Here is a 109806-nt window from a genome sequence, read left to right on the forward strand (position 1 = left end):
TTTCAAAGAAAGTTTCAGCCATGCTAACTGACAAAACCTGCAGTTGCTGGTCCAACCTTTCAAATTGTTAAAAGAGTACCCCACGCCACGTGTTTGAAGTGCCAGACTGAACACATGAATGTTAACTTGACATTTCTGAAAGGCTCAACCTATAAATCTACCTTAAAAAGAAAAACAAATAAACCATATACTATGTAAATGAAAAGAAGTAAGTACAGTGTGTATCCTCCTAAAGAACAAGACCTTCATAAATTGGCCCCTCGGATTCTGGTGATTCCCTCCTCAGACGCAAGTGCTCCAGCGTGTTGTGAAAGTGTTTGTTAATTTGTTCTGTTTCTTCGGCAGACTCAAGGTTTGGGAGATCTTCTCTTATCTTCTGTATCAGCTGATTCAAAACCTGAATTGTCACCTACAGGAGAACATAAACAGAAGCCCATCAGCAAGGCCTGCATAGAAGTGCATTGACATTGGCTTATCAGACTTGTGTCTAAACTGTTGGTATGTGGACAGTTCTTAGAAATATTGGCAAGGCTGCATGCAGACAATCTGTTGGAGACAGCCTTCTCTTGCTTCTCATAGGGCTACTCTGATTCCAGAACTTTGTGGAAATTGATCCCATGCCATCAAATGTAAAGAGTTTAATCAGTCACTAATCTGATAGATTTATGCCTTTTACTACAGCATTTCTCTTATTCAACATAAACTGAAAAAGCTTCAAACAAAAAAAGCAGATAATCAGATTGTCTGTGTGCTCTAATATCTGTTTCTTGTAGAAGTCAGTCAGGGTGGTCATACCAGATTTAAAGTAGTTCTTAGTGACTAAGTCACTGCCTAGGAAAAGCACATTTGCCTAGTGAGTCCTGCATTACACAGAACGCCACTGAATCCGAAGACTGTTTTTACATCTGCCAGGAGTTTTGAAATTCAAGATTTTATTATCATCTCCATCAGATACTGCATCTCCTATGCCAGAACACTACAACAGGAAGCCAGTTCAGTTGTGAAGTCAGCAAATCCCTAAAATCTGTTTAGACATTCTTTCAGAAGTACAGGGTATTCATCAACATCTGCTCTTGACCAAATAATGACAATGGGGAGGGGATGTTGATCTTGACCAAACAGCTTTTTTAAAAAGTTTACTTTTTACTGTTTACTAACACCAAGTATATGCAACAACTGTCCCAGATTGCAGATGCAGAATTTAGACTGGTACATAAGATGTCATCATCTGTTTCTCAAAACTAAAGCCTACACCAACCATCTGATGCACTCAGCAGTCACCCTGAATCACTACTTGAAACTAACAACTTTCTTTCCCTTATGCACATATTAAGTTATGTACCTGTAAAGTTAGATGAGCAAGTAGTAAGATTTCAAGTCCTAGGTAAGTTTTAATCTAATAAATATTTCTGGTATCTAAGTCCCACAATATTTAAATTCATAACTAAATGGGAAATGTTTGGTGTTTTCACCCATGTAAGAATGAAGCTTTATCCCAAATTTTACTACCATATCCAGAATTGGCTAGTCTTACTGCCAGAACTACAGAGCAAGCTGAAGACACATGATTTGGTGTATAAGCATGAATGAAGAGCTTAAAGAAATCCTCTTAAAAAGATGCAATAGAGAGAGTGCATTTCCACTCACTGCCTCATTTTCCTTTTCATAAAAGTAGATGTATCTGTTCAGAATTTCTATGAAAAGCTGGACTTGCAGAGAGGGGTCCATGCACTGATTCGCTATCTTTAGAGCCTTCTTTAGGCATTCCATCACTCTTTTTCCTCCATGAAGCTAGAAGGAAAAAAACCAAAGATTAGAAGATATAACAAACGTAGGGAGCTCCAGTATCTCTTCCCTTGGCACATTTTCTGGTGGCCCACTACAAACAGAAAACTACACGAACAATCTGTCATTGAAAGACCGACAGTTTAAGTCTTGTTAAATCAGGCAAAACCATGAACAGTTGTTGACAGCCCTTGACAATGAGACGAATGAACTCAATCTTGTAAATACATACACTAATGCACACTTTGAGAAACAGATTTCAAACACTGTTTTTCACAATTACAACAGTTTATGTCACCAGCCCTGAAGAACACACAATTATTTTTTTTACATTTAATTTCAATAATGCGTATCTTTAATTTGGAAGTTTAGTAGTTCACAGGTAACACATCTACAATAATAGACACACGCAAAATGCAGACTCTACTTTAACAGCCAGTCTCCAACTCCTCTCCAAAGTTTGCATGGTACTTCCACCCTTAAAATTGTGTTGTCTCCGTTTTGGTATGTCTACAGCTTGCACTGCAGTGCGATTTAGAAGCTTTATACATTAGAACACATTCCAACAAAGTCTACATCACTAAGTGATATATCTACTTCAGAAGCAAGTGCCTTCAGAAGAAAGGCAGAGCAAGGAGAAGAAAGGCAGAGGTAGGATGTGTTACACTGCTGTCCCTTTATTCTTACCTCCTCTCCGTTCTTGTCAGTATTTCGCCCAGACCAAAAGAGATGGGCACAAGTACTCACAGCCCGGCACTGGTCCGGCTTCTTAAGGAGCTTAGAGGCTGCCAATGCACACTGAGTCCTCAAAGGCTCGTGGTTCTCCTCACTGAAGCACTTCATCCTCTCAAATGTCCCGATTATTAAGGTGATTGCAGCCAGCTGCGCTTTTGAATCACTAATTTCATCCTCATACAGAGAGAAGGCCTAGTCAAAGGAAAAAGCAAGACTTAATCTCTGCTTTAGAACACATCAGCAAAAAAACCCAAATCACACGTGCCAGTGACAAGGCAGTAAAGTGTCCAGTTTTACATTAGTTAAAAGCTTCAGGCAGGAAAACAGATCTTTCACTGAGAGTGTCAAAATTACGTTAAGTACACAGACTGAAATAAATCTTCCAGAAATACTTCTGAAGTGGTCATAGTAAACAAATGTGATTCTACATATAACCTGAAGATTGAGTTTTTCCTCATTTCAAGCATCTGTTTGAATATGGAACCTCTGTAGCAGTAGTAGTCCCTGGAGAGCATCTGGTTCTTTGAAACACACAGAACAGTAGAGCAGAAGTTGAGGGGTAGGTCAGTAACCAGAGTAGGTAAAAATCATCGGCACTGCTGCTACATGGATGAAAAGCCTTGAGAGAAAATACGAGACTAAAAATCTTATGAATCTATTAATCATCTCAAATAGAAGACACATAACTGCCATGGTGCTCTCATCTTTAGAATTGTGCTATAAAAGCAACTGATACTAGGACAGTGAGGAAAGGCTGAGGTTATCAGCTACTTGGTTTAAGAATAAGCATTAGTAGCAGTATTAGAGGAAACAGTACAAATCTTGTAACATGGATAACATTAAATACGCTGGTTCTTTATCTGATGGGAAGGATAGCAATGTTTTTGCAACAAGGCTTAAGATCAAGAAAAAGGCTGAAGTGGATTTTCACACTAGTTTATAATTGGTTTCAATACAACGATTTTAATCAGCAAAGCCTAGCATGACAGGTGTGAACAGTGCAAATTTTAGGGCTTGTGGTCAGGACAACACCTGCTTAACAGCAAGAGCTGTGACAGGCTTGGAAGCACCGAAGGAGCATTTTTATGTTGAGAAAGCTGCACTCCTCCAGTGAGCCAACTATGCGAGTGGGAGGCAGTACTGCAATATACCACATATTGTCAAACTGGGTATTCAAATCAGTAGCAATGGAGGTTAATTCCACAGCAGCCTGGGAAGTAAGAATTAAGATGAGGAGTTTCTACTTAGTAGCACTAGCTGTCAATCATTTCAAGATGTTTTAATTACACTGAATGGTTTAGTGTTCAGGAAGCCTACCCAAGCCAAATTCAAGGTAGCACAAGACAGCGAGTGTAATAGTTGGACACTCACCTGGGACATGAATTCATAGGCCACAGTTTCATGATTCTCAAAGCCAATCTCTCCTGCAGCCAGTGCTCCTTGTAGGAAGAGACGAAGAGGCAGCTCTGCCAGTTCTGCTTTGATCAGAGCACTGATGGTCTGATGAGCAAATGAGAAGATCTTCTGGCATTTCTTTTCCCATTTGTCATCCTAGCGAAGAGGAACAAGCCAAAGCTTGAACAAGACTATTGCTACAAAGAGAACCTAAATTGTAACAAGATCTGTCAAATGATGTTTTCTTCTGCCTGCCACACCAGGCACTTACTGAAGCAGTACTGAGTGCCCTAGCAGTACTGAGTTGACCTCAGCAGGTGTTCACAAAAGTATTTCTTCCATTTACAAAAAGTTCACACCCATTTTTCCTACCAGCTCGTAGAAACCTTCCTCACAGAGTAATTGCAGTTACCACAGCTATGCTTAGAACACAGCTAATGAGGCTTTTGCTCAGTTAAATGGAGAAAAATTCTATTCAGTCTGGAGCATCAACAAGGAAGGGAAGATAATTTTAAAACATTAATTTTGAGGACTGTTTTAACAAACAGCATTTTAACTTATTTCCCCACAATATATCCTCCAAATAACGGAAAGTAATATTTTAGCTAAGTATTTCAATCAGAAAGCATTAAAGGGCCAAGATGGACCAGTGACTGATTTAGTGTGCACTTTTGCGACAACTGTGTGAGTTAAACTACAAAGAAACACTTGCTTTTAGAAACATTAAAATAGCATAGCTGCAGATTTAGAAGTTGATGAATTTCAGTATCTAGATTTAAACTGGTTTCATGCCAGCACTTGCAGTGTCCCAGCTCTCTGGTCTCCCCAAATAAAAACACATCAGTCACCTTCACGAATAAACAACTAGCCAATTTCTGCTTCACCATTCCTCAAGTGCTGAGGTAATTTAGTATGAATTGATAAAAATCCTCCGTAAGTTAGAAAGCTCTTTACTTTTACCTCTAGTAAAAATCTGCCTCAAGAAAAAGCAAACAAAACCCTTAGCATTCTACACCAAGTTTTAGCATACAGACATAGCCAGACAAAATGCATTTCTAAGAAAGCCCAAAAGATGCAAGTACACAAGAGTACCTAGAGGTCAGCTTACCACTTTGGAGTTCTCTTTGTAGCGAAAAGCAAGCTGGTATGCAGCAAAAACCAATGGTGGCAGTGTAAAACGAATACGTTGGTTCCCACCTGCACCAAAGTGTTTCCGGGCAGTGTTGAGGATCTGGAATATAAGCACTGTAAGCTTACAGCACTCTTGAAAATGTGTGTTATTCGTATCTATAACTTAGTCTGCACTCCATAGAATCAGAAAGACATGGTGGCAGCCTCAGACAGTATTTTGGGAGGACTACACACAAGTTGCTTTACGTGAATTATATGTGTGCAGTCTGTATCATCTCCACAAACTTTTCTTATTGTACTATATTTATTGCAGATACATTTCAGACTGTGCAGGAAGACAGAAGTAGCCTGAGCTTACACTTAATGACATCAGATACATTCTGTCCTCAACACAATGGAAGCTACAAAAGGACTACTTTTCCCTACAGTAGCCTGTAAGAACATAAAAGTAAGAAGCCAAGTCTCATGAAATTGAACACAGGAGTCCGTAAGACATCTCATACTCTGAGACTATAGCACTACATAATGATAGCCACACCTGCAACTGTTGCCACTTCCCCCTGATTTTAGTTTTCATTATGCTCATTAAAGCTGCTTTTATTGCATTTCTCAGTTTTAAGCACAAGCTGCACATACAACACAAACATGATACTCTGCCTTTTGCCCTTGTTCTCAACAAGTGGTGAGAGACTAACGAGCTCTCCTTGTTTGTATTCTTAGCTTCTTCCCTTTCCCTTGTTTTGGGATTATTTCTATCCATTGATACAATTAGTCATGTATTCTCACAACCAGAATTTTTGGTAATAGCAAGAATCTCAGATATCGGAAATCATTCAACCATTCAAGGCAATCTGAACATTAGAATAACCTGACTCCCTTTCAAAGGGGACAACTCAAGATGCACCATATTTCACACTAAAACTTTAGAAACCAGATTTCAGGTAATTTCTACTACAGATCAGAGTTTAAAAGCAAGATTTTTTATTTTAAGTGTCGGAACAATGATGGCTAGGTTACTACAGCCAGGTATTATTACCTTGCTGTCTAGTCACAGCAGTCCATTACCACTTTGAAACAAGCATTACAAGCGAAGCTCAGTGTCCAACCCTACATACATCTTTAGATTACCTGAATTGTAGTTACTAGAATTCATGTAAACAACATGAGTAAATAGAAATCTGTCATCACCCATTACTCACTTTATTAGACACTTTGGCTTGTAATGCACTAAGGTGAATGAACTTGCATTTCAGACCTCTTCCATACAGAACACATAATTTAAAGTGAAATACTATGAAAGAGTTACGAAATTCCCATAGTCCTGGATTATTTCCTACTGTTCCTGTAATGCAGGAAAACCTGATACAAGCATTTGTGATGCTTATCCAAAAGTACAAACCAATACAGTTGTATAAAAACTGCCACCTTCTGCTTTTAAGTCCCTATCTGCTTTTTCCAAATCCAAACCATTTCATAGTAGCATTAAACATGTCATACAATATTCTCTACCAAATATGTAGCACCAGAGTAGTGATGCCCCAGTATATTGTGATGTCCCAGCTACACACTGATGTCCAAGACACTACAGTGATGTCCCAGCTACACTGAAGTCTTGTACAGCAAATAAAGGAAGAACTGACAATTCAGGGAACACAAGCATTTTGAAGCACTGATGGCCATACCAGATACTGTTGGTCGGGGTCATCTGAACGCAAGAGATGAATAAATCTCCCCACAAGACTCTGCTCATCAGCAAAGTCTTCAGGGTCAGGATCTTCAGCAGGCTGATCTGGTTGATCCTGGATCAGTGTGGATACCAAATTCATGATAGCATCAACCTGTTAAAGGCAATAATAGCTCTGTTTGAACCAAAGCATAAGCTGAAGTGAACTGGGAGCATCTTTACAGCCATTCACAGAGCTGATGAAGCATGAGCAAAGTCTGAGTTGGTGATGCTTTAGAAGGTATTAGCCTTATTCCCTGAAGTACAGCCCCTCCTAGCACAAGTGGGATAGCACAGCAGTACAGAGGAAACTCAGATTCCAGAAGTACTATCCAGTCTTCTTCAGCTAATTTTAAGGGGGTTCAGGGTCTTCATTCAAACTTAACAGAAACAGTCTCTAGGATGACGTTAGGTAAGGTATGCAAAGACAAGACATTTAAGAACATGGGTGGACGAATTACCATGTGGGATAAAGCTCTGCTACTAAGATGGGAAGGCAGAGGTACGCAGGCTAGGGAACAAAGCATGACTTGCATGAAGTCTATGATTCTAAGTCACTCAGTATTTGTTTTCAAATCATCAAACAGCAGTTCAAATTAACTTATGTCATACCTGTTCCTGGGATACAATTTCTGTGTTATAATCCAATACATTGCTAAGCACGTAACAACTCATGCTCTTCCTGGACTCATAATCAAAGTATTCAAAGAGTGGGTGAAAATGTTTTAGTTTCAGAACTGTCAGGATGTTGTTGTAAGTATCAACAGGGATTTTCAAAAGTCTAGTCAGCTCCTTTGAAACAGCACTGCTTGTTGCAATACTAAAAAAAAAATACATGCAAAACACAAAATTAATTAATAGTTCACACATGCAGACAGATTTAGTTTGTCTCAATACCAATTCTGATGTACAGCACAACATCTAAGCAACTTGCTGAGACAGAGAAAGGAAAAGGTATCAAAACAACTTCTATCTTGCTCTTTAGGACTCACAGTGGAGAATTCACGTTTTAAGTTGCTGATGGCAGAAGCAGAGATTGTGGCTGTAAATTCAGCAAGGGGAGAACTCAACTGCTGCAAGGAATGAACAGATAGTGACTACACACTGCTTGGCGTACACATTGTGTACTGTAGAGTGCCACAGTAGGAGTTATGCACAGGTAAGCAAGTCCTGGTTAGTCAGTAGTGTATCATGATCCTCTACAGCTTGGACCAAAGGCACTAATTTTACACATCAAAGCATGTTTGCTATTTTGCTAAATATGAAAAACAGAAGTTAAGATTTTAAAGTATTAATCACCACAACAAAGAGAATGCAGGAGATATTTACTTACTGTTCTAGATTAAGTTTGTTGAATATTTCCACGGTTGTCTCCAACACCTTATCAACATAGTCAACACGGTCTGGGTAGCATTTCATAGCCAAGTTAATGAGAGAAACTTGCAAAGACACCACATCCTCTGAGGGCATGTCCTGACGAGACTAAAATTTAAGACAGCATTGAGTGGATTAAAAAAAAAAAACAACACATAACTTACAAAACCATCCCAAAACTGCATGCAAGAATACCTAACATACCTGTATAACAGTAGCCACCTGCTGGGAAAATATGTCAAACAGTTTGATATCTGCTGGGATACCAGGTCCATCTTCACGATGTGCAAATAAAGCTAACCTGGTAATACATAAGGGAAAGCAGCTTGGTCAGCAAAGTGTTTCAACTTCTCAGATGCAGGCGAGAAAGAGATACTGACAGTCAAAGCAAGTCCTTTGGTATATTTGCAAGCTCTATTACAAGCAAAAAAGAAAATTAATGGAAGTCATAAATCTCAAGAGCAACTGAGCCTGGTAAATAACAGTCCTGGAAAACGTGTTGACAGAGATGGCGAGCTGAAGAAAGAGCAAGAAGATTGTTTCACAATCCCATGTTTTTCAGCTAGGAGCAAATATTCTGTTCTAGTAGAGAAAGAAATATTCTACTCAGCTGATGGAAGAGCAAATACCCTGCATCTATTCAGTAATATTACTGAAGTCAGATAGGCAGTAGAATTCTCTGCATAACAATCTCTAGAGAAAAAACAAGAAATGTGCTGACTTAACTATGCTTTGTCTCCAAAAACAGACCAACATGTTTGGTACTTCTGATGTCTGCAAAGAGCAAACTACAATGCAAATTTGAAGTGGAGAAGAATACCTTTTTTTTTTTTTTTTGGGGGGGGGGAACCAAAGCAAGAGATCACTATCCAGCACACATCCAAAGGATACTGCAGACCTGTCTCTATCTGTAATAAGAGAAAGTCACTTTAACCACTGTTTCTGCAAAAATCAGACACAACATAGAAAATACTACAGGAAGGCAAGCAACTTACCAAGGCTGCAGCATAAAAAAAGTTCAGCATTGCTATCTTTGATTTCTAATTGCTAAGGGATTATTGTATACTGAATTACAGAAAGACCTACATCCTAAATACAAAAGTATTTAGGAAAAAGCACCTGATTAAAATTTTAAGTTATTAAACTTTGAATGAACTTTGGGTCTGAAACAAAAAGGCAGGTAAGAAAAGGCTGAGGTGCTAAGAAACTTCACAGTCAGTTAAAAACAGACACTGAACTACTACTGTATTTCATTACAGTGGTAACAAGAAGACTTTCTAAAGCTAGGAACAATCACTGCTTTTTCTCAAAGGGACAAGGCAGCTTTTCCTGGCCAACAGCTCAGAAGATAAGGCCAGCATCCTACAAAGTATGATAAATTGCAGGCAGACAGCAGCATAATTAAAAGCTGTGAATGGCTGAGTAAGGCAAGAAAGATCCCAAAGCAGCAAGGCTATTTGCAGAAAGATTGCATAACAGGAAAGCCCCATGGGCAGTCAATTATCCCATACCAGCTGAAATAAAGATGAGAAATGCCAACAGGCACTACCTCTATGGGGCAGATTCACACCTTAACTACACAATACTGAAACACACAACAATTGCTCCTAACAACTCCAATCTAAACACAAGAACATCTTCCCTGCATGCGTGGCACAGATCCATCCTCCAATACTTGCAGTAACACTACAGTCAGAAGCACAACTTGCCACAGTACAAAGATGATGAACATCACACCACCACACTTTTACCTTTGTCCTATAGCCAAATGAGAAAGCTCTGGAAGACACTATTAGTGGCCCAACAAAACACAGTAGTGGAAGTCTAGGAGGACAGCAGGCTCAGTTTTAAGTCAGTTGCTTGTTGTTGTTTTTAATAGTGAAAACTTACTGTGGAGGCAATACCAAAGCTGTTTAAGTCCTCTAAGTAGATATGACTGCAAAATGTACTTGAGGAAAACCTTGAAAGAATCACATTGCTATGCACTAATGTAAGTAAGAAGCTAGCAAAAGGTTGTGACCTCTGTTGAAAGCAGTCACAAGACAGTTTCAGAAATTAGACTGTTACAGGCAATGTCTTCTCAATTTGCAGGTTTTGTGGGGTTTTTTTGTTGTGTTTTTTTTGGGGGGGCGTGGGGGTGTTGTTTTTATAAAGCTAACTAAATTGTGAAAACCCTCACAAAACCACAGCTGTGAAGTGTAGAAAAACCAACGAATTCCTGTGACCATCTCTGGATGAAGGCAGAGCTGTTTCTCTGCCAAGTGCACAAATACTGAAAGATACTCCAGTAAGACTGAAGTGCTTAACAAATAGAACTGATGTAACCTTAAGGAAACAAGCTACAGATTTGTTTTTACTATAAGATCCTAAGTTATACCATTCATGCTTAATATATACATGTTCCATCTCCGCACATTCGAGAAGACAAAGAAACAAAACCACAACTATACTCACTGTTGAATGCCAGTAGGACTCAAGATCCCTATAGCAACTGAAGTCCATGTATTGGTACTTGGATCAAATACACAAAGGAACATACATTTGTGTGTAAATGCCAGGACAAAGCTTTTCTGAGGCTTCAAAAAGCCGGGAAAGTGCACTTCCTTTCCACACTACGAAAGTACAGGCATTCACTGATAATTTGTATTGCTTCCTTTCAGGATACAGATCAAAACTTCAGTTTGATCTTAAAGGTCTTTTCCAAACTAAATGATTCTATGATTCCTCCCCCATATCTGAATTCAGTGCAAGCAGTCTTAAGCTGTACCTCCACAGGAAAAACACTTCTGGGAGAACAGGCAGGAAGTTAGTGGTAAACCAAGGAATTAAGACTGTAGTTCCATTTCCTACTAGCTCTCTTATGAAGAGGTGTTATGTTACGCTCTTATCAAAATTGCAAGGTAAAGTATCCTTGATATGTGATTTAGCCATGAGGATTTTCAGGGTTTCAAGAGATACTTATGATCAATATGGCTGTCAAAGCAGAACACTGCTACCACTTTAGCTCAGAAACATGAAATTGGTCAATACTAAATGGGTTGTTTTCTGGCTTAATCTGTTTACAAGTTTTAATCAGTCCTTAAAGCAGGTTTCATTGGAAGCTGTAAAAGCAGAGTCCAGAGGGCAGAAACTGTGTTATTCACAGCCTTAATTACAGCTGATGGAAATACACAGAAACAGTGAAGTTACATGATACCAAAAATGGAAAATTTTCAAATGCTGGAAGAATTATCACTTCCTTGTGTACAACACAAACTTAATTTTGAGCCGATTTCCACCCCCATGGTCACTCACCTGTCAATTAAAGCAATAATTATATTTTTCACATTCACGTTTTGGTGCAGCTCAGCACAGGCTCTGAGAAATGGGTTCAGGGTTTGGAGGTGAAATTCATCTGGAAAAACCTAAAGTTTTAGATCAATAGTCATGATTAGTTACCAAAAAATACATCAAATCAAATTTGCCAATTGTTACACAGCAGTAAAATGCAACAGAGTAATTCTAAAGCAGACAGCCACACAGTAAATATGGACTGGCCTACCAGCGCTTTAGAGCTCCCCAGGCTGACCATGACTGGGTAAATGCATGAAGCAAGAGGTGCAAGACAAATGGGTAACTTGAGGGACCAGCTATCTATTATAATCATACTCCAGGCACTGCAGCTCTGATGTTTACAAGCTTCTGCAGCAGAAGGAGCACAAAATCAATTCATTTCCACTTTGCTCATCTGTTAAAAAATATGGGATAAGGCACTAGGTAAGAGTAAGAATGATGAAGTTTTCCATTTCATGAGGAAGAGGTGAAAGCCTGAATCTGACTAAAAATAGAGGAGTAAGTGTCCCTGTGTCCCATCACTGAAACAGAATTTAAGCAGCTCACCTGTATGATGCACTCCATGAGGTACTCCTGAGCTAAAGCATCTCTACAGTTTACAACTTGCTCCAATATTCCAGAAAGAACAATCTGGAATAGGAGAAAGAGTCTTGCAGTGATTTTACAATTACTTTCTAAGTTTATATTCAAATGTGCACATTTAATTCAAGCAGATCAGTATTTCTAACACTTCTCAAATTTTTCCTTACTTTTTCTGATAAAAAGTCCCAGTGTTCAGCAGTTCCATCTTTCAGAAGAAAAAAAAATAAAAATCTCCTGGTCTCAGACATCTGTCCCTTTCATACATTGTACAATCTGCAAACTGATTTAGAACATCAGTGCTACTAGCTTTGCTGGTACATACTACTGCTCGGTCTCAGCAGCAGTACTTCAAAATATTTTTCAGTAGCTATATGGTAGAACTTTCAAAGGACAAACTTCTAAATAGTGTATTTGCTTGACTATCATTTCATGCAGTAACAGTTCTCTTGAATGCTTTGGGAAGCATTGCTTTAAGTAGTAAAGTCTACCACAGAACTTTGTATGCAATACACATCCCTTCAAATCAACTCATTCTGTAAGTAAAATGGGAATTAAGAAGGAAGGTTTTAAAACTTATCAACATTACACACAAACTTAAAGGAAAAACGCATGAGTCATCCTCAGCCTCACAACACGTTAACACAGCTTTATTAGCCTTCAGAACTTTTACTCAGGTGAAGAGTTTGAGAAGCACCAGGATTACTGAACTTTCAGCATAGCTGTAACACTTCAAGCTGCATATCTGAAGGTCCAAACTGGTTTCATTTGGAAAAAGTAAATAAAATCAAAAAACATGGACAGACTTCCTACCTGCTTGTATCGTTCCACATTAACACCTTCCAACTGACTGAGGCGAACCAGGTTTGTTCCCACTAGGATCCTGAGTTCCTGCCTTTCTCGCTCCCTTTTCTCTCTGTCCCGACTATGGCCCTGGTGTTGCATTCGCACCCAGAGTTTGTTCATCTCAGCAAAGTTCAGCAGCACAAAATCCATTGAATCACTAATGTCTCCAGTGGTTTCTTCACTGCAATTGAGGACAGGTTAGGAACAGGAAGTCTGTCAGAGGTATTCATCCCTCCATCTGGTGAACATCCCATTTTAAGCAGGTAAGAGGGTACAGAAGCGTATAGCGGGCTTGTAAGAAACTTTCATACCCTCTCTTGTGAGAAACCTTAGTTCTGAAAGAGAATTCTGTTGTGGTTTAAGCCCAGCCAGTAACTCAGAACCATGCACCTGCTTGCTCACTCCCCCCTCTATTTCCCTCCCCACTGGCTCCAACAGGAATGGGGAGGAGAACTGACAGAATGTAAATCCCACAGGTTGAGATAAGAACAGTCCAGTAACTAAGGTGTAACACAAACCACTACTGCTACCACCAATAAGAATGATTAGGGGAATAACAAGGGGAGAGAATACAAAACTAAAAGGGGATTACAATAAGTGATGCACAATGCAATTGCTCACCACCTGCTAAACAATACTCAGCCCAACCCGAGCAGTGACCTGGGCCTCCTGGATAGCTCCCCCCAGTTTATATAGTGGGCATGATGTGCTGTGGTATGGAATATCCCTTTGGCTACTTTGGGTCAGGTGCCCTGTCTCTGCTTCCTCCCAGCTTCTCATGCCCCTCCTCACTGGCAGAGTATGAGACTGGAAAGTCTTGATCAGAGTAAGCAACACTTAATAACAACTAAAAACAGTGGTGTGCTATCAGCAGTGTTCTCAGACTAGAGCTGAAAACACAGCACTACACCAGCTACTAGGAAGGAGAAAAGTAACTGCTACAGCTAAACACAGGCTCATACCCTGCGTTGTGAGAAACCTTAGATCTGAAAGAGAATTCTTAATGGACAAAATACCCGTTAGAACTCTACAGACTTGACAGATCTACTTATCTCAAACTCAAAGAAAGTCATACAGAAAATTTAAATAGGTTATGTTTAAAACAATTTTTTTTAAATTCTTCCCTGTGAGGGTGCTGAGGCCCTGGCACAGGTAGCCCAGAGGAGCTGTGGGTGCCCCATCCCTGGCACTGTTCAAGGCCAGGTTGGACACAGGGCTTGGAGCAACCTGCTCTAGTGGAAGGTGTCCCTGCCTGTGGCAGGGGGTTGGAACTGGATGAGCTTTTAGGGTCCCCTCCCATCCAGACTAGTCTGGGATTCTATGATCTTACTCTGCTTGCTCGCCTTCATCTGGTAAGATATTCCTGGTACACTGCAGGAGATAGTTCCTAAGAAAGAGGCCTCTAAGAGGATGCTGTACTCCACGGCACATCTCCACCAGGTCTTTCAAAATATCTTTCCTGGACTGTGGAAATGACTTGACATAGACAACACCCACTGTTATCAGGAGATATCTGCAAAAGGCACAGAATCAAACAATAAATTATAAATAACATCATACTTAAAGGTAACAGTTCCTTTCTTCCCTCCTGGCAGTATTACCAAAGCACAGAAAGCAATACAACATCATCTACATCCCATAATTTTGCACATTAAATTAGCTTTCAACTCCTGTTTTCCTCTGCCAGAGAGCACACAAAGTCTGAATAGCCACCTGGCCTCATCACAACACTTTACGCATTGGATCTTTAAATGCTTAGTTTACATCAAGTTCTGAATGCTCTCAGATTAGCTTGTCTATACTTCCAGCACCCCACTAAACTGGAAAACATCTCCAACACATAGAGATAAGTAATCTGTTATGGTGAAGCAGTTAAGCCTCTTTCACACTTTAGTCTAGCAGGAGAGGTGTTATGCTCTTCAGAAATCCCCAGGCCTGTACTCGTTCTTTCAGCATCTCTTTATTAAGTGAAAGGTAGAAGGGACATCCAAGACACAAAGGACTGATGCTTCACTGTAATGGAGTCCCCTTTAGCTTAAGAGAAAAAACTCACAACACTCAGGACTTTCACATATTCTGTTTAGAGGCCTCAAGCCTCTTACATATCTGTCTCCTGCATGGATGTGCACAGAACCTTCATGAAAGCACCAGAAATGTTCATGAGGGATAGTAAGAGTCAACGTCAAGCAGGCAAGAAGACAACTCAAATGATTATGCAGAGGGATAAAGACACTGTGGTAGTCATCAGCCAAACTCCAGAAACTGCATGAGGATGCAGCCTTGTATCTCCAGAGCCTCTTCCTGGCATGAACATAATGTCAGGGGTTAATAATGGTAATATATTTAAAGATAAGCCTTCCAATATCATCTCAAGCATGCTAACACCAAAAGCACATATTCTGAACCACAAAGCTTTTTAAAATTAAGTCACATAAATTTTCAGCTTCCTTCTCACATTTCTTACCCTCCAAGAGACAGACAGTTATGAAGCATCTGCTCTGTGTGAGAATCTAAGACTTGGATCCTCAGGTCCAAGTTCATGAACAGATAATTGAAAATGTTAATAAATGTGTAATCAATCTTAGTGATCAGAAAGTGGTACTTTTGTGGTACTAATCTTCCATTAGTGCTGTGGTACTCATCTTCCACTGACGAGCTCTTTACTCCAAAGCCAACTTTTTTCCAGTATCGATATGCTTCCATCCTGGTCATGTGCAAAACAACACAGTGGTAGGAAGAACTGACGTTCTAAAGCTGCACTCTTGGCCTAAATCTGAGAAGTCTCACAGCAATCCTCTCTTAAGTTATGCAGAAATACTGCTCACCATTGCAAACTGCATTCTGTGTGAATACATTCTGTGTGAATATATTGCTGTGAAGCAAGAATGCAGAGTCAATCATCATCTGCACCCAGAGTCCGACCACTATTGACTACTTTTAACACACGGTAACATATACACACTTACAGTCTTGGAATAATATTTCCAGCGTACTGTACTAGCTCATAAAGGTCTGCCACTTTCCTTCCTTTGGCAAATTCATCTGTCAGGTAGACTTCCAAGTAGTGCAGCTCATCAGAAATTGCCATGTCTTTCTCATAGTTAAGGATTTTAATTTAAAATATCTACAACAGATTTACATACTAATTTGCTCATTCACACCAAAAAAGGAAAGATGCTGTACCAAGCACAACCATGCCCAAGTAGGCAATACTTCTGAAACAATAATCACTATTAGTGTAAACATGCACAACTAACCCCAAGCCTTCAATTGTCAGTTTTAGCATATTAGAAAAGGGAAAAAAACCCTAAGCCAAAACAACAAGCAAATGAATGTGATTGAATAGAGTATCTAAAGTAACTGCATACTATGTCTTTAGAAGAACTTCATCCACAGCTGGAGAAAGCAGTATTTGAATATATTCACAGTCTGTTCCTAAGTCGCATAAACTTCTTCAGATACCACAGTATGCATAAGTAAACACACTGAGGAACTACATGTGATTAGAAGCTAATAATATAACAAAGGGCAAAAAATAAGCAGGTTTTACAGATTTTGGGGCTAGCATAGTGCAAGCAGAGTTGTTTTACAGAGCTGGTATTTTTTAATGGAACTAAACTACTGAAAGCTCTCAAAAGAAGACAGAAAATACATGGAAGACTTGCTTTATACCAAAGGGAAAAGACAAATTTACACAGTGAGCAAATATGTGTATCTTCTCCTACAATATATTCAGGTAACTAAATACTGAGGAAAAAAAGTGCTACTAAATATGAGATAGATGAGTTCCATTGTACCAAAAAAGCAGATGGAACATTTCACTCAGCACTTCAACTATTTGTTTCCTCTTCAAAGGATACAGAGCTCATAATAGCTCTTTGGAGATAACATAGAAGTCCGCAGCTCACCAAGCATATTGGAAGCATGTTTCAGAGCATCCATGAGCTTGTTTTTGTCCTGTAGAAGAAGAAAGAGAGAATACTCTGTAAGAAATACCAGGCAACCACAGTATTTTGGAAAGCTACACTTTTAGCCTTTTAAAAAAAGCAGATGGAGAATATATTCTGCCAGCAGACCACTGTTAAGAATTCTTCTTCCCCTACTTCTTGCCCAACACCACCACCCTACTGAAAGCCACAGTTTATTAGGCTTCATATAACTTAGACTTATGATGCATTTAATCACCTGGCACCACATGATACAAGGCAAACTTCTAATCTACCATCTATATATACTTGGGTTACTTCTCTTCACAGTACTGGAGATTAGTATTGATTTACTGGTTTACTCCTAGCAGACAAGAAGCTCCATTGCATTTTAAAGTCATGTTCTTACCAAGCATCTCTTCATCTGGAAAGACTGCACCTTCACAGCCTGTATGGCTTCATCCAGGAGTTTTTCCTGTTCATCCTGAGGAGATTGCTGTGTTATTGGCTGGAAGGAAAAAAAAAAAAAAAAACCAACAATAAAACAAACAAACAAAACCAAACAGAACTCAGTAATTTTTATAAAGCTGTTTATGACTTGATTCAAACCAGATTCCTGCAGTTTAGAATACAGAGCAAGTGACACTGCGGTGTAACCACTCAAGAGTTATCAAGCAGCTGTGTGATATGCAAGTGAGAGAGCTCCCAGGACTTCACAAAAATCTCAGGTCAGGGGTGAGACTGTTTATGAGTAGCCTGTGAACACCATTGCTTCTTGGAGTGCACAGCCAAGAGGACAGAACCTTCTAACATTTAGAGGTCAGGAATCCAGTGCAAGATCTGACAGGAAAAATCTTCAAGAGAATGCAGGCATCACTATGCTGAGAAGAAGCACTGTTACTTCTTTCCACAGAGTTTCGAAGCAAAGCCCAGACTGCACACACTGCAAGTGCACAGATGCTTCCCTGTACTCACAATTCTCAATTATCTGCTGTCTGAGCCGCAGGACTCTGTTAAGGACAAGCTTCAGATAAGCAAAGGATAAAGTACAGCTAGTGCCTTCTGGAAGGTAGAAGTGACTTACAAAAGGCAACAGAAAACTGAAGAAAAGCAACAACCCTTCATGTCTGCTACTAATCCCAGTGATCTCCTCCTCTTAAGTCTCCTCAAAGGCCTTTAACATCTTTTGCCTTTCCAAGGATCATACTGCATTTCCTTATGATTCAGACAGTATCCTCTTTTTCACTATATCTCAGAAACAAGCTAGTAGGCTACGAGCTACATGATCCTAACATTCTTAAAGTTGGTATCCTCAGTACCAACTCCTTCCACACAGCCCACGAGGGCAGTCCCCATAAATGTCTTTTGAGCACTGAGATTAAAACTGAGGTCTTCATTAAAATAGAGAGGTTTTAACTTATCAGAACTTCCAGGTTATAAAGCACTGCAGTCCTGGTATACCCGTCTTCTCCCATACTTAATTACATTCTTCTTCTGCAATTGGAATCTCCCTAAACAGACACAGGCAGTTATTTCCCCCTTGCTCTCTCCGTATCCTTTTCCACATACAGATTGCCTCCATTACACCCAAATAGGCAGTGAAACTGCCCTTGAAGGTTTTCTATCACCCAGCTAGACAAAACTAAGGCTGATCCAACATTCATTATAATTGTCCTTCAAGGAGGAAGTTACAGGAGATAAAGGTTCCTTCCAACCAACACTTCTATGACTCAATGTGCCTCAGTAATATTCAAACCATGCACAATAACTAATTAACAGGTCTATTTAGTCAACAGAAAAAGCCACTTACGCTAATTAAGAGTGACTGCATGACTTATAAAGCTCTCTGTAATTAATAACAAAGTGCAGCTCTTTCAAGAAAGAATTTAAGCATAAGGTAACAGTAGCATCCATGGCTAGATGGCCCTACTTCCCAGGCCATTCAGTAGGTACAAACTCTTAGAAAACCTCCATCTGCGAAGCAAGAATGTTCTGCTAGCAAACTTCGCTGCAATTCCTAAGTTTCATTTATTCCACAACAGATTGGAATTTCAAGGAACAGAATATGACAGTGCTGGGACTGGTGTGCAACAATACCAAAACATCTTGTAAGAGACTTGCTGAATTACGCCTATAACAGAACATTTGTCATACTCTACCATTCCCTGAACTTACCACTAGTGTATTAAAGACACATCACTACTAAGCTGAGTATCATATGCTGTAACCACATCAGATATCCCTATGTTAAAGCACAGCCAGAAACAGCACAGTAACATTGATACTAACCATAACTTCCCATGTCCCCTTTTTCTAATGGGCACTAAGCTTACACAGTCACCAGTCCTGCTGTGCCATCCTTAGCTGTCCACAGGGCTGAGTAGTACTGGGAAAGCTGTTTAGGCTGTAAACCATCAAATAAGCCAGAAGATTAGTCCAGCTGATCCATAGTTTACCATTCATGCTACAACCACATAAAACATTGCAAGAAGGACTGTGAGAAGGCAGCCTTTTGAGAGCAACACCAAGTTAAAGCATTTATTGAAACACTTACTTGCTGCTGCCCCAAGAAGTAGTTGGCAGAGTACATGTGCATCACTTTCCTTACTTTTGGTGTGAAAAACACTGGTTAAAGCATAATGGCTACTATGAGTTTGAGACTATGCTTTACATGATACCACTCTTTCACGGACACCCCCTTGTTGTGGGGAAAGAGCTTGCGTGCCATTGTGAGCTTGGAAGCTATGCTGGTGGTGGCTTATGCCTCTGGTAGGGTCTCCCATGCCAGACAGGTCTCAACTGAAGGGCCAGACAAAGCGGGTCCATGGGCAGGAATGGTTCACTAGCCTTCGGGCAACCATCCTAGGAGAAGGACAACTCTAACTTCAAACCCAGGCAGATAGAGCTCGTATAGCCCTGTAAGGCCATCCATCTAAGAGAAGGACACTCTAATCAAACCTACGACCTGAGGACTTTGCTGTCACTGTCCAAGCTCGCTAGGCCCTGGCAGATAAACCTCAGGTGTAAAGAGTGGGGCCAGTTCTGCACACGCTTAGCCTTACCTAAAAAATCCACTGCGCAGGCCTGAAGGGTTTACCCATGTTACCAGTAATCCCACCAAAAATATCTAACTGAAGGTATACATTTTCTTATGCAACTTTAACCACTGCCTTTTACCAATAGCTAGGGAACTAACGGAGTTTCAGAGTCTTGCTTTCAGACCCAGCTTTCACATTTATACTGAACCAGCCAGCTTTGTATCAAATTCTGCCTGCATCAACAGAAGACATTGACAGTATTTCCATTTCTGCTCCAAATCTGAGCAGCAAGGTCCCACGCTGTATTCAACACTGGGACAGTACAAAGTACATGACTGAATTCATTGACAAGCATTTCCTAAATACCACAAGCAATAATTTTTTTTTTTCTGTATCTCTTCAAGATTAAGACTAAAATCACACTTGTACCTGTTTCAGTGTAACGACTGAGAAGGTGACTGGTCTAAACAAGATGTCTGCACTACAGGACTGTACTTCATGTCTAAAGAAGGTGGTATTGACATTGTACAGCCGCACAGGTAGTGAGATAACCTACCACTGCCACCAGCATATGAAAGAAGCAGTCTAAAGTGGTGTTTGTAACAGCTTCACTTATATATGAAGAGAAAACAACAGCAGCAACACCAAACAAGTTCTCTTATGTTTCAAAGTTTGAGTGTTTATCAGCTTACCCCTTTCTTTCTACGTCAGAAAGCAAGCTACTTTCAGATTCAGAATGACAGGGGTTTCCACACAAGATCGTATCAAGATACACATACCCTGATAACATGCACCTGAAGTTTGAGGAAGTTGTGGCAAAAAACAGCTGAAGGACAGAGAACACACATTAAAAGCCTACCAACCACAGTTAACAGGGCACACACCAAACTGGAATCTAGTTCTTCTGTCAGGTACAATGTTGAATAAAGCTCTTTACGTTATCTTCCACTTTAAATTAGGAACCTAATAACTAAACACGGCATTTTCAAGTGCTATTTTATCAAAAAAAAATGCAACTGTGCTGTGGAGTCCTATGCCAACCTCCAAACAAGAATCTGGAACACAAGCTTTTGAAGCAGATTTTGACACTGGAGAAAAGCAGCAGTACTCTGTAATTACAGCACAGAATGTTCTGGCTTGTCAACAACATATACAATAAGGCATAAACTCCTGCATGAACACAAGATAAGCAAATTACAGGCTTTTAGAAATGCCTGAGCCTTACCCCTATTAGATATACTGCTAATGTTGAAGAAAAAAGGAGAGTTGATGTGAACACAATTTTCTGCTTTACTTGCTCCCTAACCTTTTTTCCTCTGAGAAAAGGTTTAAACCATGACAAGTGACAAGGACAGAAAACTACCTCATTAGCTGCACTATCAGCAGCTGTTGAGAGGAGCTGGTTTTTGGTGTGTGCTGTGTGAGGGTTTTTGTTCCTTTCAGGTTTGTTTCTTTGTTGTTTAGGTTTGAAGTTTGGTTTGGTTTTAATTTTGGGGTTTGTTTTTTTTTTTTGTTTGTTTGTTTGCTTGCTTGTTCGTTGGTTTTTTGGTTTCATTTGGGTTTTTTTAATAAAGGCTGGTGATCTGCAAGTTGCCTTGGACTTTGAAAACAAGATTTAGTTTTTTTTAAACCCAAACTAGCATGGGAGGAGTCTACTGCATGGCTGATCAGAGTGGCCAATACAAGCTATTTTGCAGGTAACAATTAGAAAAGTGTATTATCACAGCAGCAAACATAATTCTGGACCACACCTTTCTTCATAATAGCTTTAACATACACAACATTCTTGAACACACAAAGTAAATTTTACACCTATTGTGTAGAATTTTCTTATTTTCTAATAGCTCCTTGGGAACACTTCATAAACTCCACACTTAGTTTCACACTTGATATAGCTGCACTCTGTATATGGTTATTATTTTGAGTCTGTGTGTGACTAGTTACAATGTTCATTTCACTTACAAATCTGGTAACTTTCAGTACTCAAGAGAAAGAATTACATAGTATTGAAATACAGCAGGATTCATGGCAAGCTTATGGAACCTACCAAACAGCCTGAATTCTGGCTATACTGGTATGTTAAGTTGGATACAGAGTACCAATAAGACAAGTGGAAGGTTTTGCTTCTGTTCCATTCTAAAACGCACTTTCATCTAATCTCCAACTGATTAAATACTTTTCTTTAGATAACTCATGCGCTCACATCCTGTTCCACACATGATTTTTCCTTCTGTTTACTCACATGCTTTTGATTAGTACCTGCAAGATACTACACCTGGGTCAGGGTAATCCCATGCGCAGCTACAGGTTAGGCAAAGAGATTCAGAGCAGCCCTGGGGAGAAGGACTTAATGGTGGTGGCTGATGAGAAACTTAATATGAGCCGGCTTCAGTGTGCTCGCAGCCCAGAAACCAACGGTGCATCAAAAGGAGCATGACCAGCTTCAACCAGGTCGGAGAAGGTGATCCTGCCCCTGTACTCTGCTCTGCTCTCATGAGACCTCACTTGGAGTAGTGTACAGTTCTGGTGTCCTCAACATAAAAAGGACATGGAACTGTTGGAACAAGTCCAGAGGAAGGCCGTGAGGATGATCAAGCACTGAAGCACCTCCCATATGAAGAAAGGCTAAGAAAGTTGGGGCTGTTCAAGCCTGCAGAACAGAAGCTGCGTGGAGACCTCAGAGTAGCAGAGTATGCTGGAAAGCGACTTCGTCAGTGACTAATGACAGGACAAGAGGTGATGGGTTCAAACTTAAACAGGGGAAGTTCAGGTTAGATATAAGGAAGAAGTTCTTTACTGTAAGGGTGGTGAGGCACTGGAATGGGTTACCCAAGGAAGCTGTGAACGCTCCATCCCTGGCAGTGTTCAAGGCCAGGTTGGATGGAGTCTTGGATGACATAGTTTAGTGAGAGGTGCTCCTGCTCATGGCAGAAGGATTGAAACTAGATGATCTTAAGGTCCTTTCCAACCCTAACTGTTCTATGATTCTATGATTCCACAATGAATGAGATTTATCCAAGGTTTTTCTGCCTCCTCCTAGCTGGATATATTAGGACTACTACCAACCAGTCACCCTTGAGATATTTAAAATGAACACTACCCAAGACAGAAGATGGGTTAGCTGCAGAAGCAGATCAGGACAGCTGTCAGCCTACAGGTAAAACCTCGGTGCACACAAAGCAATTCTGTAAAAATTGCTGAGCTGCCTGGAAGTCACAAAAAATACATAAGCATTTTCTATCACATAGGAAGCATTACTCTGCAATACTGAAGGCAACTCCGTAACTTTATATATACTGGAGCTCAAAGATGAACCAGAGAGAAGAAAACATTTTTTCACATATTTAAACTGCTACTTACTGCCACACGAAGCCATAAGACATTAACAAGAATTAAGGGGCTGGACTGTAATCAGGGGTTGGTCAAGAACAGCCAGCGCCTTCTTAAAATCAGTCTTGTTAAAGATACTACTTAGATTTAGCATTTCACATCACCTAGTTTACTTTTTTCCATTCATCTCTCAAGTAACGTTCAGGTTTTGCCCCCTCTACCTCTAGAGGGTGTAGTATTAAACTAATAACAACATATACATACCTTGAAGAGGAAAGTCTGTTCCAAAAGCCTAAGAACTGTGCAATTCCTGCTTTATAAAGCTTGCACTAAGTTTCTGCCCCCTGTCTACATACTATTGCTACTGTTTATACTCCGCACTTAGGTCAATTAACATGCTATAATGGCTACAGCAAGTGCTGCGTAAAGTTGAATTGATTATTAAATGCTGCAGAAGACACACTAAACAGGCAGACTTTCAGTTTTACCAGGAAACTTGGTTGTCCCCTTATTTTTACTGGAAGCTGAAAAGCATTTCTCAATAAAAGCTATTTCCACGCTGAAATTTCAGGTTTGCCTCTCTAATAAACACCATCATGTGCTCCAGAAGCTCTATGGAGATGGGCTCAGCAACACAAAGCCACCTTCTCTGCAGGAAAAGATGTTCGCTAGGACAGTCTGAAACAATAGCCTTGGAGAGTCGGCAGAGGAAACGCTCCGGGGGGAGGCTGCGACGTGGGCAAGAGGAACAATTCTGCCAGCGCTAGCGAGGACGCAGCCTGGGGCCGGCAGGAGCAGCACGCTACACCACACAACTCGGGCCATAGGTGCAGCAGGGGTTTCCCAGCCAACACACCGACCTCCCCTGCGGCCCCACAAGAGAACTCGGTGTAGCGCCGCGCGGCGGTGACCGCTCTGACCCGCGGCGCTGGGCCGCGTGCAGCCGTCCCCACGGCGCGAACTGCTACCGTGGGCATCGCAGGCCCAACCATCAACTCAGCCTTGCCCGGCCCGCCCGGCGGCCTCCGGGCCCAACTCCAGCCCCCGTACCCGGCCAGGAGCGCCCTCACGGCCACCGGGCGCGGCCGCTGGCGGCGCTCCCTAGCAGGAGCCCCCGGGTGCAGCCCGGCCCCGGGCGGACGGGCCTGCCCCTCAGCCACCGGCGGGCGCGGACTGGACCCCTCCCACTCGTACACACGGTAGCACACGGTAGCACCCGGACCGCACCCAGCGCCCCCACCGGCCCCGCCGCCCCTCACCATGATCGCGGCGCCGCCACAGACCACCCCCACCAGCAGCACCCGCAGAGCCTCGCAGCGTCATGTGACTGCGCCGCCCCACCCCGCCCTTCCCATTGGTTCGCTCCGAGGAAGCGGAGCGCTCCAGGGCGATTGGCGTAGCGGCCAATGATTGGCGGCAAGGCCGGCCAGTCCCCTGCCGGGCTTTGCTGTACGTCAGGGTTTTGCGCGCTGCAGCGGGCGAGTGGGAGTGGTGGCGGCCGTATGGAGCGGGGAGAGGTGCGGCGGCTGGGCGCGCGGCTGGGCCTCACGCAGCCCGGCGTCATCAGGTACCGCGGGTGGATGACAGGAGCGGGGCTTGCCGGGGCCTGGCAGCGCTGCGCCTCTGGGCTCCTTCCCGGGCGGTCCCGGCCCTGCGCAGCCGCAGCCACCTCGGGCGCCTTCGAGCTCCGATCGCTGTGAGAGAAGCCACAGGCTTGAGGGTGCGGCGGTCAATAGAGTCTCTGCCGCGGGCCCCGGGCTGCCAGTGATGAGGGAAGGGCGGCGTGAGCGTGGATCGCCGAGCCCTGCAGCAGCCCTTTCCCTTGAACACGCTCTGCAGCCGCGGTTCTGGGCTGGGCAAACCCGGGATCAGCCCCTGTCCTGTCGCTCTCACGGGCTTGTAGGTGGCTTGGCTGACGGGTTTGTACGCGGGGTGTTTTGCAGAAAAGCAGAAGAGTACCTGCGGCTATCCCAGGTGAAATGCACGGGATTGATGGCTCAGATGACAGCTACAAGTGGTGCTGTGATGTGCCTGGACCTAGCAGCTAGCTTCATGAAACAGCCAGTTGACAAAGTAAGCTGAAATGTGTGACTTGGCTGGCTGGTGTGTTCTCTATAAGTGCACTGAAATCACTGTTCTGTTTAGTGTGTGTTGGGAGCAGGAAATGGGTAGTAATGATAACTGACGTTACCCTAGACCCAGTAGTGTGCTGTTAGACAGTACTGGAGCTTTCACTACTCAGATTTTGAAACAGGGCAAATTGAGCCCCGTCACTTTGCAAGCTGAGCTTGCTTCCTATAATTTCAGAGGTTTTAGATTAATAGATCCATAGCAAGGGTGTTAAATTTAAGATCTGTCCCATTTACTGTGGAAGGGGAGCAGTGGCTGTAAGGAATCCCTCTCTCCAGTATTCACAGGTACTAGAGGTACCTGTAAACCACTATCTGCAGACCTGCAGGTAGATGGTAATGGTCTGGTACAAGTTGTTTGTGACTGTCCAGTCACAGACAGAGAATTTAATTGAAGCTGACCAATGAGGAGTAGCAGATCTTCGTTACCTTTGTTTTTAACCAAATAAAAGGATTGTTAAAGGGCCATGATATAATATATGGAAAAGATAAGCCTTACTTCCAGGGAAACAGTCTAAAAATACCACTGAATTAAGAGATGTCGCGTTCCTAGGTTGTTAATCTTCCTGTGTCCAGTCAAATTTACATCATTGCACAAATTTGTTTAGTGTAGCAGTTGAACTTTATGGCACTGTGTAGTTTCTCCCAAATCTATTTTGGTTGCCTGAATAAAATGTTGGCAGGAATTTTGCTAATTCTTGTGGTTTGTTTTCTTGAAAGAGCTGTTTCGTTAAACTCTCTGGCTTGAACAAGACTACCTACCAGAGCTCCATGAAGTCTTTGGAGTGTTTGCTAGAGGTGAACCCCAGACTGAGAATGCGAGACTTGGCTGTGCAGTTTTGTTGCACAGAGGCAGTGAACACTGCTTCAGAAATACTCCAGAGGTGAGTAAGCTCTCGTGAGCACATTGGTAACCACTAGTAAAATTCTTTGTTTGTTAGGTGTGTAAAGATCTTGATAGCTGGAAGGGCCAGGTATCTCCCACTGATGAGTGGTGAGGTGAGTTTGTAGTGCTGACAGTCCAGCCATTTATCTAGGCTGCTTTTTAGAATGCATGTTAGACTGTGAATCTGTGAATCTTAGTATTGTCTGAGTGAATCGCAATTCTTCAATTTGGAATAGTTTAAAAAATACAGGACTCTTAGACCCTGTATTTTTCCATACCATCACACTGTCTTCCATTTAACTTCTGGTCACATCACAGTTGAGAAGCAATGCTCAGTAGAAATAAATCTTCCCCTCTGGAGAAGCAAATGTCTCAAAATGCACATTACTGTAACTGTAAAAACAATAGGTTCTTACACATCAATACATACTTTAACAAAAGCAGTCACTGAAGCGCTCTGGTCAACAGCTTCATCTGAGGCAAGTGCATTATACAATTATCACTCATATTGTTGTTCTTTAGGTATGAATCCAGCCTCCCTGAAGCACAGAAAATGGACCTTGATTTCTCAAAACCACTCTTTGTAACGGCTGCACTATTCACTGCATGCAGGTCAGTAGCGCTTGAGGGATCTTTATGGGCTTAAATGCTTACTGAGATACCAAACAGAAATAGCACTTACAATGTAAGCAGCTGATTCCTTCAGTCTGTCTGAAGGGTCTTGCTTAGCCCACTCTCCTGGAAATGGAGACAGCTGTATCAAACCAGGCATTTCTTTACAGTGAAGTTTCCACCCTACACTGTATTTGCCTTCAGGAGAGAGCAGAAGTAATTGATGCTGTGATAATTCCATTAGCTTGTATCCATGACAGTGGCTGAAAAAACTTTTGTTAGTGTTTAGCATTTCACTCTCCTTCCTCTCAGTCTAACCAGCATAACATAATCACTTAGTAACATTTTTCAGATTTAGTGGTCTTGTGGTTTAAGCCCAGCCAGTAACTCAGCACCATGCAGCTGCTCACTCACTGCCGCTCTTCTTCCCTCCAGCTCCTGGCAGGATGGGGAGGAGAATGGTAAGAATGTAAAACCCACGGGTTGAGATAAGAACAGTCCAAAAACTCAAGTATAATACAAACTACTACTACTACCACTAATAATAATGATAAGGAAAACAACAAGGGGAGAGAATATGAAACTAAAAGGGGAAAAGGAAAATGAAAAGAAAACTTAAGTGCAATTGATGCACAGTGCAATTGCTCACCACTTGCCAGCCCAAGCAGTGATCTGGGCCTTCTGGGTGACTCCTCCCAGTTTCTCTACTGGGCATGACGTGCTGAGGAATGGAATACCGCTTTGGCTATTTTGGGTCAGGTGTCCTATCTCTGCTTTCTCTCAGCTTCCCGTGCCTCTCCTCACTGGCAGAGTATGAGAGACTGAAATGTCCTGGATCACAGTAAGCACTGCTGAGCAACAACTAAATAATTGGTGTGTTACCAACATTGTTCTCAGACTAAATCCCAAACACAACACTGCACCAGATAAGAAGGAGAAAAATACCTATTACAGCTGAACCTGGGAAAAGTGGGATTTTTTTTTTTTTTATTTTTTTTTTTTTACATTGCCAGGATAGATTTTGAGCTGGGCACAAAGCAAAATGTTGCACAGCTTTTGGTGAAATGCTGCTTTTGGTGCAAGGATAGCAGCTAGCTTACTGCTGAGCACCAAGAAGTAGCCACGCTGAGGAAGAAAAAGCCCTAAACCCCACAGTGTCACACCCTGAGGGTGCTCTAACCTTTGAGCAATGGATGCAATAGGTGTAGTAGGCCTGTATTGGCTTGGAAGACGTGTCAGGAGAACCTAACTCAGCCAACCCTTTTTAAGAGTTTTCTTGCATGCAGATGTCTTCCCTCTTCAGTATTACACCTTGTAAAAGTCTTGTGAAGCAATTCCTGACAAATGTTTGTGTGACATAGGGGTTCCAGTCAGCTTTTTGCAGTAGTAGGATTTTATTCAGGTTCCTTCAAAATCTGAAGAGTTGCTTTTCTTAATAGAATTTCCTTATGTAACCTCAACTAACCCTGACTCTTAGTTCCTGAGGTGTACTGATTGCATGGTGGAAGGGTCTTTTTTGTTTTAAGCAAATTTGGGACAGACAAGGATTAGATAGGACAAAAAAAAAAAAATCAGGCCCATCTTCATAATTCTCACAGGCAGTGTTGGTATCGTAAATGTCTCCTCACCTGAGTAACAGTTGCTGGAGTTACAAAGATAACTTTCTCTTGTAGGTATTTGAAGCTAAAAGTGGACAAAACTAAAATGTTGGCTATATCTGGGGTGAAAAAAGCAATATTTGACCGACTCTGCAATCAGCTGGAGAAGATGAACCAGCAGCTCAGCAGTAAGTTTTCAGCTTTATCCCTGTAATACAGCCCTTTCTCTAATTTCCACTGGTGGTTTCATTCTGATCACCCACCTGTCCCCTGCCAGCCATTCCAAAATTTCCCACAGTCCCAGTTACAGTTATTGTTTCTGGGGATGTCGCAACAGCTTAGCACGTGACAAGGCCAGAAATAAGTATTTTCCTCTCTTATCAAAATCTCAGTGCTCCTCGTGTCCTCTTCTGTTGCAGTTTATTTCTCTGCTTCTCCCATACTACCTGAACTTCTTAGATTCCTCCTTCTTGCTTGCTTTCCGCATCCTGTTAATTTGTGTGACATGTTAACATAAGCATCTTGCTGCCTCTCTTGCTTTGACTCACTTCTGCATTTTCCTTCCCCTGCTACAGGATGAACAAGCCTAAGCCTTGCTTTCCTGGTACTAATTCATCCATTACCTGTCACCGTCACTTCTCACCATTTGAACCTGCAGCTCTTTCCACTCCTTTTTGTGGAGGAGGAAGATTGAAATACGATACACATCTTCCCGTCCTTGAACCTGCTCCTTCCTACTTGCTTCCTTTTTCCTTTCCCAGGCTTTTATTCTTACTCTCCCACAGACAGTACGTCTTCTTCACCCTGTCTTCATGCTTCATATCATGAAGTCTTCTAGAATGCTGCCTGTACCCAAACAAAAAGCTGCTGCTCTCTCCCTAGGCATGGACATTTCCATAGTGCAGTGCCCTATAGAAACCCCAATCTACCACTGAAGCAGCTAATGACAGCTGGGAATTTGTGTGCCAGTTCAGGGAAGAATGTGCATCTGTATGTATGGACAGCTTCTGCATGTTGTGGGCATCTGAAAAACAAAGTGTGGAAATGGGATAGAAGGAGAAGAAATAACTAATAATCCTGCCTGAGCAATGAAGGGTAGCAGTGTGGGTTTGGGATATGAACATGATGGATCACTGTGATTACAAATGCAGTAGAAATACTAGTTAAAGCAGCCAATCAGTCTGTGCAACCCTTGAAGTGTGTTGGCATCTCTGCATGTACAGCTTGAGCATCCATCTGGACCAGGGAATGCTCTGAATGGGAGACAGTACTTTTGGAGGGTGGCCCTGCTGTTAAAGAATTCCATCTAGAGCACCATCCTTGGGGCCCCAAACACCAAGCAGCTTTGTTATTTTTTTTTTAGAAGAAGACGTTCCAGTGGTTGCAGAGAAACCTGAAAGCTTTCAGACCAATCGGAAGCACTGCGAGAAAGAAGATGGTAAGTTGTGTTCAGCTATGAACTAAAACTCACCTCACCAGTGCAGTTCTGAGCTATATTGCTGCTTAGTATTTTAGTTGTGCAATATGCCATAATACTCAGTTCACGACAGCTTACTGCATTCTGCAGACCACTAGCTCATGAAAGGACAAAGAGAAGCAGCAGAAGGACAGTGGTGTTTATGCTGAGTAGTCCTAGTAGAATTCAGGACAACTATTCCATTCAAACACAAAGGTGAAGAGGTGAAGAAGTTCTGGCAGCTGAGGAGCAGCAAACCATCCACAACACAGTGACAGACCCTGTGCTTGTGTGTGTCTGTACATTTGCTCACTGCCATGGTTATTCCTAGCAACATACATATTGTCTGTAGTAGCCTGTCATTGACTGTCTCCTTCTCATAGGATCTGAAGATGATGAGGAGATGCCATGTAAACAGCCGAAGACTGAAACAAAGCAAGACTATGAAGAATGGAAAAAGAAAATCCTGGAAAATGCTGCTAAGGCACAAGAGGCAAGTAGGAGTGTGTCTGTAGCGCCACTTAGAAATGTATCTTCTCCTTGCTCAGAATTTTAACTCTCCCTCTGCTCTAACAAGAGACCTTGTAGCATATGAGTGATGGCTGTCTGGTAGCCAGCTTACTTATTAGATAATTTTAAAGAATGTTATTTTTAGTAAATGACACAACAGTTGAGGCAATCTTACAAGGGACATGTCTGACTACTCGCCAGGCTCCTACCTGAGCAGCTATGGCATTGTGTGGTAGGACAGCCTCATTCTTTCACTGCAAAAAGCAGGTAACATTTTAATGCTGTAAGTTCTAAGTTATATGCACCTGGGCCCCTGCCTGGAAGTAGTGGAAAAAAAAAGAGGGAGGGGACTAAGTGCCTTGTTAGTAGAGAAATTAAGACTGATGAATTTTTATTATATTTTGTACTGTTGAAGAAACATTGTTTTGTCACTGAATTTGATTTATTTTTCATGACCAATACGGAACTGAAGTCTCTTGTGGTTGTAAGGGGTCCCAGATATTCCAAGAAACAATAAAAACAGTAGAAAGAAAAGGTTCTTGGCACTTGTCATGTATAAACCTCTTAGAATGCAAAATGAAACACAAACAGGTGATGTCTTCACTTCAAAGCAGCAGATGTCCAGGGGACAAGTATCTTGTCTGGGCAGTACAGGTTTTCGCATCTAGCAGTCATAAACTTAAGAGAACAGGCAAGTGCCCTGCGCTGTAGTCCTTAGAGGCAACTTCTGTGGTCTTACACATTCATCCCAGCTACTCAAAATACAGTTTTGAAGGAAAAGCATTACTTTTAGCAGTACAGTTACACCAGCAGGGCTGGCATAACTGTAATGAAACGAATCAGTCTTCAGCCCATTTCTCTTGCTCTGTTGTTCAAAACAATCCAGAAAACCAAAGTATGCGTAAGAAAAAAGATAAATTACCTCAATCTTTTAGACTGGATACAAGGAGGAAATTCTTTCCTGTTAGGGTGGTGAGGCACTGGAATAGGTTGTCCAGGGAGGCTGTGAATGCTCCATCCCTGGCAGTGTTCAAGGCCAGGTTGGACAAGGCCTTGGGTGATATGGTTTAGAGCGAGGTGTCCCTGCCCATGGCAGGGGCATTGGAACTTGATGATCTTAAGGTCCTTTCCAACCCTAACTATTCTATGATTCTGTGTGTGAGCATTTAGATTTGAAACGCTGCCCAACCTGAGCTTCTTAGCAGTATTTTAATGGCTTGCCAAAGGCCTCGCTGCTGTGCATCCTCCTGCTTACCTGGGTGGCACCACAGCAGGATTGCAGTAGCTGATGCCATTAACTGCTTTAGATATAGTGTATGGGCTAGCTTTTTTGTCACAGTTACTGTTCCAGTGACTCACAGGTCACCTGTTGTTTGTCCTTTTAGCTTTTTGTAGACCCCAAACCAAAATGCATAGGATGTGGTGAAACGTCCTATAAGGCTGCAGAGGTGGGTTCCCCTGTACTGCAGAACCATGGGATGGCTGCCAAATCTAACGGGATTTCTATTAGAAACAAAATAGTAATCCTGCTGGCCAGATGCTCTTTTGTTTTGTAGAAAATGAAGAAGAAATACATACAAGACTGCAAAGCGTAGAAAATGGAGAAGAAATACATACAAGATGCAAAGAGCATCTGTGTGTTACTCTCTTAGAAAGGCAGGAAGAAGCACACAGTAATTGGAAAATTAAAATGTCCCATTCTCCTTTCACTTTTCCTAATACATGAAAAAGGAGATCACTTGAAGCCAACTTTAACTAGCAAGAGCTAATTTCATTCCAGAGAAGAATTATGAAATGTAACAATAACTGTTACTGGAATGGACTCCAAACTAATGCTTGATGTGCAGAGAAAATATTGGATAATTAACCCACACTGAGTAAAAGCTGTAGCAAAATGTCTGGTGTTGAAAGGCTGATGTAATATGTGGCAGAGGGTCCTCAGGATGGGAGAAAACCCAGCATACTACCAGTAGCATTCCGCCATTAAGATCTTTTCAGAGATGTTTTGGGCTTTTCTTGGTGGGAGAGATTAAACCAAAACTGAGGAATAGGCTTGTTCCACCTTAATGACATTTATGAGTATTAATTCAGAAATATACAAACCAATTAATACAATCACATTTAGCATGCAGAACCACTGTGGGAGGAAAACATGGACAAAAGTGGGCCTTCACAGAAGGTGATACACTGTCAAGATTATTACACTTGATTTTAATAATGATCTGTCTCAATTCTGGAAATGCTGAAGTCCAGCATTCAGGACTTTGCAAAGTGAGAAGCACTAGAGCAGAAAAAATAACTAGAGTAGGGTAAGTCAGTTTTAAAACCTCTTCATTAGCAACCAGTACTTTTGCTAATTCAAGGGGCATGCAAGTCCGTAAAATTAAAGGGAACTTTACAGCGGTTTGATGCCTTTGCTGGAAAGCTGGTTTTAGTGCTATAGTTTCTTATTTTGATAGGGAGTCCATCCAGCTCACACAGTGTTTTGCAGAATCTAGAACAGGAATAAGGGAAACCAGAGGCTTAATAAATAATGTTATACTTTTAGCTGAGAGACTCTTTATGCATCAGGAAAAAGTTTAAAATACAAAAGTAGTTAGTATTGTGAAGAAAACATTTAATGTTGAGGCGCAAAGTGGGAGGGGAAACGGCTTCAACCTCCTAACTGGGCTGAAGGCAGATTCCAGCAGCACACCATGTCCCTGGCACTAAATAGCAATAAAACCTGTTTTACACATCAAACTGTATCAACCTCTCAGACTTCATTAAAATTGTCTGAAAGGAAAATAAAATCCCCAAACTAAAACTTACAGAACTAATGGCTGCAGTTGAAGCCACTTACAAGTTTAAACACATGTAAAGGATATCTGGAGTCTCTTCTTTTCTGGACAACATGAGATCTTTTTGCATAGATGCAGGGGTCATTAGGTGATTTTGATCTGTGGAAGTTTCACCCATCTCCTTCCAAAAGTTCAATCCATTCAGCTCAACTGAACCCACCATAAGGAACAGCCAACTGACTTAAGTTGCTTTAACCCAGGATTCCTCCTATTTCCTAACTATGGAGTTACAGGATACAATTGTTTCTTTTTAAAGAGAGTAGAATAAAAAAAGCCAACAAACCCAAACCATTCAACTCTGTGTAGCTGCACTGAATCATCATCATGTTTTGGGGAAAAAATAACATTTTTGAAAAAAATTACAGAAGAAAAGGATAGTTGGTGTCTTCTGTTCTACGTAACAAACACCAGAGGAAAAATTGTGCCACTGTTGTGGCAGTGCTCTTCAGTCATGAAGAAAGTCATCAGAGATCCCATGTTCACTGTGAGAAACAGAAGACTGACAAGATGTTGTATGGGATGAACATCCCAACAACATTCTGCAGAATCAAAGCCTTCAGCAAGAAGTCAGCCCCAGTAACAGCCATGTTTTTCCATTACTACGTACAACAACGAAAAACTTGTAAAAACAAAACAAGGTAACTTCTGCTTTTAGAAATAATTCTAGTACTTCTTCCTCGAGGCACTTCTGGAAGCTCTGCAGTACACACACAATATTTGAGGACAGACAGAAACCTTTTATTAGAAAACAAAGGTGTAGAAATTACTGAAGATTCTGAGTTCTTCCATGATGTCACATCATGTCTTCCATGGCTCTGAGAGTAGCAGATGCTTCACACAAGCTTATGCAAGCTTGACAGACATAGTTTGAAATCTCTTCAGCCTGTTAGCAGCAGCCACTACATAAAAATGTTTCTGTGAACAGAACACAACAGTACAAACGTAAGTACAGCTGAGGTAAAGGACCTTTTCTGTAGCTGACAGATTTTTCTCCCTGATAAATGGATTTACCACTAGTGATACACACCTTGTGTGGATTGCAGTGCAGAACAGCTTTGTACTGGGAGATGACCACTGCAGAACAAGATTGATGGCAGCTTCTGCACCATTATTACAAATTGCATAGTGATATGTCTTTATGTATTTTTTAAAATACAAGTGCAGAAGTCTGCAACCAAATGGCTGGGCTGCAGGAATGGAAAATGTGTAACCCTCTGGTTTAGCTACTTGGCAAGGAACTGCAGCTTTCCAGTGACAAAAGAAAAGGAAATGGCCCTCACTGAGTTTTCCTCAGGCTTCTTTGTACCAAGAAAGATCACTTGTATTCACCTTTCAGGATCCATTACTTACAGTCCAACAGAGACTCCAGTAAAAATTCTTATCTATCAGTTCCTCATAACATTTAGTTCTGAAGGAGCATGAGGTGATCAGACAGGTCCTGAGAGTTCTCTGAATGGGTTTAAGCCTAACTTTTTCTCTCTTCCACACTTCTGCTAGCTGCAACAAGAGACAAAACTGCCTTATGTTGTGTCCCTACTCCATAGTGACAACAGAACAATGGAACTGTTGTCAATGGAAAAAAAAGTCTCCAATATCAAGTGAAGAACATTTAAAGCTAAGTAGTATCTGAAGTCTCTGAACTTGTAAAGAAAAAAAGGTGTAAAACTTTTAAACACCGATCAGAAGGAGCAAAAATTGAAACCAAACTTGCTAAAACTAGAATCAGTATAATTGTGCAGGAGAAAAATCCTTAGTTTACCAGTAAAAATACACTTTCCAAACTCATATTTACAAGAATCCTAGAATAGTTAGGGTTGGAAAGGACCTTAAGATCATCAAGTTCCAAACCCCCTGCCATAGGCAGGGACACCTCATACTAAACCTTATCACCCAAGGCCTCGTCCAACCTGGCCTTGAACACCGCCAGGGATGAAGCATTCACAACCTCCCTGGGCAACCCATTCCAGTGCCTCACCACCCTAACAGGAAAGAATTTCTTCCTTATATTCAATCTAAACTTCCCCTGTTTCAGTTTGAACCCGTTACCCCTTGTCCTATCACTGCAGTCCCTAATGAAGAGTCCCTCCCCAGCATCCCTATATGCCCCCTTCAGATACTGGAAGGCTGCTGTGAGGTCTCCACGCAGCCTTCTCTTCTCCAGGCTGAACAGCCCCAACTTTCTCAGCCGATCTTCATACGGGAGGTGCTCCAGTCCCCTGATCATCCTCATGGCCCTCCTCTGGACTTGTTCCAACAGATCCATGTCCTTTTTATGTTGAGGACACCAGAACTGCACACAATGCTCCAGGTGAGGTCTCACGAGAGCAGAATAGAGGGGCAGGATCACCTCCTTCAACCTGCTGGTCACACTCCTTTTGATGCAGCCCAGGATGCAGTTGGCTTTCTGGGCTGCAAGCGCGCACTGAAGCTGGCTCATGTTCATTTTCTCATTGACCAGCACCCCCAAGTCCTCTACAGGGCTGTTCTGAATCTCTCCCCTGCCCAGCGTGTTTCTGTGCCTGGGATTGCTCTGACCCAGGTGTAGGACCTTGCACTTGGCATGGTTAAACTTCAAGAAAGAAGCCTGTGGACAGCAGCGAGCCACTATACAAAAAACAAAGCAGGGAATGGCTCTGCCTGTGTTGAGCTGATTTTCCCTCTGGAAGTAGATTTGCCAGAGTTTGTCTATTTACCTTCCATTTTCTGTGAGCCATGTAACTCTGCAGCAACAACTGGGACTTCAGGCGAAGCTTGAACTTCCTGGCTTTAGCAGGTAGGTTGTTTAACCATTCGTGTTTCAGACACTGCGTTGCACTCATCCGGCAGCTGCGGAAGAGGAAATCTGCCATGTAAACCCAGCTGCCCTAGCTGCCATTCTGTGCCCTGTGCTCCTCAGCATTACTGATAAAGAAACTGCCTTAAATGCACCAACACTAGTGAGTGGCAATTCCTGCACCCTCTAGTTCAAGGTGTGAGCAGTGTGAAAAGCCTGCAGTGGTTTGATTGAGCTGTGGTTATATGCTGCATTTTGCCTTTTTATGGTTTGGGTGTGTTTTTCTCATGTCTGAAAAAATCCCTTTGTGTTCTCTTGCTGGCAATACGGAATCATAGAGTTTGGGTTGAAGGGACCTTAAGATCATTTAGTTCCAACCCCCTGCCATGGGTAGGGATATCTCCATATCACTCAAGACTCTGTTCAGCCTGGCCTTGAACACTGCCAGGAATGGCACATTTACCACTTTTCTGGACAACCTGTGCCAGTGCCTCACCACCCTCACAGGGAAGAACTTCTTCCTTATATCCAAACTGAATTCCCTTATGATGTTCTTTTTATGCTTTTCATATCACTTACTGTTCATATGTGGTTAGTACTAGAACTGATTTGTCTAATTTAGATAATGATATGGAAGTTGTTAGTATTCTAAGCACTCCTTTGAATTCCCCTTGGACATCTAATTCGTTTTACTGTATGTCTCATTTCCTGGCTTAATTAGTATTATATCACTATCAGCAAGAGAAAAATCTCTCTACTCACTCACCCAGCCCCATTGCCACAGTCTGACATCAATGTCATCCTCACTCTCCCCTGTTGTTTCACATTGTGCAATCACTTTTTATTTCAGTGGAGCCAAGACTGGGAAGCCAAATGCAGTTAAGTCCCAAATGCTCCTTAATGTCCACCAAATGCATGTAGAGTGCTTTAGAAGAGAACAATGGGCATTTTTGCAGCTGCAGCTTCCATTTATCCTCCATGACATTCCAGAGACATTTTTGCAATTTGTGTCAGGCTTGTGAGAATCCAAGGCAACAACAGAAACAGCTTTTGCTCAGAGAAGGAATACTAAAGACATATTTCTACACAGAAAAGTCCCCCCAGATTTCCTCTGATCTGCCTATATTGAGGCTATTATGAAAAGCAACTTTCTTCAGTCAAGGTACATAGACATTTTCCTTTTAAATAGGGGCTTTTGAATCACTGAGGAACTGCTCACCAAGCACAGATATAGCATTAAAAGTGTCAGGTAGTGAATTCTCATTGCTGCATGCAATCAACACAGTTAGGTAGGAGAAATTTAATGATGTCATTAGGTGCTACTGTCCTCACAATTGGACAAAGAAGTACCTTTTCTCCTTCACGAGTAGTCTGGAAATAAAGTCTTTAGCTTCCTCCGATAGCTGTTCAAATGCTTCTGCATCAAAATCCCAGCTGCAATTGAGTACATAATTCATTGTCTCTGCATCAGTTTCTCCCAGGAATGGGGACAGGCCACTAAGCCTTAAAAAAAGAAAGAAGGGGAGGGAAATCAGTAGTTGTTAAATGCAAGATGTGTTTTTCCTTCTGTGAATCCTCTGCTTTACAACTATTGTTAGCTTATGGAGAGGAAAAGACTCTCAGCTATGGAGTGTTCCACACAATCCCTACCAAGATAAGCCAACAGTGTGGAACAACACAGCATTGTAAATGTTAGTGTTACTCTCTAGCAGTTCACTCAGCTATGTCAGAGAGCATTACTAATAGGGAGAGCCCAAAGGAAATTAATTCACTCAGGTTCTAGGTAGGTACATCAGTGCCTTTCCAGCTGGGACAGCTAGGGGGATTCAAGAGCTTTCCTGAATCAAGGCCGATATCCTTATCTGGCTTGAGTTAAACGCAATTCTGACCTATAGTGTACTTGTTTCAATTAGCCTCTAACCCCAAATTTATTGCTTCAGTCGTTTATTACTTCACGCAGTTGGGCTTTGGATCACACAAAAATTTAAACCAGAAATGTATCCAGTTTACAGAAAGCATCTGTGAAAGATTCTGGGATTCAAAGTCAGCTCGTCAGAAGGCAGACAATTTGGACAGACAAGCTGTCCATGGTGACCACCCAGATATACCAAAGAAAAGTTTTAACCCTATTTGTGACATGACGTTTTTTAGACCCACAGCGTTAACACCCAACACTAATTCCTCTGTACAGACGCACACCAACTCCAAGCTACTAAAATGATCAGATTGCAAATCTGAAAATAATCCATGTCCTCAAGAACACCATCAAAAATGAAAACTCTGACATGCTTGTGGCAACTTTTCTAAGTAAAAAGAGACCTGATCCATTTTACCATACTGAGTAAGGTGGTGAGAAGAGCATGTACACATTTATCAAAAGGATTATTTGTTGTTTAGAGACTTAGTATGCCCAGCAACGTGCCTTTGCATTAAGGGCTGGGTTTTTAACAGAAAGAGTTAGGAGAAGTCACAGGCAGATGGGCTCAGGGGCAGCCACATTCTTCCTCGACACAGCCCCCAGGGTTACTCACAACATGTATGTGATGACACCAACACTCCACATGTCTGTTGGGAAGGAAACGAAGTCATAGTTCACCACTTCAGGAGCCAAGAACTCTGGAGTTCCGAAATTAACCTTCAGTTTCTCACGAGGCTTGTACCTTTACCAGAGAGAGAAATCAGTGTTGAGAGCAGGCTGGGAAACATCTCATCTGTAAAAAATCAAGGCATGGCTTTTGGCCATGCAAGTACAGCAGAGCAATCATAGCAGACTCCACAGGCAATCAGGACAGCATAACAGTCTTTAAAGAATAAGCTGACTTCAGGTGAATACACCATCAGGTACACCCTTGGCCAGAGCAAAGCTAGAAGGAAGACCAAAGTAAGTAAAATCTGCAAAGGCCTGCCCACTTACTGCTGGCAGATTCACTCTCTACCAGGCTCCACAGGACTCTTTCCAGCAGATATTAATCCAACACAAACCAAATAAAGCAGCTCCCATTGCAACAAGTTTGGAAAGCATTTGCTTTAGTGGGATGTATCCAGCTACAGCTCAGGCTAGAGGTCTGTGTAACAGATGTGAGCACAAGATAACCACTGAGGTGGGACTCTGAAGAGGATTACTTTGGGCTTGGTAACAAGTTTAACAGTGATACAATACAGGGACAAAATGACTCTGTTCTATTGCTTAAAAGGGAAAGACTACAAAACTGAACCAGTGTTGACTGTGGCTGATGGTACCTGGAGTTACATCTGTGTACACACAGAACAAACCATGAAGGCATTGCTTTTACATCTCTTTTACCTGGATGGCCTGGTTTTCAAAACTGCTTTAGTAGAAGTTTGCATGTCTACTTCCCAGTTAAAAAAACAAACCCACAAAACCAAACAAACCCAAAACAAACCAAAAACCACCCTCAATGTGTCCATTTATTTCTAGAAAATATTTCTGAAGAAGTCCTTGGCCAGATACATGCACACAAATTGGTACATATATTGTGTTGGGGGAGGGGGGGCATCATTCCATCCCAGCACTCCCAGTCAGTTGCCAGCACCTATAATAAATGCTCGGAGCAATGTAGAGATATTCCGGCTGCTCCAGCCAATGAGCCAGCTTCATTTGGAGCTCAGCTCAGATGCCTCTATACAAATGCCTGTACCATGGGGAACAAACAAGAGGAATTAAGAGATGTGTGCACATCTATGGGGGTGTGATATAACAGACATCACAGAAACATGGTGGGATGGCTCCTATGACTGGAGTGTTGCAATGGAAGGGTTCAGGCTCTTTAGAAAAGCCAGGACTGGCAGGCGTGGAGGGGGAGTTGCCCTTTATGTTAGAGATAGACTGGAGAGTATGGAACTCTGTCTGGGGACAGGGGAGCAGATAACAGAGAGCTTATGGGTCAGGGTTAAAGGGGAAACAGCAATGGGAGACATTCCTGTGAGGATATGTTATAGGCTGCCTGATCAAGAGGAATCTGCGGATGAAGCACTCTATAGGCAGATAGGAAAAGCCTCACACTTGCAGACCCTTGTTCTCATGGGGGACTTCAACCACCCTGACATCTGTTGGAATGATGGTATGGCCCGGCACAAGCAATCCAGGAGGTTCCACGATTGTGTGGAAGACAACTTCCTTCTGCAAGTAATAGAGGAGCCGACAAGGAGAGGTGCCATGCTTGACCTTGTGCTCACCAACAGGGAAGGGCTCATTGGAAATGTGATGCTCCAGGGCAGCCTCAGATGCAGCGATCACGAGATGGTCGAATTTGAGATCCTCAGGACAGTGAGAAGAGCGTGCAGCAAGCTCACTGCCCTGGACTTCAAGAGATCAGACTTTGGCCTCTTCAGGAACCTGCTCAGTAAGGTTCCATGGGATATAGCCATAGAGGGCAGGGGTGGCCAAGACGGTTGGTTGCTATTCAAGGATCACCTGCTACAAGCTCAGGAGTGTTGCATCCCAACGAGAAGGAAGTGCAGCAGGAGGGCCAGGAGACCTCCTTGGATGGATAAGGAGCTGCTGAGGAAACTTAGAGGGAAAAAAGAGCTTTATAAAAGGTGGAAGCTAGGACAGGCAGCCTGGGAAGAGTACAGGGATGTTGTCCGGGAAGCTAGGGACCAGGTTAGGAAACCAAAGCCCAGTTAGAATGAAACTTGGCTAGGGATGTGAAAGATAACAGGAAGGGATTCTATACGTACATTGCAAATGAAAGAAAGACTAGGGAGAACGTAGGCCCCCTCAGGAAGCTCTTGGGAGAACTGGCTACACAGAATTTAGAGAAGGCTGAGGTTCTGAGTGACTTCTTTGCCTCGGTCTTCACTGGCAAAGGCTCTGACCGCACCACCCAAGTCTTGGAAGGCAGACGCAGGCACTGTGAGAATGAAGACCTTAGGCTCACTGTAGGAGAGGATCTGGTTCAAGACCATCTTAAAAACCTGAATGTGCACAAGTCCATGGGTCCTGATGAAATCCATCTGCGGGTCCTGAAGGAGCTGGCAAATGAAGTTGCTAAGCCACTGGCCATCACATTTGAAAAATCATGGCGCTCAGGTGAAGCTCCCAATGACTGGAAACAGGGAAATATAACCCCCATTTTCAAGAAGGGGAAAAGGGATGACCCGGGCAATTACAGACCAGTCAGTCTCACCTCTGTGCCTGGCAAAATCTTGGAGAAGATTCTCCTGGAAGGCATGCTAAGGCACATGAAAAACAACAAGGTGCCTGGTGACAGCCAGCATGGCTTCACTAAGGGGAAATCCTGCCTGACCAATTTGGTGGCCTTCTATGATGGGGCTACAGAACTGATGGACAGGGGTAGAGCAGTTGATGTCATCTGCCTGGACTTGTGCAAAGCATTTGACGCTGTCCTGCATTACATCCTTGTCTCTGAATTTGAGAGACGTCAGTTTGATAGGTGGACCACTTGGTGAATAAAGAACTGGCTGGATGGCCACACGCAAAGGTTGTGGTCAATGGCTCAATGTCCAGCTGGAGACCAGTAACGCGTGGTGTCCCTTAGGGTTCTGTGTTGGGACCAGTCTTGTTTAAAATCTTTGTGGCTGACATGGACAGTGGGATTGAGTGGGCCCTCAGCAAGTTGGCCGATGACACCAAGCTGTGTGGTTAGGTTGATCCACTGGATGGAAGGAATGCCATCCAGAGGGACCTTGAACTGCTTGTGAGCTGGGCTGATGCCAACCTCATGAAGTTTAACCATGCCAAGTGCAAGGTCCTACACTTGGATTGGAGCAATCCGAGGCACAGCTACAGGTTGGGCAGGGAAGAGATTCAGAGCAGCCCTGTGGAGAAGGACTTGGGGGTGTTGGTCGATGAGAAAATGAACATGAGCCAGCTTCAGTGTGTGCTTGCAGCCCAGAAAGCCAACTGCATCCTGGGCTGCATCAAAAGGAGTGTGACCAGCAGGTCGAAGGAGGCGATCCTGCCCCTTTACTCTGCTCTTGTTGAGACCTAACCTGGAGTATCATGTGCAGTTCTCGTGAGACCTCACTTGGAGTATTGCATACAGTTCTGGTGTCCTCAACATAAAAAGGACATGGATCTGTTGGAACAAGTCCAGAGGAGGGCCACGAGAATGGTCAGGGGACTGGAGCACCTCCCATATGAAGATCGGCTGAGAAAGTTGGGGCTGTTCAGCCTGGAGAAGAGAAGGCTGCGTGGAGACCTCAGAGCAGGCTTCCAGTATCTGAAGGGGGCCTATAGGGATGCTGGGGAGGGACTCCTCATTAGGGACTGTAGTGACAGGACAAAGGATAACAGGTTAAAACTTAAACAGGAAGTTCAGATCAGATATAAGGAAGAAATTCTTTACTGTAAAGGTGGTGAGGCACTGGAATGTGTTGCTGAGGGAAGCTGTGAAAGCTCCATCCCTCGTGATGTTCAAGGCCAGGCTGGACAGAGCTTTGGGTGAGATGGTTTAGTGTGAGGTGTCCCTGCCTATGGCAGGGGGGTTGGAACTTGATGATCTTAAGGTCCTTTCTTTTTTATGACCTTAACTTTTTTAAGATTCCATGATATATGCATGAATGTACCAGATCTGGGCTTAAGAAAAGCCTCAAAGGGTTTAGAAAAGAAATTAAGAAATGCTGTTGTTCTTACTGTTATACTAAGAGGAGTCATTCCTTTTTATTTTGTGGGAACTGTCTCACGCTTTGACAGCTTTCTTTTAATTAACACAGTCAGTTTTGCAGAAAATCTCCACAAGTAGAATTTGCACAGTAAAACCCAGCAGTCAAGAAGTCAAAGAGCCTGTCTGGAGTCCCTGGAGTAGAAGCTTTACATGGGGAATCATTTAGAGATAATTAGAACAGCAGTATAGCTTTATCCAACAAAAATGTTATGTGAAAATGTAATTAGATAATTAATGCACACAGCAGAAAACTCACACCCACAGCAACATACTGCTTAGTTCATTCACACAGCAGAATTACATTAGAGCCACCAAAATGCGTAAAGCCCCCCTAAGAGCTATCAAAGTCCCACCAGAGATTTGTGGGGTTGTTTTGGTTTTGTTGTTTTGGGTTTTTTTAAATAAATGCATAACTGAACTCTCTTACCTCCTTGCTAATCCAAAGTCAATAATTTTAATCTGGTTTCCTGTGTGATTTACACATAATATATTTTCAGGCTACAAAAAGAGAAGAGGGTATTTTGAGTTAAAAAATGTCTAATTGTTTGAGAGATCTAGCAAAACAGTATAAACATGTCAAATTGTAATGGTACTTTTTAGTATAATACTTTTCTTTCTATTCCTATCATGGGAGAGAAGGATTTGACTGGCATACAGAGTTACTGACAGGTTTGGGTTTCAGCCTCCTATAAAGAAGTTTAACTTCTATTCCTGTACAACAATATTCCATAGATGACAAAGATTTTTAAAATGGAAAGGCCCTTCTGTGTAAAATGGTAGAGTCAGTCAGACTGTTGAGGCTTACCCACTGGATTTATTCCCTAGGTGTAAGAGTAACTCCATAAAAAGCTTCATGAAACATGTCAAATGCATCCTTTGGTTTGTCCATGAAGGCAAAAACTTTTTTTTTTTTCCAATGAGAATGATTTTCAAGGTGGGACTGGGGGACAACAGTGTCCAAACTTACTGCAACTGCAGCGCTGTGTACAGGCCAACCAGATTTAATATCATTGTGCAAGGCACTATATAAACAAGCAGGAAAATTAGTTCGTGTTTCTGTTTAAAAAGGCCAGTTATTAAGGGGCCATTAAGAAAACACTAGGAAGATGGTATTTTAACACAGCTACAAGGGGCTAGGGAGAACTGAAGGGAAGAATGAAGGTATTTCTAGCCAAAAAGGGTTTGAGGTTTTTGTTTTTTTCATTAATGACAAAAGGGCATTGTTTAATTTCACACAGAATTAAAGGCTTCTGATTTGAGAGAGGCAAAAGCACAGAATCCAGTTCCTTTCACTATTCTCAGCAAGCTACTAAATAGACATTAAAAAAAAAGCAATGAATTTCTAAAGCTCCATTCATTATGGCTGTTGAATTAAGTAAGTCTACTCCTTTACGACATAGTCCACAGATTGGGAGATTACTCTTGTAATTAGAGACTGTGGTTCCAAGTCATAGCATAGTTAAAGAGCAGAGAGTATGAACTACTGACCTTTAGATCCAAATGGAGAATATAATGCTGGTGCAGGTAATGGACTCCTTCACAAATCTGCTTGGTAAATAGGATTGCATCCAACTCAGTCAGATTGTAGTTTTCATCTGTGATCCGGTCAAATAATTCACCACCATCAAGACTAAAATTTTGCCATAGGAAATTGTTAAAACCCTGAAATTCCTCATTAGCTCAATTAATTTCCAAGCTGGGAACTTAGGTGCCCTAATTTAGCAAGGGTCCTAACAGCACATCCAGTATAAAGTGTATCAGTAGTCTCAATGACTTAAGCAAATTATTTCTGAGTGTGAAATAAGTATCAATATAAATTAAAATTGAAAAGTTGTTGCTAATATCTGGGGGGGCATATGTGTCAAACCCAAACCCAGATAACCTGGTGATCTGATGAGGACTTGAAGAACCTATAGGAAGTTCCAAAGTATCTATTATTTGATCATCTTAGTAGTCCAGAAAAAATAAGTCTTCAATCTATAAAATTCACTAAATGAAACTCAGAATTAAGCTTAACTTAAAAGAAAAGTGAACCAGAGTGGAGCTCTGTTCATCTTGTCATTTGGGTCATACTTTTGAGGATAGATGCCTTTCTTATAAATTGTTGTAATCTTGTCATCATCTTGCAGTCTTGCCAAACAATTTTTAACCTGAAGAAGTTACTTTACAAACACGTATTATTTTTTTCTTTTCCTTCTGAAAGCGAATTCAACTTTCTGGCTACGATACTACTCAAGTCTTCCTCACACCTCATCATCATCATTCTCTATTTCCTCTAGTGACCTGAAAAAACCCAAACATATAACAATTCCTGAGATAATTTAAACTTACTATTCCATGATCAAGGTGATACTATTTTTGGCTTCAAAAGCATCATAAAGCTGGATCAGATTCACATGATTTATTTGATTCATGACATTAATTTCATTTTTTACTTCCTCCTGAAAAAAACAGAAAATTAACAAAAAATGAGCAAAATACATCCCTTAAATTTGTAGACCCAACCAGGAGACACAGGTCTCCTGTGGACAGATGTTTTAATCACAAACACAGGAGATGAGAGTTATATAAAGGCCAAGCTTCTACTTATTAAGACAGATTTTACAGTATTCGATACTACCCAATGCTGATTGAGGGAAGTGGTGTTAAGGTGCCTGCAACGAGGCAGGTTTAGAGTGTGCTCACTTGAGTTCACAGCAGCTCAGTTAGTTACCTTCTCTCTTGCTCCTTTCACTTTTATGATTTTGGCTGCCAGATTCAGCCCAGTTGATATCTCTGTGCACTTGTGAACTTGTCCAAACCGCCCACTGTGGGTACAAAGGAGATGGGAACACAGCTTAACACAGCTCCTCAGAAACCACGCATGCAACTAGTCCTATCGTCCGTTAAAAATAGCACAGTACAAAGTGAACGGCATCAGGTGGCCAGCAGCATGAATCTCCTTTTTCTCTCAGCTTATGAAGGATTAGTTTTATCTTTCCAGCCAGTTGTTCAGTGCTTACATTAAAATATTATGCCCCTTCCGTATTCCCACGTTTCACTGTGGTATGATGACCTGATGATATTCTTTTTTTGCTCTGTAACTGTACCCACTTCCTGTCCTTCAGTGATGCATTTGTGGGTATATTAACAAGGGTATTTCTATCCTCGTCTCCTGACTTTTCATATGATTTTAAGACAAGTAACCGCAGCCACTCCACAGACTTCACCTCTTACGCACTGTAAATTCTCCCCCATGTCACCCAGGCATGTCAATGGCCCTTGGGATGATTTCTAAATGTTATCTTCTCTGCTATGGCATCATATTGTTTATATTATTAAGCTCTATTTGTACTTGGATCAACCCGTAAACTAAACTTGGTAAGTAAGTAAGGTAAGTAAGGACACAAGAACACAAAGGCTGAAGCAGCTGCAAACTTTTTGGTGAAAATTAAACATAAGGTCAAAATAATAACAGCTCCCTTAGTTTCCTTTAACGTGAAGTTCAGCAGGGTAAAACAATTTTGGAATCTGTCTGATTTCAGATGCTCTGAGTGTGTTTGCCTGAAGGGCACAGGTTTTCTTCCTGACACCAGCTATGGCCAGGATCATTGTGACAAATGCAAAACCAGTCATCCCAGGGATCTGAAACAGAACCTGGAGCAAAAACCAGTCGCCTGTGGGTCACCCCACACATACTGCCCACAGACTGTAAAAGGTTGATACAAGGAACCCAGCAACTGCGATGGCCTAAAAGGTATCAGGGATGAACCTGCTTGCTCTGGCTGCAGTGACCCTATCAAACCTCACTCACAAACCTTGGGGCTGTCTGAAGAAGAACGGTCTAGCTCTCCAGCTCATTGCATTTCTCCATGCCTTAGCTACCAACAGCAGTGCAGCATTAGGGACAGGGATACTTACCCTCCCAGTACTTCATGCCGACACACCGAGTAGCATGTTGTCACCTCTGTTTGCTTGACACTCACCATGCGGTGTTCAAAAGGAGCTGGAGGAGAAGGACTGTCATCTAAAGAGGAGACAAGCTGGTCACTGAGATGTGCACAGATACACTGAGATGTATCTGCGCGTATCACTGCACTCGATTCCATCTTCATCACACCAGTGACTTCTACCACAGGGCACACACATCGCCCTGCTGTGTTTGCTAAAAGTAATAAGAATTCTCAACTGCTTCCTGTGCTCCCAGTATCCACAGCTCTACCAAACTATATCCTCACTGTTTCTGAGGGGATGAGCCCTGTTTGTCAGCCTGGCATCGCTGATGCAGCCCTCGGTGCTTCTGTGTGGCTCTAAGAGAGCAACTCCAGTACTGACACAAACACAGAGAAGCCAGCCTGCCACTGCTGCCAATATACTGCCAATGCAAACACTCAAAACACAACTTTATACTCAAGTGCACTGCCCTCTCCCAGCCTTTCTTTTTGCTTTGTGCTCTCCACCATGCCAGAGTTATTATTTCTGCTTGAATTCACGCACGCACTGAAGTATCTGGATAACATTACGCGTGATTCCATCTCACTATTTTTAGAGTGGCATGTAAGTAAAACAACCATTGCATTTGCAGGAGCTGCAAAAAGGGATGTGCTGGAAAGATCCAAAACTACCCTGTTAGTTCAAGTGAGGGACTTTACTGCTAAGACCATTTTACAGATGAGGAATAAACTGCCAGGGAACAGATACCACCTTCTGAATCTCAACCCTGGTTTTATAACACAGAAGCTAAATCAGTTAACCATGATGTACTTAATGTCCAAGTTTTTCTGGGGTGAAGCTTCCATAAACACTCTTTGGTGTCTCCCATCCGAAACAATTTTACAATTAGCCTCCAGGTATCCTGGGCTGCAATTCAACATGTACTCATCTAATCTCCAGTCACTGCTGAGAAAGCCAGCTTCAGGTCAGGACATCTACACATGGAAGTACATTCTGAGACATATATATGCTGCCTGGAGAGAGTACTCCCTGAAACTATGCAGCTGAGTGTTCACACAGTAACTGAGATCTACAGCCAGTAACACAGCAAACACTACAGCAAGATACTCCTCCCGCAATATTTTGCTGGTCTCTGGATCTCCAGTCCACAGCTGCTGAAGCATACCTGGTTTGCATATTCTATCTTAAGGAATAAATGCTTTGATCTAAAGAAAATTGATTTTTTCAAAATGGCTCATACTTCTGGTCAATGGAACCCAATTTTATCTTAATGGAACCTCTTTTTTTTTTCCCCAAAAAAACAAATGCTTTAAAAGGAAAACTACTGTTACAAGCATTTGTACAAAGGTTAATTCAGTTATTTACATAGTCAAAGATATTCATGGCAAAATGCTCTCGAACTGTAATACACAGGTGGTCTACTGAGCACTGCTCCAGCTATTATTGTACATGTAACACAAGAGCAGCACTAAATCCTCAGTGTAGAAGTTTCTGAGAGTCACTGTGAGTAACTTACCGATGATCGTTTCATCCTGAGTGGGCAGCTCTTTGGTAGCTTCCAGTGTCTCAGCCTTCTCTGATGTCATTCCTTCACACTTGGATTCTCCCTTCTCAACATTGGTATCTGTTTGGGATACTTCTGCTTTTGCTGTTTCGTGATGGATTTTCCCTCCCACACCCAGATCCTTCACAGAGTCCTCTGCAGAGATATTCTGTGAGGTCATGGACTTGCATTTTAATTCTGATTTCTCTTCAACCTTTTTACCTGATTTGGGCTTGCTCAGTAATGGCTGTTGCTTTCCATTTTGAGGTGTAGGTTCATTTTGCTTATCAACCACTGTCATTTCTTGATTTGGATCAGTGCTAATGCTTTCAGGACTCTGTTGAAGTTTCAATTTGTCAGGCAGCTCTTCGGCTCCTTCCGCTTCTGCTGTTGTGGAGGGTGGGGATTTGACTTTGGGATCATTTAAGTTTCCTTCCTTGATCTTCTCAATCTTTTCTTTCACTTCAGTCATATGTACATTGATGGATATCCTGCAGAGCAAACAGCTGACATTTTATGCGGATGACTAGCCTTGCTTTTGGGGAGGGGAGGGAAGGAGAGGGAGGGGAAGAAAAATCTGTGGCTCCCAAATAACAGATTTCTACAGCAGTAAAAAAATCAAACTGTACCAATCCTTTTAGAAAATACAACACCAAGGCAAAAGCACCATAAAGTATACCTGTGTGTGTCCTCACCTGTGCGCGTGTCTGCTTTCTGCTGAACACAAAATGTCTCACACTGAAAAGTGTTAATCCCACATTTGAAAGCTTACCCACTTTATGTGACTATTACAGTTGGTCTAATAAAATGCCACTAGTCTGGGCTGAGAGGGGGTAGTGATTCCTTTCACAAATTACAGGCTGATCATCTAAATGGCTGACTGCTCATATGGCTCTACAAATCCAGAGGTTTGCATCCATTCCAGTCCTCTTCCATCTGGCTGACCTGCGCACTCAGACATCTGTGTTTGTGTCTTCTGATGGGACAGCATTTTTTTCATTGCCTTCTGTTAAAAATATAACTTCCATAAACTCTCATTCCATCAATACTGTTTTCTTGCCATTCTAGGTACTGCAAAAGTTTAATTCTTTTCCCCTCTTCTGTTACCTAAGAAGAGGATGTGTTAAAACCAATTGCCTATGCTCCTAAAACCCAAGGACATTCATGTGACAATTTCTGAGTCAACTGTCACTGCTCCAACTGTCATGAACACAGTCTGATTTCAGGGAGCCTGAACTAAAAATCGTGAAGTTGTAAAGCAGACTTTATGCAACAGCAAGTAAAGAAAATTTCTGATGTCTGGGAAAGAACATATCTCATTTTCACAAAACTTACTGCTCCTTTTGGTGGAGCAATGTTGTTACAAAAGATATTAGAAAATGCTACTGCTTTCACATAACAAGATTCAGAAGTGTCCCATTTTCAGCACCTTTAACACCATTGTGTTATGCTATGAATCTAAGCTGCACTCAAATGAGCCATCAGAGCAGCTCCAAGCAAACCCTTCCACTGCTATGTGGTAAAGTCTGAACTCAGCAAGACTCATCACTCCAAGCAGGGGAACACAGTGTCCTTCTGACACTTTGCGTGCGCTTACAGACCTCATTGAAAGTTGCATTCATTTTAGAGAGGCATTCACTACCCTCATGTGACTCCACACACAAACAAACAACAGGTTTCCTGCACAGGAAGGCTGCAGATTCCCTCCCCAGACCAATGTCTTTAGGGCTCATAAACCCCCTGTCCTCCCCAAACCAACCAGCCGCTTCAGAACCTGCTGCCTCTGCACAAGTTCACCCCAAGTTGATGAGCTCATCACCACGAGTTCATCAACGAGCACCAACTTCCACAGGTAACAGCAACTGTCCCCCCACTGCTTCCCAAACACCTTGGGCCATCCCTCATGCACAGAACAGGCAGAGCCTCCAAGGCAGTGCTCTGTGGGCAGCTGGGATAGACCCAGGGCACAGCACATACAACTACCACCCAGAGCCTACATCCCACAGGGAAAACAAGGGAGTCTGTGAGTCCCTCTGGGTTTACTGCCATTACAACAACCAGTTTGGAGGTAATGTTGCCTATAAACTGCACACAAAATTGCTCCTGAATGCTTGCAAAGAAGCCACAACAGTGAAGGATTCTATGCTCTAATGCGACATCCTGACACTCTACCTCTTAGGAGAAAATTATCCGTGTGACAAAAGTAATACCATGTTCTTATGTGGGCTTCAGACACCAGTTTGTATACATGAACAATGGGGAAATTCCACACTCAAAGTGGCATACATATATATTTATGTGCATGTGTGAGTGTATCACCCCACCCCTACATTCACATCTATAAACAGCTCTATAGCCACCAGTCCAGACAGAGAAGGCATGGCAGTTAAAATCTGCCACAGAATTTCTATCTGTTGGGGTTTGGTTTGTAGCATTTTTGGTTGTGGGGTTTGGGTGTGGTGGTTTTTGTTGGTTTGGTTTTTTTTTCTGTTATGTTGTTTGGTTGGTTTTTAGTTTGGTTTGGGTTTGTGGTTTGGGTTTTATTTGTTGTGCCTTTTTTTTAAGTTAAATGCATGGAATTAAAATCAAATCCTAAATAAATAGTTCAAAATAAAATGGACTATGAAAGGTATATTACTAACACCTTTATGAGGAAAAGATTGGGGTAATAGAGATTGTTAATAAATGAACAATCATTAAAGGTCATACCTTTAAGTGACCAAGGCATATAAAACCCATAAAAACAATGAGGGCAGCAAACAAAACAAGTAGTTTAGTTTTGGCATATACTAGAGAATACCTCAAATTCCTTTCACCCCCATGGTTATAGAACCAGGAAAGCAATGAGTGGTTTATAAATGTCCAAATACTTAAGCTCTACTAGGGTGGCACCTTTATCTCTAACATACAGGAAGACCGATCATATAAAAAAATTTCCCATACACCTAAGCACTCATTGGCTTCACAGGAATTTACACTGGACCCTTGTTGCTTTGATTTTTTTTGCCTTAACCATTTGTAAGGTCTCATCACTCTTATCGTAGCGTGGTTGTTTTTCCCCTGGATCATGTCTCGGCAGCAGCTGCCTCCATTAGATCTGGCTTTCCTTTTTTTTCCTTCTAGCACATGAAATGGTTTCAGCTCACACAGAAAGCTACCAACAAGGCCATTACCTGGTATGTGTCACTTCACACCCTGTGTCATATATAGCCCGGGATGTGGAGGGCACAGCTTCCCAGGATGCCACACTCGAAAATGAAGGTCTGTTTTCATCCTCTCCAAGTTTCTGATGAACAAGCTGTCTGTGGCACTCATCTAGGTCCACATCGTGTGCTTTAGCAGGAACATTCTGGTTGCCCACATGATCTTGATTTATGAAGGGAAGACCGTTGTGTTGATTCAAATCTTTGACACCAAGTTCCATTTGCTGTTTACAGCTCTTAGAGCTGTGTGTTTTGCCAGCACCTTCTACTACTTGCTGCTGTGCTGCTCTCTCCTTAACTTGGAGTTTGGAGTCAGTTTTTTGGGTTACAGCACTAGAAATGTTCACCGTCTCACATGCTCCCTTGTTGTCATGCAGTTTTTTCCTACTTTTGGTCTCTGAATAAAATAAGCCATTAATAAACTATCCTTGATAAAAGTGACAACAAAACAGAGAGGGAATAAAGTAACTCAGCACTCAAAATGACCTACACAGTTACACATCTGAAAAGGTACCAAGAAATCCCCCAGAAAGGTTTAAAATCCTTACATCGACAAGCTTGAGACAGCCATTATTAATGCTCATGGCTTAATCAGAGGCTTAATTCTCTGATGGCTGTTACAGACTGAACATGGATTTCCATAAAGCAAGCAAAAAAAAAATAAATGCAGGGCTCAAGCTCACTGCACCTACAATCTGAAATCACTCTGCAGGCAAATACAATGGGTAGCTCTGGCACTGCAGACCCATCCAGGACCCTCCTCACCCTGATACACCCTCTGCTTAGAGGGCAGAGACAGAATGAGCAAGACTCCAAGGGATGTCTTGAGGCAGTACCTCTTGGGTTTTCCTCAAAAAGACAAGGCGGCAGTGCCCTGACAGATGCATCCTAAACAGGAGCCTAGCCCTGATGTGGCAATGAAACTTGCTGATCAAAAAAAGATATTCCCAGTGCCAACATACCCCTTTTTCAGAGAGTGGAGGAGGGAGGGCTGGTTCAGATTTGTTAAGGGGAAAAATTTATTAGGTTTGCTATATGATACTGCCATTAACTTCGTGATATCTCTGAATGGCTACTGCTCTCAGTTTGGCTCATTGTAATCGCAAAGCAAAACAACCACAAAACTATACACCCAAAGGTGCTGCTTTTAATGTCTTGATTTTCCAGCATTTTGTGGTGTTTGATCCAGGGGACAATCATCTTTAAGGAGATGAGAACAATCCTGTTTTCCCAGTACTGGTCGACAAAGGTAGTTATATTTGGTTAATTCAGGTAGTGGGAAATAGCAGGCTATTAACTTCCAGATTGTCTGCTACACATTGAAGAGTCAAAGCTTGAGCATGCCTGGAGTAATACATACCTTGCGGAGGCTTCTTGCTTTCAGTTTGGGTTCCTCTGTTATTAAGCACATGCTTAGGTTTTGCACCACTCTCCTCGGGCTTATCTTTGGCCTAAAAAGGCAGGGGAACACAAAAATAGCAGTTATGGCCAAGAGCATTTATTTCCCACTAGGTTCCTCCAGCTGCGCAGGTATTCAGACTCCATAAAAGGATATCAACACCTCTGATTTTCTGAATTTTTAGTTACTACTGTGTTTACTCCCTTTTTGCAATCTCTCCCCACATTTGCATACAGGCATACTTCTGAAACAAGACAACACAGAAAACTACATTAGCTCTCTGCTTTCCAAAATTTCATCTGTCAGGTTTTCCTTCCTGTCATATTTACTCATATTCATTAAAAAACATTATCTATAAAACATGAGAGAGATTAGAAGAAGAAATTATAGGCTATTTCTGTTGCTTTTTCATCAGTGACTGAAAGATAAGAAATGTCTCTGAAGATATTGTTAATGTATTTGTCTCAACGCATCTAAAGATTCATGGTTTCAACTATGAAAGAGGTAATACCAAAAAAGAGACTCTGGCTTTACGGGAACTCTTGTACATGTACTTGACATTACATGTTTCACCTCTGACATGGTTAAAACCAGACTACTGTCTTTCAGAAATCGATTTTGATTTTTAAGCAAATGTTTTCCTCCAATTAAGAAAGCACAGAGGAGGGATATTTTGTAATAGCCCCACTAAACACTTCACACAGCAATACACTTGAAATAAAAGTAAAGAACTAGTATTTAGCAAAAAAAAAAAAAAGCATTACATGAAAATAGGAACGGATTAACATATTTCTTCACTGGTATATCGTTAAAAATCCAGTAATAAGCAGTCTCCTATCCTTATTTGTACAAGCAAATAAGTAACATTTAAAATATTTCCACAGACAACTGATTACAAGACTGCTGCAAAGCAGCCCCTTCATTTGTTAGTAAAAGTGCTTTAGGATCTGATACTTCAATCATATAGACTCCACAGAGCCCCCCAATTTCCCCTTCCCAGAAAACAGAGCACCCAAAAAGCAGTAAAAAAGTCATTACCATTTTTATTACAGCTCTAAGCAAACCTGCAACAATAACCAGGGGGAACATTATTCCTGCAGAATTCTACATGCAAAAAAAGCCTTGGATAACTGAACGTCTAATGCTGGTGGTTTTTTTCCATCTGTTTTTTAAGTGAAAAGTTAGGGGGTTGGATCCTGTGAGCTCAGCTCACGGTCTTTCATCAGTTTGACTCCAACTCCACAAAACTTCTTCCATAAGCATGCCCATGGCACCCCTGGAATGCTGTCATACCATCAACAAACAGCTTCACCCAGCAATGAAAACATCACCTACCCATTTCCATCCCCATACTGGGTAACGCTGCATGAAGCCAAGTCCGTGACAAGCAGCACACTGTTACAAAACAGCTAACGTTGGAACACACAAACAAGCCCGTAGCAGATTCTGTTCATGTGCAACCCCCATGCAACTGTGGAGCTCTCTGGACATGTCTATATTGCTATCACAGAACAGGCTGCAAAAGCCTGACCAAAGTTAGCACATGGCTTGGTGCAAGCTGATTTGTTTTTAAATTCACCTATGCTCTGCTCCACATTACTGCAGCTCAGTCACACACATACACTACTACCTCATTATTTCAAGCCTAGTTCAAATACCACTCAGCAGCCTGACATACCTTAAGCTCTTATAACTGACCGTATTTTCCAATTTCAGAAACTGTTCATGACCAGAAACAAAAAAAGGAGAAAAAGGAAAAAAGGAAATATAAGTAGTAACTTACATTACAAAATGAGTTAGCCATAAAACTCTCCACTTGCCCAATACGCATTGCCTGTTCTACAGCTGAGGCAGTGGTTAGAGCCAGGGACACAGACCTCCAGCCCATCCTAGTCTGTATCAGGCCACCAACAGCACGTCATTTCACCTATGGCTCTCTATCCCTCTATCCATAAAACCTGGATGAATGTCTGACCTCCTTCAGCCTCCTTTTTTGCAAACACAGATGAAGAGGCAGTGCTAGGTTGACAACTAATCCTGACAGTATGCTAGAAATCCACGTGAAACATTCCTCTGGTATCCCTCACGCCACCTCCATTTAAATCCCTTCTTATTGGGCTTCTCACTTAGAAACTGGAAGTCTGGAAACAAAATTAGTTTGTCATCTTTATGCTTCCCTTTGCCTGGCCACACTGTGCCCTGGTAGCTCACCTCAAGGTGTGAACCCTGCAAAGGGCTCGCTCTGTTCCCAGGCAGAGACTTGTAACAATGCAGCTTTAACCAAAAACACACCAAGATTTTTCAGATCTTCAAAAATCTGTAGAACTGAAATCGAACCTCAGGTAGAAGCTATCATTGCTGTTTAGAACTAAGATAGATACCTAATGTATGATTTACAGTTCTCAACAATAACTGAAACTCTATACATCCTTTTGTCTCATAACAGTCCAACTCAGTTGTCAGCCTCTGGCCCTTAAAAAGGGAGACAAGGAAAGCAGCACTCAAAGCCTGAAAAGATTTACCAGCATCTAGCATTGCCCTATTCTTGTAAAAGTTTAGGTTTACCTTCCACCAAAATATTTTACAGTTTTGACGAAAAATATTTGGATTAAGATACAAATGGACATTTGCGATTAAGCCAAGTTGTCCTTATGCCAATCACACCTCTACATACAAGGAGAGTCTTGGAATGAACAAAACTGTTCAAATTCTTGCCATTTCACCTTCTTCCTAGTGCAGGATACAAGCCATAATGAAAACTGAAAACTCCCATTAGCTAAATCCAATTCCAGAAGTCTGTAACTTTAAAAAGCTACATTAACCGATTCCAAACCACCGTATCAACTATGTACTACTCTTGCCTGTTCCTCCCTCACTGTCCTCAATAATTAAGAAACTTTCAGGAACTGATATATAGGAACTTGCAAACACAAGAACTATTTGATTTGATAAGTGAACAATGTCAATGGAGTTGATAAAGTCAAACTGTCATCATGAAGATGTAGCTAAAGACAACTTGGATGTCTAAGGACATATAAATCAGCTCTGTAATATGACCATAAGTCAGCACAGATTTTAGTAACTGGTGTTCTGTTCAGAACTCATGATCAATCAAGCAAATAGAAGCTTATTCCAAGAAAAGATGCTTCCAGTATGTTACTTACACTTTTCACTAAGGCTTCAATTCAGTCACTAATTTGAATGACATTGATGATCTTCAATCACTGGTAGAAGCTGAATTTCCCTTTACAGTAACAATCTACTTCTCATACTTGGTACACGATTGCCTGGAGCACTTTGGGAACCCCAGACATCAAAGCATGCTTTTGAGCCTTGGTCTCTGCCTTCAGAGCCTTGCAATTCACAGGTCACAGCAGTACTCTGTAACAGGATACTGAAAGGAAAAGCTGAACTCTTATGTTGTGCAAGAAGCCAGCAGGAGAACCTAAATCCCTGCTATATCACAAAGAAAAACATGAAGAACAGCAAAAGAAAACCAACCTCAACAAGGATTTCCAGCAGACTCCCCTTCTTCCAGGGCACAGTGCCTTTGAGAATAAAATCCACTACTTTAGAATTTTTTAATACTTCTTCTACAAATGTAATAACTTTATCCAGTGTATCAACCCTTTTCTCTATTTTTGCCAGCCTCTCCTTATGCTTCAAAGCATCTAGCTGGGCATCTTTCACCAATTTCAACACTTCTGAGCATACACTCTGGATGTCAGTCTGGTGAGTACTGTCCGATACTTTTAGGCCTATTTTCACTGCCTCTGTCTCATCAGGAGGTGCTCGGGACACTGTTAGCTTGTTAATGCCTTTTTCTACGTCATCAATGCCTTTGTTAATTCGCTGCAGTTTGCCTGTCAGATCTTCTTGAAAATGCAACAGTTTGTCCATCTTTTCATTCAAGAGGTTCAGTTTTTTGTCCATCAAACTTAAATTGTTCACTTTTGTAGGCTGTAACTTTGTCAGGGCATTTCCTTCTGCAAGGTCCGAGCTACCCGCAGACATTTTGTCCAGATAGCAGGATGTCAGATAGATCAGGCTGGCTTTTCATTAACCATAAATTAGAAAATGAAGATCTGAAAGTTCATCTTCTTTAGCTATTCCTACACCAGACATCCTCACTTACTGGAGTCGCTAGAGCGTATCATGAGATAGGTCCTGCACTATAGATTTATTTCTGTGTTATCTGTTTCTTACCGCATGCTTGCAAAGATGGAGGCAATCTGGCACCAGGGTGTATTTTCTTGGGCCTCCTTGACGTCACAAAACCATTTAACATTCTTTCTCGAGAGGCTGTTGATAGGCAAGCATCTAACAGCTGCCAATGCCTAAGCAGACCTCTGGAGGAAGAGGATTGTTTTTATGACCGGTTTTAGTTCTGTGACAGTGAAAAGAACTTGCTAGAGTATTTCTTGTCATTAAATAGGAAAAATATAAAAGTAAATCGGTGACCTTGTAATAAGGCTTGGAAGAATTCAGCTTTGCAGCATGAATGCAGAGGACCCAGGACAAGCAGAGTGTGCTTTTTAGGTTGGCTGGCACTTGAATTTAAAAATAGAGCACAATGACAAAGATCTGAAATACGTATCTAACACCAGCACGTCTTTGTCAACTGAAACATCTAAAATTAAATATTTATCCCAGCCTATAAAAATTAACAGAGTAAAAAAATCTTCATGAAGGCACAACAGAATTAGTCTAACTACTAGCCACAAAATTATTAAATCATAAATATTAAAGGATTTTGTTACTCAGCTGCTTTCACTTCTGAATCACAGCATGTCTGCTACAGAAATGAGTCATTCACTGCAGAACAGAAAGGTAGTCATGTGCACTGCATTGTCTGCCCCAGCTCTGATCGCTTCAAAACCATTAATGAATGCATCCATAAAACAGAGTAACAGACACTTCCAAAGGGTATGAACTGTGGCATTAAGAGATAAAGCAATTTGTCCCATCCCAGACACGACAATGTCTAGTTCCCCTTTTCACTGCTGTATGAATGTGGAGCAAGGCAGGGAAAGCACTGGGAAAATCCTGCTGCAGCAGTCTTGGTGCAACATAAGATACCCTATCAAAACCATGGGCTTTTAGATACAGAATGTCCCTTTGCCTCCAATCCCCTCTTCATTTTTTAGAACAGACGTATGAGAAGAAAGTGCTGTTCTTGGAATGAACTTGTATGAAATAGGATTTTCTATAAATTAAAATCCTACCTCTACACACTGCAAAGCAGTAGCAACATTAAAATTCTTGCCACTTCTGTAAGACAATGTTTTTTTACCTTTACAAAAAAAAAAAAAAAAGTAATGTTTTTATGTCTACCAACGCCCACAAACAGTAGCTAACTTCAGTGACATTTAGAGGCCAGTAACTAGCTTTCCAGAATATCAAAATCTTTGAGACCTGGACTCTCCATCACCTTGAAGGGAGAGGTTGAATAACAAGCAATGACTTTAAAAGAAAATGCAGCTTGTGAAAGCTGATGAGAGTCAGCTCCCTGATCAAAAAACGTTTTAAAGTCACTGGTATTTTCACAGTGCTCTGTGACAGAATGGCGTGTTATGATATCCCATGTAATCTTATTTCAATAATCAGCATACAATGCAGTAAAATATACAGCTCTGTCTTGAAAGTATAGGACATTGGCAATGAAAACTTTGCATTGCTACTAATACATTTAAATAATCAGTAATAAACAAATGCCTTTAAATAATTATTTCAAGTCTACAAACATGCCTAATGATAAATAAAACAGCCAACATTTTTATTAAATCAAGAGTACCAGCTGAATGTTGCCCTCTTAGGACAAAAAGGCGGCAGATTCATTAGATCGTTATATTTAAAGTCAGGCAACTTGCAGCAAATATTTCAATAAGGAAACTTAGCCAAACAAAGTAATCTGCAGTTGCATACTTGGAACTTCAGTTTCCACCACCAGTGTGCTATTACAGGCACAGCATGCATGGTCGTGAAACAATGCAAGTATAATAGAAGTGCACAAGTGGCCTCTGTGTGTATTTGTGGGCAAATGGGAGTCTTTGGAAATCGGGAACCAGCTTCTCATTCATTTAACAATTGAGAGCAAAAAGCATTAATGTTGCCCCACTGTTATTCACCAGTGTGTAATTCATGTAACTGATGATTTAGTCCTACTCACATACCACGGACACTAATGGTAAATGCTATTGCTATGTAAAAAAAAAAAAAAAAAAAAAAACCAACAAAAACAACCAAAGGGGACTCTCTGAATTTGTACTGTGACTGCAGCTTGAGGGCACAGTCCATCTCCCCCTCCTTCAGACTTGGCCACATGCACAGTGTATTCCAGCTACATGGAATGGTGTTCACCACCTAATACCTACTCACATAGTACACTGAGATGTGTAAGATAATGCACTATGAAGAATTCTTGCTACATGCAGCAAATATTTCTTGCTCGTGTGTTTGATACACAGATGGGGAAGATACAGCCCAGACTGCCTCCTGTTGATACAGCCGTTCAACTTGTAACACTACTTACATGATACTGTGCATCCATGAGCAACTGCAAAATTATGGGTGGGATGAGGGATAAAGAAAGAAGCCTCATTTTGCCCACAGTGGGAAGTTTTAAACATCTGTCACACAGTTGTTAAGATCACTTTTTCTTTTTTCTTCTAATTCCCTCCTCCTCTCTCTTCCCTGTAGAACTGCTGGCAAACACAGAATGAAAAAACAGCTCCAACAGATCTAGCTGATTGTTTTGTCTTCAGGATAATAATATGCTCCAGTACTGGAAAAAAAACTTTTCTTCTTTTTGCTTTGAATTACAATGGAAGGCAATTTTTGTTCAGAACATTAATCTGGTGCCCAAAGTTTGCATCTTGCTTGAGCAGTCTGAAGAGAGCATAGACAGTTTCAAGCCTTTCAATACTTACCAGGAAAATAGGAGAAAAATTCCTTAATTGCTTGACTCTGTATTACAGATCACAGTATAACCACCCTTAGACACCAAAAGAAATACAGTAGCAAAAGCAATCGCCTATTACACTCACTTTTTTTTTTTTTTTGTCAGGAGCTATTGCTTATAATGACATTTTGCAGTTACATATTGCAAACCACATGTTGCTTCTTCATCTTCAGCATCCCTGAAATCACTTCTGAAGAACATGAAGTGTTGTGTGAGCTCAAATACCAGTGAATCTTGCAGGAGCTCTGTAGATTGCAGAGCCATGCTCAGTCACCCTGTGTTTTCACTGGCAAAACAAACTGGTGATCCATGAGACTTCATCATAGTCTGGATGTAATTTAAAGTTTTTGATGCTAATTGGTCTCCTGTGGATTTCTGCTTGTTTCTTTCGGGTAACAAAAAAACCAAGCACCTTGATCTAGAGCATGTAGGCAACTGCCACCATTCCAAGAAGAGATGAACTGCAATTAACTTCTTGGATACCTTTAAAATCTCCAAGGTATCAAGTATCCCAGGAGTGCCAGAGAAAAGGAACACAAACCCTGGAGAACCAGAACTACAAGTGACCTTGAACCAGTGATGCCAAAGAGACTTCTATTCTCAAGGGGGAAATGAGAGTTTATTCTTTTTGGCTTCAATTCCATGTATACTCTCGCAGTCACAAAAGAGAGATGTCAGAAAACAAGAGAAAAACTCACATTCAACACAAGGAATCAATGATATGGCAGTTCAGTTCTGATCCCTCCTTCCTACCTCTGACCCAAAGGAAGGAAAAAAACCAAAGATTTTGGGTGAATAAAAACGTGAAAAGAAAAAAAAAAAAGATCTATAGCATGTACTGATGTACTAAACAAGAAATGTCACAGAGGTTAAAAAATAGGTACGTAAGTGAAAAAATAACCTTTGATATGGCCTAAACAAACCCAAAGCTTAATAGAAAACTTGATGGCTTTGGGAGAACTTTGCAGTGACTGCAATGCACAAAGTTCTAAGAAGATGAAGAATTCCACGTGGTTAAACATCAGGAGCTTACACAAAGGAAAAAAAACAAACAGCAGATAAGCTCAGAATGATCTGGCTGCACCTGCTGGACACTTCTCAGGCAAAAAGTGCCTTTTAAGTATTTAGAAAACAGCTATCAACCTTTTCAAGTTACACTGGAAATAGACTCACTGCTGCAGCTCACTAACATGAGCTTTTTAGTTTTCCCCAGCAAATTAAAGGGTAACTAGACTTCTTTAGGGTACCTAAACTTTTGAAGAATTAAGGCCTACACTAGTGAGTAATTTCTCATGAACAGCACGATTCCTAGACACAGAAAAGGTAATAAATCGTGTCCACAGAGTAATGGTGCAGCTACAGAACAATTCTAATGAGAAATGGCAAGCACTGAAATGGATATTGGCTCTAATTTAGAGGAATAACTTCCAAGGACAAGATATGCCATGCAGTCTGAATAAGTCTATCCAGTCCAACAGTTCGGTCTCCTGCTGAGATCAGATCTTACTAGGAACTGGCCTATGCCTGCTTTAGAAGGACGAGAACCTGACATTTAACACATCACTCATTTCGACCTTGGTTGAAACTCACCTGCACAGTAAAAGGGTCTGTAAGGCACTCTCAGTCTCCCCAGCTGACCATGGCATGATACATTTCCATATTGCCTACCTTACACAGCACAACATTACTGTAGGACCAGATCATCTCAATCTTAACAATCCCTATACAAACTTTTTCTCCCCCTTTTTCTATATATTTAATGACAGAAAACTCAAACCCAGGAAGTTACAAAACACTCCTGCAAGTCCTGACTTCTCCCTCCCCTTCTATTTTATTCTTCTCCAAACAGCTGATTCTAAGGATAATGCTCCCAGGCAGTGACACTGAGCTAAGGATAGGTTAACGAATCTGAGATCATGTGTAGTATTGTAATGCATCTCTGTCAAGCAGCTGACAGCAGATAGCTGAACAAATCAATTGTGACATTTCACTTACATCAAAGTGATGAGATGTCTAGATAACACTGTTTACCATTTGTCTACAGGGCTTAACAGGAACCTTTAAGTCCTTCCTCCAGGTTACTTTGCCTCGCAGGAGGCCAAGAGAGCACCTGCTGCCTGTCCACAATCATTCACCCCACCCCAAGCCTGTCATTCACAGAAACGACATTAAGAAGCTGTCTCAATACTTTTAATCTCAACTCTTTCAATTTTTATTTCTTTTTTGTTTTTAACCCAAGCACCCTCCCACTCCTCCACAGCCTCCAACAAAGACTCCTCTGGAAACTGAACAGAAAAATCATTTTGCTCACTCTGCTTTCCCTGAAATTCAGTGATCTTACAACTAATGCAGTGAGTTCCTTGTAAAGCCTCCTGATTTCAACAGTGAGACACAAAAGCTACCATTGGATTCAAGAAGCTCCAGCTCTTCACTTACAATATGCTTTCTCACTACTATTAAGAGCTCAGCAGAGAACACTAAGGCACTTTTACACCTCCCAAAAACTCTTGTGTCTATGGCAGTTTGCTCAGGTAGAAGGAATTGTAAGTCAGTTGGCATCTGCCATAATGCAGAAGCATAATGCAGAAGCAGCCTTGGCTGTGTTGTAATGCCAATAGGAATGAAATCAGTAAAATCAAATTCTTGTCACTGAAGTGATGCAATAAGCCTCTCAGTAGAAATATATACAGATCTGTTGCAGAAGGAAGGGATATCTCTAAAAAGGCTACTTTTCAGAAAAACCCCAAACTTTACATAATCCAGAGTTTGTTCCAAAACACACTGGAACTATCACAATTGTCCTTGCTGACTTGAAACAGGACTGGCTTCAAACCAAACCCTTCAGAAAAGGCTCTCCTCTGCCAGCAACATGCTTTTGTTTGAGAAGATGAAAATACCAAAGTGCTCTGTGCTTTGTGCTATCTTGTTCCCTTCCTGCTTCAGAAAATCTCTTCCGCTTCAAGTTTGAAAAATCACCACAAAAATGAGCATGCAGAGCTGCACTAACATGTTCATTTGTAACCATTGTTTCCAACTTCACCATTCTAAATACCACGAGTAACAACTGCTGTAAGAATGTATTTGGCTTTTTTCTTTGCTCCTCCACTTAGGTTTCCAAAGTTACAAGGCAGTAACACCATTCCTTCCGCTACCCTTCTGCCCTTTGCAGGCACTCACTGAAATATGATCACTTTCAGTACAGTTTTGCACTACATTTATTCAAGTGTTTGGAAGGTAAAACATTTTACTCAAATGTTGGCAACTCAAATCATGGCACTGGAATTAAGGAAATGTTCACAGACAGTCAGATGAGCAGCAGCCTCCAGCTACTCACACACACAATTGCAAACTTTTCGCATTGCAAAATCAGTCACTGCCATCATTTCAGGCCTCATGCAAGCTGGACTCTCAGCTACTGGTTTTTCTTTTCCCCTCACGTTTTCAGTGGACAGTTGCCATTGCAGCACAACAAATACCCAGTACTGTGCTCGCTGTTCCCTGCTAGTAACAGTCTTTACAGGACCATAAAAAATAAAAACAAAAAACCTCCTTGACATTGTTATTTCCCACTAATAACCAGAACACTATATTATGGAAATTCTAGACCAAGTAAATAGTTATCTGTCCTACAATAAAGCCTGTTATGTGCTACGTTCACCTGCTGATTTAGATCTCTGACATTTTGCTTTGACGTCATTCACAAACACAGGAATAACTTCAACCATTCAGGCTTAGTCTCAACACAAACTCTGCTTTGAAAAGGATTCCAAGTAAAAGAGTTTGTGTACAAGAGCTGGTGGTTTTGCAAACTCTTCTCAGTAATCAGATACTTAGAGAAGTCACTTGCACTTCTTTAGGTGAATGTTTAAATGTCTGTCAAAAAACTGCATCTACTTCAGATGGGCAAAAGATCTCCAGCTAAATTTACAGAGGTTTTCATCAAGTTGGAAGAAAGATACAGGAATTGAAAAAAAAAAATAATGCCATTTCCAGAAAAGCTTGTCTAAAAGAAAAATTTACCACATGCCAGTGGAATTGCAGAAAGCAGCTAAAAACAGGCACAAAGCTGTCCACAACAAGGAATGAGAAGGCAATTTTTAAAAGTTTATCTCTCTAAAGCAGACAGTTTAAGAACAGTTGGGTGTGAATTAGAAGTCTTGTATTAGGACCCCAGTAGTATGACTAAGCACAGTGATCCTTTTTTTCCATCTGAAGTTGGTCTCTTAGTACAAATCTCTAGTAAAAATAGAAATCCAGAGGATGCTTGGTGCAGCCATTTCCACTCACAGAACAATAACGCCTAGTGCTTTTCTGCAGAGCTTCTATCAGAACTCAGAAAGCTTTGCTTCTGAACCACTTTGCTACCCTAAATCAACAGCCAAAAGACTCCAGAGTGTTCATTTTAAACAACCATACTGAAGGTTCTCTGCACGCAGAGAAAGCTCCAGCGTTAAAAATACAAACCCATCAATTTTGCAGTTCTGCCATTCAATGACTGAGAAATTAATGTCCAGATGCACTGTAGAGACAGCTGTAGTATAAACCCAGATACACTGATTATCAGCACTACACTAAAAAAAACAGGCACCAGGTCCTGGCATCATAAAGCAAAAATCACTCAGAAAAGAGCAAGCAAATAATACTGTTGATAAAAGAGCCAGGATATACGTGGTTTGGATTTCATATCAAGCGATACCAGGGGTATTTTGACACTGAAGGCAGTGCCAGCCACACATACATCAAGATCTTCTGAACATGAGAAATTAGGAGAATAGTTAAAATGCTGGGCTGAATGCTGGAAAAGACTGCAGAAATATTCTGCAGAGGTAAGCAAGATACACCTGGCAAGACTATCCACATACAGTCCACAAAAATGGGGGAACAAATAGCTCCCTGGCTCTTGTTCAGCCACAAAAGCAGGAACATGAATACTTTGCAAAAGTTTCTCTGAAATGAATCTAGTGAAGAAAAGATCTGATGAAATTCTGCATTGGCCATCACCCACTGAAAAGTGCGCTGAAAAAAGTTCAATGCCCCCCAGCAGTGAATGGCAGCTTTCTACCTGGCTTACCAAGACAATCACTGACAGCCACAGTAAGAACTTCCTCACAGAACAGGATGACCCAGTCAGCCATTTGGCAACTTGCACCAATGTTCTCAGGCCTTAATGCTCATAATTCTGTATAAAACAAACCCAGAAACAAGGTCAGTCCATAATCAAATCTGCAGCAAACTGTTCTTTTTACAGCAAGAGAGGACAAGGAAAAAGCAATTTAAGCTGAGCCAATTCCACAAAGTGGTGGTAAGAATTAACGAGGACCCTGAAGCTGAAGCTCCCCACACCGGGCTTCTGGGGGACTTCAGCTGGAACTGGGAACAGGAACCTACCAAGAAAATATCCAGAACAAAGCTATTTATACAAAAGGGGCATTTCTTTTAAATTCTGTCCAGCCCCAGACAATGCCACTGAGCATGCAATGAAAGTGCTGGAAAGAATCAGGTCCCCGAAAAGAAGCATTCAGCACCTAATTCAGAAGCATATGTAAGTAAGTTTGATGAGCCAGAAAGCACATGTACTGCTCAAACCTGAAACTAAAATGAGGACACAAATGAGAGTGAAAAGTGAGCCACAAATATAAAGACAAGAGCAGGAGGCCCTGCTAGCTCTTGCTGTCACAACTCAATCCGGGGAGAAGGTGTAAACAAACTTGTTTGTAATGTCAGAGACTATATATAGTTTACTATTCTAGTTTCTGGGATATGAACGGTCTGAAAAGATACTCAGCAGAATATATTTAGACCGCAAACCACCATACACTGGTGCAAAACTTAAAGCAGTGCATATGACATCTTTCTCTTGAGTTCCCACAAAGTCTGGGAAGACAATATTAACAATCAAGATGGTCAGAAATTTTCCAGCCCTGTATTTTATTAAAACTCCCAATCCTTCAAAATGGCTTACTACTTCCATTGATCTGGCTTTTTATTGTTCAGATTGTCTGCCTTTCTGCTAGCTCTCCGGAGCAGCCTGCTCTTAGCCTGCCAAGGCTCTGGACCCACAGATGGCAGATTGGGCCTCTGCAGTATGCAGCCTGCCCCAGAGCCTGGGATCCCAGATCTGTCTGCTGAGCAGAGGAGTGAATCCCCAGGTAAATGCCAAAGCTGTTCAGCTCATGGGAAGGAAAAGCCTGAAGGAAATACAGGCAACTTGGCCTTCAGGCACATGTTAGAACAGTCCTATCACTGCCTCTCCTAACAAAGAGTCCAATGAATATGAAAAACACAAAAAAACTCATCTGTAGCTACAGGTATGAACTATGCTCTTCACAGACCATCGGAGCAGTAACAAACTTCCAAGTGACTTGTAAAAACACCCAGGCCACTGTTTGCAGAGCTGCCTACTGTTAGGAGTCCTCCCATAACACCAGGATCAGCTGAGCCAGCCACTTACATGAGTACTAGCAACCAGATCATCAAGTACTATACCGGAAAGAGACTGTGGTCAACAAACATGCAAACAACACGTTCCACACTGCAACCACTGACATCAGAAATGTATATACTCACCAGCTCCTGCTGGAATAGGCTCAAACCCACCTTACAGGCTCCCATTCCGCATAGGAGAAGGGAGCTCTCACTAGCGTTGATATTAAACTTACAGAGTAGACCAATTCTTATCAGTTTTAGTAAGAACTGCACACAAGGTCCAAGACGCTATTTATCATTATATGCTTCTCTACTGGTCTTACCCTGCAAAAGCATCCTTCTTTTTATAATGTTCCATGAATTTCAGTGCTAACTTTATGAACAAAACAAAGAATGATTTTCCAAGACATAAACGTAACAGGTGTGGCAAACTGGCCGGAGTGATGCAACCCAATGCAAGACATCCAAAACAAAGTTATTTTTGATTCTTAGCTCACTGAGGACTAAGAAAGCCAATAAATCAAACTAAATCTAAGACAGCTTTTACCTGTGGGTGACCTTAAAGTGTTGTCAGAAGAGAAGCAGCATTATCACTAGTTTTACAGAAAGGGAAATTGAAGCAATGAGTACAAAAGAATTACTCAGTCACCCAGCAGATCAATTACAGAGAAACAAGATACTCCGAATCTCATTATAGCCTTCATATTACTACAAAATACTAACTGATCTCCCAAAGCCAAGCCACAGAATACCATGTAGACAGATAACTGAAACATGACTAGGGAAAAGAAAAAGTGGAAAAGAACCCTGGCTCATTTGCTAAAGCTACCTTCTGTAGTCCTTCATTTGCACTCCTCCAGCAAAAAGCAAAGAGCAAAAGAGCCTATTTCAGGCTTTAATCTGGCTTTAATATCTTTAATGAAAACCTGAACATCAACCATTTAAACTCATCATCTGTTCAGCAGAAACAACAGTTTAGTAGTATATTAAAATTAATAGACCAAAATGTTTTTCTGCTATGCTGCCATAAATTGACAATAAATCATGTGGCCACAAGGGTATGAAATGTTGCTAGTCTTCTGAGCCATTCTGTTTCTTACGTGATAAATTATAACAAAAAAATAATGATATACTCTTGGCTATATTTAAATCCAGTACATGACATGACATTAGATGAATTTAACGCTTTGGAACAATATCCTGCTTCTTGAAATTAGTGGAAATTTTGTCCATTTCTTCAGCTGGGCCAGAATTGGGTTTATTACTGTTGGTTTAGTTCATCTACTCCACTGGCCCTTTAAAGGACAAAGATGATTACAAATATACGCTATTGTTGAAGAAAATACATATGGAAATACTTTATTCAAAATTTTTAAAGAGAATGGTCTTAAAATGACAATCTGATCCACTCTCATTTAAAATACAATTCCTACACCTTTTTTTTTATTTATTACTTGAACACTATTATATCTACATGGCATTCTTTTTAAGATTGCTTAAGTCCATTTTCTGTTTCTGTCTTCTCAGCAACTCAAGAAGTAAGCAAATGTAAACAAACCAAAGAAAAGAGAAATCGCATTTCCCCAGACTTCCTACCACTGTAGCAACTGAAACTTAACTCCAAATGCATGTTTAAAACACAGTGTGGTTTGATGAATAGCTTACAGTAGTAGAAAAGTAGATTCCTATTCCTGTTCCACCAGTGACATCTCTATGCCTCTCTCCTCTTAGTTTGCGGTCTGTTGATGCATGGTTAAGCTTTCAGACTCATTGTCTTTCATTCTGTTTCCTCAGACCCTTGCACAATGGGGTCCTGATCTTGCAACTTTAATTCTTAGCCAAGAGCACACATTTCAGGTGCTGAGTGCCCACCGCTCTAGTCAATCGCACTGCTTTTACCACAAATCAAACGGCTTATGCAGAATTTGGCTCTTTATTAAATCAACTCAGCCAACAGTTCATTTCCTTAAAACTCTCAGACATATGACAACTAAAGTAAAACGCTCTAAGAATCAACCTCCACATAATTCGAATGACAGTCTGGCATCTTATACTACAAACACACCACTTAGAATAGAAGTTTTAATGTGCCAAGGCTCTCACAAAAAATAAATTTCTTTACAAAGGCAAAGCCTTCCCTCATCATTTCAGAAACACCTCTGACATTGGCAGGTGCTTTGCAAGCCAAGAGACTACTCAACCTGGTCAAGAATGTCAGACACATACAGCTTTTTTCAAAAGTCACAGAAAACAATACTGCACCATCTATGAAGTTTTTACTTCCTAACTAGGCTCACAACAAAACACTACGGAGTCCCTTACCTTAAACCTCTTTATGTAATCAGAAACACAAAATCCTCCCATGCTCAAACGAAGGGACCTGTACAGGGAAGATTCTTGATATAAAGTTCCCATCCTGTTTGGCTTGTGCAGTGGTCACCCAGGTACCCTGCAGCCTTTTACTGAGTAAAGCTGCACAGCCTCCCTGGATCTTGCTAGAATTCTGCTTGTGTGATAAACCAGGCATTTCACCTTATCTAACACTGCACCAGGCATTTCAATAATTTCACTTTCTTATCAGCAGTACTAAGCTCTATCTATATCCCAGCAGCTCACTTCCTGAACTACTGATAGCAGCTACTGTAAGGTATGGAAACAATGGGAGACGACAGCCAAGCCTCTTGAGTCACTAAGAGTCCCTTCTTTGCATTTCTCTGTTCCTTTGCTTATTTTTGCTCAGTTTAATTTAGCTTTAGCTGTAACTCAATGACAGCATGTTTGCTTCAGCCACGCACTGACAAGACTGTCGGTCATTTGACTGTTCTTGTTTTCAGTGACACTGACTACTGCTCTATGATGTTTGCCTTAACATAACATGATTATTTTTGGTTTCTTTTATTTCCAATTTCTTCAGCATAAGAACAGAGGGACCAAAAGAATGAACAAAAAAGGACAAATATTCATCTTCCACCAGAAGTCACATACCCATTTATGCCTTCAAACACTGTTTCTACAGCCTGATGCTGCGCGCACTGAGCATTTACTTCAGTTTGTAAAATACCTTTCAATCAAACAGAAGTCTTCACACAAGTCTCCTACACAGTCCATCCAGGGGTTCACAAATATGTCCACACTTAGAATCTTTTAATTTTTTTTCTACCTGCTAAGCAAACATAATGCACGTAAATAATGCCCCTCTGCATGCATTTGGCCCTCATCTAATGAATTCCTTTTTATTTTGCCCTGTGTAAAATACATATTGTCTTGGAGTTCTTACCTAAATGATCATGTCAGTGGAATAGAAATATAGAAAGACAACAGATACCAGGATGCTGGATGATCTAAGAAGGAAACCAAGTTCTGGAGATGTAGATGCAAAACAGTCTTTCATCTGTGCTATGCATTCCTTTCCCACTTTGCCAACAAGCTGCAGTAGAATTAGCCCTCTTTGATTACTAGCTACAAGTGATCTAACATTAACATGAATCACATCAGGTGTGGGTATACAAAATGACAGCCATTCACTATGGACCAGAGGCCTCTGAGCAGATGTGGACAGCAGTATGTGGGCTAAGCACAGGCCACGTCTTCACTGCATAAATCAAAACCAAAAGCGTGTTTCACTACAGGATGAGTGCACATGCACTCTCCCCTAAAATAATCAAGGGAGCAATGGCAGTAAGATACTGTACCTTTATCATTATGATCTAAGAGAGTCAGGTCCAGAGGTGTGGGTATAGATCTGGCCAGCCCTCTCACAGTGAAAATGAGTGTTCTGTTTCCACTTGGGTTGGTTCTGCAAGATAACTAATATGCTGTTAAAAAAAAGCCAAACAAACAAAACAATGTGAGTACACACAAAACCACTGAGTTAAGGTGAATGAGAACCTCTTACAGGGCAAAAGGCAGGGATGAGATGGCCATGCTTGCTGTGCTTCAGGTATTTTCTACTGCCTGGCTTGGAATGTTTTTCAGGCCATTCACCAAACAACTGAAAGACTAGGGGTGGCCTATGGTACAGGGCGATTTGATGGTAGCTCATAGAGGTGATAACTCCACCAAGAGGTTAGGAGTCTAACATCCTGATAAAGGGACACAGGCCACCTGAAGGTGCCCAAGACATTACACACAGACCTCCACAAACGTGAGGCCAGTCTCAACTGCCAGACTTCAGCTTAATTTCTGACTCCATCTCTGCGCCTTGGCTTTTCAACTGTAAATGAGTTAAACTCTCCCTAGCTCACAGAACATTTTCAGAGCCTTACAATCTATTATTACTATTCCCTCTTTTAAAAGGTAAACCCAGTCCACAAATTCTTGGTCAAACTGTCCCCAAAATTTTAAGATGTATCAGGTAGCTCCATAGAACGGTGCAGGAAAACTGGGGTCTGCCAGGCATTAAGCAATGAGACTGCTGATGAGCCGTTTTGCCTGGACAGGGTAAAACACCTGGATGCTTTCTGGCAGCAGCTCCAGCAGTATTCCTGGCATTTGCACAAGGAATGCTATCCAGCCACTCTCAGCTGGAGAGGAGACTATACACATGGGCATCAAGCTCTTGAACTCAGCCATAAGCTTTTATTAATGTGCAACTGATTGTCTGAATTAGAGAACCAGATCCTGTGAAAACAACAAATACTACTCCTGTTCAAAAGGTGTAGTGCTTAACAAATGAGTCAGGAGATACTTTTTTGCCCTCCCTGAGTCTGGCTATTTTTAATACATTTGTGTCTTACTCCAATAGCACAAATAATTATGTTGTTACTCCAGGTTACTCAATGTGGCAGCAGAGGCATGTACATCATGTAAGTACCATGCTACAGGGGAAAGCTTGCATGACAAAGAGAATCCTTTAGGAAATTTGGCAAGCACTCCAGAACAAGCAATGCTTAGCCTGCAACCTTCCATTATCAGATCTAAATACAGGACTGCAGTGTAAGACAACACCTTCCTGCAGTATTTTTATTAATTAGTACCAAGAATATAATTATCATGATTATGAGCTTCACCGACTGCTTTTTCTCCATTTTAGCTTCAGAGAATAATAAAATGGGAGCTTTTCTCTCCCCCACTTTAATTTCGTATCTTACAATGCCCATTCTGGTCTGTGTGTCTGTAAAAGCAACAGATCAGGAGCAACTACAGAACATCCAATCCACAACAAGGAAATAGTTTCCTTTCTAGAAAGTTAAATGTATTGCTGTGGATAGAAAACAGGCAATGGACACGGGACTACATTTTCTTTAGTACCAAGGAAAAGCCTATTTAATTTTACATACAAGTCAAAATAGAGTTTGGTGCCTGGCCTTAAAATACTAAGAGCTAGAGGCAATGAAAGTGCTCCTTTTGAGAAGAGGTATCCAGTAAAGGCTTTGCAGATTTCACAGGACATTATTTACTTACAGAGTAAATGCAAAGGTTTTCCAAAACTCATGAAAGCTAACATCCAACAAATTACGTGAAGATCAAGGTTACTACGCCAGCTTTTAGAGCAACTCTTTGAATCTGCTATGCTTAAACTCCAAACCTCCTTCAAACTAAAAGAGGTGTTTGACAACTAGATCAGCGCATTCAAAGACCAAGAAAAGAAAAAGGTAATATTAAGAGGCTAGACATTATTACTAGCTTCCCCAGCCTGCTGCTGACAGATGTGCCAAGTCCTTGCTCTAAATACAGAGCAAAATGAAGGGGCTTAGCATTCTTGGGGTGATCTCTCATCCCCCAGCATCAGCCTCTGTGAATTGACAGGAGGCGCACTCCACAAGCACATTCCATTTTTAGAGAATTTATAATCTAAACAACATTCCTTAGCTGAAATTGTTAATACAGAGAATTAACATTCCTGAGAATAAGTAAGGAGAAGCTTCAGTCCCCTAGCACATTACTTTCAAACACACTTTAAAGTTAATAAATTACTTAAGTATTTTAGATCCTTTTGTCATCAGTAATCAGAGACAGGGAGCTAATAACACTGATGTCACCCAGTTTAACTCATGACTGTGCCCAAAACATCTAACTGAAGATTCACAGTTCTCTTTGAAAGGGGATTTCCAAATTCTACCAATAACTTACCCTCTCATTATGCTTCCATCCATGCAACAAGCTAGAACTAAATGCCAGCATACAGTAGTGCTCCAGGAAAATGCACACAGAATTAGCAGGCAGGGTATTGAAATGCTCAAGGCCTTTTCTGTATCTGATCAGTATTCAGGAGTCTGTGAAGACTTTGACTGATGAGGCATTTCTAGGAGCAGTCAATTCCTGGTTGTCCCTGAGCCAGTATCAGCGTATTTCTAGAGCTGCTCCACTCACAATGGATTAGTATTAAAGGCCATGTCTGAAAGCTTCCCCACCCTCCCCACCTCATTAATATTCAGCCTAGATTTTAAATGCCATTTACACAAGAACTCATCCCTCAAATTATATTCAATTTTTAAACCTGGAGCATTCGTTACCACTGTTTCAGAAGGAAAACTCTAGCAGCTTTAGGCAGGATGTTATTGTTAAAATGAACAGTATCTAAAGCTCTGCATTAACTTCATTAGCTCACAAAGATCTGCACTAGAATGAATTCTTCCTGCAAAGCCCAGATATGACTGTCAGCAGATTTTCATTCTTTCATTATTCTGCTCTTGTTCCAGCTGCCAAAGCTGGTAGGTATATCTGCAGCTGAACAAAGTCACTAAAGGGAGTTTGCACAGCAAACACTTCAAAAATAGTTACAGTCACCATAAAAACAAATTAAGAGAGTGACAGTAACTCAGTATCTACTTTGCCTCCTGGCAAGCATGGGTAGAGGATTTTTGTAAAATGGTACGCATCCAAAGCATACCACCTTACATAGCAAACCTGGCTTTGATGGTCATAAAAAAGGTCCAAAGGAGAACAGATTCAAACCTTCTCTGTAAGGATGGGGTCCAGTTTCTGGGTAGTACTCTTTTACTTTTGGATAGCTCAGAGCTTTGTTACACAGGTGAGCCCTACAGGCAGCGACAACTTCAGGATGTAAGGCAGACACTCTTCTGGTCTCCACTAGTGAAGGAATGAACAACAAAAAGATTAATTCTAGTTTTGCCATATTCTGTTTTACAAAGCATTTTTTTGTAACAGATTTACTCTTCAACAGCCTGCTAGTTTTTAACATGGAGAGGTAACCTTCTGAAAAAAAAAACCCACAAAAAAAACCCCAAAAAACCAGAACAATTTTACATCTTTCCTCCACTCACCCATCAAAAAACCTACAGTTGTGAGATCAGATCAAGCATCCTTCCCAGAAGATGTGATAAGCAGGCTGTCATTTGCATTGGATGATAGATTTTTATCAAGCTCCTACTCTGCACGCTCACCATTCTGTATTTTGATAAAGAACTAAGTCATACCTTCTTGCCCAGACTGAGGCAACCACAAAGCATAGTTGGTCATTACAAGCTCTCTTTCAATGGTCTATTAACTTGAGAAGACACCATTTCTGTGAGTAAGCCCCCTAAAATACAAATGCTGCACCAAAATTGTATGTCCAATGAACTTACACATAGAAATCAGATTTACAGGATTACTTTCCATTTGAGTTTGAAATTCAGAGGTTAAGTATTTTAGATGTATTTTAACTTCGGCAGTCTGGATTGCTGGCTTTATTTTTTCTTTTTAAATCAGTGTTCACTAACTAGATTCATTCTAGTCTTCAAAAACCTTCCTTACAAAATGTTTCCTTATTTTCAATCAGCTCTGAAGAACAAGAATTAACACTGTCAGTCCCTCTCCCAGTACTGGAGAGGGATCTTGTTTATCGTCCACATTGCATCTGAATGTTTCCCACACAAAAAGCCCAGTAAACTCACAACTAAGGATATGGATGGGGAAGCCTATACAACAGAGTTAAAAAAAGGATCTAGCCTCTGAAGAACTGATTTCTCAAACTACCTAATTTTTAGGTAAAAAGGCTCAACTCTTGAGAACAGCTTGAGTAGCAGTATCCTCACTCCTCCCACAAATTCAGCACCTCTCCATTCACCTCTCTGTTGTTCTCCGAATTGCTTTGCTCCGTCTCACATGTTCAGTAATCTGACACACGTGCACTGACTTCACCATCACAATATTCTGCGGGAGGTATCCATGTCTCTCTCCAAACATCCTTAACATCCTCATCTTTAATTCTCATCATTATACCCTTCTCCATTCTCTATCAAAGTCTAACTTTTCTTCTTAATCTCCTCACCATTCCTAGCTTGGTCCATTCCTGCCTTGTCCCCACATCTGGAGTGAACTGCAATTATCTTCCTCCCTTTGCTACAAAATGAAACCTCACTGCAGCTAAAACACCGCCTAATAATGAGAACTGCATGACTGAATTTCTTCTTTTTCAATGGAATTGAAAGGTAAAACTATAGCGTCAGGCTCTGAATCAGATTTGGACAAGACTTGATATATCTCAGTGTCTTAAGCATTTCATAATTTACTTGTATTGTTCATTGTTCAGCTGGGTTCAGCTGTAACAGGGTTCAGCTTTAACAGTTATTTTTCTCCTTCCTAGTAGCTGGTGCAGTGCTGTGTTTTGGCTGTAGTATGAGAACAACACTGATAATACACCAGTGTTTAGTTATTGCTCAGTAGTGCTTACCCTGATCAAAGACATTTCAGTCTCTCCTGCTCCGTCAGTGAGGAGAGGCACATGAAGCTGGGAGGAAGTCGAGACAGGACACCTGACCCAAACTAGCCAAAGCAGTATTCCGTAACACAGCACAGCACGTCATGCTCAGTATATAAACTGGGGGGAGTCACCCAGAAAGCCCAGATCACTGCTCACATCGGGCTAGGTATCAGTTGGTGGATACTGAGGAATTGTATTGTGCGTCACTAGTGTTTATTGGGTTTTGGGGGGCTGGGTTATTTTTTTTCCTTTCCCCTTTTAGTTTTATATTCCCCCCCTTGTTATTTCCCTTATCATTATTATTACTGCTAGTAGTAGTAGTTTTTTATTGTACTTTAGTTTTTGGACTGTCCTTATCTTAACTTGTGGGATTTACATTCCTTCCATTCTCCTCCCCATCCCATCCTGAGTGAGTAGAAGGGGAGGGAGAAGAGAGGGAGGTACCGCTGGGCTTAAACCACAACATTCATTCTTTGGAATTGCTCTGTCTTAAAGAACAGAGATTTGTTACTTTTTCAAAATAACAAGAAGTAATCATTATCCTCCACTGTTTCAGAAAGGTGAAGTAAAAAGCAATTATATCTTAACCCTCATTCTACAGTAACAGAGGTTCCCTAATGAACTTAAAAAATACTGAACCCTGCATTTCTAACTTCTTTCATTGGAGGTCACAAATCAACATTTGTTTTAATGCATTCCCCCAGCTGACAGTCTCGGGCAAAATAAAGAGCCATTCAAGAGTTTCTTACATTCATGCCTTTTCTTTGACTTCTGTCTGGCGTTCTAGGACAAACCTTTGCTACCTTAAGGACATTCTGTGCTTTCACAAGATAGGTTTAATACCTAGTGCACCTCTTAGGACATATTTAGATCTAAAGATTCATGAACTATGCTGTTAATGAAATATATCCTTTTACTTAAACAAAAATGTGATAAACACATAAACGTATTGGCTTTCGCAAATCATAGGTGTGGTTATGTGGGTATAAATGTACCAGTTTACAATAACAGAAACAAAGATCCCTAAAGACACAAGATTAGACAACAAGTTAAAAAGGGACAGAACTCTTTACCAAAACGGAGTCACATAGCAGAAGAATTTGTAAAGGTAAAAGAAAGAAGGGGGGGCTTGATATAAGAAAAGCTATTGCCTAAAAAAATAGAGTTAAAGTACTTTTTAGCTTAACTTAGGTTGTGGAAAGAGAACAATGCTTATGTTGTAAGTCTGTGGAATGTAGTGGCTTCATTAAACATGAGTTAATTGTTTCACACCAGTCTTCTAAAGTATCTGTAGTTTTAAAGAACAATGATTGTGTTGTTAAGTCTGTGGTGAGATAACAGGATTTAGTGGCCCCACTAAACATGAATGAGTTTTTTTACACCATCCTTCTACTTACCAGTTAGTTTAGAGACAGAGCCTCCCAAACATCTGCTAGCTTGGGATACTCCTTGTTTGCCCATCCTGCAATAAATTTTGCAGGAAGGTCACACTGTTTTAAATCTTTGCTAGTTATCAGAATTACAGATATGGCTGGTATCAGCTAGCTGTGTGATTGCTGCGGCATCCAGCTGTGCCAAAGGTGAAAAGTACACGGTGAAGAAAACGGCTTACTTCATCTTGAAGACCCCTCCTCACAAGAGGAAGACTGCTTACTTCATCCTCAAGACCCGTGCCCACAATCACTGCAGAGCAATGTGCAGACACCAAGAGGAGGGAACTTATGATAATAAGTTCCAGGAGTTAGTTATAATATTCCCCACCTATATGCAGGAATTATGAATATGCATGTAACTAATGTAATAGTGAAAGTATATAAACCTGTAACAAATGCTAATCACTTGTGCCTCTGGCTACAGAAATGTCCTTTAATACATCAGAATTAATTTATTTGTCAAAAAAGTAAACTCTGTAACACAAACTATCGTGCAACGCCAGTAAAATCAGTGTAGCACTCAGTCTCATTTACTTGTTTTACTGAAAACCAGAACTCCTGGTTCACCTCCTGCTCCAGCTAGTTCAGTGACCTTAGATGAAACACTACATACTGCTGCTGAGGATCAGGACCTGGGGTCCAGACCACCTACATAGACTTCCACCATGCATCTCATTGTTACATGTGCTCACTTGTGCATTTACACACATACACAAACACACACACACACACACACACACACACACGCACATTCTGCTCCACAATTTCTCCAAATAAAGCAATTTTGATCTCAAGCTTAAGTTTTTTCTTTTTTTTTACCAAGCTATTTTCAATACAGATCAAAAGCTGTTTATTCCAAGACAAAACAAAAAGCACTGAGCCTTGGAAAACTGTCAGACCGTTAATGTTTGCATTCCCAGTATCTGGAGCACTCACTGTTCTTAACAGCATTTTATGGTCTTCAGCATAGTCCAGGATTAAATATAGTATTTATTAATACTTACGATACAATTGAAGACAGCTCTGTTTGAAATGGAGTTCTGGTTCTATGTGCAATGCTAAGAAGCACCAAAGCACCAAGAAAAGCAGCTTATAGGGGATGGGGAGAAGATGAGGGAGGGCTACCTGACTCTTTGCTGGGGGATATGCTGCATGATGACACCAAATAATTCATGAACTTGAAATTAAATAACTTCAGTGAAAGCAGGTTTAGTTTTTTTTCTGGGAAAACAAACAAACAAACAAACAAACAAAAAACATACCCAAACCCACAGATTTATCAGTTTCCACTGCTTTATGCCTAAGATATTTTCTTGCTTTTTATTTAGATTGCACATGCCAATCAACAGCCAGCAGCTATGAACAATTATTTTAAAGTAAGAGCAGGAAAAAAACCCCAAACAAACCCAATACTATTACATTGTTTTACAGATACTTTCAGTTCATTATGAATCCACAATATCTACTGAAATCATGCAGTGCATTTCTGCAGTGCCTGATTAGACCTAAGGCAGCAAATTTGATCATCCTCATCTCAACAGAAAAACTGCTTAATCAGATAAAACTTCAGGGCTGCCAGACTGTTCAAATTCTGTAACTACTAGTGAGTTTTGAAAATCACAACCTGAACAAGAGAGGGGGATGTCCTATCACACTGCTACCTACGTGGCAACCTCCAAAAAGGCAAATATATAAAGGCAAATATATAGGCCAATATATAAAGCGACAGCAACAATTTGAAATGCTATGATTAGATTCACTAGAGGTTTATTTGCCAGAATCCACAGTGAAATAAAAACCTAGAAAGTCAACTACAAAACACTCATGACATTGTTGATACCTTAAGGGATAAATCACTTTATAGACTCACCTGAAAGCATTGGTTAAACATGTTAAAATTTGCTCTGCTGTATTTTCTTTAACAAGAAGTGAGACACAACAGGAAATCTGTAGAGTGAAACAGTTCGTACTCGGGGCCCAACACCTGCTATAGGTAGACCTGCTCCTACAGACCAAGCACACACTAACAGCTGAAGGACATCTTCAAGGTCAGTTTTTTTTTGTAAAAGGAAACTTATTCCTGCTCCCCAAGACCATTCAAAAATGCAAACATGAAAACTGGAAGTATTAGGCTATTATGAGATTTGCCTGAAACGCACATTTCTAAGCCAAACACACTTTTCCAGATGCACCCAGAGATACAGTATTGTACACCAACAACACCTGCACATGTTCATGCATGCAGAGAAACCATATTCTGGAGAACAGCAATTCAAAAAGGCTTAAGCTAAAAAGTGGCTTAAGACAGCTTTCTGGTTACACTATTTAATTACAGGTTATCAATACGCTCAAGAACAAAAGTCAAGCACCATGTCCTGTTTGGCAATAATATACTAAGCATTCTTGATAATACAGTCCAAGATATAAAGAACAGATACAGTGCTGCTAATAGCCTACATGAATCCCTGTTCAACCCTAAAAAAAAAGCACTAAAAAAAAAAATCTAAGAAGTAAAAAGCACTAAATCAAACCAAACGCCTAGTTTGGGGCCTAATATTTGAAGCAAGTATCTTAATTCCAGTCTTCCTCTCTGTACATCCTGCTGGCCAGCCACAGGGTGATGATAATCTATGAAGTATTCCCCAATATCTTGCCCCATTTTCAACTTTTTTTTTTGAAAATCAGCTATAACAGTATTAAAGTAATGGGAAAACTAGAGAAGTTGGTAAAATTTCACCAAGAAAACTTACATTATGGGACTTCAGGGCAGGTGAAGAAGAGTTTCCTAAACCATTTTTTTATTAAAGTGCCAACTGAAAGTTCAGAGTTCTTTGGTCTTGACACAATATTCATCTCTACCAATTTTCACAGCTCAAGAGCTAACACCCCACACAACTACTACTACTACTACTACTACCACCTACTTTTAGCCTAGATAGCTGGTAACACCTTAGCAGGATTTAAGCTTCCATGCTATGAGTGATGTTCTAAGAAAAAATAAACTTTCACTGAAAATTGAATACTTTGCCGTATCTAGTATCAGTAGTAGGAACGCCTTACTAGACAGTAAACCTTATTCCAGTGTCTTTAGAATAAGGCTGCCATCTAGTAGCAGATTAGCGTAAATACAGACAAACCTCCAGCCAGAATTTGAACTGTGAACCTGCTTGACAGTCTGGCATGCTGCTATCACACAGTTACAAACACTGGAAGCACAGTTCTTCTTCTTCTAAAAAAAAAAAAAAAAAAAAAAAAAAAAATAGGAAAGGAAAAACAGGAAAAGAAGTGACAGAAAGCAAAACTTTCTGGATAGTGGCGTATCACCAAACCGTTCTCCAGTACAATCGTAAACTATTCAGTTCAAAACATCAAGTTTATCTAGTCAGGCAAGTCAGCATGTAGAGACAGTATAGAGGTAGAGTGGTATTTCTGTGATGGTGAGATACTTGATCATCTTTCAAATTAATTAAGCTGCAGCCCAATTCACTTTTTGTGAAAGACCACCATTTTTCTGTGTGAGGTCTCATGCCACAAAATGCAGTGAAACAAATTAAGTTAGACTGAACCACAAAGACATTGAAAAGCAGGGACTAAAATCTTATGCTGGAATTGGAACCATAAAAAAACCTGCATAAGCAGCTTCCTGAAGTGTTACATTTATTCATGCTTCTTGGAAACCATGCTTTCATTTCTGAGTAAGTCACAGCTACATTACCCTCATCTAGCTGTGCCAATACATTGTACAATTATAATCTACACTGATTTGCCACAGTGTTTCATCCACTGATCATTTCTAACAGTGAAAGAGCTCTTCACATGCCAGCATGTTGCTGCCTATTTCATACAATGCAGAATACAATACACTTTCCAGTTCAGTCATTAACTTCCAAGAAACCTATGTCTTGGTGTTTCAAAGCCAGAGTTACCAGGGCTTTCGAAAGATGCTGAAGTATTCTGTCTATATGGGAAAGAATGATTCGTTTCTGGTTGGTGGGAAGAGAAAGCCAGGACTCCCACTTTACAAGATCCACTGGCAACCACTCTCCCTAAAATGTTTTCAAGGCCACCTGCTTCCACCATAGCTGTCTCAAAGCAACTAGAAGAAAAACAGCATGACAAGGGATGTGCAAGATAACAGGAAGGGATTCTATAGGTATGCAGCAAATCAAAGACAGACTAAGGACAACGTAGGCCCTCTACGGAAGATATTGGGAGAACTGGCTACCCTGGATTTGGAGACGGCTGAAATTCTTAATGACTTCTTTCCCTTGGTCTTCACTGGCAAAGGCTCTGACCGCACCACCCAAATCTTGGAAGGCTGACACAGGGACCATGAGAATGAAGACCCTAGGCCCACTGCAGGAGAGGATCTGGTTTGAGACAATCTTAAGAACCTGAACGTACACAAGTCCATAGGACCTGGTGAAATCCATCCATGGGTCCTGAAGAAGCTGGCAAATGAAGTTGCTAAGCCACTGGCCATCACATTTGAAAAATCATGGCACTTAGCTGAAGTTCCCAATGACTGGAAACAGGGAAATATAACCCCCATTTTCAAGGGGAAAATGGATGACCCAGAGAATTACAGACCAGTCAGTCTCACCTCTGTGCCTGGCAACATCTTGGAGCAGATTCTCCTGGAAGGCATGCTGAGGCACATGAAAAACAACAAGGTGCTTGGTGACAGGCAGCATGCCCTCACTAAGGGGAAATCCTGCCTGACCAATTTGGTGGCCTTCTGTGATGGGGCTACAGAACTGATGGACAGGGGTAGAGCAGCTGATGTCATCTACCTGGACTTGTGCAAAGCATCCAGCACTGTCCGTCTTGTCTTTAAACTGGAGAAACATGAATTTGATGGATGGACCACTTGGTGGATAAAGAACTGGCTGGATGGCCGCACGCAAAGATTGTGGTCAATGGCTCAATGTCCGGCTGGAGACCTGTAACGAGTGGTGTCCCTTAGGGATCGGTGTTGGGAGCAGTCTTGTTCAACATCTTTGTCGCTCACATGGACAGTGGGATTGAGCGCGCCCTCAGCAAGTTTGCCGATGACACCAAGCTGTGTGGTTCACTTGATCCGCTGGAGGGAAGGAATGCCAAGCAGAGGGACATTGACACACTTGTGAGGTGGGCTGATGCCAACCTCATGAAGTTTAACCATGCCAGTGCAAGGTCCTACTCCTGGGTCAGAGCAATCCCAGGCACAGCTACAGGTTGGGCAGAGAAGAGTTTCAGAGCAGCCCTGCAGAGAAGGACTTGGGGGTGTTGGTCGATGGGAAACTTAACATGAGCTGGCTTCAGCGTGCTGGCAGCCCAGAAAGCCAACTGCATCCTGGGCTGCATCAAAAGGAGTGTGACCAGCAGGTCGAAGGGAGTGATCCTGCCCCTCTACTCCTCTCTCTCCTGAGACCTCACCTGGAGTATTGTGTGCACTTCTGGTGTCTTCAACATAAAAAGGACATGGACCTGTTGGAACAAGTCCAGAGGAGGGCCATAAGGATGATCAGAGGGCTGGAGCACTTCCTGTATGAAGACAGGCAGGAGAAGAGAAGGCTGTGTGGAGACCTCAGAGCAGCCTTCCAGTATCTGAAGGGGGCCTATAGGGATGCTGGGGAGGGACTCTTCATTAGGGAATGTAGTGATAGGACAAGGGGTAATGGGTTCAAACTTAAACAGGAGTTTAGGTTAGATATAATGAAGTTCTTTACTGTGAGGGTGGTGAGGCACTGGAATGGGTTGCCCAAAGAAGCTGTGAATGCTCCATCCCAGGCAGTGTTCAAGGCCAGACAGGATGGAGTCTTTGTGACTTGGAGTCTTCGTGATGGAGTCTTCATGACTGTCCATGGCAGGGGTGTTGGAACTTGATGATCTTAAGATCCTTTCCAACCCTAAGTATTCTATTATTCTATGACAAGTGGGAAAGAGCTGACAGAAGAGACCTGGGGAATTTAATGGGAGGAAGTGCAGAAACAGAAATCAACCACTATTTCAAGAGTCTCCAGCAAGAAAGAGAAAGAAATAGCTTTATGCTTTTGAGAGATATGAATGTATTTTTATGTACTTATCTGAGAAGACACCAATCTATATATAAAAATCCTAATTTAAATTTTGCCGTATCTATTACACATCTAACAGTGGTCTCTGAGGATCACTAACTCCATGTACAGAGCAGAAACGAAAAGATAACTGTAGAAACGCAGGTCAGAGCACCAAACAGGCTGCATTATTAGTTCTTTTTGTCCCTTAATACAGATCTCATTCTAGCAACAGAAACAACACAAGCCTGATCATATCCTTGAATTTTCAAAATCAGAATTTCTCTTTTGTCATTCTGACTTAATAACTTACCATGCAAACATATCCTCTATCCTTAAGAGTTACATGTGTCCTTACTACTGGTATCTGTGATAGGTTATAGCTGTGGAAAGCAGAAACTTACATTATGTAGTGAAGTTAGGTTTTGTGCTCACAATTGCTTGCTTACTGGAATAAAGACAAGTGTGTATTAGTGGTTTAAGTGTGTTTCCACATCCATACCTTTCATCCAGTCTTAAAAGGAACCCAATTATTCCTTTAGAGTTAAGAATTAGAAATTACTTTCCAAGTTTCCTGATTCTGCTTACAAAGCTTCCATCTGAACAGTCTGTCCCTTGTGGCTTAACTCAAAACTATCACAGCTCTTTCCCTTCAACAATAACTAACAGTCAGTATCTGATAGCTCAGTTTTATTAATAAAAACCTCTGCTTCTACCCAGAGATCAGTTCTGTAGCATAATCTCATTAGGTAATTCTCACTACTCAGTAATGGGGTACTAAAAAGCATGAGTAATACTGAAGAAAATACATTTAGTTATATTCCCCTTCTTAGAAGAGTGAATCAAAGGTAATAAAAAGCTCGTATGACAGGTTTTATGAATGCAATTACCTCCTGCACCTGCTTCCCCAGGGTTTTACAGGGCTTGAGCTCTTTTTTTCTTTCTCCTTGGCAAGACAAACCCTATATAGTTACAAAGTAAGGGTTTGGACTAAAATTGCACTATACCATAAAAAGACGACTTTGTTGAATGTCTTCCCCAAATCAAAATAGCACATGTTCTGTACATTCAGGTAGACTTTTGCTTTGATGTTTACAGTCACCAGTCCAAAACCAATACTGCTAAGAATTACTTTCAAAAGACAGAAAAGCTATTGACAGTAAATGGCACTAACATTCCCCTTGTCTTTTGGCAATACCCAGTAAGAAGACACTAGCTGCAGATCTGCATTTCTGATACCTGCTTCTCTCCCTCTCCAGTAATGGGCTAAGAAAGAGTTTGGAAGAAATACTTACCATGTGGACAAGGCTGACACCCAGCAAATAGTTGTTACAAAACAGCACTTAATTCTGAAACTTCTGGGTCTAACCCCAAAGTTATGCAATTTTTAAACAACACCACTATGTAACAGGGAATCATTTTCTAGACAGAATTAATGAACAGTTTGAAGTTCTCAAGCAGAATAATCCCCCAAAGTGAAGCCACTTTAGTTTTCTATCAATTATATCACACCTTTTAAAAAAGTGCAAATCTAAAGTCACACCTAGGAAGAATACCAGATTTCTAAAAGGATTAAAACCAACACATACTAAATACCACACATGTACTTAATGCCCAGTTCAATAAAATACTGGAGTATCAATTTATTAAAAAGTTATGTGAACTCTACATACATAAACTGCAATATAGCTGAAAAATCTGAAATATATAATTTTAAACGAAAATCATTTATTTCTGGAAATATTTAAAATATTGCATTTCTGGCAGGAAATTTAAAAGAAGTGCTCTGGAATGGGTGCAGTCTCTCTGGGCATTTGTCTTCAAGGCGTAAAACATCTGCTTTATGATTTTTCATAACACAATCTTGTGAACTCTTTCTTTCTGACTTGTAGAGACAGATTTCCAAGAACAGCAGCAGAATTTTAAAAAGAAACACCATGGTCCTTGTCAGTACAGACAAAACACTTTCCGAGAGCCCATGACACCTTGGAAATACACTAGCGATTCTGCATATAAATGCATCAGATTGTGCTTACATGTTATAGAATAAGTCTTTGATTGATAATTTTTCTGTTTATTTCCGCCAAGGCCACTGAAAATACAAAGGCCTTTTCATCTGAAAGGTTAGCATACATGTCAACTTCTTTTTCTTGTTTCTCTGTAGAAGAAAAAAAAGTCACTATTAGAAGCTTTTTTCATTTAAGTTAATGCATGTTACACAAAGTTTAATAAATTATGTGGAATGGAGCACTGGAATTGAAAAGAAGTTAACAGTCAACTCCTATGCATGGAAGGACTGAGAAAGAGGAGGAAGGAATGAACAAAGGTGCTAGAACAGCCACAGAATTAGTCATCCAAAAGCATGAGTGAATTTCTGTTCTTTAGCAATGAAGAAAGAATGAGTTGTTAACATTATATTGATTCCTGACACAAACAAGTATCCAAGTTTCCTTCCAGGTTTTTTGGTGGGGTTTTGAGTTTCTTTGGTTGTGGATTTTGTTTGTTTGGGGATTTTTGTTGGTTTGGGTTTTTTTTTAATTTGTTTAGGGTTTGGGGTGGTGTGTGTGTTTTGGAGCTTTTTTGGTTTTGTTTTTTTCCTTTACATAAACACCTCCCATCCTAGAAAACAAAGGTACTTTACTATATCCCCATTAATTATGACATTTGTCCCTCTATTTTACATCTACATACCAGAAACCCAAGGTTTATTTACAGTGTCCAAAACTAACAGGCAGATACATGGCAGAAGTCAGGTTCCAAATATGTCACCTTGAACATTTCTGGATTTTCTGTACTGCAGACTTTTAATCTTATCCCAGATACAGAACAATGCCAACACCTCAGTGAGCAAGTGAAAGCCTCTGCATTCCCTCTGGTCATGGTGGCTTGTTTCAATGCTACAAACACACAACAACAAGCCATAAAGAACTTTCCATACTGCAGTGCTCAAGTCCACTAAGTTAGAGTAACATACGACAAACTCCTAGAATCCCAGCATCTCGTATCTCCACCTTCTCACACAGTCATCCTCTCAATGGGTCCACATTCATAACAAAACTTTTAGACTTGGCTTCACATTTGTGTTACAGCTACAGACACCATTCCAACAGACTGTCTCCCCTGTGAAGTCAAGTGCTTGTATTAAACTACTGAAGGGGGAAAAACTGAAAAAACATCCTTTATCACCGCGTGCTTATTTAATACTGAAAAGTATTAAATCAGAACACAGCATGTTCTGATTTAATACGGAAAAGTATTAAATCAGAACACAGCACAGCAACAAACAGCTCTACTTAAAGATTTCTAGACAATTTAAATCACACTCAAGCTCAACTTTCCCTGCAAGTAAAATTGCTTAGTGAGAGCCTGGACACACAAAGATGCATCAGTTTTTAATGTGAATACAGGACACCTACTTAGCAAAATAAGTCAGATTGAAGCATGTTTGTTATTTGGAATCTAAGCAATTTCTTCCTGATCCCTTGCTACACAAGACAATATTCTCTAGTGTACTGAGTTTGAAATGAAAGCTTAGAAACTGAGTCTTGCTATTCCTACCCTGTTGCATAAGGTAACTCAGTTTCTATATATACACTTAGTCTGCACTGCTCTACTTCCTCCCTCCTGTTTACAAATTAACAACGCTGGGAGCTGTTGTGACCACAGACACTACACACACTGGTTATTCCACATTTGCCTTTTCCGTTTTCATATCTAAACCCCTGCCCTTTCTTCATTTTTTCCAAGCCAAACAATCCAACCACCATCTGAATATGTCAGCACCCAGCAAAGTTAAAAACTGTTAAGATTGTAGAATTCTTAGCAAAAAAAAAATTTCTCAGGTTTCCCCTCCGCCCTGTCCTCCCACAGCACTGGCTTTTTCTGACTTCACCTTTGAAGAATTAAAATCTTGATCTCAAACAGGATCAAGGATTAACAGAGGTTTGCAAGCTTTAAACATTCTTAAAACAATCCTCCTTCTCATCAGTAACTAGTGAAGAGCTTGCACTTGCATGACATTTTATCATTAGCTACTCATAGGATATTGTGATTTCTACAGACAGTATTCAAACTTTTCACTTCAGTCTTACCTAGAAGTAGTTCTGACTAATTTTTCTATTATTAGGAAAAGACTGCCTTACAGAATTACAATACTATTTTTGTGAGACCAAGTATTTTGCTATACAACTAAGAGGCTATTTACGTGAAAATATCTTTCTGGAGCATGTCTCACAACCCCAGACCTCCTGCAACCCACTAGACCCACACCCCTTAAAATATGGTTATATATAAATCAAAAATGGACCCTCCCCCATCACAAATTTTGCATGAATTCAAAATCCAAAGTTCCGAGATTCACTACCCAAGACAGTAAGTTACCCTTGAATGCATACACTGGGCAAGAAAATGTACAAATAATACAGTTGGAAATTACCCAAAAACTTCAGTTCAGCTTAAGTATTATCAAGATACTGAAAGGTATATAATTTTATAAAGATTCACCCCTTGTTAAGTATCAAGTATGCTTTAGTAAGACTCCAGGTTACTCCTCCTTAGTCTCACTTCACGCTATTCTTTCTGAACCACCAATACCACTTCCTCCAACATCTGAGAGGTTTTTTGTTTGTTTCAATATAATCAAGGTTGTTATGTAGATAACAAGGCAGCCTGAGAACAAGCCTGGTTGGTATCACAGTCCCACACAGTACAACAAAAATTATACCATCTCCACAACAAAATCACAATCGAATTATTATGAAGATATTTTCAAAATAGATTGTATCATTTCTGACAAAGACATTACGTGACAATTCTGAAAAGCCAAGCCTGCAGGGAGAAGTTCCTATTTTCCAGGGTCACCCTGTGGCTGATTCTCTGGGTCCCAGCACTCAGTCGTATTCCCTCAGTGTCACCTTCCTCTTTTCTCCCTCTCCATTCCTTCTTACTAAATCTGCAGGAAAGATAGCTTATTTTTTAAAGCCTTTTTGCTTCTCCTATTCTTAATTGCTGTTGAATCCTGCAGATCTTTGCTCTAATGTGAGCCACTCACAAAAGATACAAAAGAATAGTTAGTCCAAGGCACAGACCTAACTGTGAACAAGCATGCTATGCATGAAAGGAGCATGACAAGCACAGTAACAAAGCTACAGATGTCATGGGTGCCTTTAGGCAGGAAATCTTCACTGGATGATCTTCAAATTGACAGATTATCTGCTCTTGCATGCCACTGTAATTCGGGTATTCCCTGCTCTCCTGTTTTTCCATCTACAGATACATCAGGCACTGCAGAAGCCCAAGAGACACTAAGCTAGTTTTCCGCACTCCAGACCTAATTTTCAACACTATAAAATGAGTCACACAAAAAAATCACCTTAATCGTAGTTGAGGACTTAAAGTTCCTTAATACACTTTTATGTAAACACCACTATCAAGCAGCAGGTTTGGTAAAGGAAGAATATTTATAAAATTCCCAGTGATTACTCCATACACAGTAGTCAGGTCAATTTTAGAAATGACTTGAAGAGGCAGGAGTCAACATCAACTCATTTTATAATAATTACTTACAAAATTATGGGTTCTCTACTGAATTTATAGCCATGACAGCCATAGATATCAACTTTTTTTGCCTTTTTTTTTTTTTTTTCAATCTGCCCAATAATCACCACAGTGGTCTACACACGTTACAGTCTGACATACCCAGAAATAAGTCAAGGAGTAAGAAAATATCCTAATCCCACTTATTTCTATACAGTAAGGTGTGCTGTACTGGTGACTGCAAACCCAAGTCTGCACCAGCTCTGCAGAAGAGGCCAAGGTAGAAGTAGTAGCAGTAGTCACACCACCAAGTAAATGTGATGGTAGTACAGGACAAAAAAGGTGAAAGCAATCTTCTTAAGTGCAACTCAACTTAAAAAAACCCAAACACAATACCAAACACCAAGAAAAGAACATACAGTGAGGTCTCATGCAAAGATCTCACTGCATCTATATTTCTGCCTCAGAACACTTGCATATTGCCACACTTCAAAGGAGGCAGCAAAAGGTTAAAAACATTTAGCCTAGGTTTGGACAGACAAACATTCTTTAAATATCCCTCATGTTTTTGAATTCTTGGGGTTTGGAGACTATAAAACATGCATTAAGAGAATGGATCTTCTGATTGCTTAGACTGCTTTCCTCTTTTTCAGAGGACAACAAAGATTGTTTATTTTTATAGGACAACCCAACCAGCTTGCAGAAATTTTCAAACCAAAACTACATGTGCACTTGGCCCACAGTTAAATGCCTAGAAATGATTCCATTGGTGCTAAAGTACAGCTTGGATCAATAACAAATAGGGAAACTCTGTATTCTGTGAAGCTGCATACATCAATAAGCCACATGCAACACTGAAGAGATTAGGTATTATAAGTGTATTCCTATTACGGTAAAGCAATTGCCATCCAAAAAAAAACATACAGAAATGAAATTCCATATCGTCCTTCCACAGCCAAAGCACTGAAACAAGAATAAATCCCAATTTGTACTTTGTTTTTGTAGAAAAGAAACTTTAAGAAAGAACAGATTTACATTCAACAGCAGAGGCAACAAAATTAGTTTTGAAAAGTTAGAATTTAAAAGAACTCACTTTGCAACATAGATTAACACCCATTTTTTGTTAACAAGTAAGGTGTCACAGGAAAAAACAAAGCAACTCTGAGTTAATGTGATAAGGTATGCTTGAAGATTTCAGTAGATTTAAGAACAAGATCTGAATATTTATATGAAGTCTTGTTATTCCCTTCCTGTCTGCCTTCCAGCCTTTTTAAGTCCATGCTAACTTTCGGATACACTATTCAGGCCTAAAATGAATATCCCCAAAACCACATACAGCTTTCAAAAAAAAAAAAACCACCACAAAAGAATCCTACGTGATAAAGTCACATACTTGAAGAGCTCGTGAGATTATTCTACTGCATGTAACCATCTCTTTATTGTATAAAGATTAAAACCAGCAGGTCATCAAGGACCTTTAGTAAGTCAGGAGGTATTTTTTCCTCTAGAGCATTACTCTGCAGAAACTCCCACTCTGTAGGAAAAAATTCAGGTCAGAGTAGTGACTCAAGATGCCATTTTTATTTTGGTTCTCCAAAAGCTTTCAAGGAACTTCTTGAGCAATCCAGTCACCCTAATCACTCTGAAAACAGACATCATCATATTATTTGTCCCTGTGATACAGGGCAGCAGTACTTAAAAAAAAATAATAAAAAAGAAATCAAAAAGGCTGCTAAGGCCTACTACAGTTCAATGGCTTTCAAAGATGCTGAAACTTGATACAGTGGCTAAAAATACAGACTAGTTCTCTGCAGTTAGTTCCAGTCAGACACTGAAACAAAACCAGAGTTCTCTACAGATGTGAAACAGCCCCTTCCTCATATTAAGATATCAATTACTGGCTGAACTATTCTACTTACTTAAATGGTTTGAATGGTATAAAGATTTATTGATAAAAAAGTCTTTATACAAAAACAAAACATAATTAACATTTTTCCAGTTCTCATACCCCTTTCTTCTTCGTATTTTTTGGCTGAGGCACTCTTAGGTCTTCCTCTTCCTCGTCTGCTATGGTCTGAATGGCTGTTAGACCTGGATCTTTTTCGGTTTTCTAAGTCTTTATTTACTGCAGAGTTTATCTTCTCTCGCTTAACTCTCTCTGTTCGTCTCCTTTTGGCCTCATTCTTGTTTTCTGTGCAAATGAAAAGAGATGATATGCTATTATCTAGGGTTGTTTTCATCTTTTTTTATTAATTTACTCTTAGCAGTTGCCCCTTCCCCAACCACTTTTCTTCTTTAATTCTCTGAGCAAAAGCAGTTATATGAACAATGACATCTGCATAGAAATTTCTGCCCCATGCACAAATTAAGCTATCACATCCACAACGACACTTCATTTCTTGATTGCAAAGGCCAAGCCTTTTATTACTTCAAATGCATTTTGCAATGAGATATTTGCTAGCACACAAAAAGTTGTCTCCCATAGTAAGATGAAAAAAACTACACATCACAGACACCAAGACAGCCCATTGTACCTGTTTCCACTAGCCAAAGAAAAAAGTTTACCATATAGGCAAACAGCAGGCAAACATCAAAGTACTGCATCTTTTTTTGACACTATCAATGAAATCATTCCTGCTGCTCACACAAATCAAAATGCTGAGTCAATGCTGCAGTCAGTAAATGCCACATTACATAGTCCATATGTCCCACCAAGTCTAGCCTATCACAAGGCATCAGAATACTCATGCTGATGAGGTGTCCTGTCAGAGTCAAAAAAAAACAAAAGAAGAAAAAGTATTTACATGAGTTACATGAGTTTCACCTGTTAATTAAGCACAGATTAGTGAGCTTGGGTGCAAAAATAGTAGTCCCCACAGCACACTATTAACACAGACTAGATGCACATTTGCAAGGCTACAGCATGATTCTGCAGTAGCTATATTGTTGAAAATACTGGGAAAATGTTTTCTAAAGGAAGTTGCAGTTACCTCATGAGCACAATACAGATATACATGGTCTCCCATTACACCTTCCTGGGAAATGTTTTCTTTTTGCTGCAGTTATCCCATTAATCTTGTGTAGACATAGGGTACACACTGGACAACAGGGTAACGTGCCAATAATGTCAATACAAAAGCTGTATTTCACATCATCCCAAAAAAGCTGAGGTAGCAAGGGACCTCTGCAGATCAACCTCCCCAATGCTCCTGTTCAAGCAAGGCCACCAAGAATCAGCTGTTCAGGACCACATCCAGGTAGCATCTGAATATCTCCAAGGACGAAGACTCCAAAATGTCTCTGGACAACCTGTGCCAGTGCTTGTCACTCTCACAGTAAAAAAGTGTTTCCTGATATTCAGAGGGAAGAGCCTGCATTTTTGTACACATCGCCACTTATCCTGTCACTTGGCACCTCTGAAAATAGCCTGGCTCTGTCCTCTAAGCACCCTTTCTTCAGGTATTTATATACATTGGTAAGATCCCCCTCAAGCTCTGATTCACCAGATTATGGCCTTCAGCTTCATTTGGTAACTACTTTATCAACAACTGGGGAGAGGAGGGTGGGGAAGAAAACTAACCAATACTTCCAAAATACCACAGGCATTGCTTAACCTCCTCCCTCCACCTTGAAAGCTCAGTTAGCTGGTATAATGGTATGTAATTCCCATCTGCTGGCAAACTACAAGCATCCTTCAAAATTGTAATGTAAAATACCAAATACTTAGCTTGCATTTTGTAGGCCTGGGAGGTAATTTTAAAAAGCAGACATTATAGATGAGATACTTTTGGTTGTTGGGTTTGTTGGGTTTTTTTCCTTTCCCCTGACAGGTGCTCGTTCTAACTGATTCCTACTAATACTGGAGGAAGTGATAAAAATGAACACAAGGAGACTTAAACATGCCAGAATGCACATTCAACCAACTGTGCTCATCTATAACAAAAGATATGTAAGTTAGATAGAAAACCACACTATTTTTTACTTTCATCCATGCAGAGAGAAGATGCACATGGTTTTAGATTAAACATATGACCAACTATTATTTTCATAAAATTTGTCTTCAATCTGCATGTACTCTGAAACCTGACCCCCTCAGTACCTCTAGACTATGAACTTCAAAACAGGATTAACAGAAAGCTTTCTGTAAGGAGCTGTTACTGTAAAGTTGGTCGGAGAAACTCTAAGACTCAATTTGGAGTTTTAGAAGGCAGGCATTCTTTATTGCAGAGATGGGCACATACACAAATAGCTTTGCAAATGTAAGCGCACCTGTTACTTGCTGGCAGCAGCTATACATTTAGCATACTCATTCATATTCACAGATTTTCCAGGAAACTGTTTCTGTATTCATGAGATTTCCAGCAACTAATTATAATACTTGCATCCTAATTAAGCATGAACTTTCTTGCTGAGTGGGGGTCTTTGGTGGCTGCCGATAGTCTTCCTCACTGCGTTTACTGAATGACCTCAGTGCTTGCACACGCTTGCAAGGTTCTAGTGCTCAGTTAGCAGTTGTTATGTCCTTGCTTCTGTCCTATTTCAGTCTCACTACACACTGGGCACCACTCTGCTGCCTTGAAGGCTGGCAAGTCTTATTGTCTCCATAGTTGTTATCAGTTGTTGATGCTCCTTCTCCCATCAGCTGAACATTCCTTTCTTTCTGCATGTTAGTAAGTTGGAATAGTTTGCTCTATTTTGCTACATAAAAGGCACACAAACTATTGTTAAGTTTAAAATTTAAACCTACAGAGTTATTTTGTGTAGTGACCAATGTGTGTAGCTAGACTAGACACAGAATAAATGCCAACATCACAAGTATGAAGCAAGTAAGACCGAAAACACCAGCTTTTTTCCCTCCTCAAAATTCAAGAAAAATTAACATATTCAAATTAACCATACACACATTCAAGGGAAAGTGAACTGACAACAATCAATTTACACAGAAAACCAAAATACTCTATCTTTTGCCTACAAGTAAGAAGAAAGACCTGTTGTCCCCCCTTCTTCCCACCTCTGTAAGCGTTACCTGTGATGGGTGGTGATCTCTCAGCACGTTTAGCATGCAACAGTTTTCTACTAATAAATATGTAGCCACAGGGACACGATTTACATGCAACAGGAACCTGGGAGAATAAAAGACAAATATTTTAGATCATTTCAAATTCTGACAAAATTCCTGTCCAATGAACAAAAAAAACCCTAGTAACTTGCATTTTGTCCTTGGAGAGACCTCTTCAAATTCAGTCTGTTCTGCAAACTATGGCCTGTACTATTACATAATTGTATCTAAGCACAGTAAAAACAGGTTCTGCTGCGAATCACCTAGCAAGTCTTTTCTTTATGCAGTTGCTAGAAACCAAGCTTGAAAATCAGAGTTTGTGACTGCTTTATATTACAAACCCTCCTCCCCAGACTGTCAGGAAGAAGGTGAAGTAAAGTAGAGAGCAATAAAGCAAGGCTGAATTAGAGTAGAAATACAATTTCTCTTAGAACTCAAATATCCCCAGTCAAATCAGTTAGACATTCCAAGGTTTGCTTCCTTCATTTACTTCTAAAAAAAACAAAGAAAAAGCGTGAGTTAAAAGTGTCAGTACATTCTGAATCCATTCACTCTGAGAAGCATCTGAAAGCAACCCCTCTACAGAGTAGGAGCAGCTTCAAACAGAAGGTACAAGAGACACGAAGCAAACCAAATGCATTTGTACCACACTCCACAACAGCCTGCAAACAGACTGTGTGTTTACATAAGGGCCTACTTAACACAAAACTCAACCTATCACAGCTAGACAAAGCTGACTGGAGACTGAAAGGTTTGGGACTCCAGTGCTCCTCCTCCTCAGCAAAGCTGTCAGGAGCAGTACAGTCCCCCAAACATAATACAACTTAAGATGAGAACAGCTGGAAATGTGACACTTACATGAAAAATGACAAAAACCTTACTCTGAGCAATTAAAAAAAGGGATGCTGATAAATTACTAACTTCATTAGCTTCACTTAAAGCTGAGATCTTTTAAAGTAGTACGGAACACACAATATTGCTTTGATTAGGTTTAAGACTGAAAACACAAAGCAAGTCTAAACAATGATCTGGAAAAGATTAACATTACACATTAAAGTCAACGTACGTCGAAGCACAACAGTGGGGGGAAAACAGCAGGAGATAGTTTCTGAGAAGTAATTCTTTAAGACAGGCCTCTGCAAGTTTGCTAGTGTCCATGGAAACAAAGAGTACAGAACCATGACTACCTGCTCAGTTTTACTGCGCACATACAAGAACGAAGATCCACTGTTCTATTGGCTAGAAAAGACCTGCCAAGTTAGTACCTGAATTTGTAAAGGGGAACTTAACTGCTATTCAGAATAAACAAGTTATTTTGCTTTCTGTAGCACATCTTAACTCTTGTACTTCACCCTACAAACGGCTTACAGATAAGATTTTGATACAGGTTTTCTCTAACTAGAAACCTTTTAATTCCCTTTATGGAGACAATGACATAATAAAAAAAAACCCAAACTCTAATCAAGGTTTATTGAAACTCAAAGCTGAGAATTTAGCTGGCTGCGCACAGACCAGTCAGTCTCACCTCTGTGTCTTGCAACATCTTGGAGCAGATTCTCCTGGAAGGCATGCTAAGGCACATGAAAATCAACAAAGTGCTTGGTGACAGCCAGTATGGCTTCACTAAGGGGAAATCCTGCCTGACCAATTTGGTGGCCTTCTATAATGGGGCTACAGAACTGATGGACAGGGGTAGAGCAGTTGATGTCATCTACCTGGACTTGTGTAAAGCGTTCGACACTGTCCCACACGACATCCTTGTCTCTAAATTGGAGAGACATCAATTTGATGGATGTACCACTCGGTGGATAAAGAACTGGCTGGATGGCCGCACACAAAGAGTTGTGGTCAATGGCTCAATGTCTGGCTGGAGACCAGTAACGAGTGGTGTCCCTCAGGGATCAGTGTTGGGACCGGTCTTGCTAACATCTTCGTCGCTGACATGGACAGTGGGATTGAGTGCGCCCTCAGCAAGTTTGCCGATGACACCAAGCTGTGCGGTTCGGTTGATACACTGGAGGGAAGGAATGCCATGCAAGGGGACCTTGACACGCTTGTGAGCTGGGCTGATGCCAACCAAGTGCAAGGTCCTACACCTGGGTTGGAGCAATCCCAGGCACAGCTACAGGCTGGGCAGAGAAGAGATTCAGAGCAGCCCTGCAGAGAAGGACTTGGGGGTGCTGGTCGATGAGAAAATGAACATGAGCCAGCTTCAGTGTGCGCTTGCAGCCCAGAAAGCCAACCGTATCCTGGGCTGCATTAAAAGGAGTGTGACCAGCAGGTTGAAGGAGGTGATCCTGCCCCTTTATTCTGCTCTCGTGAGACCTCACTTGGGAGTATTGTGTGCAAGGACATGGATCTGTTGGAACAAGTCCAGAGGAGGGCCACGAGAATGATCAGGGGACTGGAGCACCTCCCATATGAAGATCGGCTGAGAAAGTTGGGGCTGTTCAGCCTGGAGAAGAGAAGGCTGCATGGAGACCTCAGAGCAGCCTTCCAGTATCTCAAGGGGGCTATAGGGATGCTGGGGAGGGACTCTTCATTAGGGACTGCAGTGATAGGACAAGGGGTAACAGGTTAAAACTTAAACAGGGGAAGTTTAGATTGGATATAAGGAGGAAATTCTTTCCTGTTAGGGTGGTGAGGCACTGGAATAGGTTGCCCAAGGAGGCTGTAAATGCTCCATCCCTGGCAGTGTTCAAGGCCAGGTTGGACGAGGCCTTGGGTGATATGTTTAGAGAGAGGTGACCCTGCCCATGGCAGGGGGTTGGAACTTGATGATCTTAAGGTCCTTTCCAACCCTAACTATTCTACGATTCTATGCTTATCTCCTTATTCATATGTCAGTACAAGAGTACTAGAAAACACTACCTAGCAGAGAGTATCTTTAAGGTGACAGAGGAGTTTCCATTTAAAGCCATCTTCGAACACCAGGGTCTCTCCAATAATTATGTTTCCAGAGTCAGCCTAAAATAATTTGGTAAAAATCACTCAAAGGGGTTGGAACAGACCCAGTATTTCTCAATGAACTTAACTGTACATAACAGAACAAGATTGTTCTCATGTTACAGCTTCAGCACATAGGTGGTGTGTGTGTGTTTGGGGGTGTGAGGTTAGGCGAGAAGGGGCTTATTCACTGAACCATACCAATTATCCTTCGAAGACCTACAATGACAGCGCAACAGCCCTCCGAACACCGGTTTACTCTGTTTAACACTTTTGTAAACAAAAGAAAATTTTATTGTACACGAAAATTTACCTGAAGCTAAACTAAGAAATGATAATTATTTCTTCTGACTGCAAGTACTTCATGCTCCCCAGTTAAATGGACCTATGCTTTGACTGTGAAAATATCAAATCCCTTTTTTTTTTATTAATAAAAAGAAGCCTAAATGGCAACTACATGTGATCTAAATTACAACAGTCTAAGTAATATTACTCAATATTACACTCCAGTATTTGTGGTTGTCTAAATATTTCCAAGCATGCCACTTCTAGCAAAGAAATCAGAAATAAATGCATAGTTCTTGTTTATGGAAGAATTTAATAAATGCTAGCATATGACAACCACTTAAGGGTCACACAGGAGCCTTCCCACACACGACTTGTACTGTGGGTTTCTTGTCTTCCCTCAAACTTTTGGGACTGGACAGCAAGGTCCTACAAGCAATGCTTGTGCCAGGGCAGGACACATGCAATGAATATTAATTCTATGTTAGCCATGGAAGCACTGCTAACAGAAAATTTACTTTAGAATCGTAGAATCAACTCGGTTGGAAAAGACCTTTAAGATCATCAAGTCCAACCATTCCCCAGCACTGCCAAGCATTTGCCAAGGCCACCACTAAACCATGTCACAAAGGGCCTCATCTACAGTTTGTAAACACTTCCAGGGATGGTGACTCCACCACTGCCCTGCCCAGCCTGTTCCAATGCCTGAGCGCCCTTAGGGGAAGCAATTGTCTCTTTCCAGCCTAAACATCCCCTAGTGCAGCTTGAGGCTGTTACCTCTTGTCCTAAATCTACACATGTATACCATGTATTTAAGTTTTAAAGCACAGAACAATGTGAAAGACTCATCATTAAAAAGCCTGTAAGAGCCTGTTTGCTTCCTTGCTCTTCTTACTGGTGGTGGTTTGACATTCACCACAGTTATTCTCAAAAAAACCCAGCACCCTTTGCATATTCAACTCTTTGCTCATTTTAATTTCTTCTTTCACCAACCGAACAAGCAGAACTTGGCACACTACTTTTTTCTCACGAATAGTACTTCAGTGATAAGCTCAACACATGAGCATTTGCAAGGGTTTACCTATTGCTTAAAACACGAAAGGATGGCCCTACAGAGCTTAACATTCCAAACTGCTTCAGAATGAGCAGAAACGCGATAAAATCTCTGCAAGTCAGAACAAATGACTTTGTTTTAGCCCTCATAAGTTAAAAAAGGAAAAAAGCAGCCTTTTATTTTTTTAAGTATAGCTGCAACACTGTGCCACAGCTCACTTCTAAAGTCCAACAACAGAACTCTGCTCCCCAGGGTCACACGCCCCTGGCAGCCTCCTGCAGTGGTATGCTGCTGTCCCCATCACACGTCCTGGTTTTAACAGCAACGTCCTCACCAGCAAAGAGCACAGCTGAAGACGGCTCCTGATATTGTAACCGTGAAAATCAGCTGCTGTTAACTTTAAGTAGCTGTATTCTGTACCCATAACAAAACCGCAGTAAGGAACAAACAACAGATCCCATCTACATCTGCACAACAGAAATGGCAGCAGAGGTCTAAATTTTGCTGTTTCTGAGCTACTCCATGAGAAAACTGAAGGCTCTCCCAGGTAGCCTTAGGCTCATTATTCATTCAAAAGGCAAAATGCACTGCACAAATTACCAAGTTCATTAGATTCTTAATATCGTTTCTAAACAATACTAGCATATAATTCTGCACATCACACAGAAATCCTTCAGCATAATATAACTATCATGCTACCCTGCAAGAGGAACACGGTGTTTCACCCACATTCCAGGCAGACTGCAAAGGCAACAATTATTTACCTCATACAAACGCTGCTTCACAGAGGCACGGAAACGCTTTAGTGTGTTCCCCTCATCTCAGAACCAAGCAGCTCGGCCGACAGCTCCTCGCCCCGGTGCTACAGAAGCCTAGTTTGCGGCGGAAGCAAGGCGCCCACCGGGATGCGCTGGCTCGGGGTGCGGCCCGGCCCGGAGCCCCGCAAGCGGGAAGCAGGCTGCGAGCGGGAAGCAGGCTGCGAGCGGGAAGCAGGCTGCGAGCGGGAAGCAGGCTGCGAGCGGGAAGCAGGCTGCGAGCGGGAAGCAGGCTGCGAGCGGGAAGCAGGCTGCGAGCGGCCCGAGTTCCGCTCGGCCCCGCCACCCTCACCGACCACAGCCGAGGGACACGGGCCTTCACTGCCTCACATCCCTCCCGTCAGCCGCACCGACACCTGTCCCCGCTGAAGCGGCCGGAGAGCCCTCCGTCACATGGCTGCGAGCCGGCCCAGGACAGGCAGCCCCGACCACGGGCCGGCGGGGGAATTCCCTCGCCCTGCCTCAGAAGCAGGGGGCAGTGAGAGGCAGAGCCCTCCCCGCTTGAAGGGCCGCCCTCTGAACCCCGTGGTCACTAATGCCCGAGCGGGGAGCGGGCCCGGCGGCAGCCTCACCTGCTGGTCGCACTCCGGGCAGGACTTGGTGGCCATCTTCACTTTCTTGGCCCTGCTTGAGGACATGCTCGCTGCCGCTGGTTCTGCCGCTGCCGCCGGTTCTGCCGCTGCCGCCAGAGCGCCGGGCGAGAGCGCGGGGGCGCGGCGCCGACCGCAGCCTGCAGAACCTCACCGGGCTCCGCCCGCCCCCGCACAAGTCCTCCACAAAGGCGCCGCTCCCCGGCGCAGGACAAGCCCCGCCCACCGCGGCGCCCGCACGGCAGGGGCGGGGCGGGAGGGGCGCGCTCCCGCGCTCCCACCCCTCCTCCCAAGGGGCCGGTTCCGCCGCCAGACTGGCGGCGCGCGCTGGGGCGGGGCTGTGCAAGGGCTCCGCGGGCTGCCCGTGGCGGGTCTGAGATAGGTCGGTGGGAGAGGGTGCCGAGGCGGGGGAGGTGGGCGTGTGGGCCTCGTGAAGTGCGGTTGTGAGGGAGAACAGCAGCGAGGGGATGGTTGATCCGCTGGAGGGAAGGAATGCCATCCAGAGGGACCTTGACATGCTTGTGAGGTGGGCTGATGCCAACCTCATGAAGTTTAACCATGCCAACTGCAAGGTCCTACACCTGGGTCGGAGCAATCCCAGGCACAGCTACAGGCTGGGCAGAAAAGAGATTCAGAGCAGCCCTGTCGAGAAGGACTTGGGGGTGCAGGTCGATGAGAAAATGAACATGAGCCAGGTTCAGTGTGCGCTTGCAGCCCAGAAAGCCAACCGTATCATGGGCTGCATCAAAAGGAGCGTGACAGCAGGTCAGAGATCCTGCCCCTTTACTCTGCTCTTGTGAGACCTCACTTGGAGTATTGTGTGCAGTTCTGGTGTCCTCAACATAAAAAGGACGTGGATCTGTTGGAACAAGTCCAGAGGAGGGCCATGAGGATGCTCAGGGGACTGGAGCACCTCCCGTATGAAGATCGGCTGAGAAAGTTGGGGCTGTTCAGCCTGGAGAAGAGAAGGCTGCGTGGAGACCTCATAGCAGCCTTCCAGTATCTGAAGGGGTCCTATAGGGATGCTGGGGAGGGACTCTTCATGAGGGACTGTAGCGACAGGACAAGGGGTAATGGGTTAAAACTTAAACAGGGGAAGTTTAGATTGGATGTAAGGAGGAAATTCTTTCCTGTTAGGGTGGTGAGGCACTGGAATGGGTTGCCCAGGGAGGTTGTGAATGCTCCATCCCTGGCAGTGTTCAAGGCCAGGTTGGACGAGGCCTTGGGTGATATGGTTAGTGTGAGGTGTCCCTGCCCATGGCAGGGGGGTTGGAACTTGATGATCTTGAGGTCCTTTCCAACCCTAACTATTCTGTGATTCTATGATTCTATGAAAGTTCCCTCCAGATACAGCTCTGGGACTGAAACTTCGAGTTTTGTATTCCTGCAAAATGTTTGTGTCTGAATCATTTAACTCTGACTTAAGAGGAAAATGACAATGCTGCTAGTATTAGGAGCTGGGTGATTTTGTTGGTTTTTTGTGTATGACAAAATGTCTACAAGAGAAAAATGCAGCAAAGTCTCAGCAGAAAATTATTTTTGAGGATTATTGTTTAAATAGCCTGGAGTACAGCTGCTAGCTAGTATCAACTGTAATGCTTTCACTGTAATGCTTCCACACGGGTAGCAATGAATGAGTGCATCTGTGAGCCTGGCACAACAGAGTTTTTGTTTGATGTTTGTAGCTTAGTCTTGAACTAAGTTTACTGCACCAACATACTGAGAAAAAAAAAGCATGAGGGGAGGCAGTTTTAATAAGCTTTTGTCTAAACTTCTCCTTCAGGGAAATTAACCTAAAGCAGCATGGAAGAAACTTTTTGAAACCTGACTTTTACAGCTATTGAAATATTAAACCGTCTACTAGCTCACTGCCGAGTTACTTTGATATATTTAGCCAGTTCTTGGTGGTCAGGAATCTAGAGAGTTTATTCGTCTGTCAGGACAGCCCAAATAATTTCTCCCTGACAGGCTAATTAAAAAGATTCTTCCTTCAGGCACAAAAGCACAAGCACTTGTCATAGTGTCTCATATTCTCCCTGCAGCTGAAGGCCCTGTGGTCTTACCTTCCTGTGGCTGTTGACCTGCTCTGCAGATTGGAGTGCTCATGCTATCCCAGTTGCCAAGTAAGCTTCTCTAGAGTCCCACTACTGCTTGTTTTTTCAGCTTAATTGTTGAGGCTAAGTTATTACAGGTTCTGTGAAATTTGAAAATGGAGTTTCAGATTCATAAAAGACCACACATGCTCTAGATAAGCAATATGTTTTAATTACACATTTCAAGGTGAAATCATTGCTTTGCATACCTTAAAAACAGACTGTAAAAACTGAAACATCTTCTGAAAGGCCACATAGATTAACAAATACCCACCTATTCTGAACATTTAGGAGATAACACAGGGAAGTCATGTGATAACACAAAATTAACAACGGTGAAGAAGCGCATCCTCACCTTAATAATTTGAAATGTGGTTCCTCTTAGTAATCTTTACTGTTAATCTTCTCATGACAAAGTCCACAGGCAACAACCTTAGGGTAAGATTTTCCTTTTCTAAATTTTAAAACCAAATATCTCTCACTCTGTCATGGTTTAAAACCCAGTCAGCCATGCAGTCTCGCTCACACCTTCCCCCCACCTTCTACCCTCACCCCTGCTCCCAGAGGGATGGGGAGGAGAATCAGAAGAATGTAACTCCCACATGTTGAGATGAGAACAGTCCAGTAACTAAGGTGTAACACAAAACCACTGCTGCTACCACCAATAATAATGATAATGATAAGGGAAATAACAAGGGAAGAGAACATGATACCACCCACCAACGGAGCCCGACCGAGCAGTGAGTCCCTTCCAGATAACTCCCAGTTACATCCCGGGCATGACGTGCTGTGGTATGGAATACCTCTTTGGCTAGTTTGGATCAGGTGTCCTGTCTCTGCTTCCTCACAGCTTCCCCTCCTCCCTGCCAGAGCATAAGACTCACAAAATCCTTGGTCAGACTAAACATTTGAGCAGTAACTAAAAATATTATCAGTGCTGTTCCCAGACTGAAAGTCAAAAACACAGCACTGCACCAGCTACTAAGAAGGAGAAAAATGACTGCTACTGCTGGACCCAGGACACCATATTGTTCAAAATGCTGTACTTCTCGTTGTACTTCTCACTGTACTTGATTTCACAAGTCTTCCATATAAATATTTATAATTCACTAATATATGCAAGTTAATTAAAAGACACTGAAAAATCTGTTTTGGTAATAGACCAGCTGTGCTGTTTCTTTGTTGTTGTTTTGCACTTTTCTTAAAGGAATTAAGGTAAAACTGCTGTGAGATTTAAATGACCAGAGGATTTGCTGTTCGGTAAATGTTTTTTCTACCTGTTTTCCGCTGGAAGCTCTACATGTCACAGCTGACTGCAGTAGAAGCTTTGTATTACTGCAACACAAAGGATTTTGATTTCAGGTGATAAAACAAATGCTGATAGAGGTAATTGCTCCAGATAACTTTATATTTTTGCCAGGGTAAAAAGTAAAGAAAGTAAAATAACCTCACAATTTTCATTTTAAGTTATTTGCATAAAGCAAAAGAGAATTTATGCTTAATAAACTATTCTATAACTAGGATCTCCACAGATAGACTTGAAGTACAATTCTTGCTTCATGCACACTATCACAAAATGGAAGCAATGTGCTGGAATGGATATATTAATTGTAGGCAAGCAAAAATAAACTCATAAAGTACATATGCTCAAAACTTAATTAGAAGTGGTTTGAATCCTGAACATTGATAGTAGGGGAACACCAATTAAGTCTGATTATCATGTTGCCACACAAATATACTCTGAGCTCTGGGTTTCTAGATGCTGTAAGTTACAATGAGCATGTGTAAGTATCAACTTTATGTCTTATGGATAAATGTAAGATACACGGGTATGCAATCTTCTTTGATCTAGATTTCATAATTCTATGCCCAATGCCTCAACTATAAAACCATCCTTACTGCAATCTTGCACATAAATTTTCTTCTTGAAGACTGTAGTCAGTGTTCTTGGAGTGCTGCTACCATACCACTACCCTACTAGGACCAAAGCAGTGGGAAAGCACTAGACTTCTGCTGTCTTAGAAAGCCTCAGCCTGTGAGAGGTAAGATACGTTTATGCCCCAGAAAGTATCCTTCACATTCCCAGTTTGTCATGTCAGCCCTCTTCATCCTTATTACCAATATTGTATGATGAGTAAAGAATCAAACCTCTTATAATTTGCAACGTCTTTCCTGTGACAGGAAGAGATACTGATTTTTTTCTATCCTTCCTCCTCTGGGAGTCCACCTGGAGACAAGTTGTCACGCAGGGCATGAGAACATACTTTTCTATTCTTACGAGCCTCTCAGGCTCCCCCGTGTGTGTGTGCTGTGATGTCTCTGAGAGTACAGTTACTGGATGGGCCGATTTGTCCTTCTCGGTATTTATGTCTCAGTAGGGTTTGTTTCCCCTTTGTCTCCGTATGTGGCTTTTGGCCTATACCAATCCATTGCCAGCAGAGGTCTTGCTCTAGCGATACACAAAGACAAGTAAGGTTTGTTTTTTCATATAAACTGTGACTGTTGCCAAAAAAACACAATACATGTTCTATGTAGGAAGGACATTCAGATTTCATTCCTGGATCAAGGCTAAATCCATGCTACCAGGACCCTGAGGCTTCCTTTGGATTCTTTTGTTCTGTCTTAACAGAGACATAGCAAAACAGACACTTAGTATTTCAGAGGGAAGTTGTAACAGTAGGGGGCTCTGCTGGGTATATATACCTAGAAAAGAAGTTAATGAATATACAGGAGAACTAACTATTGAAATACCCTGCCTTTCTTTATGGAACAAACAAACAAGTCAGTGACAGCTATTTAACTATTTAATACAAAAAGTGGGATTGAGTGCACCCTCAGCAGGTTTGCCAATGACACCAAGCTGTGTGGTTTGGTTGATCCGCTGGAGGGAAGGAATGTCATCCAGAGGGACCTTGACACGCTTGTGAGGTGGGCTGATGCCAACCTCATGAAGTTTAACCATGCCAAGTGCAAGGTCCTACACCTGGGTCAGAGCAATCCCAGACACAGCTACAGGCTGGGCAGAGAAGAGATTCAGAGCAGCCCTGTCGAAAAGGAATTGGGGTGCTGGTCGATGAGAAAATGAACATGAGCCGGCTTCGGTGTGTGCTCACAGCCCAGAAAGCCAACTGTATCCTGGGCTGCATCAAAAGGAGCGTGACCAGCAGGTTGAAGGAGGTGATCCTGCCCCTCTACTCTGCTCTCGTGAGACCTCACCTGAAGCACTGTGTGCAGTTCTGGTGTCCTCAACATAAAAAGGACATGGAACTGTTGGAACAAGTGCAGAGGAGGGCCACAAGGATGATCAGGGACTGGAGCACGTGCCGTATGAAGATCGGCTGAGAAAGTTGGGGCTGTTCAGATAGGAGAAGAGAAGACTGCGTGGAGACCTCAGAGCAGCCTTCCAGTATCTGAAGGGGGGCTATAGGGATGCTGGGGAAGGACTCTTTATTAGGGACTGTAGTGATAGGACAAGGGATAAAGGGTTAAAACTTAAACAGGGGAAGTTTAGATTTGCTATGTCTTGGTTTAAACCCAGCCAGACAGCTCGTGCACTCACTCCCAGTGAGTGGTGCCGACCTGGAAGCAGTTGAGGCCCACGTCCTCTCCCCCCTGGGGGCTCCCCCCCTTTGCTGCTCCCGGAGGGACGGGGAGGAGAATTGAAAGAATGCAATTCCCACGGGTTGAGACAAGAGCAGTCCAGCAACCAATGTACAACACAAATCACCACCGCTACCACCACTAACAATGATAAGAGATAATAACAAGGGAAAAGAGTACAATACCACCTGCCAAAAAACGAGTCTGACTCAGAAGACCCCGTGTCCTTCCGGGTAATTCCCAGTTACATCCTGGGCATGACATGCTGTGGTATGGAATACCTCTTTGGCTAGTTTGGGTCAGGTGTCCCGTCTGTGCTTCCTCCCGGCTTCCCCTCCTCCCTGGCAGAGCATGAGGCTCACAAAGTCCTTGGCCAAACCAAAACGTTGTTATCAGCTCTGTCCCCAGCCCAAAAGTCAAAACACAGCACTGCACCAGCTACCAAGAAAGAGAAAAAAATGACTGCTACTGCTAAACCCAGGACAGGATATAAGGAGGAAATTCTTTCATGTTAGAGTGGTGAGGCACTGGAATAGGTTGCCTAGGGAGGTTGTGAATGCTCCATCCCTGGTGGTGTTCAAGGCCAGGCTGGACAGAGCCTTGAGTGATATGGTTTATTGTGAGGTGTCCCTGCCCATGGCAGGGGGGTTGGAACTCGATGATCTTAAAGTTCTTTCCAACCCTAACTATTCTATGATTCTATGTTTCTGTGAATGCCAGTAAGGTAGTATTGATAGCTAGACAACTGATCATTAAGATTCACCAAGGATGTATGTTTTTCTTGTTATTCTAATTTATTAACACATTAGTTTCAAGTTTGGGATGTCCAAGACTATTTCTTTTGCATCATTTCAGAGATCTAATCCAGCACTGATAAAACCACAACAAAACATTTCGAAGGGTACATGTACCTCCCCTCTTAAGGCAGTCAAAAATAAGTGTTTTGCAAGACCAAGTCTAACTTTAAATGTGTTTTAAACTCAACTTTAGAAAATTAGAAAATACAAAAGCTATACCATTTCTCTATTTTATTAAAAGCTACACATGACTGCATAAGTGTCTGTTCCTGTTGGTTTCTTTTTTTGTCTGCTGTTGTAATGAGAGTCCAGCTGACCTGAGTTATCTGAGATCTCAGGGTTCCTTCGCCTTTTCACTGCCACACCAACTTTGTGCACACTACAGTATTTGGCATGCAACTGGAATTTTACAAGAAAAAAGTCTCAAAGTAGGTACAGTTCATAGATCCACATTAGAGTTGGAGAGAGAAGCACTTTACATGCTACATTTCTGCTCAGCACTGCAGATGATTTGGAAACATTTGGCTCTCCTCAGTGGAGTTCCCTGAGAGTGTACACAGTCTCAGACTTGCCCAGGAGCTGACAACATGCAACGAATTGGAAACTTAAATTCCTAAAATGCTGTGTAAACTTGTGTCAGCAAGGTTATAAAATGCATGCTGATTAATTAACAACTTCATTGTTAGTCAGCTATATTCAGTGGGGTTTGTATTCTTTCCACAGACAAAGTACTATACAGAGAATTATTATGTTTCATCTAACATACATAGGTATTCATACCAGCAGTGGAATGTATCAGGGGAAAATTGCAAATAATAGAAACAGTAGATGATAATATTTGTAATGTTACCATGAATGAATTTAATAATTGTAATGTTACAGTATATAACTGCTAAGAAGCTGTTTATACAGTTATTCTAATTGTACAGGCAGGCTTTAATCCTGTTTTCTATGATTTGCTTTTGGCAATTTTGGCAACCATAACAGTTTGCAATACTTAATATTGTTACTGTGCTTCTCCTTGGTAGATTTCAGAGCAGCTGTAATTGAGTACCCTCTGTGTCTTTTCATGAAAAATTGAAGCTCTGACTAACAAGTCCTTTGAGATCCTATTACTCTGAACTTGGGCAAGAACAACACTGAAGTGGTACAAATGCTTGCTTTGTTCTCCAAGTGCAGTTAAATATTGAGCATTTCTCAATTACAAAGCGCTTGGGTCTTCAAGATGTGGTTAAACTTTAATGTCTTTTGGTTTCATGAAGCTCCCATTCCAGTTGCCATCATTGTAATTATGGGGCTTAAATCATGCAAAAGGTCTGTCAAAATGGAAATATATAGCTGCAGCTGTTACTCTGTTTACCAAGGTTTTTTTTCCAGCTCTCTATCTGTCCTTGTATGTATTTATGCACTTGCTATTGTTCGGTATCTCCAACTCCTCACTATTAACATGAAATCCATTGCTTTAGCTTCTTATGACTGCAAAAAAACCATCCTAGGTCTTTATGAATAAAGGTGAAATGCAACACAGGCATCAAGGAAGTGCCTGCCCTGGGTAAGCAAGACTTGCCACTTTGTCTTCTTTGTCTGAAGCTTGTGTTCATATGATTTGCACAGGATACATAAACTGGCTGTTGATCAGGCCAATAGATCACCACAGGCCAACCTGCAAAAGCAGACATCTTCTTGGAAGAGTATAGCATGAGCCTGAAATTGTGTGTGCTGCTTGCAGCTCAACTCCAGGAGAAAGTAAGTTTTCTGTCAGTATATACAGAAAGAGACCTCACCATTAACAGATAATTGCACAAGATTGTTACAAACATCCATTAACTAATTTCACAGCTCATGAGGTAAGTTTTCTTCACCTCATATGATAGGTAGATATGCCAAGCCACAGTAAGTGGCATGCTTAAAACCTCAGTCACTCTGACGCTAGCGTGCTGACCCCTGAAGTCATCAAGAGCTTTGCTGCTAACTTCAAAAAGCAAGAAGATAGGCACAGCTTTGCCTTAGCATTGCAAATTCATCATAGACCATTTGCTTTCCTGAAGGTATCTGCATTGCAATAATGTTTGGGGATGCATTTATCATAATTAAAGCAACAGATACACCCTCTATGACACAAACACTGCCTCCTATTACATTGAACACGGAAAGGCTTTTATTTTCACCCTATATATTCCTTGACTTAGGAAATTAATCAGACTATTGAATTTCAAGTTCTTATATATACATTCAGATGTTTTACCAAAAACGTATGTTTAACTTGTGCAATGCACAATTTAGGATTGTTAGTTTCTTGTTCCACTGCTGCTGTGCTATGTTACATGCTAACAAACAACACTGCAGCATTGGCAAATAAGGTCTGAGGTCTTGCTTGGATTGTCAGCTGGAGACAGTCTGTACCCCTGATTGCTGGAGATCAGAGATACTGTGGCAGTAACTGGTTGGAAACTTTCTGCTATGCCAGCTGTTTCTGGGGGGTGTAGTGGGGGTGGAACAGCAGTGTTTGGACCAAGAGCAAAGGTTTATTTGTGTTCTTGCCACAGCAAAATTTGTGGTCCCAAATCCGTTAGGCTTTGATTTTTAATTGGCTAGGTACCATTTCAATCTTGCTTCTAGTGAACCGTGAAACACACTCAGACCAAGATGTCTGGGAAGTGTACTTCTATACACTGAATGTAAACACTAGAATTTAACATTAAGTTGCACATTTCAGGTGACCTGATGAAAGCTTACTTAAAAATCAGTTGGTTTTGTTTCTGTGGTAAATATGACCTTGGCAAGTCTTACCAAATCTTTGTTTCTGAACTGCATTTTATCAAACCTGGAAAAATAGTACCATGACACTGCTTGTTAATTATCCATCAAAAAGCCAGATTCAGGCAACACTGAGCTTTCCAGATGCATGACTGATAGCAGCTTTAAAGGAAAAGTACCAAAATATGCAGGCTTTGGGAGCTGGTATTTACAAAGTTAAAAAGGTTTAAAATACGGGGTAAAAATCAGTATGAAGGATATGCAGACTGCAGTGTGCTGTCTCTGAACTGGAGAGGCATGTATTTGACACATGGACCACTGGGTGGATAAGGAATTGGCTTATGGTTGCACTGTTGTAGTCAACAGCTTGATGTCCACATGGAGATGGGTGGCAAGTGGTGTCCCTCAAGGGTCGGTATTGCAACTGGCACTGTTGGTTCAACATCTTTGTGCGTGACATGGACAGTGGGACTGATGCGCCCTCAGCAAGTTTGCCAATGACACCAAGCTGTGTGCTGCAGTCGACACGCTGTAGGGAAATGATGGAATAGGGAGGGACCATGGCAGTATTGAGAGGTGGGCCCATGAGAACCTCTTGCAGTTCAACTGGCCAAGTGCAAGGTCCTGACCGTCAGTCAGGGCAATCTCAAGCAGAAAAATTTGGGATACAGAGACTGGGTGGAGAGCAGTGTGAGAAGAAGGACTTGGGGGTGATGATTAACAAAAAAGCTCAACAAGAGCCGGTAGTGTGTGCTTCCAGCCCAGAAACCAGCAGTGTCCTGGGCTACATGAAAAGGGGTATGGCCAGCAGGTCGAAGGAGGGGATTCTCCCCCTCTACTCTGCTCTGGTGAGAACCCCCCTGCAGTCCTGCATCCAGCTTTGGGGGGCAACCACACAGGAGGCATGTGGAGCTGTTGGAGTAAGCCCAGAGGAGGCCATGGAGATGCTGTGAGGGCTGGAGCAGCTCCGCTCTGGAGCCAGGCTGGGAGAGCTGGGCTGGTTCAGCCTGGATAAAGAGAAGGCACTGTGGAGACCTTAGAGCAGCTCCAGTGCCTAAAGGGGCTATAGGAAACCTGGAGAGGGCCTTTGGACAAGGGATGTAGGGACAGGCCAGGGGGAATGGCTTTAACCTGCCCAAGGGGAGACTGAGATGAGCTCTTAGGCAGAAGCTCTTCCCTGTGAGGGTGCTGAGGCGCTGGTACAGGGTGCCCGGAGAAGCTGTGGCTGCCCCATCCCTGGCAGTGTTCAAGGCCAGGTTGGACACAGGGGCTTGGAACAAGCTGCTCTAGTGGAAGGTGTCCCTGCCCGTGGCGGGGGTTGGAACCAGATGGTCTGTAAGGTCCCTTCCAGCCCATACCCTTCCATGGCTCTATGAAACAGTTATTGAAGCTGCAAATAAACAAAACTGTTCTTGGAACTTGAATTTCTAGCATACAGTGCTCCAGTGGGTCTTTTTTTGAGCAGGCTTTTGGAGGGAGGACAAGCAGGGACACACTCTGCTCAGCCTTCACAAGCTGAGGAGTAAATAGGAAAAAGATGTCGGTACAACTTGGACGATTCCTTGGGTAAAACAAGGGGATTCGGCACCACCTCCAAACAGTCCCTTCAGCACAAACCCCATCCCATTGCTGTTAAACTATGATTGGCTGAAGGTCTGAAGTAGCACTTATTTTTAAATTGGCACAGAGCAGAGCCGAAATTCTTCACTCAGGAATAGAATAGGGACTGGAACAAATTACTTGTGAAACTGAACAGCATAGCAAGCAGAAACTCATTAGAAATAATAGTAAAGACAGAAAAAAGACTGAAGATATGATTGTATGGGACAAAATAAAATCAAACATGACAAAACCAGCTTGCTTTCTCTTCATCAACAAAGGGAGATACCAAACCACACAGAACAGAACCCAAGTCTCAAACAACCTAATTTAGGTACCTAAAATAGGAAGCTAGTTTTCTATATTCTCTAAGTATGTGGAGAGAGTAAAAAGAAAGAAGGTTCTGCAAAAACAGTTCATAAATAAACATGATTTACAGCCCAC

At 41.6% G+C, this 109806-nt stretch overlaps 4 protein-coding genes across 8 annotated transcripts in view; 1 reads left to right on the forward strand and 3 right to left on the reverse strand.

The window, feature by feature from the left end:
* The window catches only part of VPS35 (VPS35 retromer complex component), a 17960-nt gene extending 507 nt beyond the window's left edge, over positions 1-17453 (reverse strand). Inside the window, exons 1-16 of the mRNA XM_061355637.1 lie at positions 17237-17453; positions 16762-16858; positions 15868-15991; positions 14232-14414; positions 12869-13082; positions 12023-12106; positions 11438-11547; positions 8348-8444; positions 8103-8251; positions 7382-7589; positions 6729-6884; positions 5024-5146; positions 3892-4071; positions 2473-2712; positions 1648-1791; positions 1-409 (exon numbers count right to left, since the gene is read on the reverse strand). The exon at positions 1-409 is cut by the window's left edge and continues 507 nt beyond it. Of these exons, the coding sequence (XP_061211621.1) occupies positions 230-409; positions 1648-1791; positions 2473-2712; positions 3892-4071; positions 5024-5146; positions 6729-6884; positions 7382-7589; positions 8103-8251; positions 8348-8444; positions 11438-11547; positions 12023-12106; positions 12869-13082; positions 14232-14414; positions 15868-15991; positions 16762-16858; positions 17237-17251 (2304 nt within the window). The 5' untranslated portion in view covers positions 17252-17453 and the 3' untranslated portion in view covers positions 1-229. The remainder of the gene's footprint in view (positions 410-1647; positions 1792-2472; positions 2713-3891; positions 4072-5023; positions 5147-6728; positions 6885-7381; positions 7590-8102; positions 8252-8347; positions 8445-11437; positions 11548-12022; positions 12107-12868; positions 13083-14231; positions 14415-15867; positions 15992-16761; positions 16859-17236) is intronic.
* A 7212-nt stretch (positions 17454-24665) lies between these two features.
* On the forward strand, positions 24666-30981 carry ORC6 (origin recognition complex subunit 6). The gene is made up of 7 exons (XM_061355644.1): positions 24666-24762; positions 25139-25268; positions 26045-26208; positions 26733-26822; positions 28496-28608; positions 29784-29858; positions 30260-30981. Exons 1-7 carry the CDS (start codon positions 24698-24700, stop codon positions 30430-30432), a joined length of 810 nt encoding a protein of 269 aa, XP_061211628.1. The 5' UTR covers positions 24666-24697; the 3' UTR covers positions 30433-30981.
* A 1967-nt stretch (positions 30982-32948) lies between these two features.
* MYLK3 (myosin light chain kinase 3) lies at positions 32949-69911 on the reverse strand. Of its 4 annotated transcripts, none has more exons than XM_061355642.1 (13): positions 69807-69911; positions 52689-52779; positions 51299-51725; positions 48099-48616; positions 46550-46655; positions 45363-45456; positions 44981-45090; positions 44138-44279; positions 43077-43147; positions 38531-38659; positions 37350-37502; positions 35920-36052; positions 32949-34141 (listed from the first exon to the last, which is right to left on the reverse strand). In XM_061355642.1, the coding sequence occupies exons 1-13, from the start codon at positions 69813-69815 to the stop codon at positions 34070-34072; spliced, it is 2055 nt and encodes a 684-aa protein (XP_061211626.1). In that variant the 5' UTR covers positions 69816-69911; the 3' UTR covers positions 32949-34069. The 4 variants fall into 4 exon arrangements, with proteins under 4 accessions (XP_061211626.1, XP_061211624.1, XP_061211623.1 ...); XM_061355640.1 differs by lacking the exon at positions 69807-69911 and adding an exon at positions 68437-68589; XM_061355639.1 differs by lacking the exon at positions 69807-69911 and adding an exon at positions 56229-56899.
* A 13939-nt stretch (positions 69912-83850) lies between these two features.
* On the reverse strand, positions 83851-98752 carry CUNH16orf87 (chromosome unknown C16orf87 homolog). 2 transcript variants are annotated; one of them, XM_061355646.1, is made up of 5 exons: positions 98499-98752; positions 92794-92890; positions 89776-89958; positions 85072-85129; positions 83851-84390 (listed from the first exon to the last, which is right to left on the reverse strand). In XM_061355646.1, exons 1-5 carry the CDS (start codon positions 98562-98564, stop codon positions 84369-84371), a joined length of 426 nt encoding a protein of 141 aa, XP_061211630.1. In that variant the 5' UTR covers positions 98565-98752; the 3' UTR covers positions 83851-84368. The 2 variants fall into 2 exon arrangements, with proteins under 2 accessions (XP_061211630.1, XP_061211629.1); XM_061355645.1 differs by lacking the exon at positions 85072-85129 and having other exon boundaries at positions 98499-98749.
* Positions 98753-109806: the final 11054 nt, after the last annotated feature.

The sequence above is a fragment of the Neopsephotus bourkii genome, unplaced genomic scaffold (genome assembly GCF_033783945.1).
Source record: "Neopsephotus bourkii isolate Nb327-2 ecotype Australia unplaced genomic scaffold, CSIRO-AGI_Nbou_v1 NB_818, whole genome shotgun sequence".
NCBI classification, from domain to species: Eukaryota; Metazoa; Chordata; class Aves; order Psittaciformes; family Psittacidae; genus Neopsephotus; species Neopsephotus bourkii.

Coding starts and splice junctions, on each gene's coding strand:
- CUNH16orf87 (XM_061355645.1), bottom strand. CDS start 98,564: ATGTCCTCAAGCAGGGCCAAGAAAGTGAAGATGGCCACCAAGTCCTGC. Junction 92,891..98,498: donor GCCCGGAGTGCGACCAGCAG/GTGAGGCTGCCG, acceptor TTATTCTCCCAG/GTTCCTGTTGCATGTAAATC. Junction 84,391..89,775: donor AAAATACGAAGAAGAAAGGG/GTATGAGAACTG, acceptor TTTCTTCTACAG/AGAAACAAGAAAAAGAAGTT.
- ORC6 (XM_061355644.1), top strand. CDS start 24,698: ATGGAGCGGGGAGAGGTGCGGCGGCTGGGCGCGCGGCTGGGCCTCACG. Junction 26,209..26,732: donor GCTTCAGAAATACTCCAGAG/GTGAGTAAGCTC, acceptor GTTGTTCTTTAG/GTATGAATCCAGCCTCCCTG. Junction 26,823..28,495: donor GCACTATTCACTGCATGCAG/GTCAGTAGCGCT, acceptor TTTCTCTTGTAG/GTATTTGAAGCTAAAAGTGG.
- MYLK3 (XM_061355639.1), bottom strand. CDS start 56,741: ATGTCTGCGGGTAGCTCGGACCTTGCAGAAGGAAATGCCCTGACAAAG. Junction 37,503..38,530: donor GGTGTCATCACATACATGTT/GTGAGTAACCCT, acceptor TCTTTTTTTAAG/GCTTAGTGGCCTGTCCCCAT. Junction 36,053..37,349: donor CTACTCGTGAAGGAGAAAAG/GTACTTCTTTGT, acceptor CCTCTTCCGCAG/CTGCCGGATGAGTGCAACGC.